Source organism: Melanerpes formicivorus, unplaced genomic scaffold, assembly GCF_026170545.1.
Source record: "Melanerpes formicivorus ecotype bairdi unplaced genomic scaffold, bMelFor1.0.p_v2 SCAF_38, whole genome shotgun sequence".
Lineage (NCBI taxonomy): Eukaryota > Metazoa > Chordata > Aves > Piciformes > Picidae > Melanerpes > Melanerpes formicivorus.
Window position 1 is genome coordinate 602,502 of NW_027142390.1, and position 112,339 is coordinate 714,840.

The 112,339-nt window shown below is 60.8% G+C and overlaps 10 protein-coding genes across 15 annotated transcripts; 3 read left to right on the plus strand and 7 right to left on the minus strand.

Moving 5' to 3' along the window:
* Nucleotides 1–927: 927 nt before the first annotated feature.
* H1-8 (H1.8 linker histone) lies at nucleotides 928–3,172 on the minus strand. 3 transcript variants are annotated; one of them, XM_068157730.1, is made up of 5 exons: nucleotides 3,126–3,172; nucleotides 2,323–2,567; nucleotides 2,062–2,194; nucleotides 1,920–1,969; nucleotides 928–1,449 (listed from the first exon to the last, which is right to left on the minus strand). In XM_068157730.1, exons 1-5 carry the CDS (start codon nucleotides 3,139–3,141, stop codon nucleotides 1,108–1,110), a joined length of 786 nt encoding a protein of 261 aa, XP_068013831.1. In that variant the 5' UTR covers nucleotides 3,142–3,172; the 3' UTR covers nucleotides 928–1,107. The 3 variants fall into 3 exon arrangements, with proteins under 3 accessions (XP_068013831.1, XP_068013830.1, XP_068013829.1); XM_068157729.1 differs by having other exon boundaries at nucleotides 930–1,449; nucleotides 2,077–2,194; nucleotides 2,275–2,567; XM_068157728.1 differs by having other exon boundaries at nucleotides 933–1,449; nucleotides 2,275–2,567.
* A 930-nt stretch (nucleotides 3,173–4,102) lies between these two features.
* Nucleotides 4,103–8,043, minus strand: RHO (rhodopsin). Its single transcript, XM_068157727.1, has 5 exons — nucleotides 7,590–8,043; nucleotides 6,572–6,740; nucleotides 6,282–6,447; nucleotides 5,820–6,059; nucleotides 4,103–5,460 (listed from the first exon to the last, which is right to left on the minus strand). Exons 1-5 carry the CDS (start codon nucleotides 7,948–7,950, stop codon nucleotides 5,341–5,343), a joined length of 1,056 nt encoding a protein of 351 aa, XP_068013828.1. The 5' UTR covers nucleotides 7,951–8,043; the 3' UTR covers nucleotides 4,103–5,340.
* A 4,330-nt stretch (nucleotides 8,044–12,373) lies between these two features.
* Nucleotides 12,374–42,064, minus strand: IFT122 (intraflagellar transport 122). Of its 2 annotated transcripts, XM_068157731.1 has the most exons (29): nucleotides 41,983–42,064; nucleotides 41,194–41,260; nucleotides 39,279–39,363; nucleotides 38,576–38,654; nucleotides 37,784–37,860; nucleotides 37,343–37,409; nucleotides 36,305–36,451; nucleotides 35,392–35,467; nucleotides 34,906–35,097; nucleotides 34,307–34,445; nucleotides 33,524–33,726; nucleotides 33,010–33,147; nucleotides 32,132–32,296; nucleotides 31,154–31,351; nucleotides 29,601–29,741; nucleotides 28,176–28,229; nucleotides 26,533–26,694; nucleotides 23,687–23,853; nucleotides 22,693–22,864; nucleotides 21,334–21,436; nucleotides 20,033–20,173; nucleotides 18,988–19,085; nucleotides 18,024–18,124; nucleotides 16,804–16,969; nucleotides 15,797–15,908; nucleotides 15,131–15,259; nucleotides 14,231–14,310; nucleotides 13,489–13,653; nucleotides 12,374–12,801 (listed from the first exon to the last, which is right to left on the minus strand). In XM_068157731.1, exons 1-29 carry the CDS (start codon nucleotides 42,021–42,023, stop codon nucleotides 12,712–12,714), a joined length of 3,555 nt encoding a protein of 1,184 aa, XP_068013832.1. In that variant the 5' UTR covers nucleotides 42,024–42,064; the 3' UTR covers nucleotides 12,374–12,711. The 2 variants fall into 2 exon arrangements, with proteins under 2 accessions (XP_068013832.1, XP_068013833.1); XM_068157732.1 differs by lacking the exons at nucleotides 16,804–16,969; nucleotides 18,024–18,124.
* Nucleotides 42,065–42,202: 138 nt separating this feature from the next.
* On the plus strand, nucleotides 42,203–47,270 carry MBD4 (methyl-CpG binding domain 4, DNA glycosylase). 2 transcript variants are annotated; one of them, XM_068157733.1, is made up of 8 exons: nucleotides 42,203–42,552; nucleotides 43,060–43,784; nucleotides 44,674–44,748; nucleotides 45,304–45,438; nucleotides 45,657–45,806; nucleotides 46,406–46,428; nucleotides 46,489–46,635; nucleotides 47,035–47,270. In XM_068157733.1, the coding sequence occupies exons 1-8, from the start codon at nucleotides 42,239–42,241 to the stop codon at nucleotides 47,110–47,112; spliced, it is 1,647 nt and encodes a 548-aa protein (XP_068013834.1). In that variant the 5' UTR covers nucleotides 42,203–42,238; the 3' UTR covers nucleotides 47,113–47,270. The 2 variants fall into 2 exon arrangements, with proteins under 2 accessions (XP_068013834.1, XP_068013835.1); XM_068157734.1 differs by lacking the exon at nucleotides 46,406–46,428 and having other exon boundaries at nucleotides 42,207–42,552; nucleotides 46,532–46,635.
* Nucleotides 47,271–47,896: 626 nt separating this feature from the next.
* On the plus strand, nucleotides 47,897–50,201 carry RPL32 (ribosomal protein L32). The gene is made up of 4 exons (XM_068157738.1): nucleotides 47,897–47,995; nucleotides 48,757–48,857; nucleotides 49,024–49,205; nucleotides 50,030–50,201. Exons 2-4 carry the CDS (start codon nucleotides 48,762–48,764, stop codon nucleotides 50,157–50,159), a joined length of 408 nt encoding a protein of 135 aa, XP_068013839.1. The 5' UTR covers nucleotides 47,897–47,995; nucleotides 48,757–48,761; the 3' UTR covers nucleotides 50,160–50,201.
* A 160-nt stretch (nucleotides 50,202–50,361) lies between these two features.
* LOC137450826 (cullin-associated NEDD8-dissociated protein 1-like) lies at nucleotides 50,362–64,195 on the minus strand. Of its 2 annotated transcripts, none has more exons than XM_068157737.1 (15): nucleotides 63,967–64,195; nucleotides 61,653–61,796; nucleotides 60,852–61,006; nucleotides 60,615–60,738; nucleotides 59,799–59,926; nucleotides 59,117–59,222; nucleotides 58,332–58,471; nucleotides 56,601–56,890; nucleotides 56,330–56,471; nucleotides 53,989–55,485; nucleotides 53,632–53,727; nucleotides 52,860–53,029; nucleotides 52,618–52,782; nucleotides 51,783–51,890; nucleotides 50,362–51,635 (listed from the first exon to the last, which is right to left on the minus strand). In XM_068157737.1, exons 1-15 carry the CDS (start codon nucleotides 64,032–64,034, stop codon nucleotides 51,408–51,410), a joined length of 3,561 nt encoding a protein of 1,186 aa, XP_068013838.1. In that variant the 5' UTR covers nucleotides 64,035–64,195; the 3' UTR covers nucleotides 50,362–51,407. The 2 variants fall into 2 exon arrangements, with proteins under 2 accessions (XP_068013838.1, XP_068013837.1); XM_068157736.1 differs by having other exon boundaries at nucleotides 59,799–60,055.
* Nucleotides 64,196–64,345: 150 nt separating this feature from the next.
* Nucleotides 64,346–71,425, plus strand: SEC13 (SEC13 homolog, nuclear pore and COPII coat complex component). The gene is made up of 9 exons (XM_068157740.1): nucleotides 64,346–64,466; nucleotides 64,685–64,729; nucleotides 65,558–65,673; nucleotides 66,032–66,183; nucleotides 67,607–67,740; nucleotides 68,462–68,595; nucleotides 68,966–69,086; nucleotides 69,797–69,943; nucleotides 70,464–71,425. Exons 1-9 carry the CDS (start codon nucleotides 64,464–64,466, stop codon nucleotides 70,572–70,574), a joined length of 963 nt encoding a protein of 320 aa, XP_068013841.1. The 5' UTR covers nucleotides 64,346–64,463; the 3' UTR covers nucleotides 70,575–71,425.
* A 247-nt stretch (nucleotides 71,426–71,672) lies between these two features.
* Nucleotides 71,673–88,031, minus strand: IRAK2 (interleukin 1 receptor associated kinase 2). Its single transcript, XM_068157739.1, has 13 exons — nucleotides 87,571–88,031; nucleotides 86,262–86,441; nucleotides 82,120–82,290; nucleotides 81,401–81,513; nucleotides 80,004–80,198; nucleotides 79,582–79,646; nucleotides 78,498–78,612; nucleotides 77,787–77,896; nucleotides 77,295–77,490; nucleotides 76,362–76,424; nucleotides 74,740–74,937; nucleotides 73,819–74,299; nucleotides 71,673–73,176 (listed from the first exon to the last, which is right to left on the minus strand). The coding sequence occupies exons 1-13, from the start codon at nucleotides 87,755–87,757 to the stop codon at nucleotides 73,058–73,060; spliced, it is 2,193 nt and encodes a 730-aa protein (XP_068013840.1). The 5' UTR covers nucleotides 87,758–88,031; the 3' UTR covers nucleotides 71,673–73,057.
* Nucleotides 88,032–91,541: 3,510 nt separating this feature from the next.
* On the minus strand, nucleotides 91,542–94,620 carry VHL (von Hippel-Lindau tumor suppressor). Its single transcript, XM_068157742.1, has 3 exons — nucleotides 94,431–94,620; nucleotides 94,158–94,268; nucleotides 91,542–93,196 (listed from the first exon to the last, which is right to left on the minus strand). Exons 1-3 carry the CDS (start codon nucleotides 94,609–94,611, stop codon nucleotides 93,003–93,005), a joined length of 486 nt encoding a protein of 161 aa, XP_068013843.1. The 5' UTR covers nucleotides 94,612–94,620; the 3' UTR covers nucleotides 91,542–93,002.
* THUMPD3 (THUMP domain containing 3) lies at nucleotides 94,181–102,000 on the minus strand. The gene is made up of 10 exons (XM_068157741.1): nucleotides 101,723–102,000; nucleotides 101,270–101,347; nucleotides 100,322–100,819; nucleotides 98,751–98,881; nucleotides 98,352–98,421; nucleotides 97,052–97,167; nucleotides 96,778–96,888; nucleotides 96,441–96,564; nucleotides 95,483–95,846; nucleotides 94,181–94,268 (listed from the first exon to the last, which is right to left on the minus strand). Exons 1-9 carry the CDS (start codon nucleotides 101,930–101,932, stop codon nucleotides 95,715–95,717), a joined length of 1,470 nt encoding a protein of 489 aa, XP_068013842.1. The 5' UTR covers nucleotides 101,933–102,000; the 3' UTR covers nucleotides 94,181–94,268; nucleotides 95,483–95,714.
* Between the last annotated feature and the right edge of the window lie 10,339 nt (nucleotides 102,001–112,339).

Here is a 112,339-nt window from a genome sequence, read left to right on the forward strand (position 1 = left end):
CCTCTGGAGCATTGCCAGTCCCGTGAGCAGGGCTTCGGGAGGCTCACCAGCAGCCAAGGGTTGAGTGAGCTCTGCTCAGCTGTCACTGCAGCATCCCCGGCCCTGCCTCTGGGGGAACGTGAGCTTCAGCTCCATTACAGATGGATCAGCGTGGCCAAGGCTAAGTTTAAAGAGAAGTTAGTTTGCTCAGCTCTTGCTTAAGCCCCAAAGCAAGGCCAGGAGCCTTGGAGGGCATTGGCAAGGCCAGCCACAGATTAACAAAATCCTCTTTAGGAAGAGTTTTACTTCCACTGATTTCCTCCTGCCCAGGAGGGCTGCAGCCCACTGCATTATCAGGCTGACCTTCAAAGGGCTCTGCTGTGCAGAGAGCAGGAGGAACGTGGGCATGGGAAACTGTTCAATGGAAGCCTTCCTGTGCTGACCCCCAGCAGCCAGCGAGGCAGGGCTGGAGGTGGGAGCTGTGCCACAGACAGATAGAAGCAGAGGATGCTACAGGCCACAGCAAACACCCAGAACACCTTTTCTGAGCCCTAACCCACACCTGTGTTCCTCTTGCTCTGCTTGGCACACAGAGAGCTGGGGACCCCTGCCCATGGCATGGTCCCTCTCCTGGGCTTGCTGCCCTGGCACTGGTGTAATCCCAGCTCAGCCAGGCATTAGCACAAGGGCAGCTGGGAGGGCAGAGGGTTGCATGCCCACTGCATACTGAGGCAGGACTGGCCAAGCCCGAGCTGTACAGTGCCCATAAGTGCCACTGTGCTGGGTCCCAAGCCATCACCCAGCACTGAGGCTCACCCCCAGACCCCACAGCCCAACAGCCCCTGACACTGCTGGCACAGTGGGGACAGAGAGGGCACCTCCATGAGAGCAGACATGGTGCAGCTGCCTGCAGCACCAGCCCTCTACCCTGCCTCTTGGGAAAGGGATGGGAGGGTCTGCAGGGGGGAGTGCAGGGACCCCAGAGCAGGGCAGCAGTGACACCATGTCGTGAGGCAGTGATGCAGCTTTATTAGCAGGTGAACGTGGTTAAAACCTGTCCTAGGGACGACAACTGACCCAGACCCAAGGGCTGGGCACCAGCTGCATGCAGGGCTGGGGCATGGGCCTCTATGGAGCCTTCCTGCCTGCAGCTTTGGAGTCTGCCTTCTCCCCTTTGCCGGCTCCCGGGGTCACACGTGGCTTCCTCACCCTGTCTGGCCCCCCCTTTGCCTTAGGGGGTTCTTTCTGCGCTGCCTTGGGCGCCTTCCCCTTGCTCTGTCCCGCCGGGGCTCTGCGAGGCTGTGCGGCTGCAGCGCCGTCGGCGGCGGTGTCCTGGCCCCGTCCTGTGTCCTTGGCAGCCGCAGCCGCGGGGGGTCTGGAACGACTTTTGCCTGGGGCCCCGGGGTGGCCAGCAGCTTGCGAGGGCTTTGCTGCACTGCTCTTGGGCTTCCCCGCTGCTGGTGGCTTGGCCTGGGGAGGAGAGAGCACCTCAGGCTGCTGCCACAGAACTGTTGTGGTTGGAAGAGACCTTTAAGATCCTCAGCACCACAGCTCCAGGGCTCTGAAAGCCCTGCAGGGACGGGGACTCCACCACTGCCCTGGGCAGCCTGGGCCAGCCCTTGACAGCCCTCAAGGGCAAGAAACCGTTCCTCATGGCCAATCTAAATGTCCCCTGGGACAAATCTGAGGCTGCTCCCTCTCATCCTGTCACTTGTCCCTTGGGAGCAGAGCCCAACCCTACCTGGCTGCAGCCTCCTCTCAGGGAGCTGTAGACAGCAATGAGGTCTCCTCTCAGCCTCCTGTCCTCCAGGCTGAGCACCCCCAGCTCCCTCAGCTGCTCCTCACCGGACCCATTCCCCAGACCCTTCCCCAGCTTGGTTGCCCTTCTCTGGGCACACCATGGCACAAGCCACCCAGGCCCACTGCTGAGCACTACTCACCTCCATGAGCTTTGCCTTCTTCACTGCTGCTGGCTGCTTCTTCTTGCTGCCTGTGGGAGAAGAGCAGAGATGAGCCCTTGCAAGAGCCCCTCCACAGGGCTGGAGCACCCCGGGGTGGCTCACAGTGCCACTGTTCCTTTACCTTGCTGTTGCTCACCCGCCGTGGGAGCCCGCAGGGTCTTGCTGGTCCCTTTGCCTCCTGGTTTTGGGGCTTGTCCTCTGTCAGGATCTGCCTGGCCTGGTGGCTGCTGCTTCTGTGGCTTCTTGGGAGCTAACTGGGAGGAAGAGAAGGGTGGAAGCAGGGCCAGACACCTCCTGAGCCCCCAGCCCCACTGCTTTGGGGCCAGCAGCTCACCTTGAAGCGCCCAGTGGCGCCCATGGCAGAGGAGTTGTGGGGTCGCACCAGGTCCCCGCGGCTCAGCCCTTTGTGCAGGGCCTGCTTCAGGAGGTACTTGAGGCGGATGGGGTCCACGGCAGGATACTTGCTCAGGATAAACCTCTTGATGGCAACCACAGAAACCCCCTTCTTCTGGTCCTGGCCCTGGGCCTTCAGTGCCTCAATCACCATGTGCAGGGTTGGGGGGTGCAGGGGACGGCGACCCCGGGCCAGCACTGTTGGCACCTGGGCTGTGCCAGCAGCCTCAGATCCTGGGAGAAGTTAGGGGCACCTCCTGGGAGCCTGGCACAGCCCTGAGGCACTCATGTCCCCAAGGGCTGCAAAGCCCCCCAGAAGCTGAGCATAGAATGAAAGAACTGTTTTGGCTGGGAGACCTTTAGGGTTGAGTCCAACCCTGACCCCAGCACTGCCAGGGCACCACCAATCCAAGCCCCTCAGCACCACAGCTCCAGGGCTTTGAAACCCTTCCAGGGTTGGGAACTCCACCACTGCCCTGGGCAGCCTGGGGCAGGCCTAGACAACCCTTTTTGGGGAAAAAATTGTTCCTCACATCCAAACTAAGCCTCCCCTGGGACAACCTGAGGCTGTTTCCTCTCATCTTATCACTTGTTCCTCGGGAGAAGAGCCCAACCTCACCTGGCTCCAGCCTCCTCTCAGGGAGCTGTAGATGGCAATGAGGTCTCCCTCAGCCTCCTCTTCTCCAGGCTGGACACCCTCAGCTGCTCCTCACAAGCAGCCACAACTCTGCTCATCCCCGTGGCCTCACAGGGACCACGTCCAGCAGAGCCCCAGCTCTAGCAGACCCTTACCTAGATCAGACTCCATGGCACACGCAGCTCAACAGCCCAGCTCCACTGCCCATGCTCACAAGCCAGCCCAGCCACAGCTCATTTATGTGATTAGCACCCTCACTGCTGGGGCTGGTTGGCAGCTGCTAATTGCTCTGGTCCCTGCCCCCTGGGAGCAGGTGGTGGAGAAGCCAAGAACCCTTTGCCACGTTTGGTGAGAGGCTGGAGGGAGAGGGGCCCTGTCTGAGCAAACTCTTTGGAGAGAGCTAAGAGATAAAGATCTGTGGGGTGGTCATCCTGAGCTGCAGGGGAACAGCAGCTAAGTGCTGCACCCACCTCCTGAGCCCAGCAACTAGGCCCTGGCAGAGGATCATGGTGCCAGGAGGAGCTGGGTTTGGAGCAAGGAGAGGCACCCAGTGACCAGGCTCTGCATGTCAGGCTCCCCTGGGAGCAGTACTGCCAGCCTGTACCCTGCTCCATTTCCAGTCCACTTTGAGTCCCCCAGGGAGGGGCAAGTGTGGGCACTGGAGAGTTGGAGGGGCTGGCACCACAGCAGGAGTGGGTGCATCTCTTGCACCTCATCTCCTGGATCCTGCCATCACCCCTCTGGTTCCATGATGCCTCCAGCACCCACCTGGCTTGGTGGGGTGGTCCAAAGCCCTTGCTTGCCCCTAGCACCAGCAGCAGCAGCGGCAGGGATGGGTGTCGTATGGGGCCATGGCCTGGGGGCTCAGGGCCGGGACATCTCCAGGAGGCAGCAGGGCTGGTCCAGGGCAGGTGGGAAAGCCATGGAGCCAAGCTTCACACCGCTCCCACGGAGCAGGACCTCGTGGCCAGCAAACACACCCCCAGCCCTCCCTCCTCTCTCTTCCCTCCAAAACCAGCTCCCAGATTTGAAGCACATGAATCAGCCCTCAGCCTGAACACTGCATTATTCATGAGCTCTAATCTTCGGATTTCACTGAATATGCAGAAGTATCACAGAAATAAGGAGAGAATTGTACTTGCAAATTGCTCTTTATTAAAGGTTCCACTCGCACAGGTTCTGTGTGTTCCCTATTAGACCTCGCAAAGCTGCTCAGGATTAGAAATCAGAGAGGATGATAATGTACAAAAATAGTTTCAAATGTTGATAACACTGAACAGGGAGAAAAACATCTTATTTGTATGGCTGAGCTAAAAATATGCCGGCGGAGCGCTGCTACAATCGCAATCTGCCGCTCGCCGTGCCCACAGCATATGCCCGCGGCGCTGCGCCGTATGCTGCCCTGCCACCGCGCCAGGGGCGCTCTGCCACGCACCCAGCCCTGCTCAGAAACCAGCCCCCTGCCCGGGAGGGTGCCAGGCTGTGAGCAGCTGGAATGGGGCAGGACCAGGAGGGCCTGGGGGAGCAGGGGCAGGGAGCGAGTCTCAGGCACGGCCCAGAGGCGCCTACGGATTCATGGCAGGGCTATGGGGAGAGGGCTGCCTGCTGGGGGGCAAGGAGTGGGGCTGCTGCCTGGGGTGCAGACACTGCCTGCGGGTGCTGTGCTGTGCAGGACAGGCGCTGAGCCCTCCCCAAGCACATCTGACTGTGGTCACACGTGGCTGTGCCGTGCCATGCCACCAGGTCCCCTCTGTGCCACCTGCTTGCTGGGCAGGATCTGCAGCCAGCACCTCTGTGGCACGGAGGGGCCCACGTGCACTGCTGCCCTGTCCCATCCCCCGTGCAAGGGTGACAGTGCCTCCCGCATCTTCTGACAGACTGGAGGTGGGGCAGGGCTGGAGCTGGGAGCACCTGGCAGGGCTGGGAGCACCTCGAAGCAGCCAGGCTTGTCCTCAGGCAGCTGGAAGCACATCGGGGCCAAGCAGCTGGGTGGCACTGGCCAGGATCCGCCTCTAAAGTGACCCCAGCTCTGGCCCCTGAGGTGGGAGCAGGGATGTGCCCCAGGCCCTAGCGAGTGGAGAGGTGAGGATGGTGAAGGTGGCTCTGCCATGGCCTCACTCGCGTCCGGCAGGCGCCAGGGCAGGGGGCAGAGCTCTCAGCAGATGGAGAGAGGAGCACGGAGCCGCCCGGCCAGGGGCTAAAGCCTTTGTGTTAATTACAAAGGTGTGCAGGTGCAGCCTGCTGCCCGGGGGCTACGCCGGGGGAGAGGAGCCCGCTCCGGACCACGGCCCGGTGCTGGCGAGCGGCGGGGGCGGCTCCGCGCTCCCCGGGCGGCGCCGCGCTCCCCGGGACCGGCCGCTCCAGCGGCGCCTAGGCAGGAGAGACCTGGCTGGTGGAGACCGAGGAGGTCTCTGTCTTGCCGGCAGAGGTGTCCTCGTCACCCAGCGGGTTCTTGCCGCAGCACAGGGTCGTGATCATGCAGTTGCGGAACTGGGAGAGAGGGAAGCCCGGGTGAGACGGCTGGACGCGCCGCAGCTCCGGCGGAGCCGTGCCATGGCTCCCTCCCCCCCGCCTGCTGCCCGCTTGGCTGCCGGTGCAGCCGCAGCCCTATCTCCTCCCCCGAGCCAGCTCCTGAGCCCCTCCAGACAGGGTGGGTTTGCATGTATGAGATGGGTGCCAGGCCAAGGAGGAGCCGCACCGTGTCCCTGCTGCGTGGCAGAACAAGGCTGCCTGGAGAGGAACCTCCCTCCTGGCCCAGCAGTGCCTCAGAGTCCTGGAACTCTGCAAGCTGTTACCAAGCAAAACCCAGAGCTGGAGATGCTGGAGAGCTCCTGCCGCCTGCCAGTTACCTGCTTGTTCATCACGATGTAGATCACAGGGTTGTAGATGGCAGAGCTCTTGGCAAAGAAGGCCGGGAGGGTCATGAAGATGGGCCCGAAGTCTGAGCCCTGGTTGGTGAAGATGTAGAAAGCGACGCTGGCGTAGGGCACCCAGCAGATCAGGAAGGCGATGACCATGATGATCACCATGCGAGTCACCTCCTTCTCTGCCTTCTGCGTGGTGGCAGACTCCTGCTGCTGGGCAGCAGCCTGTGGGCAGAAGCCAACAGAGCCATGAATGGGCTGTCAAGGGCTGCACTGGCAGGGGGGCAGGGGCAGGGATGGGGCAGCTGAGCTGCACATCCCGAGTTTGCTGTTTCTCCCTCAGCGCAAACCAGGAAGCCTGGTCACCAGCCTGGTGCCCGGCACGGCCCCTTCCCAGCACCGGGGGTGGGAGCAGCCTCCAGTCCCCCGCTGCCAGCAGGTACCAACCTCCTTGACAGTGCAAACCAGGTTGCCATAGCAGAAGAAGATGACGGTCAGGGGGATTATGAAGTGCACCACAAACATGTAGATGACGAAGGACTCGTTGTTGACCTCTGGCTTCAGTGTGTAGTAGTCGATCCCACAGGAGCACTGCATGCCCTCGGGGATGTACCTGCCAGGGGCGCCGGGCGGCTCAGTGCCCGCAGGGCACACCAGCTGGAGCCACGGCCAAGCCGCAGCCAGCCAGGCCCCCCCGGGCAGCGGGCATGGGGCAGTGGGCACGGGGCCCTCCCTACCTGGACCATCCAAAGAGCGGGGGAGCAGCGCAGGCCAGCGCCATGATCCAGGAGAAGGCGACGCCCATGACCGCGTGGCTCTCCCCGAAGCGGAAGTTGCTCATGGGCTTGCAGACCACCACGTACCGCTCGACAGCCAGGACCACCAGCGACCAGAGGGCGATTTCACCTGCACCAGGGAGAGAGGGGACGCGCCACAGGGGGCTGTGAGCCGCAGGAGGGGGAGAACGAGCAGCTGGCAGCACAGGGCCTCCCCTGGGCACCGCTCCCAGGGAGGGCACCTGGCAGCAGGAGAACCTCCGCCGAAGTTTCCAAAGGGGAAGGGACGAAGGCCAAGTGCGGATGCAGTGAGAGGACACGAGAGAGACCTCCTCACTGCACCACTGACCCACAGCCACTGCTTGGCTGCTGTGCTGGGAGACCCAGGGCTGGATCCCACCATGTCCTGCGCAGCACCTGCCCCCACAAGCCTGTGGCCCTGCTCTCAGATGCGATGAACACCCATGCCCCCAGGCTTGCCCCTCACTAATGCCAGCCTCACAGGGTGCCCCATGGACCAGGACAGCAGTTTCTGGTGGCTAGAAGGCTCAGCTGATGGAGGAGGGTGGCTTTAGATAGTTTTAATTAGCATCTGGCTGTCACTGGGAGGAGATCCAATGCTGCTGGCCCAGGCACACCGTGCACTGTATCACAGCCATGACAGAACCAGCCCCACAGAGCAGGAGGAACCAATCTGTCATCTTTCAAGCCAGAAGGCAAGCCAAGAAGAGGTGCAGGAGCTGCTGTGCTTGCTGCAGGGGGGTGCTCAGGATACTTAGCAGATGGCTACCAGAACAGGGTCAAACCCACTAAAAACTGTAACGTGCCACTTCACCTCCTGCCCCAAAACACTGCCTCAGCCCCAGCAGCAGCAGCCCCAGGACCTTGGAGGTGCCATTTCTCCAAGACCGTTGGGCATCCCCCCTCCTGCTGCAGCCTGAGCAAGCCCTGGCAGCACACGGGTGCACGGCAAGCTTACCTCCCAGCGTGGCGAAGAAGCCCTCGATGTAGCAGCCCGTCACCCCGAAGACAAAGTAGCCATTCATGGAGGTGTACATGGTGGTGGTGAAGCCTCCGAGCACCATGAAGAGGTCGGCGACCGCCAGGTTCAGCAGGATGTAGTTCAGAGGCGTCCGCAGCTTCTTGTGCTGGATGGTGACGTAGAGGGTGAGGAAGTTGATGGGGAAGCCGAGCAGGATCAGCATGAACATGTAGGCAGCCAGCGCCGAGAACTTCCAGGGCTCAGCCAGGTAGTACTGGGGGTACTCGAAGGGGCTGCGCACCACCCCGCTCCGGTTGGACATGGGCACGTAGAAGTCCTGCCCCTCGGTGCCGTTCATGGCTGCGGCTCCTGCGGCGCCTGCCGCGCTCGCTGCGGGTGCTGAGTGGCTCTGAGGAGGGGCTGCGGCCTCCTCTCCCCTCGCTGTCACCCCCAGGCGTGGCTGCGCTGCCCTGCGTGGGGCCACCCTTATAAACTGCCCCAGGGTAAGCCACAGGCTCCAGAGTCAGCACGATTAGGGCTCAGAGCATTATTGATCATAATCACTCAGCTAAGGGCTTTCTGCGGGGGGCACTGAGGTGATTCCTGCTTCTGCCACTGTCATTGTTGGGGACTGCAGCTCGTGGTCCTGGAGGCAGCTCAGCACCACCCCCTTCATCTGGGGGGCCCCAACCCAGACAGCAGATCCATTTGCACCCTGGGAGCAAGGGTTTGGGGTGGGCCCTGCCCCCATGGCCATCTTGGCACCCCTGGTGCTGGGCTGTGGCTCCTGCTGCCCTCACATCTGCAAGGCACCCAGGCCACCCACCACGGGCTCACAGGGCTGTGCTGGGGTGAAGCCTCCATTTCCCCACATAGAGGTCTGGGGATGGGTTGTGTGCCCATGGGGGTGCCAGGGAAGACAACACACACAAGGATTCTTCTCTTGGCTGTGTTTTTGCAGGGCTCCCAGGCTGAGCTCTCAGCTCTCACCAACAACCAGAAGATCCTTTCCACCCCTGCTACCAGGGAGGAAGTTTGCAGTTCAAAGTCCTGGACTGGGGGCTGCAGATGGTGGCCAGGCTGGGCAGGTGTGGTCCATCAGTGACAAAGAGGTGCCCCAGGCCTGGGCCTGAGACAGGGCAAGTGGGGTCCCCCCCCAGCAGTCAGTGTCCACTGGAGCAGCAGCTGCTCCCGGTGGGAGGCTGCCAAGGGTGCTCTCAGCAGCAGGAGCATCACCAACCCTTTCTTCACACTCTCTCAGCCATCCCTTTTCCTGCCTCAGGGCTTGGGTAGGGTGTTGTGAAGGCCACAGTGAGGCACTGACCCTACTGGCAGGGTTCCAGTTGTACCATCTCCCCGGTGACCAGCTTTGGCTCATGCCAACAGCATGGGCAACACAGGTCAGATAACCTGTCCTGGACAGGTACCAGCAGTGCTGAGGAGGCTGCAGCAATATGGCACTGGAGGAAGGTTCTGACTCAGCTTCCTGTGCTGGTTGAGACACAACTGTTGGGACTGGAAGAGACCTGAAGAAAGCTCCTCCAGGCCTGGCCTGGCTGTGCCAACCTTCCCTGGGGTTAGTTCAGCAGATGCAGAGTTGAAAGGGGAAAAGCACCAAGTGCTGAGCTCCAGGGAGAGACCAAGCTGGGAGACCTTCACTCTAAGCAGCACCACAGACAAAGGAAGGCCTGGCTGGCCATGGCCACCATCACTGGGGACAGTCCCAAAGGCCTTCCTCCACATCCCTGTGCGATCCCTAGGTCCTCACAACCCCCCTGCTCCTCCCAAGTCCCTCCTAGTAAGCCTTCCACACACACTGCCAAGGCCAGAGCAATGCCACCAGCTACCTGCAGCTGTTGGTGCTTGCAGCTGGCACAGGAGATTAAGGGTTTATGGTCCCAATATGGCACCTTAAGCTCTGGTGCAGCAAAGCCACTGCTGAGCTTAGCAGCTGCTGCTGGAGCTTAGGCCTGGCCTGCGTCACCGCTGGAGAGCAGCACGGGGCCGGGGGCTGCGGTGGGGCTGCGGTGGGGCCGGGGGCTGGGGTGGGGCTGGGGGCTGCGGTGGGGCCGGGGGCTGCGGTGGGGCTGCGGTGGGGCCGGGGCTGCAGTGGGGCTGGGGGCTGCGGTGGGGCCGGGGGCTGGGGTGGGGCTGGGGCTGCAGTGGGGCTGGGGCTGCAGTGGGGCCAGGGCTGCAGTGGGGCTGGGGGCTGCCGTGGGGCTGGGGGCTGCCGTGGGGCTGCGGGCTGCGGTGGGGCCGGGGCTGCAGTGGGGCTGGGGGCTGCGGTGGGGCCGGGGGCTGCGGTGGGGCTGGGGGCTGCGGTGGGGCCGGGGCTGCGGTGGGGCTGGGGGCTGCGGTGGGGCCGGGGGCTGGGGTGGGGCCGGGGCTGCAGTGGGGCCGGGGCTGCAGTGGGGCTGGGGCTGCAGTGGGGCTGGGGGCTGCGGTGGGGCCGGGGCTGCAGTGGGGCTGGGGGCTGCAGTGGGGCTGGGGGCTGCAGTGGGGCTGGGGGCTGCGGTGGGGCCGGGGCTGCGGTGGGGCTGGGGGCTGCGGTGGGGCTGGGGGCTGTGGTGGGGCCGGGGGCTGCGGTGGGGCCGGGGCTGCGGTGGGGCCAGGGGCTGCGGTGGGGCCGGGGGCTGCGGTAGTGCAGATCAAAGGCAGCAGCTGGTCAGCCACTGAGAGCAGCCCCTGGCAGAGCTCTGTGGGTCTGCTCCTGCAGCCAGCAGCTCTTGCTGGTGGAGTTGCCCAGCACAGGGCAGTCTGGGCCCAGAGCACCCTCACACTGTACCAGCTGTGCCCAGCCTGTTCTGCCCCACACACTGCCCCAGGCTGGGCTGTGCTCAGAGGTGTCTGAAACTAGGCAGCAGCTCCCTTGCCACATCCACTGTGTCTGTCAGGGCAGCAGCTATTTGTTGCATCCCTCTCTGCTCCTAGTGGTGCCACGCTGCCAGCTCAGTCCCTGGAGAAGGAGCTGGATTCCATCCTGGCTTCCCTCTCCACCAGCACTGCTCAGAGTCCTTGCAGGCTGGCACTCCCCAGGAGAAGCCCAGCAGAGCCAGGGGCATCCCCAGTCCCATCTGCAAAGTGCTGTCTGGGTGGTAGCTGCCTCAGCAGCACCCAGCCAGCCCAGCCAGCAGCTGAAGGCAGCCGAGCAGAACGTTTTCCACTCACAACAAAGGGAGGCTGTGACAGGCAGGATGTCACAACAGTGCAGCTGAACACAACGTGGGCACAGGCTGTGCTACGTGGAAGGCAGGAGACCCATCCTGTCCCAGCTCCAGCCCAGCCCAGCTGCTTCACCACCCAGACCCTCCTGCTGCCAGGGAACGACTCAGCAGCTGTCCTCAGCAGACCCAAGCACCCTGGAGCAGGACAGGGGCTGGGATGGAGTTGTCATGGGATCACAGAATCCTGGGATGGCTCAGGCCGGAAGGGACCTCAGAGCTCATCTCCTCCACCCCCCTGCCATGGGCAGGGACACCTCTCAACTACACTCAGCTGCTCAAGGCCTCATCCAGCCTGGCCTTGAACACCTCCAGGGAGAAGGCAGCCACAGCCTCCCTGGGCAGCCTGTGCCAGTCTCACCACCCTGGTACTCCTTCCTCCCAGCAGCTGCGTGGTGGCTAAGAGCAGGGCTGTAGCGATGGCCGAGCAGAGCTTGCACAGCACTGAGGCTTTCTTCTTAGTCTCCCCCCAGCAATGAGAGCACAGAGCTGGGGAAGCAGGACAGAGCTGGGGAAGCTGGCCAGAGGTGTCCCACACTGGATGATAAAAGCTGAGGGCAGGGAGGAAGGAGTAAGGATGTTGTGTCTGTGGTGTTTGCCTTCCCCAGTGACCATCACTCATGCTGGGGCCCTGCACTGTTGGACATCTGCCCGCTGCTGGGAAGCACTGAGCATGTTCCTCACTGCTCTGCTTGCACCCACAGCTTTACCTCAGCCCCTCAGCTTCTTCTGCCTTTGCTTTCTGCTTTGCTCCACTCTCTTGCAGGGAGGGGAGGAAGCTGTGAGCAAACTGCAGCGTGAGGGCTGAGCTGCTGCCTGGGGCTGACCTACCACATTTGGTTGGGCAGCTGCATCAGAAGCCCCTGGGCCTCAGCAGGAGGCTGAAGCAGGCAGCAGCAGGTCCATCTCCTCCCACCTCTGCACATCATTTGCCCACAGACTGAAAACAATGCTGGGGGAACACCCCTGAGCAGCTCTCCTTCGGTATCACTCTGCTGGTCAGCAGGACAGTGAGGGACCTGCACGAGGCCAGGCAGGGCTCAGAGACTGCCCGCAGCTGTCACCACGACTGGGCCTGCCAAGAGTCCTGGCACCTATCCCCTGGGTTCCAGATTACAGCTAACAACATCACTGCTGCTGTTCACAGCAGTGATGAACTCTCCTGCCCTGGGTGCAGAGGAGCTGTGGGAGCTGCTGGCTGACAGCCCTTGGCTCTGTGGTGCTGCTGCCAGCACACAGATCTGCCGAGCACAGCCCCTCAGGGCCGTGGAGTTTCCTTCCCTGAAGAGGCTCTTGCTCAGTGTGTGCACTGCAGTGGGCAGGGAGCCAGGAGAGGAGCACTTCCACCTTGGCATTCTGCCTTGGAACAAGGTGAATACTACAGCTGAAAAGCTTCCCCCTGCCTCCTCCCAGCATGGCTGTGAGATGTCCCTCAAGCCAAGGTCAGGGGAACTCCCGAGGTGCAAACTCTGAGGCTGTTCTTGCCCAAGTGGAAGAGAAAGCAGGAGATGAAACCTGAAGCTCAGAGCAGCATCATGAGCAAGTGCTGAGACAGAGAGGTGCAAAATAGCTCTCTTTATTTGAAGACCTGCCCATTACAGAGTAAACCAAGTTTCAAACACAAGGTAGAGCACAACCAGGGCTGACCTCCACCCCAGAAACATTCCTGCGAGCAGCTGTGGCACTGCAGCTGCTCGCCTGGGAGCTGGGGAGGACATTCACCAACAACAGACAACCTCCTCTGAAAAACAGTTGCATTTTTGTAGCTCAGTTCCACTCCTGGGTGCAAACCAGCACAAGATGACCTCACAAAGCTGTGAGGAAGCTGTCTGAAGCCAAGCAGAGTGGTGCCAAGCCGCGGGGGAAGGCTGCCAGCGGAGGGCTCAGGCTGCGTGCCCTCACGGGCCGGACTCATCTATCCTCCGCCGGCAGAAGGGGCAGCAGTTGTGCTGCAGCACCAGCAGCTCATAGTCCTCCGTGTGAAACATCTGTAATTAGCAACAGAGTGAGGGACAAGTGAGGCTGTGACTAGCTCAAAGGAGATGCAAACCAAGCTGCAGGGCTTCTCCACAGCACAGACCCTGGCCCCTGGCAAGCTGCTGCTGCAAGAACTGCTCCTCTGTCGCAGCTGCTCAAGTGCACCACAACCTGGCGCCGAGCAGCCAGCAGCTCACAGGCCACTGCAAGGGTGCTGAAGAGGCTCAAAGCAATTCATCACTTTTGCAGAAGTGAGGATAAAAATGGGAATTTCTGAGTAAGAAATGTGGCTGGGCCCTAGGATCTGCACAAGCCTGAGGCGGGGAGGGGTAAGCCAGGCGCTGGCTGCTGCGTCCTGCTAGGCCAGGCTGCAAGTCAGAGGGGCAGAGCTGCAGGAATAAATCCAAAGCAGCATCTGCTGCTCAGCCAAGCTCCGCTCAAGAGGCTCTGGCTTGCTGTCAGTACAGTCAGTACAACTTCTCAGATTCAGCTCCCTCACAGTTGTCAGGAGGCAGCTGCTGCTCTGTGCATCACTCAGCTGATCTGTGGGCTCCGCTGCCTCCCCTGTCTCAGCAGCGCGGGAATTTGCTTAGCACATTTTCCAGTGGGAGGTTTCAGTGCTGCTGCAGCCACGGGGGTCTCAGCAGGGCTTTGTGTTTGGGGGTGATTTGTTGTAGGGATCCCCAGGCACAGCTTACCTGGAAGCAGGAGGGACACATGGTGATGGAGGCGTCGGGCAGCAGCGAGCGGTAGTACTGCCAGCGCAGCGGCCGCGGCCAGCGCTTGATCAGCACATCCCTGCGGCTCATGGACTGCAGCACTGCACGGCTCACCACCACCGGCACGAACTCGGAGCCCCCCTGCTGCAGGACAGCAGGACAGAGAGCAGTGGTCACCAGCTGCAGAGCCCTCTGAGCACCACCGAGACCCCGGAAGCAGCAGAGTAACATTCAGTGGGCAAAGCCAGCTGAGGACTGCCTGGCCTGGCCCCGCCACGCTCACCGCCACTCTCAGCAGCACCTTCAGCAACAGCAGGACCCAGCTGCACGGCAGGGTGCACTGGGCGAGCCAAGCTGGTGTCAGGGAGCTCCCCACACCCATTTCACACAGTTCCTTGTGGATGACACCCACCCACAGCCTGCATTAGAACCTCCCAGCGATGGCCTGTAGGAGTGCTGCCCAGGCACAGCTAGCTCTGTCATGGCAAACCGAGTCCCAGAATATCTCCTTTGAGAGCTTTGCTGCTTTCTGGGTTTGGGTGTTGTTCTTCTCTTTTAAGAGAGGAGCTAACTGGTAAATCCCTCTCAAGTGCTGTCCCTCTCCTGCAGTCTGTGACACACTCACCCCAGAAGGGCAGCACAGATTGCCAGTTACAAATTTCTGTTCCTTCCCATTGGTAGCAAGAAGGAAACAACTGGCAGAGACAAGTGAGGCTCTTACCTCAAAGCTCAGTTTGGCTGTGAAGGGATCATCCTCCTCAGTGACATCTCCACTGTCACTGAGCCTCAAGCTCTGTGCATCTGGATGGCTTGCTTAAGGAAGGGAAGAGTTGCTATGGAATTGTCTGTGCTCACAGCAGCCAGCACTCAGGGGAGAAACACAAAAGCACAGCAGCAGGACTGCTGTCCTGGCTGCTCCAGAACACTCTCAGGTTGCTGCAGGGTCTACATGATTGCAGAGAGTGCCAGAGAAGGCCTTGCTCTGACTCACAGCAGCTGAGGGAACTTGTCATTGCAGCTGCTGTGGCACAGCAAACCCAACCACAGCCACAGCAGCTCTGCCTCCTTTCCCTCTCTGCCCTCTCCTGACAGGGCAAATGCAGCAGCCCCTTCCAAGTCCAGCCCTAAGCAGCTCTAGCCAGGACTGTTTGCCCCTGCATGGCCCTGCACCCAACCTCACACAGCCCCCACAGCAGCTGGGAGCTTTGCATGCCAGAGCCTTGCAGAAGGGATTCCAACAGCCATGGCTCCAGGAGTCCATGCTGGTTTCCCTGGCTAGGAGAGGGCAGCCTCTGAGGCCAGCTGTCACTGGAAGTGAGTAACACACTCAGATTGTCCCCACTCCCAAAGAGCAGAGGGAGAGCAATGGCACCCCATCGTTCCACAGGCATGGCTCACACCACTGAGCAAACTGTGCCTGGGAAAAAGCCTCAGGAGGAGAGGGTCAGTGACAACACCACTTGGTTACGCTGGGCTGCAGAAGGGGACACCATGAACTGTACCCAGGGCAGTCAGAAGGCACAAAGACAACTTTTAACCTGGGAGGGGGCAAATCCATTCCAAATTGTGGATTTTACCCCCCAAGGAAAGGGCTGGAAGGCAGCTTTAACCCAAAGGATACGGTCACTCATGCTCTCCTGCCACTTACTCTCTCTCTTACTTGGTCTCGGAGCTTCCAGGTCGATGAGAGCTACAGCCTCTTCATCTGTGATGCCCTCCTCCAAGTAGAACTCCACCAGATGCAGCACTTCTGAGGGGTGGGAAAGAAAGGAGCATTTGAGCCCTGAGATCTCATCAGATGCTGTGCCCCTGAAGAAATGAAGACCTCTGGCTCTGTGGCCACGGTGTCCTGCCTGTCCACACCTTCTCAGGAAGCCAGGTAAAGAAAACTCAACCAACCCAAGCCCCAGCAGGGCACATCTGTGGCAGTGAAGCACTGCACACCCAGTGCCACCCAGCAAAGGAGGCTTCACTGCTGCTCTGGGTGGGGAGGCACTGCAGCAGGTTGTCCAGGCTTCGAGCCTGGAGGTGTTCAAGGCCAGGCTGGATGAGGCATTGAGCACCCTGTGCTGGTGGGAGGTGTTTCTGCCCATGGCAGGGAGTTGGAACTGGATGATCTTGAAGGTCCCTTCCAATCCAACCCATTCTGTGAAACCCAACAATCCCTGGGGCAGGAGGCAGCCACTGGGTCACATCCAGCAGCATCAGAGGCAAGATCTGTTGGCCCAGCTGGAGAGCAGAGAGGGGACAGCACTCTGCTGCTGGCAGGCAGGGCACCCTGACACACCGTAGGAGGAGGCGGAGAAGACGAAGGGCTGCCTGCAGTTGATGCAGACGTTCCCCAGGTTGTTCAGCAGGGGGTTGTTGGTGGAGCACCTGTAGCACAAGGGCACCAGCTCCTGCAGAGACACACACAGCACAGGCATGGTGAGCACAGCAGCACCTGCTCAGCTCTCGGCGTCCCATTCCCCACCAGCTCCTTCGCTTTGCACCACTGCTGGGAGGTCAGTGCTGAGCTGGAGAAACCCTGCTGAGAGCTCAGATCCTTCAGCACCTGACAGTGCTTCCCACAAACCACAAGTTTTCACATTAAAACCAGCCCTCTCCACCGCTCTCACAATTGCATCTTCACTTTGCCTTGCAACCACAGAAGCAGAACTCTGCACCAAACACAGGGCAAGAGAAGAAGTTGCAGGGAAGGTGACCCAAGGAAGGTTTTTTGCTCCAGGGCTTGTTCAGATTGAAGCTCTCCCATTGATTCCTCTCCCCTTTTCACAGCAGCTATTTTAGGCAGTTCTTAAGGCTATGCTTCCATTATTCCAGGTGGCCAGGTGCAGGTTCCCTGGCACAATACAGTTTATTTTTAGTGAGTACTCCATGAGCTGGGGCTTTGTCGAGCACTGCAGACAGGCAGACCGCAGCCGAGGAAGAAAAGCTGTTCAAGGAAGGCCTGAGGGAGGAAGGGAGGGGAGCAGAGCTAGGAGTGGGACAAATGGAAGTGACCTCCAGCCCGAGAGAGAAACAAAGACTGTGGAGTAATTGCCTGTGGATGGGAGGGAAAAGGCTGGGGAGAATGAACAGGCAGAGAGGAGGGGGATGCAGGACAGGAGAGGGAGGATGGAAGCTGCCAGAAGAAAGGGCTGGTTTCGGGTTGCTCTCGGGAGCCAGCGCAAGGCTGACCTGTGAGGAACAACAAAGGAGTGTTCCAGCAGTGAACAATCACAGCTGCTGCACAGCATCTGAGGCTCAGGGACAGGCACCCTGGGGGGGCTGCCAGGTGGCAGCAGCCCTTACCTCGCTGTCGTGGAAGGGCTTGGCACGGATGGTCAGGCTGCCCAGCTCCACCGAGCGCTGGAAGCGGGCCGGGACCTGCAGCCCCTGCAGCTTCTCGTAGGCATGGCGAGCCAGCTTGTATGCCCCCAGAGCTCTGCTCTGCTTTGCCAGGGCAAACAGTGTATTACTGGCATCTAATTAAGGAATAAAAATACATATGGATCCAGGAAAAGCTGCAGCACTCCTCCTAATCAGGGCACTTGTGCTGCATCCAGCACTGCTGCTGCAGCCAGGCTCCGACAAGAATCTCTTTCTTTAACTTCAAATCAAGTGTGGAACAGCCACCAGAACGTCTGTGGGTGAATAGCAGCAAGGGAATGAGCTGACCCTACTGAAACATTGCTTTGGTTACATGTTCTGACTCCATTTGCACATTTCAGTCATCCTAGGCTCAGTGGATTTTCTCCCAACCCCAAAAAACCCCAAATGAAAGAAATTCTTAGCAGAGCAGCAGCCCCCAGCCAGCAGCTCAGCACAGAGAAAGCAACAGCCCTGCACAGCCTGGGGGCTGCCCTGCCCTTCCATCAGGGTACAGCAGCAACTCCTAACAGGGCATGTTATGAAAGACTTCATCTCAGGTTATAGTGAGGAGGCTCTGAAGAGGAAGGCTAACTGCCCCCAGGGCCACAAATGAGCCAGCCCAAGCTAGCCAGGTCTGCCTGTGGCATCCAGAGGCCCTCCCTGCTCTCTTCTCCAGCAAGGTGCCTCCCTTTGAGGAACTCTCTCCCAGCATGAGCTGTGTAGATGTCAGTCTGACAGGCACTGCAGCCCCAACAGCCTCATGGCTCTCTCTCCCTCCTGCCTCAGCCCAGTCTCCTAGCAGCCACTCTGCCAGGACTCAGGGCCAACCCCCTGCTGCCGTGGCTGCTGTGCTGGGAGCTGCTGCTCTGACTGAGGTGATACCCCGGGCTGGCTGGCTGGGTTTGAGCTCCACCTTGGTTCATTTGTCTAGCTCTACAAAACTCCTGGAAACCCCCAAAAGGCAGTGCAGTTAAACACACAAAGGTTTGAAGATGCTGATTATTTCCTCAGGGACAAGAGTCAGTTTCCATTAACTACAACCAAGAGCTGAGAGTGAAGATACCCTACAGGAGAGCTCTGCATTGTGGATCAACATCAATTATTCCTTTCATGTATCTCACAAGATAACTTCTGGGTTTTGTACTGTATTGGAAGGATACACTTTTGAGATCCCCAGAGGAGTCTCCTTTGTTAAGCTGTGAAGCAGAAACCTGGAAATATTGAAGAGGGTTTCAGGCAAGTGGAAACTGAAAGGCTCCTCCTGTGGTATTAAAAATACAGACACGTCTTTCTAAGCTGGGAAACCAACAACTCCTTCACCAAGCACCACAGCAGCAGGCACCTCAAGCACTCTGTTTCTTTCACACAGTTGCAAAACGAGGTGCTGACAGCACACAGCAAGTGCATTCTGCATGTCTTTATCACCAGAGCTCATGCCTGCCACATGCAGAAAGAAAGGGAGAGAGAGGAAGGGATCCCTGTAGCTGAAGCAGTCTCCAGCAGGCCATTTCTAATGGGGGCAGGCTGTCCAGCACCCCTGAAGGGGTCCAGCATGTTAGGACCTGAAGTGGTCTGACCAGCATGGAGGCTTCTGTGGGGCAAGGACACAGGTCAGGGCTCTCAGATGTCTTACAAAAGATATTTTCACTGGCAGTGGTGGCAACATTACTGCCACTGCTGGAAGCAGCAGGAGCCCCTCACTTGTGGCTGTTTTCCACCCTGGAGCAGGTGACACACAAACCACACCAAGGGAACCCCAAGGCCAAGGTGCTTCTGTCCAGCCTTGTTTGCCCTGCTAAAGCAAAAGCCAAAACTAAGTCGTGCAGGAGCAGGGGCTCAGGGCACTGTGGAGCCAAACCCAACAGAACAAGCAGGAAGGGCTGGGGGTGGGGAATCATCTTTGTGTCTGCCACCCACACTGAGGTAAGAACAGACCTGCTGGCACTGCACTGCAGCTTTGGGAACTGAGACAGCAGAAGGCAAAGTAGTAAATGCAATTGCTGCACAGTATCACTAATCTGCACTCAAGAGTTAATTGCCTGCAGAGTCATTAATTATTCCCAGTCATTTCCCAAGAAAAACAGCTCAGGAAGCACCAACACAGCTTCCACAGTGAGTCCTTACAGTGTATCTCTGTATGGAGTGGTAGACATGGTAAACTTCTGCCAGGTGCTGGAAGTGATGGAACTTCTGCAACATTTCAGCCTTCTGCTCCTCATTCTCTGTGGGAGGCAAAGCATTGGGGTCAGTCTCCAAGAGGAGGCTGTGAGACTCAGCTGGAAGGCAACAGCACACTGTGATTTCAGCCCCAGCACTTCCTAAAGAGGTGTGCAGCAGTTTAACTGTGTCCCATCCACCTCTGCAGATCACACCTTGCACAGACCTGCCAGTTTTATGAGCAAGTCTCTGGTCTAAAACAAGCCTGGCAAGACACCAAGCAGTTGAGGTGATGGTTTGAACAGAGCTAGAAGCTGGAGCTCAGGTAAGGGTAGAAAGCAGGAGATGTGCACCACTGGAAACCTCATCCATAACTCCAGAGCTCAGCAATAGTCACTTGATTTTACAGCACTAAGGCATCTGGAGGAATCTGCACCTCCCCAAAGCAGCTGAGGGGCAATGCAGCAGCTGGGCTGAGGGCAGCAGCAGCCAAGAGCCTCCTCACCAACACTGCATTTGATAGCTCTGAACTACACCTACTCACTGCCAGCTCCAGCTCCCTCCCACTGCAGCCCTTCAGAAGGCAAGGCGACAACGATTGTGTCCACAGAGGTGAAACTTTGCCAAGCTCCTCTGCAAGCCCTGCTCAAACCCCAGCTGCAGCTTACACTCCATGACCATCTCTTACTTAGCAGATGTTAACCCTGCAGCTGCTTCCTCAGCCAGTGTGTGCTGAGGACACGAGGTCCTGGGGGGCAGGGTTGTGACTCCAGCCAGCCTCCCACGGGAGGTCTGTGCGTGCTGATGCTGCTTGTTTGCTCACTTGTCTGAACCAAGCACCTGGGAAAAGCAGGGGAGGGCAGAACCAGCACAAGCCAGAGTCCTGCACAGCACCCACAGAGCCCAGGCGAGCCACGCGGCCGTGGGGCGGCTGCAGCGGTGCCAGCACAAGCCAGTGCCTGCCTGGCTGCATGCAGGAGGGGCAGGCAGCAGGTCTCCCCCAGCTCCTCACCTCGGGCTATCTCTAGGCACTGCATGGACAGCACCCAGTAGTAGTAGGCTGCGTCGCTGAAGCGGCTCTCGAGCACCGCGTTGTGCGTCAGCTGCTCCAGCACCCGCACGGCCTCGCGCTGCCTGCCGGCCTTGTGGAAGGCTGCAAGGGCCAAGACAAAGAGGATTTTACAGCATGATTAGATCAATTAACTGCAATTAATGTTGTGAAATGAAGAGCAATCCAGCCAGCCAGCACCAAGCGGCCTGTGCTGCGGGATGGAAAGGATTAAGCGCTGGTATGGCGCTGCCGACAGCGGCGGCGCTAATGGAACAGGAGAAGCATCTGTAGGTATTTTGTGGCTTTTGCACTCAGCAGCTCTCGAGCTCATAGATCTTGAGCAGTGCTGCCTGCCTGGCTCTTGAAGAGAGGAAAGAGCAGAAGTGCTGTGATGATTAGATCCCCCTGCAAACAGGGGCAATCTCCCAGCACCGCGAACCACAGCTTCGTTCAAGGCTCCAAAAGATGAGTGCTGAGGGACTTGGAGAGGAGAGGACAGCGCTGCCTGCCTCCTCCTGCCACCTGCTAACAGCACTCCCGATGCCCAGGACACCAGGTGAGGATGCAGGACCTTACTTTACACACCCACTGGGCAAACACAGCTCTCATGTGGGGAGAGAAACCCAGCCCCATGGCACCACTGCCTCCTGGCTTGACCAGCATGGATAGAGCCAAGGTCTCACAGAGCTGCACAGTGGTCTGCAGCTCACCCAGCTCTGGGGTGTTTGCTGAGGCACAGAGCTCTGTGGAACACACTGGGGACAGCCCAGCTGTATGCACAGAGCTCTACCTGCAAAGGACCAAGCTGCCCCAAGCCAGGAGCTCCAGGGTCTGGAGCAGGGAGACACAGAATGGCTGTGCGCAGACAGCTGACGGCTGGCATGTGCCCTGGCTTGGATCTGGTGAGCCAGAGCAGCTGTGCCCTCAGAGCTGAGTGGTCTGGAGACAGCAGCTGCACCACTCACATGGAGCTGCACCTCAGAACAGCAACTGCTGAAAACCTGCTGGCTCCACCTGGGGCTCGCTTCAGCACCTCCGTGTCCCCGGAACAGCTCCTGAGCTACACCGTGAGGCCAGTCCCCGGGCTGGGAGGCTGACAGCTCTCTCGAGGGCTGCTTTTATAGGCCAAGGAAAACACATCAGAGCTCTTAGAGAAAGAGGATTTTGTTCATCCAAACCCAGGTCTCCAGGGCACAGACTGCACATTCTGCCCTGCAGGAGTGAACTCTGAGTGGCCAGTGGTGTGCTGGTGACATTCTTACCTTTCTGGGCTTCTTCAAACCTATCATTCTCTGCTAGCCACTCGGCATAGGGCACATAGACATCATCTTTGAATTCTGGGTGCTTCTCACTCAAAGCAAATGCCTGGGGTAAAGACAAATTTCATTTTTAGAATACTGCATGGTTTAAACAGTTAAAGGGTTTAGGATGTTCCATGGCACCAATCCTTGAGCTCAAAGTGAGCTCACAATGATAATGCACAGAGGGAATGGGCAGTGTAATCCAGATTTGCTCCAGTAGGAACCTGATGTACTTTGAAATAAAAAGCAATCAACAACTAAAGCAGCTCAGCACAGCAGCAGCCTGGCTCCTGAGCCAGGCAGACCTGAGAGCCATGGGCCAGGAAACGCAGCAGATTTCACAGCAAGGGACAACAAATATCTTCCTTTTAACTGAATGCATCTTCTGAAGGCATGAAGTAATGCTGGGAATGCAGTTTGGAGGCACTTAAACTCACAAAGGACCAAGCCTGCCGTTCTCCAGAGCTCCCACAACACTGGGGCAGAGGATTTGCCAATTCCAGCAGCACTATGAGAACATTTCCTTAGGAAACTGCTCCTGTCAACAACTGCAGGTGAAGAAATGAGAGCAGGATGCATGGGGGCCCCAAGGGTGGCACTGGCAGGGCCATGCTTTCATGGGCAAGCCCAGCGAGGTCAGAACTTTACCCAGAGTGGACTAACCCAGCACACATTCATCAGATCCACGTGATGTGTGAGGTGTCCTCACCTGAGCACACTGAACACCACAGCTCCAAAGAGCACTGCCCATGCCAGAATTACTGCCTGTGCTTTCCACTGGGGAGCAGCATCCCTTGGATTACCCAGGGAAGGGGGAAACTAACTTAGCAGGCAAAAAAGGGGCTCAGAATTAAGAGCAAGAAACACCCAGCCCCGGAGGGAGCAGCAAACAGAACAACAAACCCAAAGGCAGCACCGACCCGAGCCTGAGCACAGGGACGCGAGCAGAGCGCGCCGAGCCCAGGCTGCAGCGGGGGCAGCCGCAGGCGCAGCGGGGGCAGCCGCAGCGGGGGCAGGCGCCGCGGGGGCAGGCGCCGCGGGGGCAGCCAGAGCCGCAGCGGGGGCAGCTGCAGCGGGGGCAGCCGCAGCGGGGGCAGCCGCAGCGGGGGCAGCCGCAGCGGGGGCAGCCGCAGCGGGGGCAGCCGCAGCGGGGGCAGGCGCAGCGGGGGCAGGCGCAGCGGGGGCAGCCGCAGCGGGGGCAGCCGCAGCGGGGGCAGCAGCAGCGGGGGCAGCAGCAGCGGGGGCAGCCGCAGCTGCGCCTCCCTGCCTCGCAGCAGGGCCCCAGGGGCCGGCTGGCAGCCGGGGGGAGGCCAAACTTACCTCTTCCCAGCGCTGCGTCTGCACCTGCAGCCGGACCAAAGCTCGCAGGTCGCCGACCTTCAGGTAGGTCTCCGCTGCGTAGCCAGGCTGGGCCAGCTGCTCGAAGTAGAGAGCACACCGGGCCAGGGGCTCGCGCTCCGCCTTGTCCAGCCGCCGCGCGATGTCCACCAGCCTGCCGAGCAGAGGGCAGTCAGCTGTCAGCTGCTTTGCCTTCTCACCCCTGCAGCGACTCCACCGGACAGCAGCAGCCCCACCCTGCACCATCCACTTGTCAGCAAAAGCTCCTAAGTCTTTTCCTTTCCTTGTCCCAGCTCTCTGCCCCCTTCTTCAGTCTTCACTCACAGTGCAGCTCCACAGCCAGGCTCTGTAGAGCCATGAGGGCAGAGGGAGGGAGTAGGTCCTACTAAGTGACACAGAACACACTTCCTCACCCCGACCCAGACAAACAGCTCCCAAAGAAATGTCATCCCCTCTGCCACACAGCAGCCTGACCTGCCTGAGTCAGCAAAACCGAGGCAAGGGAAGGCTGAGTGACCTGCCTGGGATCCAGGGGCACTTCAAACTACCCACAGTGTCACCTCCTGTACACCCAGCAGGACCTGAGCAGGGGCAGGAGCAGCCCTGGGATTGCTAGGGCTGCTGTGCTCCAGTTGTCTGCTCTGCCCACCAGGTGATTAGCCTTAGAGCTCACAGCAGCAGGCGCAGGCTCTTGCACCCCCATGCCGCTGGGCCTGGCTCTGGGAGCTCAGGCCATGCATATTTCAGGAGCCCCTCACACTACAGCTGAACCCCTGCCTGCTCCTGCCTGCTACAAGCCATTTGTTTCCCTAACAGATTTCTGCCCCTGCCCTCCACGCGTAACTTTGGAAGCACTTTGAACTGCGCTTCCAGTACCAATCTGATCCAAACAAAGGCACCTGGCCCCCAGCTTAGCCTTGGCTGGAAAACGTGCAGCATTCCCAACAGCCTCTGCTGTGAGTGCAACCCAACCCACAGATCCACCCAGCCGTGCTCCCCGCTGATCTCGATGGCCTTCATGTGCTCCCCCGCAGACAGGAACATCTCCACTGCCGCCTTCGGCTCCTTCGTGCTCTTGGCCCACTCTGCTTGCTTTTTGATCAGCATCTTTGTGCCTTTGGGGTCTCCAGACCCCAGAAAATCCTGCAACAGTGCAACACAGACAGGTGCATTAGCTGCTGCTCAGACACTGCTGCAGCCCAGGTGCTGGAGCAGATGAAGGCTTTTGTAGTGAAGCTCCTAAGGAAAGGAATGCTGCACACAGCAACCTGCCCTGAGCCAGCCCTCAGCAGCTCTCCAGGGCACAGGGGGTGGCAGCAAGCAATGGCAACTCTGCCAGTGAGGTGGTTTCCAATGAAAAGATGTAATAAAAAAAAGTGGGAGAGGGTGTGAGGGCCAAGAGAAGGATGGCAGCAGTGTCTCAGAGGTAACAACCAGATGCCTCCTGATCTCCTGGCAAGCCGGGCCTGTGCTGAGCCTGTGCTGAGAGGACACATTCTGACCTCTGCTTTTCAGAAACAGCCCTTCCAGAACGTGAAGCTGATCTCCAAAGCTGGAGCAGACTAATTCCAAGTGTCACATTTTCTTTGGCAAGCCAAGCAGGTACAGCCCCACCCTGTGCAGTGACCCAGCTAGCCATGCTGTGCCCACTCAGTCGCAGCTTAGCACCGGGATGCCCGGCCACAAATCAGCTAAGAGCTGGGATTTTGTCTCCTGCAGAGAACAGTAAGTGCATGACAATAGAGCAGAGAAGTGCTTTGGGAAGCAGGGAGTGACAGCTGCTCAGAAGTGAGAGAGGCTCTGAACTGCTGCCTGGACTTTTGCAAGCAAAGCCAGCACCAAGCCTGGGTGCTGGGCTGGAGATGTTCCGAGTGGTTTGTTCAGCTGCTCCTGCCAGAACCAAAACCTGGCACCACACGGTTCACATCTGCTGACATCTTGTGCCAGGGGAGGGAAAAAAGGAGAAGAATACTCCAGCAGCAGCAGATGGATTAGGGGCAGTTTTGTGTGTTCACAGGCCATGCTCCTGGCCATTGAAACAGCTCCCATCAGATGAAAAATGGGAACAGGAGAAGCAGCAAGGTGAGAGTGGAAAATTACCTTGTCCCCTGTGTTGCTGGTAAATGCTGACTGAGGCTTAAAAAACCCAAAACAACACAACCAACAGGCCAAAAATCCCCCACAAAAGCACCCACACACCAGATCTGTTCCACTCCCACACCTCAGCAGCTTCCCTCCTGCAGCCAGCTGACAGGTGCAGAACTGCACAGCCCAGCTCTGCCAGCTCCAGCATCCCTGCTGCCACCCAGCCCTGAGTACAGCACAGATGTCCTGACAATCCCTCAGTAAGAGAAGCCACACAACATCTTTGCCCCAACTTGCTTCCCAGCTCAGGTCACCCAAGCAAACCCCAGGTCCAAAGCTCATCCTGCCCCAGCATAAAGAGTGTCCTGTGAGCCCTCAGCACTCTGGCCCCATGATAACAAACCTGTGACCAAGCATCAAAGGAGTCCTGACCTCAGCCTCCTGCCTGGCCTGCCAGCCAGGGCCAATCAAAGCCAAGCACAAGCAGGCAGACTCTGTAAGGGTCCCTTTGCAGAACCCTGGCAGCACTGAGACAACAACCACCACAAACCCACCCCCACCCCACCTCCTTCCCTGGCAAAAGCACTGGCAAACACGGAGGGGGGGTGTGTCTGTCCATATTCTTCTCTGCACTCCCCAACAAGAAGCCTCCTTCATATACCTTCAGTCTTCCCTGCCTGGAGTGTCTCTGGAGGACAGGGGACACAGGACCCTTTGCCCTCTGCTAGTTAAATATAGCCATGGCTGCAGCCAAGAATTAAAAGATCCTTACGAAGGCTGATGGGAAAACGTTCAACTGTGAATTACATTCATGTTCAAGAGGAGCCAAAACACTGCAGCTAACAAAGACTCAGCAGCCAAAAATAGGGGAAGTCAGACTTACATCAGCAAAGCCCCAAAGCAGTTATATTAAGCCCTTGAAAGAAAAAGCTCTTTCTGTGGCAGAGTTTGTGGAATTTGTGCTCAAACACTCTGTGCATGGCATGGCATGGCAAAGGCTGGTCCTGAGCTGAGTGCTGAATGAGGCTGAACAGCACAGGCACTCCTGGGGATTTTGATAAGGAATGACCAGAAAGACTTAAAAGCCAAGTAATGCCTTCTTATCACCACAGAAAACCATCTCCTGTAAAACCATATTGAGGTCATCTCTGCATGCAGACAGAGCCTGAGAAAATAACAAAGCCCAGGCACATGAGATCCCTGCAGCAGGGCCTCCAGGAGCAGCACCAAGCCAGGACAGTGCATTGTGCAGGAGGTGATGAGACACTTGAAGGAGTCCCTGAACACAGAACTGCCACCTGTTCAAGCCCAGACTCTCCAAGGCAAGAGCTTTATTGCAGTGCAGCATCAGTGCATGCTGCTCTCCCCTCCACTCTGCCTGTGTGCTGCATTTGTAAGAGCAAAATGAGAAGGCTCTCGAGTGAGACCATGGGCAAGAAAGTCATAGAAAGGGAATTTGCCTTTGGTGGTGTCCCACACAGGGCCATGAGTGCCATGGGCACAGCCGGGAGCACAGCAAGCAGAAGCTGCTGCCTGAGCAGCAGGCCCTGAAGCAAACAGCCACCGTTCCTGCCAGACACTGATGGGAGCCACGCTGCTCCTCACAGCCAAAGGACCTCCAACCGCTGCGCAGGGAAAACGAAGCTGGAAACCCAAGCCTGCTTCTCCCCCAGTGCTGCTGCAGGACCATGCTTTGGGAGCAGGCAGAGGCAGGTGCCTGCTGCTGCAAGCTGCTACCTTGGCATAGTCGAACATGCGCAGGTCTGAGTACATCTCCAGGGCCAACCTCTCCTGCCCGCTCCTCTTGTACAGCTTTGCTGCCTCCTGGAACTTGCCCTGGTAGGCATAAACCTCTGCTAGGAACAGCTCATTGTTGTTCTCTCCACGCTTCTTCCTCTCCTGGAAACAAAACCAACAGAGAGATGTGGGCAGTACTCTGGATGATCAGGACCCAGGTGAGAAACAGCCACCCCAGAACTGGATTCTCAGGCTTTGGCTCTACCAGTTAATGAAAGCCTGCAAGGGGATATCATAATTATGCCTCTCCTACAATCCTGGTGAATTTGTAATTGAAGGACTAAATCTCCTCTTAATTAAAATTAGGAAGAGCAAAATTAAATGTCACTACACAAAGCAAAGTGATGACAATTGCCCTGCCTTGCTCTCACACAGGGAGCTGACCAGGCTCTGTCATTAAGGAGGCTCCTCACCCCCTGCCCAAACTCCCCAGCACATCACCTGGCTGGATGAGCAACACCTCTGTGGGATGGCAAGCAGGGAGACCACTGCTAGCAGCAAGCAGATTCACAGAGCCCCTCCACCTGCCTCTGCATGAAGCCCAATGCCACCAGCCCTGTCCCCAGCTGCGAGGGCTCCTAGCTGGGGCAGGCAGGGCTCCAGAGCTCCATGCTTTCCTGCACATCCACACTGCTCAGGGACTGTGTGGGGAAGGAGCCACCAAGGCAAGGTGTAAGCAGTACCATGGAGAAACCCTCCATCAGAGCCACAGGGGTGAAAGGACTTCCAGGGGTCAGTGTCACACACACACAGTGTGCATAGTTAATGTGTGTGGAGGGGCTCCCCACACAGGCCTCTGTCCCACGTAAAAGCAGAGGGGCTCCCAACACAGGCCTCTGTCCCATGTAAAAGCAGAGGGGCTCCCAACACAGGCCTCTGTCCCATGTCAGACACCAAGAGAAATGAAGTGCAACCAGGTGGTTGCCAGGACAGCTCTGCAGAAGTGGAGGGCATGGGATGTATTCTTCCACAGAAGGTGTAAATCTAATGAGCATGAGAAAGAGCACTGCCCCATCTCACCACAGATCTCTAAGGCAAGCCCTGCCACACACTCCCTGCAGGACAAGGCTGGTTCCATCTCTTTCTGTGCTCAGAGAGACAGCCACTGTCTAGTGAAATTCTATCAAGAAGTGTGAAGAGTAAGAGCCAGTGATTAGGGCACAGTATTGGAGTGAGGGAGTCCCAGTTCTATCTCCAGTTGTCACAGGCTTGTCAGGAGACCCTGAGTTTGTCATTTTATTTCTCTGGGCCTGTTTCTGGCTCTGCAAGGAGGAGATAATAGTAATTACCTATCTCCAGGGGGTAAGGAAAGGCTTAATTGACTCATGTTTATGAAGCACTCTGTCCTAAGCTCTGCCAGCAGAGTGCTGCTCTCCCAACCATTCACTGAGTAGTGCACATTTTGCTTCAGCAGCTCTCAGTGTCCCACACCTCCCTTTCTGTCCCTGTGAAGCTTCAGCCACGTGCTGCAATTTGTCAGCATTTCACACAGCATTCAGCAGCACTCTGAGCACAGTCTCCCCAGAGCACCCTGGCTCTGGGGTAGCAGAAGGGGGCAGCTGGGCTGCCTGCACCACTCTCACCTCTATGCTGCTGATCAGCTCCAAGTAGCGCAGGTCTCGGACCCTGGTAAATGCCTGTTGGGAGACAAAAAAGGTAAAGGAATTTACTTGAAAAGCCAGGAGAAGCAGCACCTGGTGAAGCACAAAGCAAGCTGCCTCCCTGTGAGCAGGACAGAGGGAAAGCAGCTGGGCACTGGGTTCCTGCGGTCCCTGACCCCTGGGCACTACCCACAGCTGCAGCCCCCAGGCACTGCTCACCCCTGAACATCAGCAGCAGCCCCCCAGGATACACAAAGTGACCCTTCAAACACTGCAGACCCCTACTCTGGCTGCTTTACAGCTCTCCCATCCTGTGAGCAAGACAGCCCAGGGCAGGGCAGTGCCTTTGCAAAGGGAGCTAAACGTGCAAGCCAGGGTCCCCAGTGGCACAGTCACGTGTGAGTTGCAGCAGCTTAGCACTTCTTAACATGCTTCAAAAGCCAGGAATTTAACTCTTTAGGCTGAACGTTCAAGGCTTCTAACCAAAGTAATGCTTCAAAGGGCACAGAGCACTCTGCTCACAGCAGATGGGCCTAGGCACCACCAGAGCCTTTAATGTCAAGAAGCTGCTTTTGTTCAGCTTAATCCGCTCTAATTCCGAGGGCAGCACTTCCACCTTCCAAGGAGGCACTGAAAACTTGTTAAGAACAGCTATCTGCACAGAGCCCTCCACAGCACTGGCACTACTGATGCCTCCACTCAAGGCAAAAAGCAAACCAAAGCCTTTAATTTCCTTTAAAACTCCCTGTTATCAGCAGAGGTCTGTCAGCACAGGCCAGCCCCGGGTATTTTTAGCCTGGTTTGCCTTTCATACAATATTCATGACACTGAACTCACTCCACCCTCTGCCATTCGAGCAAAGGTGGCGACAGGAGAGGGCAGGGTTCCATGCTGCAGAAAACTCAGCCCTTCAGGACATGTCCACTTACAGCCCACCCCCAAGGAACTGCAGCCAGGAGGCCCCAACACGGCTGCCTTCCCAGAGCCTTCGTGTGCAAGCAGAGAGGCTTGAAACCTGCACCGAACTGAGGTCGCATTGAACACTCGGGGGGAGAGGTCTGGAGCTCTGGGGAAGGGGAAGGCAGCCAGCATCGCGTCCTCTGCTGCCACCCGCTGTCGGCAGCGCCGCACGGTCCCCTCCCGGTCCCCTCCCGGTCCCCTCCCGCTCCCGCTCCCCTCCTCATTAGCGCCTTTTGCAGCGGATGGAAGAAACCATGTTCTGCTTTTAACAGCCGGGCTGAGGAGGGGGCACTCGTCCGGAGAGATAAAGGAGACTGCAGTGTAACACCGCCGCAGCGCCTCTGGGCTGTGCAGCGACAGACAAGCAGGATGGGCACCCAGCAGCACTGCTCTGTAGTCCAGCCAGTCCTTCCCCACCCCCGCTGGCAAACACAGCTCCAGCTTTACCTTTTTAGCAGTCTCAAACTCCAGCCCCTCCAGGGCCTCCATGGCCAGCTCTCTCCAGTCAGCATCAGTGACTCCCAGGCAGGCAATCTGGTAAGCTTCTGGGAACATCTTCCGCTCCAGGTACTGATACATGGGGGCAGACTGGGGCGGGCCGGGGGAAACACGTTAGGGGGGCAAGGGTGAGGGACGTCAGTGACACCCTCCCCAGACACTGGGGAACAGAAAAACCTGCTCATCACAGCCATGGCAAACTCCACAGAGAGGAGATGGTGAGCTCTGCTCCAGACTCATCTGTCCCAGACTCAGGCCCCGGTGACTCCCTGAGCACTGCACCACCACACCTCAGGTACAGCAAGCTAAGGGGAGCTGGGGCTCTGAGCACAAAGGAGGCAGCTTGTGCTCAGAGGCCAGAAGCAGTGGCAGCACAGCCTGGTGAGGCATCCCTGGAGACACTCAGACAGAAGAGGAAGCAACCCCTCTGTGTCAACCCTGATGACAAAGCTGTTTTACCACAACTGACTATTACGCCCCAAAGCCACTGACCTCAAGGACTGCCCTTAAGAGGCAATTCAATAGAGAAACTGCCAGCTGCAGGCTGGCACAGGCTGAGGCTCAGGGCCTGCAGCTACAGCTTGAAACCTTTGGGGAGCACTGCAGCCAGCCTGGAACTCTGGGGCTGCAGCCAAAGACTTTGTGCAGAGTGGTTTCTGGGTTATTTGTCTGGGTACAACTTTTAGCACTCCCTCAGAAGGGCAGCTCTGTGAAAGCTGCCTCTGTCACATGGCACAAGAATGCTGTGGCACACTGGTGCCTCCAGCATGCCAGCAGCTGTAGGCTAGGCCTGATCAAGCTCACAGCTAACCACCACTCAGGGCACTCAGAGCCCAACTACACACCACAACTCCCAGGAGCAGAGAGAGGCCTGTAGCAGGCATCCCTTAGCACCAAAGGCACCCTGGCCTTCCTCACTGACCCTCAGCTTCCAGTCCTGCACACACCCAGGGGCTCAAGTCAGAATATTTTCCCCCCCCTTTCCTTTCTTTGTTTCCTTTCTTGCACTGTTTCAGACTCTCCCATTGCTTCCCAAGTCAGAAAATAGCACTTTATGGAAGGCACTCTCTAAATTTAGATGTACTACACACATCCAGGCTGAAACACACAGCTTAAATATTGGCTAAACACTTCTAGATGAAGCAGCAGCAACAGTTTTGATGTACTGACAAAGGAAAGGAAATTACAGCTTGGCAAGAGGGACAGAGAGAGAGGACAGTAAAAACACAGGCAGAGGCACAGATCTCAGCTTTGCTTTGAGGCTGTGTGCATTTGCAAGCTGAGAGGGAGAATGAGGAGCAAGCAGCAGCAGCAAGAAGGGAGTTAGCTTGCTTAATGCCCAAGGAAACAGACCATGCAGTGGAAGTGTAAGGATGCTGAAGAGTGTGAAGTGCAATGGTTTTGGTAGTGGAAGGGGGGTAAATCTCAGCAAAGCCTCTTCCCTCCTCAAACACTGCTGTTTATGAGATGTAAAGCACCACTTAATGAGATTAAAGGATTACCTGCGGGACTTCAACAGCTGACATGGAGAAAACATGAAGACAGAAAATCTTGGAGCCATTGTAACCCACAACAAAGCCTTGAAGCTTCTGCTGATGGACAGGGAAGTTGCTGGCTTTGATATTGAGGTAACCCCCTCCAGAAAAGCAAAGCATGTCCTCACACTGCGTGTTCCACGCCACGCTGTTGGCGTTGGGCTCCTGAGGGGCACAGGGAACGCTGGTCACAGGAGATGCCAGCACAGCGCTCTCAGAGCAGGCAGTCTGCAGCCAGGTCTGACCTGCTCCAACACACAGCCCTCACTGTGTGCCTTTGGGACAGCCTAAAGCCCAGCACACCGCTGCCCAGATGGACACTGCAATGAACAGCTTGTGTTTTACTGCTGACCTGGACCATGGAGCTGCAGAGCATCACCTGGCATGCACCACAACACACGGCACACCGAGCTGCTGGTTCTGCTGCCTGGCACAAATTGCAGGCTGCAGACCCTGCCTCTCTGCCACTTGCTGCTCTCTCCCCAGTGCTCTCTGCAAACATTCCATCAGTGTTTACAGGAGAACTCTTGGAGTGGCTGCTGAGCTCCAGGGAGGAGAGGGTGATCATTACTCATTTTACACCCTGGCAACACAGGAGGAACAAAGCAGTTTGGCAGCGCTGGCAAGGCCAAAAGGCTCATTAGCTGTAATGCTTCAAAGGAAGCAGGACAGAGCTCTAAATTAAACTGGAAAGGTCACATGTTTAAGTGCTCTTCAGTCAGCTGCTGCTCACACACAGCTCCTGGTTCCTAACTCCTTGTCTACTACCTCTAGGAAGGCAGCCTGGGGAGGAACGGATCACAGTCAAACCCTACCAATGCGATCGATGGCTCAAACGGCAGCTCTGTGAATCCCTGCACACTTCTGCTGTGTCCTGTGCCCCAGACCACTTCCTGGCCCCTCCTTCCTGTTTAAGTAAAGCAAGCACAGCACGTTGAAGCTGACCTGGAAGAGCAGCTCTTTGGTGTGGATGTCATAGACCAGGCAGGTGTCGTTCTCGTCCACCACAGCCAGCTTGCTGCGGGACGCGCTCATGTCCAGGCAGCGCACGGCTGTGGCCTGCTTCAGCAGCACAATGGCCAAGGCGTTGTCCACAAAGATCTTCAGGATCTGGGCAGGGTGGAAACCAGAGTCAGGCCACCCACTCCTGCTCCTCAGACCAGGAACAGCAGCTGCAGCCCTGAATGCTCTTTGAAGGGTGCAGTGCTTCAGAGGCACTGAGCAGCAAAACCAGGGCAACGCTTTCGGTCTGAGCTATCTTGAGGACTCCTTTCGTAGTCACAGAATGGATTGGGTTGGAAGGGGCCTAAAGGATCAGCCAGTTCCACCCCCCTGCCATGGGCAGGGACACATTAGCAGTCTCCCCAGCACACTCTAGGTTGCAAGCTTACTAAATACCTGTATGCTGCATATCCTGGACTTGCCAGTGCTCCACTAGCCAAGCAGCTCCATGAGTGCACTGCAGCAATGCATGGCACAGCTGTACCAGGCACAAAGGGCATCAACTTCCTCTCTGGGCTCCAGATGGACACTTCAGCTTGTGGGCCAGGCAGCCATGCCACCTCTGACCATCCATAAGTGCTCACCAGGACAAGAGAGCCACACCAAGCCCCACTACAGACACCCTCTCTTAGCTCACCAAGAGTCCCCTGCTGTCGGTGCCCCCCAACTGGACTTCAGACAAAGCTAACCACAGCTCTGTTTCCTCAGCCAGGGGGAACCAAGCAGCTTTCCACCAGCAGCTGAGAATGTCCAACAAAAGCCTGCATGCTGCTCCTGAGCTCTGCCCCCCAGCACAAAGACACAGAGCACTCTGCTGTTACCTGCCCATTCTTCAGCCCCACCAGAAGCCCTTCTCTCCCTGGAGGTCCTCCAATGACCTTGATGTAACGGATAAGGGACTCCATCAGCCACTCTCGCTCCTTGACGCCACTGAAGGAGAGGCACTGCAGCCTCTTCTCCTGCAGGCACAGGGGCAGAGCATGGAGGTGAGCACAGGCCCTGGGCCTGCTGTGCTGAATCAGCTCAGCAGGGGCTCTTCTTTAAAGCTTTCCATGAGCTATGAAGAATCCAACCCCTGCCCCTCCACAGGGTTCTCCCCCACCCAAAGGCTCTCCTGGACTCTGCTCATTCACCACATCCACTCCAGAGGCTGCTGCGGTGACACAGAGCCACAGCTGCTGCAGGAGGATAGCAGCACTGCAGCTCACACACAGCAGTGCTACAGATTGGTACACTGGGGTAACACCCTCACAGCTCAGGTGGCACAAGCTCTTCTTAGCTATTTGAAGAGCTGTCTCCAGCTCTGGGTGCAGCCCAAGCCTCTGAGGCACATACCTGGCATAAGATGATGTGCTCTGAGCATACCACCAGCAGGTTGCACTCAAACTTCTTGGCTATCTTTTCCTTCACCCGGTAGTACATGTCTGAAGAGTCATCCGAGTACAGCTCATAGATCAAGATCTTCTCTGGCATCTGGATGGCCAATCTGTTCTTGTAGATGGCAATTTTCTTCACCAGCTCTCTGCCTTTTATTCTGACTAGAGAAAACCCACAGAGCCCCCACACCTTAGGCCAAGCCAAAGACAATGGATACAGAAATCACAAGCCTTAGCAGTGCATTAAGATTGAATCTGCCTCAGCACCACTGAAATGAAAAGCAGATTCCTGCTCAGGTATGTTTGCTGCTCAGCATCTATGTAATCCACCATCCCCATCCATCACCCTCTGTTATTTGTCAACAGCACATCCTGGAGCAATGCTTTGACTCCCTGCCATAAAAAGAAACAGAATCAGCACAACCCCTTGAGACCGCAAAGTAAGGAAAAAACCCACCTCAATATGATGTATTTTATCTTATTTGCAGAGATTAAAACCTTATCTGAAAAGCCCCTGCCCCTCCCAATGTCCTTTCAAATCCCCACCTCCTCTGTTAAGCCTGTCAGAGCTGATCCTCCAGGAGCCTAGCTTGCACTCTCCTCCTGCCCACAGCATTCCTCAGGTGTGCTGTGGGAGCGGCCAGGGCCTGCCTGCCACACACAGCATTTAGTGGAAGCTCCTGAAAACCCAGAGCAAGGCAGAAAGGAGCCAGGCTGTGGGCAGCTGCGAGGCTGAGGTTACCTTTTTGCTCAGTGATGAGGTGCTGCACAATGACATCAGTCATGCTGTCCCTGTAGGCATAGCGATCCTTGTACAGGCCATGCACGGTGCTGAAGATCAGCTGGTAGAAAGCTAGGGTCCCATCCTGGCACCCCACTGCCTGGGCAGGAGAAGAATGGCTGCAGTTAGCTGGCAACATGCAGTGATGTGATCAGTATGTGCTGCTCCTGCTTGCTGCCTGGACTCTAATTACAGCCTGCTTGTACTCAAACAGCAGCAGAGGCACAATGCAAAATGAGGACAGAGCTGTGGAGCCTCCTCTGGACCCTCAAGAGCCATCTGGATGTGTTCTTGTGTGGCCTGCCTAAGGTGGCCCTGCTTTGGCAGAGGGATGGGAGTGGATGATCTCCTTCCAGCCCCAGCCCATCATGCTGAGCAGGTGGGGGGTGGTTTGGCTGTATTTTGTTAGGAGTTTGGGGTTTGGTTTTGGAGGGTGAGGAGTTGGTTGCTTTAACTTCTCTCTGTAACTCCCCACATTTGCACAGTGACACTCAGTGTGACATTCATGTCCTAGCTCAGAGGACAAGCTGTGGGAAGGTCAGAGCAAGGCCCCTGCTCACCACATAGTTGGAGTCTGGCTTCACTTTGCAGGCCCAGACCCAGCTGCCCTGCTCGCCGATGGGGCCCAGGCGCACGCCGTCCTTGGTGAAGAGGGAGACCTGCTTGTCAGAGCCCCCCAGCAGCAGGTACTCTCCTTTGCTGAAGTAGCTGACACAGCAGGGGTCGAAGCCCAGGGCTCTGTCCTTCCCAATCTGCAGGGGCAAAGCCACTCACCAACAAACTACTCACAAAGTACCAGCTCACACTTCCCCAGGGCACCCCTCCTGTCACCCCCTGGCCACACACAGCTCTTCACTGCCCCAGAACTGCACTGAGGCTGCCAAAAGCAGCTCCCAAACACACCTGAGAACCCCTCCAGTCCCCAGCCAGTCTACTCAGAACTCAAGCAACTCACAAACCCCCTTCAGCCAGCTGAGGAAAGCAGCACAGGACACAGAGCAGTCACACACAGCCTGCCACTCCCAGGGGCACCTCCTGCTACATACCTGTTTGCCACTGAGATGGTAAAAGGAGAGCTTCTGCCCCCAGTCTGCCACAGCCAGAACGTCATTGCGGGCATCCCTGGCAACAACAACGGTTGGGAGGGGACTGAGTCCTGCATGGCTCAGAGCAACACTCCCAGCAGCACAACTATGGCACAGCACTCTGCAAAGCCCCACCAACAGCACAGCACGTCTCAACAGCTGCTTAAAACGGAGGGAGACAGCACAGGACACAGCAGAGAGCTCAGGAACTGCAGGGCTTGAGGGGCCACCTCCAGCCAGCTCTGCAAGCAGGGCTATGGTCAATGGTCCCTTCAGCAGCTGAAGCACCTGGCCTGGTTCTGGCCTCAGCTCCAGCTGCACAAAGCCATCACGTCCCAGTCAGTGCACTGAGCACAAGTGAACTGCAGTCAGCAGTGTAAGGCAGGGAGGAGAGAAGCTGCTCAGGGGAGTCCAGGAGCAGAGTGAGGAGAGGCTCCAGCCTCAGACCTGCTCACTCTGCTACCCTGACACACTCTGTTCAGCTTGGAGCAAGCCATGGCACTCAGCTCCACAGCTTATTGCCTAGGAGGAAGGGAGACAAACAATGCCTCTAGCCATGGACTGAACAAAAGGGAACTTAAAGATCTCTTCCAGCCTTCTCTTCTTCATGATTCCATGATCCCAGTGGAACTCCAGTTTCTCCATTCCCTTAAGGACTGGCAGCAGAGCCCAAACCCCAGCAGCTCATCACTCAGGAAGGGCAAGGCAGGCGGCAGTCACCCCTCTCAGCAGGGCTAGGAGCCAAAGCCTCCCGCAGCGCACGGGGCCGGGGCAGCAGGGGGAGGGGGGTACCTGGCAGGGGGAGGGGGGTACCTGGCAGGGGGAGGGGGGTACCTGGCAGGGGGAGGGGGTACCTGGCAGGGGGAGGGGGTACCTGGCAGGGTTCCAGCAGATGGACCAGACGGGGGCCGCGGTGCCCCCGGGGCGCTCGATCCTGACCTTCTCGTCGCCGCTCTTGTTGCAGATGCTGACCACGCCGCTCAGCATGCCCAGCGCCAGGTACTGCCCGTCGTTGGTCCAGCTGCCAGGCACACAGAGCAGCCAGCTGGGGTGTGCCCAGCACGCCCAGCCAGCCACTGCCAGCAGGCAGCCCTGGGAAGGGGGCAGTAAGCTACAGCCTGTCTGTGCATCAAACCCCACACTGGTGGCAGGGCACTGCAGGGAGGGCCTTTGGGATGGACAGACCACACCTGGGGAGATCAGAAACAAACCTATCCCAGCCAGCATCTGCTTGAGCATCTTAACATGTGCTGGGAAACACACCTGGGGCATGAGAGAGCTGGCAGTGAACCAGGCTGCACCAACAGCCACACTGAGAACACCAATGGAAGCTGTTGGTGTGGGACAGGGGCCTGGGCTTCAGCTCTGGTCTCCACTGCAGTCAGGTGGATGACTGCACAGATCAATGTGCTCTGCCTTCAGGCTGGGAATGTCTCCTGCTGAAAGTATCAGCAGCTCTACAAAGTGCATCTTTCCCCTAAACTCACTTTATTGCTACTGCCAAGAGGGCTGAGCAGAGGCAGAGAGAAGCTGAGACACTTGCTGAGGATCAGAACTCCCTGAGACGTTCAGAATTCAGCTCTGAACAGCATCAAACAAACTCCACAGCCCTCTGGTATTAAAAGGAAGGTGAGGGGAGCTCTGTCTGAGAGGACTCCACAGAAAGCACATCTCATCTCTAATAAATGCTAGGCAGACTTCTCCAGTAGGACCATAACCACCACTGAGATGTCTGAATGAGAGTGGCTGAGCAGCAGGAAAGGGAGGTGGGACAGCACACCTCACACTGCTGGGTGCTCCCTCTGCTCACTGACCTACTGCTCTGGACCCTTTTTTCTTCAAGCCTGCAGATGACTGTGAGTGGTTTGCATTGGAAGTGACCCAGATGACACAGGGAACCCTTTCCACTTACCTGCAGCAAGTGATCTTGCTGCTGGTTTTGTGCTTAGACACTGACTTCTGCTCAGGAGACCACAGGCCTTGGGGACAGCAAGCAAAAAGCCACAGTTACAAGGGAGCATTTCCCAGGGGTGAGATTAGAGGCTGGTGGTGTCTGCTGGGGCTGCAGAGGGATCAAAGAGTCATGCACTGCCAGAAACACATTTAAATACTTATTGTTTATCAGCAAAGGGGGAAAATGCCATCTGAACAGCAGAGAGGGTGTCTGCAAGAAATCAGCACTGCACCTGACCTCACTGCACACAGCCCTCCAGGGCAGCTGCAGGGGTTCAAACAGATCACTTTGGACAGCTTGTATCTCATCTCCCCTGGACACAAGGAGCTCTGAGCTCCATCTGTCTGTAGCTAGCTGAGCGACACAGATGGGGTGGCAAAGGCGGGGCAGAAGGCATACCGAAGTCACTGGAGGAGCAGGAGGCCAGCTGGTGAGTGAGGGGGTTGTAGGATACACACTGGATGGAGTCATTGTGCCTGCAAGGAAGTTACAATCACATTTCAATCCTCCACCCTTAAATGCCCCCTTCTCTGACTGCCAGCAAGACAACTGAAAGGCTTCCCAGATACCAGAAACAACTGGATCAGTTTAGATGCATCAGAGCACTCTGCAGCTGCTGTGCACCAGTGACAGCCTGGCCAAGCTATTCCCTGAGGGGCAGGACCTGAAGCACTTCCTCACAAGCAGCCAAAACAGAGCAAGGCAGTGGCTTGTGAAATGTGACGAAAGGTCCTGCCCAAGTTCTACCCCAGCTGTGTGCTCCAGCAGCACACTGCCTGTGCTCACTGCCTGGCACACAGCTTTGAAGGTGCCCCATAAGAGGGGTGGCACAAAACCAAAGCCAGACAAAGGGGGAAATGCTCTGAAAGTGCCAAAGCTCACACTGAGTCTAGCCTTTGAATCAGAATTACCTGACTTGTGTTTAGCATGCAAGGCCAGAGCCATCACCCACTTCATGTCAACCTACAGCTTCCTCAGTGCTCTGCCAGCTCTACATTCAGATTTTTCTAGATCCCCCACTCTCTTCTATGCCTTTAATTGCTCTCCTGCCTGGTTCAGCTACTGGAGCTGTTCTTTTCCTCTGCCCTCCAGGGTCTTCTCTGACCCCAGCCAGTCACCTCCCAGACCTCAGAGCAGAGGTGCAGGATCCAAGCTGCCTCAGGCAGGCAGAGAAGGGAGAGCCTCACTCACGTGTACTTCAGAATGCCTTCCAGCTTTGAAGTCCAGATGATCACACTTTTGTCAGCTGAGCCAGAAGCAAAGCGCTTGCCTAGGAAGGAAGCACAACTTCAGTCCCAGCCTGGTGCTCCAAATGCTCAGAGAGACAGCAGGGAGCTCTTCAGCTTGACATGGCTCAGGCAATGAAGGGCCTAACACCAGCTCTGACGAGGTTACCTTGCCATACCCACAGCTCCCCACGGCCCAGCCAAGCAGCAGGGAGCAGCCTACCAACACTCAGTCAGTGGCTGCAGACATGTCACAAGCAGCAAGGGAAAAGAGGACACTGTCACAGCTAGCCCTGGCACTCAGGGAGGAATCTGGGAGGGAAGTCCCAAGGTCACAGACAGCAGGGCCCCACGGAACGAGAATCAGAGCCAAGGGAAAGACTGGGAGCAGAGTAAGGCCTGTGGTGAGCATGGCAACACGTGAAGGATCAAAGATCAGGAAGCTCTGGGGTGGAGGAACCACAGGAATCAAAAATTAGAGGCAGGTGGAGTGCCAGGGAGAGATCTCTGGGGGAAGCCCTCTCCTCCCACAGAGAGAAACTTCCTGAGGGGAGGGGAAGCTCAGGCTCTCCATGATACCAAACCCCACTGCTGCTGGGGCTGCCCTGAGCTCTCTACCTCCACTGGCAGCAGGGAATGAGACAGACACTTCACAAAGTGCAATTTACCATCTTTGGCATAAGCCACACAATACACAGTGTCCTTATGTCCCTTCAGAGGCTGAATTAAGGTTCCATCAGAAGTGTCATACACCTGTTGGCACAGGAAAGAGAACAAAGACAAACCCATGCATTAGGAAACCTTCCACTGAGGACTAGGCTACACAGCTCCTGAGGGCCACCAAGATCTTGCCCTGCCTTCTGTGTTTGCAGTCACAGAATCACAAAAGCATTTTGGCTGGGGAAGACCTTTGAGCCCAGCTGTTCACCCAGCACTGACACATCACATGCAAGGCAAAACCTTCCTAGGTGCAGAAGCAGCTTGAACCTACAACCTCCCAGAGGGGAGGAAGAGCAGGCTTACAAACTTGCATGCAGCAGCTCTGCCCAGCCTGCTTTCCTCTTGACCTTCTTAACCTGCATTAGATGCTTAGACTTCATCAGGTCCTGGAAAGGAACACACTTAATGTGCCCCCTACTGAAAATAATGGAGCCTGCTGGCCTGCAGCTCTGAGCTGCATCTGGAGACCTGTGCCATCCTTGCCTGCAGCAATGAGCTGCATCTGGAGACCTGTGCCATCCCTGTCTGCCTGCAGCAATGAGCTGCATCTGGAGACCTGTGCCATCCCTGTCTGCCTGCAGCAATGAGCTGCATCTGGAGACCTGTGCCATCCCTGCCTGCAGCTCTGAGCTGCATCTGGAGACCTGTGCCATCCCTGTCTGCCTGCAGCAATGAGCTGCATCTGGAGACCTGTGCCATCCCTGCCTGCAGCTATGAGCTGCATCTGGAGACCTGTGCCATCCCTGCCTGCAGCAATGAGCTGCATCTGGAGACCTGTGCCATCCCTGCCTGCAGCAATGAGCTGCATCTGGAGACCTGTGCCATCCCTGCCTGCAGCAATGAGCTGCATCTGGAGACCTGTGCCATCCTTGCCTGCAGCAATGAGCTGCATCTGGAGACCTGTGCCATCCCTGCCTGCAGCAATGAGCTGCATCTGGAGACCTGTGCCATCCCTGCCTGCAGCTCTGAGCTGCATCTGGAGACCTGTGCCATCCCTGTCTGCCTGCAGCAATGAGCTGCATCTGGAGACCTGTGCCATCCCTGCCTGCAGCTCTGAGCTGCATCTGGAGACCTGTGCCATCCCTGCCTGCAGCTCTGAGCTGCATCTGGAGACCTGTGCCATCCCTGCCTGCCTGCAGCTCTGAGCTGCATCTGGAGACCTGTGCCATCCCTGCCTGCAGCAATGAGCTGCATCTGGAGACCTGTGCCATCCCTGCTGCAGCAATGAGCTGCATCTGGAGACCTGTGCCATCCCTGCCTGCAGCAATGAGCTGCATCTGGAGACCTGTGCCATCCCTGCCTGCAGCAATGAGCTGCATCTGGAGACCTGTGCCATCCCTGCCTGCAGCTTCCACCCCTGCCCCATGTGGAAGCTCTGCAGGAACCACGAGCATGGTCCTGAGCTGCTCTCACTGAGGGGTTAGCAGCAGGCAAGTGGCCCCAGGGAACAGCACAAAGCTGTAGCCAAGGCTCTCCACAAAGCAGGGACATCAATCTGAGCTCATTTCCCCTTGTCACGGAGACCTGCATGAACCTTGTACCAACGCAGCATTTGTGCAGCACCACCACTGTGCAGCTCGGCACAGGTTAATGGATTTCAAAGCTCTGGGTGAGGTGAGAGAGGATGAGATGACAGAAGGAAATTAAACCTCATTACTTTTGGAAAGAGAGATTAAAACTTGGTAAGAAACATTAAAAGGCTTCCAAACACTTTACAGTTAGCAAGCATTAACATGCATGTAGATACGAGGCTGGACTGGCAGAGATAAGAGGATTTTTGATCACTTATATCCCTCAGTTAATGTGAAAGAAATCCTATCCTGTTCCTACCGCTGTGAGCTGCAAGAGGAGAAGTTTCCCTACCAGCAGTCTGTTTCCAGCAGCAATTATCAGCTGAGTCCCATCCGGCTTGAATGCAAGGTCGTAAATGCTAAAGAACAAACAAACACAAACGCCAGCAGACGCCGTCAGCACAAGGCAGATTTGCTTCCCGTCGGTGATGCCCCACGACCGACCCCGGGAACTGCGCCCGGGAGGGACCTCCGGATCCCGAGGACTCCCCAGACAAAGAGACCCCTCGGGGGCGCGCCCCCTGCCCCGGCCGGCGCCCGGCAGGCACCGCCGGGAGGCTCCGCGGGCGGCCCCGACACAGCCGCGGGCCGCATGTGCGGGGAGCGGGGCTGAAACCCCGGGGAGGCTCTGCCCGCCCGGGGAGGCTCTGCCCGCCCGGGGAGGCTCTGCCCGCCCGGGGAGGCTCTGCCCGCCCGGGGAGGCTCTGCCCGCCCGGGGAGGCTCTGCCCGCCCGGGTCCCTGCCAGCAGCCGGGGCCGCTGCAGCCGCTCCCGCCGGGCGCTGCCTGCAGAGACGATGCTGAGCCCAGACCCAGCCCCGCTGCCGGCCCGCTCCGACGGACAGGCCCCAGCCAGCCAGCCCGGCCCCAGCCCCGGCCCCGGCTCCCGGCTCCCGGCCCCCGGCCCCCGGCCCCCGGCCCCCGGCCCCCGGCCCCCGGCCCGCGGCCCGCTCCGACGGACAGGCCCCAGCCAGCCCGGCCCCCGGCCCGCTCCCGGCCCCCGGCCCGCCCCCGGCCCCCCGCCGGCCCCCCCGCGGCTCCTCGCAGGCCTCCCCGGCACGGGGCCGGCGGCGGGGCCCTCACCACTGGTCAGCCCGGTCGCGCCAGGTGAGCGCCGCCCGCATCCCCCGGGCCGGGCCGCGGCCGCCCCCGCGCTCGCGCTTGTTTACACGCGCGCCGCCGGCGCCACGGGCAACGCGCACGCGCCTGCAGCGCCCCCGGTGCGGCACGGCAGGGGGCGCCACCCGCCGGCGGAAGGGGCGCAGGATGGCGGCGCCGGGACGCGGGTAGGCGCCTGGGGCGGGGAAGAAGCGCAGGGCTCGCCCGGGGAACGGGGCCGATGGCGGCAGGTGACCCCCGCTGGGCACGGGGCCGCGCGCCGGAGCCCCCCGCTCCCCGCAGGACCCCACCGGGCATCTCCCTCCCCCGCAGCCTCCCGGCTGGCAGCACAGACCGAGCGGCGGCGCAGGCGGGGGCGGAGCGGCCCGGCCCCTGCCCTAGCGGCGGCGGCGGCGGCAGCGGCGCGGCGAGGAGCCTGGCAAGAAGGCTGGCGGCGGCGGCCGGGCCCAGCGCCGCCCGCAGCGGCTGGCGGAAGGTGGCGAGGCGGCGGCGGTCGGGCAGGAGCGCAGGGAGGGTCGATGTCTGCTTCGTGAGGTGAGGCCGGCGCGATGCCTGCGGAGGAGAGCTGCAGCGGGGCCTTCTGCTGAGGGGCGAAGGCTCCCAGCCGACGTACGAACGAACTCTTCACTGTGAGGCTGCTGAGGCACAGGGCCAGGCTGGACGAGGCTTGAGCAGCCTGGGCTGGTGGGAGGTGTCCTGCCCAAGACAGAGGCTTGGAACTGAATGAGCTTTAGGACCCCTCTCAAGCCAAGCCCCTGTGCAGTGCAGGGCTGAGCGCTGCCTGCTCTTGGGCAAACCACTTCTGCCGTCCCTGCAGCGCAGGGGCACCTGGCAGGTGTGTGCCACGCAGGGCTCAGGGGGGAGGGCACCAGCTCTGGGGGACTGGCTGTAAACTCCTCGTGCAAACCTGCCTGGGCCAAGGCACAGAAGCTTCTCAACTATTTTTGGTGCTTGTTTTTCTCAACACTCGGACAGCTGTGCTGCAGTGAGGGGCGGGGGGTGAGGAAGGCATCACTAACTGGTTTGGTTTTCGTGCCACAGCCCTGCAGGACATAAGCTGAGATCGAAAAGAGCACTCCTGGAGTATTTGCAGAAGACTGGGGAGACGAAGCTGAGAGCTGAAGACTTTGTCTTTGCAGCCCCAGCCCAGAGCAGTCCCCGGGCAAGGGTGAAGAGATGCAGCAGGGAAGCTGCAGGAACTGCTGCAGGGGGTGAGGATTGTCACAGCCAGGAGCGAGGCCCCAGCCTGCAGAACGGTGCCGAGGAGAGAAATGGGAAGGAGCCCCAGGGAGAGGCTGCTCGTGGGAGCGGAGCTCTGACCACAAAAGGCTCAAACCCAGAGGAGAGCTGGAAAACCACGGGGGAGCAGGCAGGTGGAAAAAGCGACCGGAGCAAGGGAGGTGGCACGAGCCCTGGAGGGAGCAGTCCAGCCGGCAGCCAGGCCAAGAGGCACAGAGCAGCACGGGGCAGGCAGCAGGGCGCTGCCAGCAAGAAGCGCTGCAGGAGCAGAGCCTCACCTGTGGCTGCCAGCCAGGGCACAGCCACTCAGGACACAGACCCCACGGGGGCAGGGGCGGCTCTGCTGACAAGGGGCAGGGCGCGGGCAGGCGGGCAGCTGGGCTCTGCCACGGCTCACCCACAGGGGGCGCTGGGCAGCCCGGCAGAGGAGTCTGCCGAGAAGGGTCCTGGTGAAGCATCCTCTGCAGCACCGGAGAAGAAGGCCTCTGCGCTGCGAGCACGGAGAGAGAGGGCTGGAGGGAGCCTGGGTAAGCAGGGGGTCAGGGCAGACGCTGAGTGGGGCTGATGCCAGGCACGGTGCCAGGGTACCTGAGCCTGCTGCAGGGGGTCTGCTGCACAGGCAGGGTCCCCTCTCGGGTCAAGCTGCTTCAGCATCTGAATTTGTTGCATTTCCTTGTCACAAAATCACAGAATCACAGAGGGGCAGAGGTTGGAAGGGACCTCCAGAGACCAAGTCCCACTCCCCTGCCAGAGCAGGGGCACCCAGGGCAGGTCACAATCAGGGGGGATTCGAAAGTCTCCAGAGGAGACTCTGGGCAGCTTGCTCCAGGCCTCCAGCATCTTCATACCGAAGAAGTTTCTCCTTGTGTTTGGGTGGAACTTCCCAGGTTCCAGCTTGTGTCCTTCGGCCCTGCTCCAGTCACAGGACACCCCTGAGAAGAGCCTAGCCCCTTCCTCTTGCCCCCCACCCTTCAGATATTTACAGACATTAATAAGATCTCAGGCTGCTCCTCCCCAGCCTAAAAGAGGTCTTTCACCTGGTGCAGACCCCAGCTGGAGCTGCTCTGCTGCTCCCTCCAGCTGTGGTGCAGTCTGCTCCCCTCGTTACCACGGCTGCTGCACATCCTGGATGCTGCTGGTCAGTGCAGTTCACCAACAGTGTCACTTCTGGCCTGTTCCATGTGCTGGGCTATGTGGCCAACACTGAACTCCTGGTTGCAGCTTGAGCTTTTTCCTCAGACTCTGGCAGAGTCATGGTTTGCCTCCTGGAGATCTTCCATGGAGTTGAAATGCTGGAGTGAGTCTAAAGCATGCTGGGCACCTACAGGAGGTCCTGGCACTTCCTCACAGCACAGTGGGGTGACAGCAGAGCACCTGGGGTTATCTTTGTCATTGTGCAGAGTCACTTCTTTACAGGAGAGTCCATGCCACAGACACAAGTGGACAGGAGGAAAACCAGCCCCTACTTTTCAAGTAAATGCAGTAAAGAAGGTAGGAATCCTTTGGGGAGATGCAGCTGCTCCTGGGGGGGTTCAGCACTGGGGGGGTGTGGAGATCTGCACTCGAGGGCTGGCTGTGCTCAGGTGGCACTGGGGAGCTTGGCCCTTGGTGAACCTCGGGGTTAGTGTCCTGCAAACAGCTGCTGGGGTGAGTATCAAACACCTCAGCAGCTCTTCTGGGGCAAGTGTGTTTGGGGAAGGCCTCTTCAGGCTGCTGAGCTGCTTCCCCTACCAGGGTGAGCCCTGCCTCCCATGGCTGCTGCTCTGCACGTGCACAGGAAGGCAGTGGTACCTGGGGAGAGCCTCTGTCCTTGGAGCATGGATGTGACGTGCAGCCAGAGGCCACTCACAGCCAGCCCACACCTGGCATGCAGCCCCCTGCAGTTCCCTGACATCTGGGTGGGACTTGCCATGGCCCCACCCACCTACAGGGCCCCCCAAAAGATGGATCTGCTTCAGGAGCTCTTACTTTGGTTGTTATTGTCACTTAAATAGGTAAATTGTCTTTTGCTGCCAAATAAATTCCCCTTACTGCCTCTGTGCACAGCTCCCAGCCCACCCAGAAGGAAGGCCCTCAGAAAATGGACTCCTCCACGCTCCCCTTTCAACTTGGTCCAAGAAACACTGTTCCATGACCCCTGGAAGCTTCTCATTGCAACCATATTTCTCAACAAAACTTCAGGTAAATGGAGCAGAGCAGCTTCACACGGTGTTAGTGTTGGGGTGGTGGCAGAGGGGCAGCACAGCTGCCATTCGTGGTGCCATCCATGCAGGAGTGAATGTGTCAGCATGACAAACCCTCCTTCACTGCTGGCTCTTGGTTGGGCAAAGCTCACCTCAGGAAGTGTCCAGAAATCAGTTCCCTGTGCAGTGTCTGTGGAGGCTGGCTTCTCTCTCTAGGCAAGATGGCAATTCCTGTGCTCTGGGAGTTCCTCAAGAAGTATCCTTCTCCAGAAGTAGCCAGGGCTGCAGACTGGAGGGAGATGGCAGAGCTGCTCAAACCTCTTGGCCTCTATGAGCTCAGAGCCAAAACTATCATCAGGTTCTCAGGTAGGTTTCCTGGAGACCCTGGAGGGGTCTGAGTTGGCCTGGAGAGACAAAGCATTGCTCAGCTCCCTGACTGCCTTCTGTGGCAAATAGTTTGTTTCCTGCAGCTTTGGGATGGGTCAGGCTCACACCACGGGGGTGCTGAGGCACTGGAACAGGTTGCCCAGGGAAGCTGTGGAGGCTCCAGTGCTGGAAGCTGGATGGGGCCCTGGGCAAGCTGCTCTAGAGGAGGGATCTCTGCCCATGGCAGGGGTGCCTTTAAGATGCCTTCCAACCCAACCCACTCTGTGTGCAGAGCTGCTGAGAATGAACTGCCAGAAGCAAAGAGCTCCCCAGGAGACTTCCCTGAGTAGAGAACGACACGGGCAGCTGGGAGGCTGCTTTGTGCCACGGTGGCTCTGCCCCGTGCTGCCACAGGCCACCTGCAGGAGGCCCTTCCAGCCTGGGTGTTTCCAATCCTCCTGCTGTGGTTTACACTCTGATCTCAGTTGTTCCTCTGCAGGCTCTGGGCAGAGAGATGGGATTAAAATTAAATGTCCCTGGCTGATTTCAGAGGTGTTTAAGGTGTGCCCCCCAGGCCTCCCACCGCCTGCCCTCCCCAGGAGGCAGCCCAGAGCCATGTTTGGCAGCCCAGAGCCATGTTTGGCAGCCCAGAGCCATGTTTGGCAGCCCAGAGCCATGTTTAGCAGCAGGCGTGGGGCAGGGGCAGAGGCCTGGCTGTGTTGCAGGCGAGTACCTGAGCAAGCGCTGGCGCTACCCCATCGAGCTGCACGGCATCGGCAAGTACGGCAACGACTCCTACCGCATCTTCTGCGTCAACGAGTGGCAGGAGGTGGGTGCCGTGCCCGGCGCGGGGGCCTGGCCCGCAGCGCTCCCTGGCTGAGGAGGGGCAGCTTCTCTCTCTTCAGAGCTGTACCTCCTCGGGGCTGAGCCCCAGGCGAGGGTGGCTGGCACCCTGAGGGGGGTTTCCCTCTCCTTCTCTTTTCCCTGTTCCAGTTACAAACCAAGCTTCCTGTGATCCTGATAGCACATCAGTGCTGCTGGGGCCCTTGCCGTGGCGGGGGGCTCTTGATTCACAGCCAGTGGGTGGTCTGGGGGCTGGCCAAGCACAGTACCCCATGGTTTACACTGCTGCCATGGAGGGGTGGGGGAGTCTGTGCCTGGGCCAGAGCAGGGGGTGCTGTAGGGCTGGCTGCTGGAGCCCGTGTCGAAGGCTTCTGCTTTGTTTCAGGTGCAGCCACAGGACCACAAGCTGAACGTGTACCACGCGTGGCTGTGGGAGAACCGGGAGAGGCTGAGCATCGGCTGAGCATCGGCTGGGCAGGGGCTGAATGCCAGCAGCACCTCGGGTGCCTGCAGTGCTGCTCTGCCCCCGGGTTCCCCCGGCGCCTGTGGCAGCGGCTCGGCCCGGGGCGGGCCTGGCCTCTCTATCCTCTGTGTTCTAATAAAAGCATCCCAGGTTTCGTAGCATCTGTTTCTGGGGTGTCCCGGCGACCTTCGGCAGCGCCGCAGAAACAGTAACCGGGGTGGTAGGGGGGCACGGGAAGGCACAGTCCGGGGTGCTCCGAGACGCCGCCTGCCCCCGGTCCGGGCCCGAGCAGAACGCGCTGCTGCCTCTGTCCGGCCGTGCCTGGGCCCGCAGCTGTGACCAGTGGCTGTTGCCACCCGCAGGCCTAGCGCCTTCAGATCGCTTCATTGGGTGCCTCCCCCCGCCGGGCTGCCCCGTCGCTGCTCAGCCGCAGGCAGGCCGCCTGTGCCCAGGTCGTTGCGGTCGCACCCACGCCGGAGCGGCAGCTGCCCTTCCCGAGCCGGCGGGCCCGGGGCCTGGCGGAGTGCCCCCGCTGGCCGCCAGGTGGCGCCGCCCGCCCAGCGGCACTGGCGGAATCGGCCCTCCCGGGCACAGCCGGCGACAGTGACGTCAGGCAGGTCCTGGCAGCCTCGCACCGGGCGCACGGTCCTAGGCGGGGTGCGAACGCAGAGCCGTTCTCCCGGGGCGTCCCCACTGAGCAGAAGTCTGTAGGCGACGGCTTTCGGCCGCGGGCCGGTGCCCCGCGAAGGGCCGGTGCCCGCTCCGTGCAGCCCGGGCGCTGTATGGACCTGGCAGGACCCTCCACGTATCCCATAAGGCCCTGCGCACGGCCCCGCCCCCTCTCTCCGCGGCGCCCGTGGCGGACGGCGCCATCGCGCTCCCGGTGAGTCCAATCCGCCGCCATCCGCCCCCATCCCCGGCGCTCCGCCACCTGGGGCCGGGCACGGCTGTATCCCGCGGGCGCACCCCCTTCCCTCCGCTACCGTTTCGCACCTGGCGCGGGAAGCCGGTCCGCAGAGCCCGGGCGCGGGGATCCTGCTTGGGGCGGGCGAGGAAGGGCTGCGGCCGGGCGGCAGAGCGTGCTCCGAGGCCGCGGCGCGGGGAACCGCGGCGCCCTGCGTGGGCTGGGGAGCGCTGGCGCGGCGCTGGGGCGGGGGCTGTGGAGCCGCCTCCGGCCGCGTTTCGTTGAGCCGGAGAGGTGGAGGCGAAAGGGATTCGGAGTCGGGGCTGAGGAGGCTGAGCGGAGGCTGAGCGGAGGCTGAGCGGAGGCTGAGCGGAGGCTGAGCGGAGGCTGAGCGGAGGCTGAGCGGAGGCTGAGCGGCTGAAGCTGCCGCGGGCTGGCCGCAGAGCAGGGGCTGCGGCTGGGTCGGGAGCGCTCTGGGGCCGGTGTGCCGCAGGACGCGTGGGGAGGGCGGCTGCGGCAGGGCCCGGGGCAGGCAACACCTCCCAGGATCGCATCTGGAGAGCTCCCAGTGCTCTGCCAGCTTCGGAAGCGGGAGGCAGAGCCACTGCAGGCCGTACCCATTCCCTCGCCCGCCCTGCCGGTGGCCCGCGAGCGGAAGAAGTGTCTGCCACAGGGGCTGGCGCCGGCAGCACGGCACCGCGGCGCCGGCACCGCTGCTCAGCCAGCTCCGCTTCCCCCAGGCACCATGCCCGCCCTCAGGCCGCTCGTGAAGCCGAAAATCGTCAAGAAGAGGACCAAGAAGTTCATCCGGCACCAGTCCGATCGCTATGTCAAGATCAAGGTATGGGGGCGGGGGAGGGCAGCTGGAGGATGGATCCCAGGGCAGTCGGAGGTGGTGGCCTGCAGGACGGGTGGGCGCTCGCAGGGCCTGTTTCGGCTGTCACCGTGGGGCAGGTGCTTTGCAGCCTGCTCCCGCAGCTGCTGAGCGCTGTCTGTCGTTGGTGCAGCGCAACTGGCGCAAGCCGAGGGGCATCGACAACCGCGTGCGCCGGCGCTTCAAGGGGCAGATCCTGATGCCCAACATCGGCTACGGCAGCAACAAGAAGACGAAGCACATGCTGCCCACGGGCTTCAGGAAGTTCCTGGTGCACAACGTCAAGGAGCTGGAGGTGCTGATGATGAGCAACAAGTGAGTGTGGGGCCCGCTTGCTCCCTGTGCTTGTGCAGCCGATGCCCATCCCTGAGTGGCACCAGGTTGAAGAGCGAGGGGAAGATGAGGCATGGCCCTCCTGTGGTGCTCTTCAAGGTTACCTTGGGCTTCCTTAGTGCTGCTGGTGCTGGGATGAAATGTGCTGCTCAGGGGTGGTAGGCAGTGCTGGCCCAACATCACTTTGATTTGGGTTATTGGGGCTGGAGAAAGCTCCAGGGACCCCTGAAAGAGGCTGAGCAGGAAGCTGGGGACAGACCTGAGCAGGACCTGTGCTGACAGCACAAGGGAGGATGGTTTGGGCTCCAAGAGCGAGACTCAGAGTGGAGAGGAGGGAAAAATGTTTGACCCTGAGGGTGGGGAGAGCCTGGCCCAGGCTGCCCAGAGAGCTGGGAGCTGCCCCCTGGCTGGCAGCACTGCAGGGCAGGGTGGCTGGGGCTGGGAGCAGCCTGCCCTGCTTGGGGCTGTCCCTGCTGGCTGCAGGGGCTTGCATTAGATGACCTCTGAGGTCCCTTCAGCTCCAATCATCTGTGCCTGTATGGTCAGAGCTGCAGCAGCAGGTGTGTTCAGGTGAGACTGCAGCTGCTGGAGGCACTTTGAAAGCAAAGCAATGAGGAACTAATTAGCAGCAGTGGAGCTGCCCCTCGCTGGCTCTGCAGCAGGAAACGCAGCAAGGGGGGAGCCGGGCAGGCGAGGCTGGCGCTCGCATGGTGACACACTGGTGCTCCCTGGCGCTGCCAGGGCCAGCTCTGGGCAGCTGGGGTGTGTGCAGGAGCTGAGGCTGACGGCAGGTCTGTTCCTGCCAGGTCCTTCTGCGCAGAGATCGCTCACAACGTGTCCTCCAAGAACCGCAAGGTGATCGTGGAGCGCGCGGCACAGCTGGCCATCAAGATCACCAACCCCAACGCGCGGCTGCGCAGCGAGGAGAACGAGTGAGCCTGCCGCCCCTCCTGCTAATAAAGGCTCTCACCAGCCCGGGCTGGCCTCCTGCTGTCCTGCTGGGAACACCGGGGCTGGGGCTGCTGCCAGGGGGGCAGCAGGCCCTGGGGGGCCCTGGCGCAGCCTGGCTGGGCGCAGCAGCGTGCTCGCTTGCAGGGGCGATCGTTGATCTCCCCCCTAGGTGAGGAGCCCAGAGTGCTCCTGGCTGAGAAGCAGGTTTATTTCTGACAGGACTGGCACAACAGCTGCTCTTTCACACAGCACTGTAAATATTTTTCACATCAAGCACACTGTCAGGAGAGCAGAAAGGGAAGCATGGTGCAGCTCCATGGCTCCAGCAGTGCCTGGTGACTCCAGCAGTGGTGACTGTTCTCTAAGCTGCTGCTGTGGCCTCTGGCTTAAGGCTTTTTGTGCTCCACAAAGCAGGCTGTGGACACCACAGCTGCCTTGGGGCAAGATTTCAGAGGGCAGAAGGAGGTTGGTGGAGGCTGCTGGTGTGCTTGTGCCTGTGGTGGGTGGCTTCCCCCTCTTGCTGTGACACTGAACAGCTCTGCACACATCTGCTGGTGCTGGGCAGCCACAGCTCAGCACCTTCCCTTCTGGTCATGGTAGAGACACTGAGCTGCTTGGAGGGGCCGAGCCAGAACTGAAGGCAGAGGTGAGCTCGGTGTGAGGTTTGCTCCTGGAAGGCAGCTGGTTGAGGTATTCTGCAGGCAACACATCAAGTAAGAGCCTTCATGCTGCCCAGGCAGCATGGGGACACCAAGCTGTTGGTACCTGTGCCATGAGCTGACCCTAGGTGGAAGTCTGGGGGTGTCCTTCCCCATGCAGCTCTGCCAGCACGAGTGCCCTCTGAAACAGGGCCTGTGGTGGTGATGCTCTCCCCTGATTAGCCATGTTCTGAAGTGAAACACTACGTCCTTCAGGCAGCTGGGGGCAGAAAGTGCAGGTGCAGTGCTTAAAAACCTCTGAAACTCTTGGTACTGCAGCAAGGAAAGGCTCCAGGCAGTGGTTTCCCTTTGTCATGGAACCACACTCGGGTGCACCCCCCTGAACCTGCTGAGCAAGCGGTGCTGGGGTGTTCCTGCTCCTCCCTGGGTAAGGACATCACCTTCCAGCTCCAAGTGCAGCTGGAGCCAGGCCTTTCCTCCTGCTGGTGCCCAGTGACTTGCAGGTGGCTGTGGGCCAGCTGGGTGATGTCCTTGGTGTCTGCACTGGATGGGCAGGAGGGTGGCAAGGCAGAGCTTAGCTCAATTCCATGGACTCGGCGCTGGGCAGGGCAGCAGAGTCCTTCTGAATGCTCTCAAACAGTGAGGCCATCTCGGGGCTGGCTCTGATCTGAGAGCAGAACTCGGCCATGGCTGGGCTCTTCTCCACCTCGGGGATGGTCAGGAGGGCAGCCACTGCCCTCAGGGCAGAGCGCTTCAGCTCGTCCTGCTTCTCAAACTCCTGCTTGACGGAGCCAGCCTTCACCTGCGGGCCCAGGCACCGCCTCAGCTGGCAGTTGGGACAGGGAGGGCACAAGCAGGTGGCTCCCCAGCTGAGGGGCACTGCTCAGCAGTGGCTGGAGGTGCCCACAGAGGTGGCTTTAGGGCAGACCCCCCCAGCCCCCCGGCTCACCTTTGTGGAGCAGGTTGCCCGCAGGGGCTCAACCAGGCGCTCCAGGCGCTGCAGCACGGCCTGGGGGCGCAGCGCGGCCAGCCGGGCCAGCAGGATGAAGGTCAGCATCTGCACAGGGACAAGAGATCAGTGCCTGCCTGCTGAGCCCCTGATGGGGAGCCCCACCTGCACTCGGGACCCTGCCTGCTGCAGTGAGAGCTGTGGGCACCACAACAGCTGTGTCCTGCTGCTGGTTGACTGGAGGGCTCCTGCCATGGCTGTGCCCAGGGCTGAGTGGAGGCAAAGCAGCTGAAGGGTGAGGCCACCAGCATGACAGTGCTAAGGGTATTTTAACTCAGTGGCACTGGCCCCACTGAGAAGTGACAACCATAAGCAGAAGGACTTTGGTGCATCTCCTGTAAAACAGCTTAGGGCTGTGTGTCCAAGGCCACACCAGAGCCAGGCACGGGCAGGGCAGAGGCTGCAGACAACAGAACCATGGAATCGCAGAGTCCTTTTGGTTGGAAGAGACTTGTAAGATCTTTGAGTCCAACCCTTACCCCAGCACTGCCAGGGCACCACTAAACCATGGCCCTCAGCACTGCATGGGTTTGAAACCAGGGATGGGGACTCTACCACTGCCCTGGGCAGCCCGGGCCAGGCTTTTACAGCCCTTTGGGAGAAGAAATTGCTCCTCACGTCCACCCTAAATCTCCCCTTGGGGCAGCTTGAGGCCATTTCCAACAAGGAGCAGGGAGGGCAGGGCAGAGGCACTCTGTGCTGTGGTGACACCAGCTTAGCTCAACCCCCACACCCCCCCCCAGGCACCAGTGCCACCCTGCAGCACAGCACCCACCTGGATGTCATAGTGATCCTTCAGCCCATCCTCCACGTGGTCCAGGTACTCATAGATGTCCAGCCGGTCCAGGCAGCTCTCCAGCAGGGTGTACATGCACTCAAAAGCAGCCTTCCTCACGTCCAGGCCATCATCCACCGTGTGCTTGAAGGGCCCCATCTCTACCTTGAGCAGGAGAAAAGCACAGCTGACAGCTTGCAGCAGGCAGGGCAGCCTCAGCCCTCAGCCCCGGCAGGACTCACCTCCCGGATCAGCTCCCTCCTGAGCCTGGTCTCGGCGTACAGGCTGGGCAGGGCTGAGCCCAGCAGCTCCCGGATCAGAGAGGGCTTGTTGTGAGCAGCAGAGTTGAGCATGGCCAGGGCCACGCGCCGCACGTTCAGGTCTGGATCCTGAAGGGTCTTCAGGAAGTCACCTGTGGGTAGGGACACCCTGGTCAGAGGCACTGCTTAGGAGCACAGCAAGCACAGCTCAAGGTTGCTCCAGGGGCAGAGCCTAACAGATGCTGGAGATGCTTCCCCTCCCTTCAGCTGGCACACGGTGCCACCTCTCCTGACTGTGGGCAGAAACCAACCCACACAATTCAGCTACCTCACCCTGAAGTCCAGCCAGAGGCTTTAGTGCTCCAGGAAGCTGGGTTTGTTTTTCCCTTGCTCAGCTCTCATCGGCTCAGACTCCGAAGCAGAAGGCTGAGTTTTACACAATACAGCTGAGGTGTGGCCTCCCCGGGCACAAGACCCTTCTCATGCAGTTTGTGTTTGCCAAGATCCTCGTCAGCAGATCCCTGAACCATCATTTTCAAGCAGATGGAGCTTATGCTCCCTAAGAACTCTGGCAGCCACAGAACACACCCAGGAGTAAGGTGTCAGAGCATTCAGCAAGGACTCAGGTGACAGCAGTGCTGCTAAAGCCCCAGAGCAGCACAGAGAACAACCAGCTGGGTAAGTCTCTCGTAGGTGTGGAAGTCCCAGAGCTGCCACAGACACAGAGGGCTGCCCCCAGCCCTGCTGCTGGTACCTATGCAGCCCTTCAGGAGTGCGTCGATGGGCTGGGGCTGGTCCGCGATGGTGAACTTGACAGCAGTGACCACGGTGCTGCGGGCGTGGGGAGAGCCTGCGGGGGGAGGAGGCACAGTGAAAGCCACCAGACAAAAGCACCGCCCCAGCTCTGCAGGCGCGCCCCACTCCGGATCACACCGCACAGGGCCGGACAGAAGGGAGCGTTTGTATTCACAACCTCCTTGAGTAACCCTGCTCCCACACCACCCGTGTGCAGCCCCAGCTCCCAGCACCCTCCTGCCCTCGGGCACAGCAGCAGCGCTCTGCCGGCCCCTTGCAAAGCCTCCTTGCCCTCTCACGCTGCGCTGCCCCTCACCTGAGGCCAGCTGCTCCTGCAGGCGGGGCAGCAGCTGGGCAGGGTTCACCAGCGCCAGCCTGCCCAGGCACTCGGCCACCACGCTGCGCGTCCCCTCCTCGGCGCACTCGCAGTGCCGGAAGAGCAGCGCCCAGACCTGCTCCACGTAGGGCCCGAGGGCGGCGGGCGGGCAGGCGCCGAGCAGCTCCCGGAGCGAGGTCAGCAGCAGGTACTGCCTGCGGGGCTGGCTGCCGATCTCCCGCAGCAGGAAGGGCAGGAACTGCTGCAGGCTCCCCACGCCGATGCTGCCCAGCGCGTAGGACGCCGCCGCCTTCTCCTCCTCGCTGGGGGAGGCGAAGGCCTCCAGGAGCACAGCCTGGAGCTCTCCCTGCTCGGCGAGGCTGGCGCCGCGGCCGAGCTCCGCCAGGCAGAGGAAGGCCAAGACCCGGACGGCCGAGCCGCGGCCGGGGCTCCGCGCGTCCTGCAGGAAGCGGCGGACGGCGCCGGGGGCCTCCCGCGGGCAGGCGGCGCACAGGGCGGCCACGCACTTGGCCACGGCGTGGAAGGTCTGGCGGTGCGCGGCCGGCGGCCCCGCGGCGCCGCAGCGGTAAATGGGCTCCGTCAGCTGCCGCAGCAGCTCCGCGCAGCCCGCCGCCGGCGCCGCCGCCAGGACCCGCAGGAAGTCCGTGATGGCGCCCAGCGTCCCCCCCTGCAGCAGGGGCGAGTGGACGAGCTGGAAGATCTCGGCGAGGACGGGGCCGCTGGCCTTGGAGAGGCAGGAGGGGCAGACCTCGGCCAGAGCGGTGAGGAGGAGGATGGCCAGCTGGGACACGTGCATGTCGCTCTCGCTGATGAGGGCAGGCAGCTCGGCCAGCACGGCCTCCAGCATGGCAGGCTTCAGGCTGTCGCTGTAGTTCCTCACTAGCGCGTCCAGGGCCGTCAGAGTGCTCAGCCTCAGGGCACGATGGTTCTTCCTCAAGAAGGAAGCCAGGATGGGGAACCCTTCCCCCAGGATGGGCCTCAAGTCGATGCGAAGGGGAGAGGCAGCAATCAGGGTGAGGGCTTTGACCGTTGTCAGCCTGGTGATCTCGTTCCTCAGCCGCTCCAGGAAGAGGAGCAGGGTGGGCTGCAGGTCGGCGCCCAGGTGGTCTCCCAGGTGGCAGACGGCGTGTGCCACGCAGCAGATGGCACGCTCCTTCACCTCCTGGTCGAGGTCAGCCGCCCGCAGCCGCCGCAGCGCGGCGGGGAAAAGGTCCTGCACGTAGGGCTTGGCCTCGAACGTGCAGGGCTTGCCCAGGGGCCTGAGCACCTTCACCAGCTGCTGAGCCACCAGCAGGGCTTCGGAGGTGATCTTGTAGAAGGGGTCTCCGATGCAGGCCACAACCGGAGGCAGCAGGCTTGCCATGTGAGGGTGGAACACCTCTGGCTGGTGGGTGCAGAGCAGCACGTGCAGAAAGGCCAAGGTGTCAATCCTCATGGTGGAGGAGCTGGACTTGTCAGCCAGGGAGAAGACAATGCCTGTGAGGGGAGACAGCAGTGACTGCTCTGGGTTCAGCTGGGGGCTCACCGCCACCCTCCCAGGGGCCTGCCCTCGACAGCAGGCATCCTGCCTGCCCCTTCACGTGGGGCACGCTGCAGGGCGACTCTCCTGGTGCCTTCCTGCTCCCTGCAGGGGCCAACCCAGATGAGACTCACCCCTGCAGCACTCGAGCAGGGATGGCTACCAAAACATTCCCCAAAGGCTTCCTGGGCTGAGAGAACTGATGGGGAGTGACAGGCAAAGGGACTGGAGACTGGGACAGCCTCAGCTCCACGGCAGGGCTGCAGGCAGCAGAACAGCCCTGCAGGAGCTCTTTCTTCCACCTGCTCTCAGAAGCAGCTCTTGATTTGTTTGTGCAGCTCCTGGGGGCACTGTTTGGAGCACCCCTGCAGGCCACTCAAGGTGGGCTGGCTCTGCAGGGAAGGTGCCTCCATGTCCAGGTTCTGTGGCACACCTCCACCTTTGCCAGAAGACTGAGGAACGTTTGCCCCAGTCCTGCCTGTGCCCCCTGCAGCAGTGCCTGGCTCGTGGCGTGGGTGGCTTCTCCAGGCTGTTAACTGGTGAGGGGAAGGGGCATGGGGCTGGCCCTGGCACGAGCCTAGCAGATGGTTTTGCATTGACTGTGCAGCCAAGCCACAGCAGAGGCAAAAGCAGGACCTCAGCATTCCAAGCCCTCCCTCCGTGGGATGCTTCCCAAGCCCAAAGGCAGGAAAGCTCAGAGGAGAATATGGTGATGCAAAAGCAATCAGCAGTCAGCACAAAGGGTTGCTTTAAAGGGCACCACCTTGTGTGAAAGCTCCCCCAGCCCCCAGCCAGGCTCACCAGGGATGAGCACAGGGAGGTGCTCTGCCAGGCAGCCGGGCAGGACATTGGCCAGCTCTGTCAGGAGGCTGAAGCAGCCCTGCCTGGACTTGATGCTCTTTTCTCTCAGCTGCTTGTGCAAGGCCTTGACAATCCTGGGGACCTGCCATTTGACAAAGAAAACCCACCAGAGAGAGGCAGTGTGCTTAACTCCCAGGCACACCTGCCAGTGGCACCATGCCCCCTTCTCTTTGCTCCCAGGCTGAAGCCAGCCCAGCAGCTCCTGGCTCACCTGGCTCTGCAGCATCCTCAGAGGAACCTCGTCCTTGCCAGAAGCGTCTGGCGCGTGCAGCCAGCTCTGGGTGGGCAGCGTTTGCTTCAGCAAGGAGATGTAAGTGCTGAAGATGTCAGCTCTGACATTCTCCTCCCTCTCTTTGAACCTGCTTATCAGGACTGGGGAGAGGGTTGTGTAGAAGTCCTGCAGGAGGTCGTGCCTGCTGCTGACCATGGCCTCCAGGCACTTGGCTGCGGCCCTGCGCACCTTCCAGCTGACATCGTCGTCGTCGCTGTACTCATCGCTCTCTGCGGAGGAGAGGCCTCCATCAGCGCAGCACCAGAGACAGAGGCTCCCTGGATCCTCAGAGCTTCCCTCTGCAGCTGGCACATACAGCTGGGAACACAAACTGAAGGGCCTGTGCCAGCCAGTGCGACCCAGGGCTGCCCTGGGCCAGGCTCTCCCAGTAAGAGCTGACAGAGAATAAACCTTCCTGCTGCTGCTCTTCCTTGGCCTCTCCAGCTCGGGCACCAAGGCTTTGGTTTTGGAAGGAGAAGGAGGTTTGCAAATTCTAAGGCCAGAAGTATGTAAATATTTGTCTGAGCAACTCCTGGATGGCACAGAGCAGCCTAAAACCTTCCTGTGTTATTGGCAGGAAGCCCCTCAGGATCCTACCCCAATTAGTATGAGACACAGATGCCTTCCCTCCAAGGATCCTGTCCCAGCCTTTGCTCTCAGCCTGCAGAGTGTGCAGCTATGCAGAGGCAGCACCAAGTGTCTGCAGCTAACAGGCACTGAGGGTGCCCCTCCCTCTGCCCAGCATTGCCCTTCCAGCCCAACCCAAGGTCTCTTTTGCAGCCAGTATCAGGCTGCCTTGCCTGCTCTCCAGGCCAAGATGTTTTTAATGGTGGGACTTTGAAATGGTCAGGACTGCAGCCTTGCCCTCTTCTATCACATTAAAAGCATCTGCTTAGAGTAAACCTGTGGCTGCCAGGGCACTGCCTCTGTAGGCTGAGGCAGCTGCCCTGCCACTGTCACATCAGGGCTGCACCAGAGGGGAGCTGCTCACTGCCTGCAGCAGCTTTCCCTGCAAGCAGCAGCCCTGTGTCAGCACCCCGAGAGGAGCCAGCTCTCACAGGAGCCTAGGGCTGCTCCAGCTCAGCTGTGAGGGCAGGCAGGAAACATTCAAACTCTTGGTGACACTACCTGAGGCTTGGATGAGCCAGAGGGAAGGCAAGGGCAGCAGTGTTCTCTCCTGCCCCTGAAGAGCACCCATGGAGCAGGCTCTGAGCTCTGCCTGGCAGGCTGCAAGAAGCACACTGCTGGGAGCACAAGGCAGTGTTCCTGGCAGCTGGAGCAGCAGAGTGCCTGCCCCTCAGGATTTCCAGGTGCCAAGCCTGTGCCAAGCCTCAGGTTGTGCTGAGGAAGGCTTCAGACAGCAGAAGCAGCACTCTCCTTGTCCAGCTCTCCACTAAGACAGCTCAGAGGTCAAGTTTCAGTTGCCTCAGGCAGGGAGGGATCTGAGGACCTTGTCAGAGGTAGAACTCCCGGAGTCAGTTGCTGCTGGCAGTTTGCACACACAGCTGAAACCCCTCTGCACCACACTGTGCACACACCACTGTGCACCACACAGCTGAGAGCTGACTGGCAGCAGGTCTGGAAGGTAACATCACAGGGGCAAGGGAGCAGGAAGGAGAGAAGTGTGCAGCCAGGGAGCTGCTGAGCACAGTCCCCCTCACAAGCAGGCACCTTGCTCTTCATCCTCTCCATTTCCAGTTTCCATCATCTCTTCCTCCTCATTGTCATAGTTGTAGTTTGGGTCAAAGGTGATGTACTTCAAGCACAGCCCCATCACGGTGGGGATGTGAGGGTCAATCTCCTTGGGGCATCTGTCAGAACACAGAGGCAACAAACTGAAGACCAAGCTCTCCTAAACATCCAAATGATGCAATGACCTCCCATGGACCCCAAGTGCTTCCCAGACTACAGGAACATGTTGGTAACAGGAGTGAAACCAGAGCTGCTCTTCCTGCTGGGCAGCGAGCCAGGCCACGTTCCAGGGAGGACAGAAGGATTTCTAGGAGCTGAAAGCCTCCAGCCCCTGGAGCTCCTTCCTGGGAGAGAACCTCAGCAGCCCTGCAGGGCTCCTGCCAAGCAGTAAATGCTTGGCCAGACAACAGGGGAGCTGCAGCTCAGCAGCTCTCCTGCCTAAGCCCTCCTTGTGCCTCTTGCTCCTTCCATGCCCCAAAGTGAGGCAGTTCCTGCTGCTGAGGAGTGCTCCAAGCATAAGAGAAGCTCTCACTCCTGCCAAGGCAGCACAGAAGGGCTCACTCCTGTCCCTAAGCCAAGCCCAGCTCTGCATGAGCAGAACAGACTGAACTCACAAAGTGTCCTTCCCACCAGCAGATCTGCCCCCAGGGGCACAGCAAGGTGCTGAGCCCAGGGACCCAGAGCAGGCAGAGCTGGCCCCAGGGGCACAGCAAGGTGCTGAGCCCAGGGACCCAGAGCAGGCAGAGCTGGCCCCAGGGGCACACCTCCTGATGAAGGACTCAAAGGCTTGGAAGCAGAACTCCCTCAGCTCATCATCCTCCACGCTGCAGTACTGCACAATCAGGGGAACAATCTTCTCCAGGTGCTCTCCTGGGGGAGACAAAGGCAGCAGCACTGAAAACCCATTCCAGCCCTCACTCCACCCAGCAGCTAACAGCCTTCTGCCACCTCCTTCTGCTGGCAGAGCTTTCCTGCTCTGGAGCCCGGGGCCAGCAGCCCACCAAGGCCCAGCCCTGCAGGGGTTTCTGCAGCCCACCACTGCTCCCTGTCTTCAGCCCCTTGTTGGCATTTCAGTCATGGACAGGGCTGTAATTAGATCTTGTAGGAGCCAGCCTCAGCTCTGGCAGGTCTCTTAGGTGACACAACATGCTGCCCCCCACTCCTCCTCTCCTTCAGGCCTGGGGTTATGCACTGCCCTGCTTCCCAGAGCTGTCAGGGCAGGGCAGGGCAGGGCAGTGCTGCGGGAGCTTCAGATGAAGCCACCGCCCAGGGGCAGCCAGAGGCTTACTCGGGTGTCTCCTCCCTTCCAAGTGGAGCTCAGAGAACCAGGCCAGGAGCAGAGAGGGAATCCCAGAGCAGTGACACAGCAGGAGCAGAGGGGCAGACGTGTTACACCGCCGGCAGGAGCTGCCCTGCGCCACGCTCGGGGCTCCCGGGGCCACCTACCAACGCGGTGCCCAGCCTGCCTGCTGATGCCAGCCACACACTGGATGTAGGTCCTGGTGGTGGAGGTGGACTCATTCCTCTTCAGCTGGGCCAGCAGATGCTCTGTGAGCTCCGAGAAGATGCTTGCACTGCAGGTCAAGACAAGATGGCCCAGGGCAACGCTGGCCCTCTTGCGGACCGCCAGCCTGGGGCTCGTCAGCTGGGGCAGGAGGCAGCTCAGGATGGAGGAGTGGAAAGAGCAGAGCGTTCCCCCCAGCCTGCAACCAACAGAGCAAGGCAGAGGCTGCAAATCAAAGCCTCAGAGCTCGTTCTCTTCTCCCCCCTTGGCAGCAGTGTAGCCCCCCCAGCTGTGCACTCCCTGTGTGTGGGCAGGGGGAGGGAAGGGTGGGCTTGGCACCACGGCCTGGACTGGTCCTGCAGAACACAGGGGGGGCTTTGCTTTTGGCTGTGTCCTTCTGGGTGACCTGGGACTTTGTCAGCAATTCCCTGCATGCAGCTGACACATGACACTGTCACTCTGGCTTCTGTAACAGGAGAAAGGCAGCCAGGAAAAGCCTGCATGTGCTCAGGTCACAGGGCTAAAATAACCCTCCCTGCCCTGCCCCCTGCCTCCCCAGGCCTGCCTGTGGGACCCAGCACCACTGCTGCTCCCCAGCACAGCACAGCTCAGCCTGGCAGCTCTCACCCCTGCTGGCAGCCCCCAGCAGCAGCCAACCCAAGGCCTTCATTTTTAAGTCCTCAGAGCAGGATCATGGAAGCAGAGAAATGGAAAGAGGCAGAGAGAGGCAGAGCTGCTAGAGGGAAGCCCTTTGGTACCTGCTCAGCATATCTGACAGGATGTCCAGAGCCTCCAGCTGCACAGAGACATCCTCCTGCTTGCCAATGGCTCCTGTCAGCTGGGCTGTGATCTTCTTGCACACGTTTGCTGTCATGCTGGAGCCTGCAAGAGAGATTTGCTCTCCTCTGGTGCCACCCTAAAGCAGTTTCAGCTCACATGATGCATGTCCAAGGCTGTGAGCCCTCCTGCCCCAGCCTGACAGGCAGGCAGCTCACCTGCAGCAGCTGGTGGCAGCTCAGCAATGACAGTTTTCAGCCCAATGCTGGAGATGTCCCTCAGCTGCTCCTTGTCTGACAGCATGTTTGTGCACAGTGTGTCCACCATGGTCTCCACCTGGTACTCCTTCACCTTGCCAACCAAGGGGCCCAGGCTGTGGGAGGAGAAGGCAGAATGGAGAGCAGGAAGGTGCCTGCCACCAGCCACAGGCATGCTCAGGCTCTCTCCTCCCCAAGTGCCAATGTCACCAGCAGCTCAGCATCAACATCCCCCAGCACAGCTCACACCCCCAGCCTCAGCACCCTGCCCTGCTGCCTCCAGAGCAGACTGCAGGGGGGTTTGGGGAGGGCTGGTGGGAACTGCAGGTGGAGTGAAGGCAGAGAACAACCTGAGTGCACCACAAACTGCAGTGGCAATGCCTCTGAGGAGGAGCATTTGGCCCTGGAATTCCAATGCTGGTTCTGAAGGGCTGCACAGGTTTGGTGCCACCTCTGGCACAGGCAGCACTGGAGTGCCAGGCACAGGGAAGCAGAGGAGCTGGGTGGCAGTGCTTCAAACTGGGCCAAAGGAAAGCTGAGGCAGACTCCTCTGGCTGTGGCAAGGCTCCTGACACCAACACTGAGCTCCCCAAAGCAGAGATACCACCTGCTCACCCCTCTGATCATGGCACTGTGGTGCCCACAGCAGAGGGCAAGCCCCTCAGTGAGGTGCCCAGCTGAGAGCCAGGCTGCACAGCAGCACACTCTGCAGTCTGTGGCAGCTGTGGGGCTGCCAAGGCAGATGGGCAGCCAGGCTCTTACCACTTGACAGCCAGGTTCTGCACTTCCCCATTCTTGTCCTCCAGCAGCTTCAGAAGCATCCTCACAACCTTCTTCTCGCTCTCCTCATCCAGTTTTATGGAGTCCTTCTGCAGCTCCACCATCAGGTCGTTGGTGGCCATAAACCTGCAAGAGCAGGGAGCAGGAGCGTGCTGCTGAGAGGCAGGCACAGAGCATCGCTGGGGAAGCCTGGCAGTGGGTGCTTGTCTGAAAACCCTTGCTGAGGGCAGCTCAGAGCCCTTCACACTGCCCTGGGAAGCAAGGCACAAAACATGGGGGCTGCACCAGCAGTGGGAAGCGCAGCTACAGGCAGCTGGTGAAGTCTTTAGCCAAGGGATCTGCAGAGCCTGCCACAGACACCTTCTGTCCTCTCCCTGAAGCACACAGCAGGGCTGGGGGGAACAGGGGCCCTCAGAGTGGCACCCAGCTGGTGTGAGTTTCCCCAGTGACTAACTCCAGATGGTTAACTGAGACAGGAAAGCTCCTGACAGGGATTCCCCCAGACTGCCCAGCCTAGCAAAAGCAGAGTGGGGGCTTAGAGCCCACCTGGCTGCCCTCCCTGCCTTATCCAGCGCCCAGAGCAGGAGCACACGTGGGGGGAAGGCCTCCCAGGCTCACAAATGAAAGCCAGAGCCATGGCTCTGTGCAAGCTGTCCTGCAGGAGCTCCCCAGGCTGTGTTTAGACTGCTGTGAGCAAACCCAAGCAAGCTTTTCTCACTCCAGCTTAGAAGGGAAAACAAACTCCCAGCTGGGTGCCTGGCAGTGCCACTTTCCACCAAGGACAGTGCTGGAATGGGGGCTGAGGAGCCCTGGGGAGGACCTGTGCTGCTGGGGCAGGGCAGCAGGCTGAGGCTCTGACAGATCTCTGTGTGGCTGAGCTGCACTGGCTGCTTTCTAATGTTAGCCCAGCACAGCCATGGGTGTCTCAAGGCTCTCCCCTCTCAGCTTCCAGATGATGCCTCTGCTTTAAATGTGGCTCTGAGGTGGCTCACCCAGCATGCAAGTGCCCTGCTTTACCAGGGCAGTGTTTGTGTTCCCAATCTGTGAGCCTGCTGCTGAGCAGCAGCTGGGCACACCAGGAGCTGCTGGGGTGGTGCACAGGCAGCCTGAGACCCAGCCTGAGGGAGGCAGAGGGACACACAGGTCCTGTGAGGGTCACAGCAGAGCCTGAGGGAGGCAGAGGGACACACAGGTCCTGTGAGGGTCAGAGCAGAGCCTGGCCGTGGCTCTGCTCCCAGCCCAGCCCATCAGAACCAGCATGACCAATTATGGGCAGGGGCTGAGCTGGGCTTCCACGGCAGCACCGTGGGCCTTGGACTGGCTACCTGCTGCCATCCTCCCTCAGCACCTCACAGGTGGCACACCGGTCCCTGCAGGGGCGGGAGGCAGGGCTCCAATACCAAGCCCGGCACAAACCTTCCCTTCCAGGCTGGTGCTGAGAGGACACCTCGCTCCCGGGTCAAACCCTCCTCACCCGCCAGTTCTAACAGCTCTTTGCAGATCACCCCAAGCACCCAGCCCCAAGCACCCAGCCGCCAGCCCCCGCCCCAAGGAGAGAGCAAATTTACCTGCTGGCACAGGCAGAGCGACAGACCCGGGCAGGGGGGGACAGGGAGCCCGGCCGGGCAGGCTCCTGGCACACAAAGCCAGTCCCAGGGGCCGGGGTCCCAGCGCTCACCCCCCGGTGACAGCTCTCAGGCCACTGTCCCTCAGCCTGCCCAGCCCCTGCCCACCCAAGCGGGCACCAGAGGAGCGGAGCAGGACCGCTCCGGGCGCTGCGCCCTGCCGCTCGCTCGCCGGGCGAGGGGGAGCTGCCGGTGCCGCGGGCAGCGCTCGGATCGCCCCGCGCTCGCCTCGCCTCGCCCCGCGCTCGCCTCGCCTCGCCCCGCGCTCGCCTCGCCTCGCCCCGCGCTCGCCTCGCCTCGCCCCGCGCTCGCCTCGCCTCGCCCCGCGCTCGCCTCGCCTCGCCCCGCGCTCGCCTCGCCTCGCCCCGCGCTCGCCTCGCCTCGCCCCGGCGCCGGGCAGCTCCGCGCACGGGACGGCAGCGCCGCCGCCTTCCCTCGCTGCCCCCGGCCAGCGGCGCCGGCTGGGGTTAAACACCGAGATCACCCCGAGTCCTGCAGGGGCACAGCCGCACGGCCGCGGCGGGGCTGCGCCCTCCGTGCCCGCTCCTCACCCCAGGGTCTCCCCACCGCAAGGGACCCCTCCGGCGGGCACAGGTCCCCCTCCCGGCCGGGCGAAACGCCACGTCCGAAGCCGCTGCCCCGGGAGCCGCGGCGCCGCCGGCGGGGCTCACCTGAAGTCCTTGTCGCTGGAGGTCATCTTCTCCAGCAGGCTGGAGATGTGGTACGAGCCGCCGGCCATGGCAGCGCCGCGCGGCTCCCGCGGGACCGGGGTCGCTCCCCTCAGGGCGCCGCCGGCGGCCGCGGGCGGGGGGGGTCCGGAGCCCCTAGGGACCGCCCCCCCGGGCTCGGCCGCGGCCTCTCGCCGCCATACGAGGCTCGGCCCGCCCCACGGCCGCCCACCGGCGGGCACGGCAGGGCAGGGCAAGCCGCCGCGCCTCCCCCTGCTCCCGTCGGGGCCCCGCGCTGCGGGGGCGGAGGGGGCGGCCCCGGCCGCACCGCCGGTGCTTGGCCGCCTCCCGCCAGCAGGGGGCAGCGGCGGCGCCGGAACCTCGGTGCGAGCGGAACCTCTGTGCGCGGGCGGGGGCGCCGGCCGGTGCGGGACCGCCGTGCCACGTCTGAGCCGCGCGGCCGGAGGGCAGCCCGGGACTGCCGCCGCACCGCCGTCGCCATGGTAGGCTCGGGGCAGAGGTCGCGCGGGTCCAGCTCCGCGCGGGGGCCGCTGGGGGGGGGCTCCGGACACCTTCCCGAGCCGGAGGCACCGGCGCGTCCCGGTGCTCGGCCTCCCCGCGGCCGGGCTCGGCCTCCCGAGCGCCGCTCCCAGCAGCAGCCCCGGCCCGCGCCAGCCCCCTCTGTGCGCTGAGCCTGCTCCAAGGTCTCCTCCTCTTGCAGGTCTCGGTCATCAACACCGTGGACACCTCTCACGAGGACATGATCGTAAGTGTGCGGGGGAAGGGAGACCGTCTCAAGCTTTGCTCCTCCTGCCCAGGCCTGTTCCTGCTGGGTTCTGGGCGCTGCCTGTGCCGAGTGGTGCGGAGCCGCAGCAGGGGACCCTGGGTTTCCTTTATGCGCAGCAGGGGAGGTTTAGGTTGGACATGAGGAAGAATTTGTTTCTCTTGAGGGCTGTCCAGGCCTGGCCCAGGCTGCCCAGGGCAGTGGTGCAGTCCCCATCCCTGGAGGGGTTTCAGAGCCCTGGAGCTGTGGTGCTGAGGGCCGTGGGGTGGTGCTGCCCTGGCAGTGCTGGGGGCGGACTGGATGATCTCAAAGGTCTCTTCCAACCTGGCCAGTGTGTGATGTGTGTGGATGCTTCAGGAGTAGGTGTGCAGGTGTGGGAGGAGGACGTGAGTCGTGTGGGGAAGCACCCAGTGAGCTGCTGAAGCATCAAGCAGAGGATGGAGCTGCCAGAGCTCTCACACCCACTGCAGGGAACACACGTGGAACTGCTCGAGGCTGCCCAGTGTCTGCCACTCGTTTCCTGCCCTCTGCTGAAACTGCTGCTGCTCTGCAGGCCCAGGGTGCCTCCTCTGCAACCCTGGTGACAGCAGCGGCTGGGAAATGGAGCAGGGAGGCAGCCTGGGTGGTGTCCCTGCCCTCCCCCTGCAGCAGGGGCTGTCAGGGCAGAGCAGGGGCAGCCTGGGTGGTGTCCCTGCCCTCCCCTGCAGCAGGGGCTGTCAGGGCAGCGCTGAGGCAGCCTGGGTGGTGTCCCTGCCCTCCCCTGCAGCAGGGGCTGTCAGGGCATTGCTGAGGCAGCTCCCTCCCTTGCAGCACGATGCCCAGATGGATTACTACGGCACCAGGCTGGCCACCTGCTCCTCCGACCGCTCCCTCAAGATCTTCGACGTGCGCAACGGGGGCCAGATCCTCATCGCTGACCTGAGAGGGTAAAGGCTGCGGAGCAGGAGGCAGGGGGCTCAGAGCCTGTGCTGCTGGGGGGAGGGGTGGTGGGCACCGGCCAGGCTGTGGCTGACCGGCTGTGAGGGGGCTGGGGGCCAGGCCCCACGCAGGGAGCTGCCTCATTAAACCTTTGCCATCCTCGGGACTCGGGAAGAGAGCTCCCAGCCTGGCAGTGGCACAGGGCACTGTGAGCCGCCCTGCCTGGCAGTGGCTCTTGGCCCTGCCTGCTGCTGTGCACCCTGGCGATGGCTCCCCCCAGGGGGCTGCGTCAGTCGCTCCCAGGGCAGCTCCAGCTGGGCCTGGAAGGGCTCTCTCTGCTTCCCCAACCAGCAGCTTTGCTTGCAGGCACGAAGGGCCTGTGTGGCAGGTGGCCTGGGCTCACCCCATGTACGGCAACATCCTGGCCTCCTGCTCCTACGACAGGAAGGTCATCGTCTGGAAGGAGGAGAGCGGCGCCTGGGAGAAGACCTACGAGTACACCGGGCACGACTCCTCCGGTAGGCAGGCAGGCAGGGCAGGCTGGCACCGCGGGGCACCGCAGGGCAGGCTGGCACCGCAGGGCAGGCTGGCACCCCTGGGCACCGCAGGGCAGGCTGGCACCGCAGGGCAGGCTGGCACCCCTGGGCACCGCAGGGCAGGCTGGCACCGCGGGCACCACAGGGCAGGCTGGCACCGCAGGCACCGCAGGGCAGGCTGGCACCCCGGGCACCGCAGGGCAGGCTGGCACCGCAGGCACCGCAGGGCAGGCTGGCACCACAGGGCAGGCTGGCATCCCCGGGCACTGCAGGGCAGGCTGGCACCGCAGGGCAGGCTGGCACCCCTGGGCACCGCAGGGCAGGCTGGCACCGCAGGGCAGGCTGGCACCCCTGGGCACCGCAGGGCAGGCTGGCACCGCGGGCACCACAGGGCAGGCTGGCACCGCAGGCACCGCAGGGCAGGCTGGCACCCCGGGCACCGCAGGGCAGGCTGGCACCGCAGGCACCGCAGGGCAGGCTGGCACCACAGGGCAGGCTGGCATCCCCGGGCACTGCAGGGCAGGCTGGCACCGCAGGGCAGGCTGGCACCCCCGGGCACTGCAGGGCAGGCTGGCAGCCCTCAGGGAGGGGGAATCAGTCCACAGTGCTGAGGAGGGAAGCCTCTGCCACACAGGGGTGGATCAGTGCAGAGACAGTCAGGCTGTGCAGCTCAAGCAGAGCTTGCTGCTGGAGGCCTGCAGTGCTGATCCCTGCAGTGCTGATCCCTGCCCTGGGGCTGGAGGCCTGCAGTGCTGATCCCTGCAGTGCTGATCCCTGCAGTGCTGATCCCTGCAGTGCTGATCCCTGCAGTGCTGATCCCTGCCCTGGGGCTGGAGGCCTGCAGTGCTGATCCCTGCAGTGCTGATCCCTGCAGTGCTGATCCCTGCCCTGGGGCTGGAGGCCTGCAGTGCTGATCCCTGCAGTGCTGATCCCTGCAGTGCTGATCCCTGCCCTGCTGCTGGAGGCCTGCAGTGCTGACTGGTGCCATGCTTGTGCAGGAGCTGGCTCATAAACAAATCAGCTTTCAGCTGGTGCTGATTCTGGAGGGCAATGTTGCCTGTGCCCAGGAGCAGAGGCCAGGGGGGGCTCAGCACACTCTGCTCCTGCTCACAGTGGGAGCTGCCTGCAGGTCTGTGCAGGTCTGTGGTACCAGCCCAGGCTCTCAGAGCTGTTTGGCTTTTGTCCTGGAGCCAGCACTCTCCTCCCTGCTGCAGGGGGCAGGGCTCTGTGGGTGCTCTCCTAAGCGGGTGCCAGGCACAAGGGCAGCTCTGCCCCTCAACCAGCACTGCCAGCTGGCTGCCTGTGCCGAGATGTAAGCGAGCTGCTCCCTGCCTGCTGTGCTCAGCAGGGAGGGTGGCAGGGTGGGGGCAGTCAGTGTGGGGTAACCCAGTGGTCTCTTCCCCAGTGAACTCTGTCTGCTGGGCACCACACGACTATGGACTGATCCTGGCCTGTGGCAGCTCTGATGGAGCCATTTCCCTGCTGAGCTACACAGGGGATGGGCAGTGGGAGGTCAAAAAGATCAGCAACGCTCACACGGTGAGTCTGGCCCTGGGGCAGCAGGGGGGGTTGAGGGCTATGGATGAACACCAGGCTGGTGCCTCCAGGAGCTTGTGGCCTGGGTGATCACTGAGGCAGGATGGATGCTGTGCAGCAGTGCCCAGCAGCAGGCAGTACCTTGCCTGACCTTGCTCCAGGGTGGGAAGCTGCAGCTGGTGGTCACTGCAGTGCAGTGTGGAGCACGCTGAGCAGCACTGGAAACAGCTCCCTGCTTGCAGTTAGTGTTGAGCTCAGTGCTGGAGGTGGTCTGGGAGGAGGTGGCTTTGGCACTGAGGACTCCTCTAGAAAGTGACTGTCAGTAGGCTGCAGGCCTGGTGGGGTGCCCCAAGCAGGGGCCCCAAGCAGGGGCAGTGGCTGGCAGTAAAAGGAAACTGGGCCCCAGAGTTCCTCCTGCACTCCCAAGCAGCAGCACAAGTGTGTCTGTGTCTCTCCAGCTGGAGTCTGCCTCCACTGCTCACAGCTCCAGGATGATAGTTTACACACCACAGCTCCTTAGCTGCCTCTGGAGGAAGTGTCCCAGGGGCCAGGCTGTGCCTGCATTCTTGCTCACTGAGGTCCATTCAGCATTGTGCAAGGCTCTCTCTTCCTGAGCTGGGCTTACCCCAGACACAGCAGGCCTGGGGCCTTCTCTCCCCTCAGCAGCTTTGATTTGCTTATCTAAAGTCAGCAGCTTTAAGGGATGGATCTTCTGCCTCCCTAGATTGGATGCAATGCAGTCAGTTGGGCTCCTGCCGTGGTCCCAGGGAGCCTGATAGAGCAACCATCTGGTCAGAAACCAAACTACATCAAGAGGTTTGCATCTGGGGGCTGTGACAACCTGGTCAAGATCTGGAAGTAAGTGCTCAGTGGCCAGGCTGGCTGCTTGGAAACCCTCTGACTGTCCCCAGCAGTCTCCCAGGTGCTTGGAGCAGTGCACTGAAAGTGGAGACTCTGTGGTGCTGTGCCACCCATCAGTGGTGAGAGCAGCTTGTGCCAGCCCTGCTGCTGCCTTGGAAGATTCCTGACTGCCTTTGGCTGCCGCTGGCACAGCAGTTTCTGGGCACAGCTCAGGCCCTGTGTCCTCTGAGGGGCTCTGCTTAAGCTGTAGAGCTACTGGCGGGGCGTGGGGACCCCTTGGAGCAAACCAGGAGGCTGGAAGCTGGCAGAAGAGGGAGGAAGCACAAGTGGGGGCTGCTGTGCCACCCTCCTGACTCTGTGTTTGCAGGGAAGAAGATGGGCAGTGGAAAGAGGAGCAGAAGCTGGAGGCTCACAGCGACTGGGTTCGGGACGTGGCCTGGGCCCCGTCCATAGGGCTGCCCACAAGCACCATTGCCAGCTGCTCACAGGTGAGGCCTCTGCTGCAGGCCAGAGCCAGGGTCCCTGCCTCCACTCCCTTCCCTCTGGTAGAGCACCAGCAAGGGCAGAGCTGCTGCAGCAGGTCCTCCTGGCAGTCCTTTGCTGTCTCTGGCTAGGAGCCTTTGACTCCTGTTCCCCACACAGCCCAGTGGAAGCCTTTCTGGACAAAGGCTTGGCCTGTCTGGCTCTGGACCAAGGAGCACCTTCTGCTCTGCAGTTCCTGGGCAGGGGGGGTCTGACTGTGAGGAAAACCTTCAATGAAGGTCACATTCCAGTGGGTCTGGGTCAGAGTCACTGAGCTCCCAGCTGGAGGTGCTGGGGTTTGGTCCTGGCAGTCCTGAGCAGCCCTGGTGTCCTCAGCCCTTGTTCCTGCTGCTAAGCACTGTACAGCCTGGGGCTGGGCTAGCAGGGAGCCTGCTCACTTCTCTCTGACTTGCTGTCACCTGCCTGGAAAGCAAAACCTCACTGGGGGGGGAAAACAGCAGCTGCTATTTGTGTGGCTTCTGGGAGCCCTTCTCTTGTCTGCAGGTCCCCTTTTGTACACAGCTCTTCCCCTCAGAGCTGCACTCTGCCCGAGCAGCAACAGCTCCTTGGCCACAGGCAGCCCTGGCTCCACACTGGGGCTGGGGGCAGTGCTGGGGGAGGCTTTCTCTGTGCCATAAGCAGAGGCCCCAGCACCTGTCCCTGCTTGCCCCTGCAGGATGGCAGAGTCTTCATCTGGAGCTGTGACGATGCCTCTGGCAACTCCTGGTCGCCAAAGCTGCTGCACAAGTTCAACGACGTGGTCTGGCACGTGAGCTGGTCCATCACTGCCAACATCCTTGCAGTGTCTGGAGGGGACAACAAAGTGAGTACTGCTGCCTGCCTCCCAGCCTGCCCTGCCTGCCTCCCAGCCCTGGGCTCCCGCCGCTGCAGGCAGGGCTGCTGCAGGCTTCCCTTTGCTGCAGTGCTGCCACTGTCTTCTTTTCACTTCCCCGGAGGGGAGCAGGACCCCAGCCTTTGCCAGCTACCTGGGCTACATTCTTAGTCCTTACTGGAGAGCCAAGTCCAGGCCTGGCTTCCTGTTGTAGGGGACCACCAGCAGCACTCCTGTGCTCCCTCAGCACTGGCTGAGCACTGGGTGTGCAGCCACAGCCAGCAGGGCTCACTGCTGTCACCAGGCTGTCACACAGCCAGGGAGGTGATTCTCAGCGTCAGGCTGGGCTGGGCTGGAAGGGGCCTTAAAGCTCATGCAGTCCCAAGCCCCTGCCATGGGCAGGGCCTTCTCCTCTAGCCCAGGCTGCTCGAGGCCTCAGGCTGCTATCCATGGGGAAATGGGAGGCTGAGGCTGGGCCGGGGCTGAGGCTGCTGCCCGCTGTGTTTTTGAGGTCACGCTGTGGAAGGAGTCGGTGGATGGACTGTGGGCCTGCATCAGCGACGTCAACAAGGGGCAGGGCGGGGTCTCAGCCGCCGCAGAGGGGCAGCAGAACGAGCAGTGAGCTCCCGCAGGGCCCCGCTGCCGCTGCTCGCCTGCCCTCTTCCCGACCCAGCAGCACCGGCTGCGGCTCAGCTGGGCAGGGCGGGGGGCGGCGGCGAGCTGCTTCTCTCCGCGTTCTGTAACCCTCCCTGGGAGGCTCCAGCCTTGATTGACATTCCCTGAAACTGAAGGTAAAGAGCAGAGCAAAGCACTGTGCCTTGGGCTACTCCTGCGGGGTCAGCCGCCCCTGCTCTCCCGGGCAGGGCTCGGATCCGGTCGGTGGTGCTGTGGTCAGACCTACAGCACCTGGGCAAGAGCAGGGGAGGCTGTCAGAGTGGTGAGCCAGGAGCCAGAGGAGTGAGCTGGCTCACAGCAGAGAGCTGCTGCCCAGGGGAAGCTGAGTTCAGTTGATAGTGGCAGACTGGGCTGGCAGTCACAGCCTGCACCCTCAGCACTCAGTAGAATCACTGAAATCTGGGAGGGAGGTTAAAGGGCCTGAAGTAATCAGTGGCAGTGATCTGGAGTTGCTCTTTAGTCTTCAGATGAAGGCCTTGGGGGAGGTGAAAACAGCCCTGAGAGTCCAGAGTGCAGGGAGGGAAGGGCAGCAGATGGCAGCATGAAGCTGGCTGTGTGTGGGCCCCGAGGTGGTGCTTGGGTAGGCCTGGGAGGGATGTTCTTGGCCAGGGGACAGCCTCTGTGCTTCCTGAGGCTGGCCAGGCGTGGTGCAATGCACAGGTCCTTTGCTCTGCAGCTGTGCTGGTTCTTGAACCAGAGCAGCAACTCAAACTCTAATCTGGAGAGGTTTTTTAGCCACACTTCTGTACCTCAGGAGTCTTTTCTGGAGTACCAACAGAATAAAGTCTCTTGGTTAGAGCCTGCTGTGAGATGCTCACTGCTCTTTCAGAGGTCCTGTCAAGGCTGCCAGCAGTCTGCCTTCAGTCAGGCCCCAGCCAGGCTGTGCTCCCACCCCTGCTGGGAGGGTGCCTGCAGTTACACTCCTGTGCCACTGCCCTGCAGGCCACTGCCTTCAGCTACAGCAGACCCACACCTCGGGGCACCTCTGGCTGAGCTCTGAGCCACCTGTGCTGCTCCCCATGCACAACAGGCTGGAAGGAGAAGGTTGTTTTGCAGGTGTTTTATTCACAGAGGTGTTAGTCAGGGGTGGTTTGCCAGGGTGGGGTTAGGGCATACAGCCTCCTGGCTTGCCGAGCTGGGCAGCACAGCACCGCTGCTGGGCTGGCACACAGGGTGCCCTCCTGTGCTGGTGGAACTGACACTGGCAGACAGACAAACAGCATCCAAGGCACTTAGGACTAAGGCATTCTACCAGGCCTTAGTGTAGAAATCAGTGTGAAAGGAGTGCAGAGGGCTCTGCTGCTCAGGTCTGTGGTTAGGATCCTTCTGCTTGCTCCTGGGAGCACCTGCAGCGAGCGAGGCCCTGGCCAGAGCAACGCCAGAACCTGACCTGCCCTGGAGCTTGAGCCAGGCCTGTGCAGCAGGCCCTGGGCCCTGTGCTGAGCAGGCAGCAGGCCCCTGTCTGGCACTGCCTTTTGCTGACTATAAAGCTGGCTTCCCTTGGACTGCACAGGAGGGGGCCCAGCAACAAGGCCACAGAGAAGACAGAGTCACAACACTAATGCTGGGCAGGAGGCTTCCCTGCTGAGAGCCTGGCAGCAGCAGCCCTCAGGAGCTCATCTTCACTGGACCCTCAGCCCACTGCCACAATAAATACAACACAGCCACCTTCAAGGGGCCTGGAACAAAGCCCAACAGACTTTAAATCAAAGTCTTGTCCCTAATCCAAACTGTACAACAGTTATGTTGTGAGACACAGTGAGAACCCTTGGTGAGAAGCCTTAGTGACACCTCAAGGACACTTAGGAGAGATTAACTTCCAGAAAGACTCTTAGGAAGTATCAGCAGTGCCTTGGAGCTGCTGAGTGAGACTCAGAGGTGAGACTCAGCTGTGCTTTGTGTAGTGGAGCAGAGTGACCTGGCTTCAGTGAGTCACAGCTCTGTTGAGTGCAGCTCAGCTGCCAGCCAGGATGCCTGAGAACTTGCATGAAGATCCCCTCTGGCACTGCAGTCTGTGGGATGGAGCAGGGTGAGCTGTCTGCAAAGTGAAGCCTGCTCCAGCCTCTGGAAGGGCCTGCCTGGACAGTGCTGCTGCTGGCCCTGCTCTCAGTCAGACACAGGTGAAAGGTGCTGCAAATGCACTGCAAAAGGACCCCCAGGCTGCCCTGGCAGCTGCTTGCCACCTGCAGGTGGGCAGGAAGAGGCACTGCTGCTGGCAGTGGCACTGTGCTGGCAATGTCTCTGCTGCACCAGAGGCTTTTCCTGTTTCTTCTTGGGGTGATCACTTTTGTTTTGCTCAGCCAGGGCTAAGGTTTCTGATCCAAATCTGCTACTTGGCCTCCCGTGCAAGGTGCACCTTTGGCATCTCTCTGAGGAAGGGACAGTCCTTGTGTCTTGCTCTGAGCTGGCCATGGCTGGGGAGTCATCCACTTAGGAGTCAAACAGTTCAGAACTGCTCAGTTTGTCTTCTTCATAGAGCAAAATGTTTTGCATGAGCTTCCTCTTCTGGTCATTAATCTTTATTCCCCAAGATGTCTCTCTGGGTAGTGCTGCAAAACAAAACAGCCAAAGAGTGACAAAACCAACTCCCTGCTGCCTGAGGGATGCTGGCAGCTTCAGGCTGAGCAAATGCAAACGAGCCTGGTCTAGGGAAAAGGTCTGCTAAAGCCCCAGAACCACCTCCATGGAATCACAGAGAGCTTTGGACTGGGAGGGACTTTAAAAGTCAGCTAGCTCCACTCTCCTGCCATGGGCAGCTCTCACTGGGCCTTGTGCAGCCTGGCCTTCAACACCTGCAGGGAGGGAGCACTGGGTAGGTTTATGGCTAAAATGATAACTAAGGGAAGATTTCCTGCACTGAGCTCAGCAGCAGGCAGAAGAGGCTCAGCAGTGCTGGAGAAGAGGCTGACTGATGCCTGCTGCTGTGCCACTGGAGCACTCCCACAGTCTGCTGCCATGAGGAGCAGGAGCACTCCTGCCTGCAGAGGCTGAGCTGGAAGGCTGTGTGTGCCCTGCAGCCTGACCTGACCTTGCCTAGTGCACAGCTCTGCCACAGCAGCCTGCAGAGGCTGAGCTGGGAGGCTGTGTGGCCTGCAGCCTGACCTGACCTTGCCTAGTGCACAGCTCTACCACAGCAGCCTGCAGAGGCTGAGCTGGGAGGCTGTGTGGCCTGCAGCCTGGTCTGCCCTTACCTTGAGCACAGGGAGGCTGCAGCTCTGCGCTGTCCGGCGGGAGGCTGCTGGGCACTGCGGGCTCCTGGCTGCTGCAGGCTGCACTCCTCTGCTGGAGCCCAGCTGCAGCTCTGTCCTGCCCCAGCACAAGGGCAGAGGCTGCTGCCTGGGCTGAGGTGTGGCAGCTGCTGCTTTGCAGCTCCTCTGCAGCTGTGTCTGCAGGCTCCCAGAGGAAGCTGCCGGACTCGTCGGACTCGCAGGGCACGCGCGACAGCGGCTCGCAGCAGGGGTCAGGGCACGCAGCGGCCAGCAGGGGCGGGCACGGGGGGGCGCTGCTGAGCGCCAGGGGCTGCTTGCCCCCCGCGGGGGGCACCTCCCTGCTCATGCTGCTTGTCTCATCATCGGTTTCCTCGGGGGTGTTGCTGGAGAGCCCGGTGGTGCTGCCCCCCCAGAGGCTGTGCTCCCTCAGCTTGCTCTCGGCCGTGCCCACCGTGCCCAGGGCCTGTAGTTAACAAGCACAGCAGTCAGGGCACAGCAGCTCCTGTGCCCAGCCAGCCTGGCCTGCAACACTGCCAGCCCTGGAGCCACCACAGCTTCTCTGGGCAACCTGTCCCAGTGCCTCACCACCCTCCTGGGCAACAATGTCTTCCTCATACCTCATCTCAATCCAACCTCTTGCCGTCTGAAGCCACCACCCCTGGTCCTGTCACTCCAGGCCTTCCTAACAAGTCCCTCCCCAGCTCTCCTGCAGCTCCTTCAGGTACTGGAAGGCTGCTCTGAGCTCTCCCTGGAGCCTTCTCCAGGCTGAGCAGCCCCAGTTCCCTGAGCTTGTGTGCTGCTTTCTCCCACACCAAGCCCCTCAAACCCAAGCCACACAGGGCTGCTGGAGCCTCAGCCCCGCCTGCCAAGACTGAAGTCTTGGTGCTGGATTCCAGCTGTCACCTCTGCTATGCTGGGATTCTTCTTTCTCAGGCAGATGCAGATGGCTGAGGCAAAGTCCACAGCAGCCTCCTCCAGCAAGGGTCCTGCTCTGGTGTCCAGGTATTTACAGCAGATTTCCCTGGCAGCCAGCTTCTCAGCAGCAGTTCCTTTGGAGCAGCTTTCTCTTGCCAGCTGCATTTCATCAGCAACCAGATCCTTCTGTGGGCAGCAGAAAGAGGCAGCAGTGAGGGCAAAATCCCCACAGCTCTTCTCCCTGCACCACTGAGCAAGAGCCTTGCTGTGTGTCTGCTCCTATTGCTCCCCCCCAGCTGTTTACAGGCCTCAGAGCCTGAAGAGTCTCCACTGGTGCAGCTGACAGAGGCTTTGTTAGCACAGGAGAGAGGCCACGGGCGTGCTCTGCTGTGGCTCCTGTCAGGCAGAACCAGCTCTGCTAGCTGCAGCCACTGGCAGGGATGAAGGGCAGCCCACGCTGTGCACAGCAGCACTCTGCACCTGGCCCTCCCAGACCTGGGGGCCTTTGCCTTCTGAATGCCTCTGGGCACTGCTGAGCTGCGTGGAAGCAGGGAGGTACAGTACCCTGGGTTTCCCCTCGAAGGCCTCAGAGGAGCACCTTCCATCCATGGAACACAGGTGGAACCTGCTCCATGAGGCTCTGCTGATGGCATCAGCGAGCAGGGCCAGTCCTGGCAGCTTGTGAAAGCAGCTGCTGCAGCTCCGAGCACAGCCTGGGCATGCTGTGAATTCCAGAGCCACCCACAGCCCCGTGACGAGTGCTGGCACCTCCTGCCTGCCCGCATTGCCCCCCTCCGCTTGGCACAGCAGCCCACAGCACCCAGCCTGCAGCACCCGGCCTGCAGCACCCGGCCTGCCCTCTGCAGCACCCAGCCCGCAGCACCCAGCCCGCAGCACCCAGCCTGCAGCACCCAGCCTGCAGCACCCGGCCTGCAGCACCCGGCCTGCAGCACCCGGCCTGCCCTCTGCAGCACCCAGCCCGCAGCACCCAGCCCGCAGCACCCAGCCTGCAGCACCCAGCCTGCAGCACCCGGCCTGCAGCACCCGGCCTGCAGCACCCGGCCCGCAGCACCCGGCCCGCAGCACCCGGCCTGCCCTCTGCAGCACCCAGCCCGCAGCACCCGGCCCGCAGCACCCGGCCCGCAGCACCCGGCACGCAACCTGCAGCACCCAGCCCGCAGCACCCGGCCTGCCCTCTGCAGCACGCAGCCTGCAGCACCCGGCCTGCAGCACCCAGCCTGCAGCACCCAGCCCGCAGCACCCGGCCCGCAGCACCCAGCCCGCAGCACCCAGCCCGCAGCACCCGGCCCGCAGCACCCGGCCTGCCCTCTGCAGCAGGCAGCTGTTGACACTGAGTGCCCTGCCCTCTGGGCACTGATGACTCTGGAGCCCCTCCCCACAGACAGGCCAGCACTCCTGAGTGGGGTGTGGGAGATGGCAATGTCTAAAGCAGGTCAGCCACCGATGTCAGCAGGACCAGGGGATGGCTTCCAACATCCTGTCCTCAGGAGGGCAGAGCAGGCTGCAAGTAACAAACTAGAGACAAGGAAAAGTCCTTTTGTGACAGCAGCCCCAGCCCCTTCTGCTGGCATTCACCACCCCTCTCTTACCAGGTAAGCAGGCTGCCTCCCTTCATCCAGGGCCTTCATCCCCGTCAGGATCTCTGCCAAGACCTGGAGAGCACAGGTGAGAGCAGAGGCTGTGCTCAGAACCAGTCCTGGTTTGCAGCTAGAGGAATGCTGCACTGCCAGTGTCTGAAATCACACTGCTGCTTCAGGTGGCTTCACTCCAGACCTGGGCAAGCCTGAGGATGCTTTAGGACCACCCCAGAGCCACAGCTAGGTACAACAGCCCCTGAAACAGGGTGAGGAAAGAGCCCACAGGACAGTCACTGAACAGTGAGATGGGGACACCTGCAGACAGCTGTCCCAGCTGACATTCCAGAGCCAGGAGTGCAAGGCCCCAGGGAGCCTGACTGTGCAGGAGCAATTGCTCTGCAACAAGGAACACTGAAGGGGCTCCAGGAGAGCTGGGGAGGGACTTCTGACAAGGAGCTTTGGCTGCCAGGACAAGAGACAATGGTTTTGAGCTGGGAGAGGGCAGATTGAGACTGAGATGAGGAAAAAATTCTTGGTAGTGAGGGTGGGGAGACTCTGGCACAGGCTGCCCAGGGAGGCTGTGGATGTCCCCTCCTCGGAGGTGTTCAGGGCCAGGCTGGATGAGGCCTTGAGCAGCCTGGGCTGGTGGGAGGTGTCCCTGCCCATGGCAGGGGGTTGGAGCTGGATGAGCTTGGAGGTCCCTTCCAACCCTACCCTTGCTGTGTCTGTGGTTCTGTGGCTGAAAAGATCTGCCTCAGCTTGCCACACACTGAGCTGCACTTGGGAGCGTGGCCATGGTTAAGGCAGGGTCTCAACACACTGTACAGGCAACAGCTGCACTGTGAAGGTGCCAAGGAACAGCTGCCTCAGGCCCTGCCCCCCTACCCACCCTGCTGTCCAGAAGCACCAGAGAATGCAGCAGGACAGAGGGAGCAGGCAACCTACCACAGCACAGCTGAACACATCCACCCTGGCTGCCAGCTGCCCGTGCCTGACCAGGTCCTCTGGCAGATAGGTGAGAGAAGCCTGCAGCACTTTGGTTTTCATCATGGCATATTCTGACTTTCTATCAGCAGAGAGCAGCCTCAGGCCTGAGTGTCCAAGCTTGGGGGTCAGGTTGTCATCCAGCAAGACATTGGAGCTGTGAGGAAGACAAAGCAAGGTTGGAGCAGATGATGCCAGGGCTGCTCAGGCAACCCAGCCGAGGGACACAGCTGCACTTGTGAAGGGAAGTGCTGAGTGTGCCCAGCTCTGGCTGCTGGGCATGAATGAAAGGATAACAAGGGGTAGGAAGGGGGAGAGGGAAGAGTAAGCACTCCAGAAACAACCAGAGCTGCAGTCCCCCAGCAGGAGCCAGCAGAGGGGCTCTGCACAGCAGCTCGCAGCGCTGCTGCTGAGGGCATGCTGGCACCAGCAGGCAGCCAGGGCAGCACTCACCTCTTGATGTTGCCGTGGAGGATTCCCGAGCCGTGGAGGTAGTGCACAGCCTGCAGGAGCCCTGCTGCAATGCCGACTCTGGCCTCCCAGGGCAGCGCGGCGCAGCTCTCCTGCCGGGACACGACCAGCCCTGCCCTGCAGCCCAGCGCCTGGCTCTGGCCCAGTCGCCACTGAGCTACGCCCCGGCCTGGTGCACCTGCTGACTCGTAGGCCAAGGAAGGAACCAGTTCTGCTCTGGTTTGCTGCACAGGAGGCAGCAGGACCACACCAGCCCACCTCTGGGAGCACTGCTGGGATGCAGTCAGTGTGTGGCTGCTGTTCCCTGCCCTGGGATCTCCTCTGCAATGCTCACTGAGCAGGTGTGAACACCCCCAGCTGCTCCCTCCGGGGCCCTTGAGACACCTGACAGCAAGGAATGCTGCAGAGCATGTTGATGGGCTCTGCAGAACTGCATTTCCCAAGCCTCTGCAGCATTACAGCAGGAACAGATTCCCTGGAACTTCAGAAATGTCAAGGCTGCCCAGCAGGAACTCCCAGCTGACCTGCCCTGCCTTGCAATAGGGAACCCAAGGGAGCTGCAGCCTTCCTGGGACTGGCAGCCAGGGTAGCTGGGCACCTTTAGCTGGCTGTGGTCTGTTCCTCAGAACTGACAGAGCTCTGCCTGCTTTGCATGCACTACCAGGCCAGGGTGGATGACAGCTGCTTGCTTACTTGAGAGTGGAGCTTGCTGTGCAGAGATCCATTGGGCAGGTAGGGATATATCAGACAGTGCAGTCCACTCTCTATGGAGAAGCCCAGCAGCTGCAGAATGTTGACATGACAGCACCTGCAGGCACAGACCGTGGGGGGTTGCCAAGGAAGTAAGAGCAACACAGAGAAACATAGTCCTGAGCTGCAACCAACTCCTAGCTTCAAGGCAACTGGCCCCTGGCCCTGCAGCAGAAAGCAGAGTGGCCCTGAGCAGGGCAGCAGCAGGGCAGCGGCAGGGCAGCGGCAGGAGGGCGGCAGGAGGGCGGCAGGAGGGCGGCAGGAGGGCGGCAGGAGGGCGGCGGCAGGAGGGCGGCAGGAGGGCGGCAGCAGCAGGAGGGCAGCAGCAGGAGGGCAGCAGCAGGAGGGCAGCAGCAGGAGGGCAGCAGGAGGGCGGCAGCAGGGCGGCAGCAGGGCGGCAGGAGGGCGGCAGCAGCAGGAGGGCAGCAGCAGGAGGGCAGCAGCAGGAGGGCAGCAGCAGGAGGGCAGCAGCAGGAGGGCAGCAGCAGGAGGGCAGCAGCAGGAGGGGGGCAGCAGGAGGGGGGCAGCAGGAGGGCAGCAGGAGGGCAGCAGGAGGGCAGCAGGAGGGCGGCAGCAGGAGGGCGGCAGGAGGGCAGCAGCAGGAGGGCAGCAGGAGGGCGGCAGCAGCAGGAGGGCAGCGGCAGCAGGGCAGCGGCAGGGTGGGAGCAGGAGGGCAGCAGCAGGGCAGCAGCAGGGCAGCGGCAGCAGGGCAGCGGCAGCAGGGCAGCAGGAGGGCAGCAGCAGGAGGGCGGCAGCAGGAGGGCAGCAGCAGGAGGGCAGCAGCAGGAGGGCAGCAGCAGGAGGGCGGCAGCAGGAGGGCGGCAGCAGGAGGGCGGCAGCAGGAGGGCGGCAGCAGGAGGGCGGCAGCAGGAGGGCGGCAGCAGGAGGGCGGCAGCGCAGGGCCTGCCCAAGGCTCGGGTGAAGCCCTCCCAGAACCCCGCTGGTGCCTGAAGGGCACAGCACAGGCAGGAGAAGCAAGCTCACAGGCAGGCTGTGCTCAGCCTGCACTCAAAAGCCAGCTGCTTACCGAAAGCAGATCTGCACCTCTGTGTGAAAGAATCTTTGGGTGGCACTCGGGCTGGTGCATTCTGTCTGAAACAGGCAAAGGTGCAGCAGGATGTCAGCAGCAGCCACTGGGATGCTGCCCTGGTGCAGGGCTGTCGCTCTCCAGAAGACAAACTGCTCCAGAAAGCAGCTCCGTGCCACAGGCAGCGCTGAACTCAGCCCAGCAGAGACACCTCGGATCCAGCCACCAGTGCAGGCAGAGCTCACAGAGCTGCTCACACCAGCAAGGCAGCAGCCCCCTGGTTTGCTGAGCCTGGGGGTGCTTTCCATCACCCCCTCCTCCTCCCCCCTCGTGCAGGCTCCCCACCCATACAGCACTGAGCGGCAGGCGCTCAGCCCGCAGACAGCTGCCACCCCCTCCAAGGGGCCAAGGGAGGTACTTGCCTCTCTGAGCCGTTTGATGGCATACACCACCTCGTTCCTCTGGCCCTTGTAGACATCTGCAAAAGTCCCCTCCCCGATTCTGCTCTTCTCACTGAAGCTGTTGGTGGCACTTGTGACCTCCTGCTGGCTCCAGAGCAGGCTGCCGCTGGGCAGGTCGGCCACGGTCTCCTGCTGGGGGCTGGGGGAGCTGCAAGGCTACAGAGTTGTGGAAGGAACAAGTTCAGCTCATGCGGATTCCTGTGCCTTTTCCTCCTCTCAGGAGCCATGCTTGCTTTGAGCAACCTCTGTGGGCTGAGGGAAACCGTGGAAGGTGCAGAGCAGCCCCTGATGCCTCTGCTGTTAGCAGCTGTGAGCACCCTTCACCTCCACCCTGCCCAGGAGCTTCACTTTGTGTACAAGTCCAGAGAGCTCTCTGAAGGGAGGTCAGCTTGAGCAACAGAACCCATCTGGCTTTGTGCCTGGGGCAGCTCTTAAACAGCTGGACCAGAAGGCTGGGTCCCTCCCTAATGTATGTATGTTGTGGTGGGAACTTCACATCCACTTCTGAAGCATCTGCTGCTGCTTGCACAACCATTTGTTGCTGCCAGCCTGGCAAGCCCTACTGCCAGCTGCTGTTACAGTTCCACTGTAGCACAGCCACGCAGCTCTCACCCCCTCAACGTGCTCCAGGCTGAAGGAAACAAAACCTAACTCCCCCTCTCCAGAAGCTCTGGAGCTGTGGCACGCTTTGCTGCACTGCCCTGCTGGCTGCTGCTCCTGAGCCATGGCACTCTGGGAGAGTTTCAAGTCTTGAACACCAATCTGCTCCAAAACCCCAGAGGAAACAGGCCAAGACCTGACGGGACCAGAGGGTGCACATGGGTCAGGAAACCCTGAAGACCCACAGGACAGATCCAGCTGGACCAACCCAGAGACAAGGGAGCTGTAGGAGGAGGGAGCAGGGGACTGCTGAAGTCATTAGGAACAGGAGAGAAGCCTCACTGAGAGATGGCTAAGGAATGGAACCCCTGGAACCCAGAGGTGCTGGGACCCCACCCCTGGGGACTCTCACTTGCCAGCCACACAAGGCTCTGGGCAGCCCGGTTCAAACTCAGCACCAGCCCAGTTTTGAGCAGAGAGCACAGCTGCAGTGTGCAATCACCAGCAGCCAGAATGCCCCTCTGGCTGTCAGTGCTGGGTGCTGCACTGCCCTGTGATCACACCAGACCTGTGAAGCCCTCTGCAAAACCTCTGCTGGAAGCTCCTTCCCAAGAGTTGCTGCTTGTGGACTCCAACCAACCTGCAGTCAAGCCCCCAGGTCTGCATTTCACACCAGCAGAGGATGAACTTGCACTGATGCCCCCAGAATGCCCCAAGGGCCTTTGCAGCTGGGAGCAGTGAGCTCTGGCAGGATTTACCTTCACACTGGATGCCACAGGAGGGTTTGATTGCAAGGAGTTCAAAAGGTCTCTTGGGGGAGGTGGTGGAGCAGGGAGTGAACTGAAGGCTCCTTCAGCAACAGCACCTGAAACTGAAACAGCAGCACTGAACTGCACCTCACTGTGGCAAACCACAGCCTGGCACTAACAGTGGAGGGCTGGGGTGGCTGAGTTGAGTTTCCTAAGCAGGGACAGCCTGTGGCAAGCTGTTGAGGTGTGGGACACTGGGTGAAGGTGGGGAGCTGCTTCTCCAGTTCCTCTTTGCAAGATGCCTGCTCAGACCTCTCTAGTCCTGGCTCAGGGACACAGAGCTCCCTGTGGCTGCACTGCTGCTGAGAGGCTCTGCTCAGCATGGCCCTGCTCCCCCCTGCCACAGGCAGAGGGACCTGCTGACCCTGCACAGCTCCCCTCTGCACAGAGAGAGGCACATGAGGCACTGGTCTGCTCTTGCTGTGGACACCTGGGAAACATCTTGAGATCCCAAGGGCAGATACAGGCAGCACCCCTCCAGGAAGAGGAGGCCATGGGCTAGGTAGGAATGCACAGCTGAGGTGCAACAGTGCTGGGAAAAAGGCAAAGAGCCAAGGGGAGCACTGTGGGCAGGACACTCCCTGTGGCACACAGCAGGCAGCTGGGAAGCAGTCCTGCCCAGGCCACTGCAGTGTGGGAGCAAACTCAGAAGCTAGGCCTCCACTTACCACCTGCTGCTGCTGCCCCCAGATGGGAAGAGCCTGCTGAAGGCAACAGACTGAGCTCCTTCTCTCCCTCTCTCTTTGTGATTTCTGGGGGGGTTAAAGATATGTGCTCCTGCTTGGGGGGCTGCACCAGCTCCTCCTTGGCAGAGCTGGCACTGCTGGAGGCTGAGGTCCCTTGGGAAGAGAAGAAAGATGAAGGTTACCACAGAAAAGAGGGTCTGGCTGCAGGCAGCTGTCAGGAAACAATCCTGGTGAGGGAAGCAGAGGGTGCATGGACATGAGAGTGAACATTCCAGCTGCTCCAAGGCTCTCTGCAGCCTTCTCTTCTCCAGGCTGAACAACCCCAGCTCTCCCAGCCTGCCCTTGCATCATCTTCATGGCCTCCTCTGGACCTGCTCTAACATCCCCTGGGAATGCAGGATGGACTGAAAGGTCTTCAGTCTAAACTCAGGAATTTCAGGTACATTCCTTATCACTGTGCCAGGATGCAGTGAAGTTCCCAGCTCCAGAGGGACTGACAGCAGCCACCCCACAGCCTGCAGGCCCCTGGGCTGCAGCAGCAGTCCCTGTGTCCTGCAGCTGTTGGCTCTTCCCTCTGCTGCTTTAGCCCAGGAGCCTCCACGGCCAGAATCACTTCCCTCTTTCAAGCTGCTCTGCAAGGCCTTTCATCAGTTCTGCAACTTCCTGCACATCAGGCAGGGAGCTGACATCAGAGCACTGCGATGGACATCCAGAGGTGGAGCTGAGCAGTGCAGATGGTGGAGGGGAGGGAGAGGTCTCCTGCAAGTCATCTGCCAGCAAAACACCGACCTGGGGTGCCAGAGGTCCCTTCTGCTTCTGACAAGCACCCAGTGCAGCCCAGCAAACAAGAGCTGCTTCAGCTGGCAGGACCACAAAGCAAGGCAGACTCTGCCACTTCACTTCATGGCAGGCTCTGCCCTGGCCTTTGCTGTCAGACATCTGTGGGGAGAGGAGCAGCTCGTGGCTGTTCTGCAGCTTAATGCCTTTGATCTGGGACAGAAATCATCATCTGGAAATGCATCTAAAACCTGCTCCCTGCCCAGGGTCTCCCCCAGCCTCTGTTAAACCCTCTGGGTTTAACCTTCACAATGCTCTATGGAACTCAGTCACCCCTCAAATCCCTTCTGACTCCCCAGGAGGCCCTTCCTGGAACAGTGCCACAGTCACAAAGCAAACCAGAGGCAAGGGCTGCCAGACCCACCGCTGCTGTGGCTGGGCTGAGCTGAGTGTGGCCATCACCTCCCCACAGCCACTTTCCTCTTCAGTGCCCAGCCCACAGGGACCACAACACAGAACCCAGCTCTCAGAACCCAAGCCGTGCCCCAGCAGACACCAAGTGTCCTGCTGCAGCCTGGGGGAAGCTGAGTGCAGTGTTTTTACCAGGGGGAAACCCTGGCTTTGCAGCTTGTGGCAAGTGAAGTCCAAAAGGTCTCAGGGATGGTTTTGAGCAAGCTTAGCCAAAAAAGTGAGAGAAGCAGAAGTGAAAGCAGGTCAGCCCCTCCCGTGCCAGAGGCTGCAGGCAGGTGCCTGTTGTGCAAGCTGCAGGTATTTACACAGCAGTTAAAAGCAAACCAGCCAAGCAGGAGGGTGTGGAACGATTCTGGGAAGGGATGATGACTGGTTGGGCTGTGCTGTGCCTGTATGTCACTGGCCATGCTGCTGCAAGCTGCACTTGGAATGGAAGGCTGAGCCTCACCACAGAGGCTCTGTGTGAGCAGCCCTGTCAGGGGCTTCACGTGCTGCTTCTCACCCCCTGCCACCTCCTGGCCTGGGCACACAGGGTCAGGGATCCTCTGCACTGAGCACATCAGCTCTGCATCAGTCCAGCAGTGCTGTGGGTTGCAAGCAGTGCTGCTCTGACACTGAACACATGAAGCTTCCCTGGGAATGTGTGGAGCTAATTTCAGCTCACAATCTCCTCATGGCCTTGTTCTCAAGGCCTCCAGAAGAGAAAATTCTCTGCCTTGGGGTAAAAGCAGCACCTCAGCTGTTGCAAGAAGCACAGCAATCTGAGCTCAGCTTTAGCAAACATGGTGAGAAAGCATCCCAGCCAAGTGCCCCAAGCCAGCCTGAGCCACAGCAGAGGGCAACCAGGCTGTCATGGAGTGGGGAAACCAGCAGCTGCCCAGCTCCAGCCTGCATGCTCCTCAGGAGCTGCCTGTCAAAGGACAGTGTGTGAAGTGGGACCTGCAGAGGAAGGCACTGAAACAAGCCAGCTGCAGACAAAGGAGGGGCTCAGAGTGTGCTCTGACAGGGCCTGTAACCACCAGAGGCCAAGGTGTGGGGGCTGTACTGTGTGCCACAAGAACACAAGAAGCGATCTCCTTAAGAGACAGCAAGGCTGTCACCACGTCCTGGCAGTCACCCCCTGCCCCAGGGTGTCCCCAGCACTGCCAGGGGCCAGGCCTGCTGCGGTGCTGGTGTCCAGACCAGGCTGACTCAGTCCACAGATTCCAATCAGGACACAAACCAAGGTTCAGTTTGCAATCCTGCCTGCTCAGACTGGCCCTGTGAGGGGGGCTGGTGACACTGAGATGAGAAGCAAGGCTGCTCTCCTGGAGCTGTGAGCAGCAAGGATGGCTTTGGCCTCCTGAGCTGAGTGCTGGGGCTGAAGTCAGGGTGGAGGCACAATTCACACACCCCTGACTACCAGGAAGGAGGCTTTGGGGGGACACCAGGGAAAGGGGGATGTGGGGGACACCAGGGAAAGGGGGGATGTGGGGGACAGAGGGGAAAGGAGGATGTGGGGGGACACCAGGGAAAGGGGGGATGTGGGGGACAGAGGGGAAAGGAGGATGTGGGGGACACCAGGGAAGGGGGGCATGTGGGGGACAGAGGGGAAAGGAGGATGTGGGGGACACCAGGGAAGGGGGGGTGTGGGGGACACCAGGGAAGGGGGGGATGTGGGGGACACCAGGGAAGGGGGGGTGTGGGGGACACCAGGGAAGGGGGGATGTGGGGGACACCAGGGAAGGGGGGATGTGGGGGACAGAGGGGAAAGGAGGATGTGGGGGACACCAGGGAAGGGGGGGTGTGGGGGACACCAGGGAAGGGGGGGGATGTGGGGGACACCAGGGAAGGGGGGGTGTGGGGGACACCAGGGAAGGGGGGATGTGGGGGACAGAGGGGAAAGGAGGATGTGGGGGACACCAGGGAAGGGGGGGGTGTGGGGGACACCAGGGAAGGGGGGGTGTGGGGGACACCAGGGAAGGGGGGGATGTGGGGGACACCAGGGAAGGGGGGGGTGTGGGGGACAGAGGGGAAAGGAGGATGTGGGGGACACCAGGGAAGGGGGGGTGTGGGGGACACCAGGGAAGGGGGGGTGTGGGGGACAGAGGGGAAAGGAGGATGTGGGGGACACCAGGGAAGGGGGGGTGTGGGCCACTCAGCACGCTGCCCAGCGTTCAGATTTGGCAGAACAGGACCAGGGCACAATTTTGCTTACAAAACAGAAGAGCTGAAGTTCAGTGGAGGGGATGGAAAGGAAAATCAGATCTGAAAGGGCTTTGTTGACCTCACCTAGGCACCAGGACTTCAAATGCTCATCATCCTACCCTTGAAGTGGAGCAAAGTGGAGGTAGGACAGAGGGTGAGAAAAGAGCACAGCTGTTTAATTGTGGAGGGGCTGAGGAGAGCACAGGACAGGACCAGAGGAAATCTGAGGTGGGAAGAAGCAGTGCTGAGGCAAGCAGGCGATAAAGCAGCTCTCCTCTGAACCCTCTCATGCTGCAGGCAGCCCAGGCAAACCTGACTCTGGGTCTGGTGACAGCAGAAGACAAAACTTGATGGAAAAAGAAGGAGAAATGGAAGCTGAAAGCATTCCTCATCCAGATGCGTTTTGGAAGCGATGGCTGGAAGCACAGCCTCGCCTCAGAGCGCAGCCAGTCTCTGTTTGCTGCCTCTCAAGGCATCCAAGGTGGGCACTGCCAGGGTGGGATGATGAGCCTGAGGGACCGGTGATCCCTCCCCCTCTATGCCACCTTCTCCCTTCCCAACACAAATGCTATTTGAGGCAGTAGAAAATCAGCATCAGAGCCCCCCCAGCCCGCAGGAGAGGGGTGCAGGGCTGGGTCTGAGCTCTGGGGAGCAGCAGGGCTGCCTGCAGGAGGGAAGCAGCTACTCACAGTCCAGGATGACCTGCGCGGCGCGGTAGAGCTGCAGCCCCTGCAGCAGGTCCAGCAGCTGCTGCACCGTGGCCAGCCTCACTCCCCACCACCACATCAGCTCCCTGGTGACGCTGATCCCCGTCCTCTCCAGGCACTTGATCTTGCGCAGCTCCGTCTGGTCGGGAATCACGTAGGAGGCTGCAGGGCACAAGGGCAGCTCCTGTCTACAGCTGGGAGGGCCGAGCAGGAGCGGGCAGGGCCCGGGGCCGAGGCACACTGCTGCTCCCCTGCGCTCTGCCAAGGCAGGACCACAACGCGGCAGCCATCTGCACCAGCCCCCAGAGCAAGTCTCTCCTCTTGTCCCTTCAGCTGCTCTGGTGCCAGTGTGGCACCAGAGGCCCAGAATGAAAACCCAGGCACGCCTCTCAGCATCTTTTCCCCATGAGCTGCCTTCACCTCAATGCTTTGTACCAAAGCAGTCCAGGTTAGACTGCTGGGGTGATTCCCCCAGAGCAGGCAGAAGTCCTGCTGAGCAAACACCACGGTTATGGCAACCCACACAGTGCCTGAGTCCAGCCTGCACCGGGGTCAGCCAGGCAGCAGCTGACTCAGCTGGGTGTCGCTCACAGCCAGGCAAAGCTGTGGGTGACAGATGCTGGCTCTAGGAGCAGGTGAGGCAGTGCTAAAGCCAACTCCACACAGTTTGCCCCAATTCCCAAACAGCACCAGGTGAGGGGAGAGCAAAGCTCCCCCAGGTCAGAGCCCAGCTGCTTGGGAAGGACACTGCACACAGGTGGCACCCGAAGGCGCTGGAGAGGAGTCCCAGCTGGGGGCAGCAAGGTACTGCCCTGGCAGCCAGAGCTAGTGAGGGCTTGAACGAAAGGAAACCGTGCTCAAGGAAGGGAGGAGGAGGTTCGGGGCAGAACTGTTGGGAGAGGGATACAAGCATAAGAGACCCAGGGCCTTTATCTCCTGTAGCCGTTAACTGCACATGGCCGGGCCCGAGGAAGGCAGAGGAGGTGAGGGGGCGTCTGTGAAGGGAGGGAAGGAAGCAAAAGCAGCCCCTGGACACACGAGGGGTGCTGTGAGACAGCAAAGGGAGCAGAGCTGAGCTGCGAGCCGAGAGGCAGGGCAGGGGCCGGCTGCGGGGACAGCCACGGGCACAGGGCAGTCAGAACCGCAGCGAGCCCGCGGAGCCTCCGCTCGGTCCCGGCGGCGGGACGGGGACGGCCCGGCCGGGGGCCCCAGCGAACAGCCCCCAGCGAACAGCCCCCCGCCCCCCGCCCGCCCCCGGCAGCCTGCCGGGCGCGCCCCGCTGCCCGCTCACCGAAGCGCATCCAGTCGTAGTCGCTCAGGCAGTCCATCTTCTGGCAGAAGTCCTCCAGCACCCAGGCGGGCATGCTGTGGATGTAGAGGCCCGGGGGGCAGCCCCCTCTCAGGGCCGGGGGCGGCTGCTGCAGGGTCATGGCCTCGCAGTCCCTCTCCAGAGAGCCCTTGGTGCCCGCCACGGCCATCGGCGGCGGCCGGGCACGGGGCGCAGGGCGGGGGGCGCCGGGCACGGGGCGCAGGGCGGGGGGCGCCGGGCACGGGGCGCAGGGCTTTGCTCCCCGGCCTGCCGCTGCCTGCGCCGCAGACGGACTTTCTGCGGAGGCTCCCTCCCGTCGCAGGGGCTGGCCCCGGCCGCCTGTCCCCGCCCCGGCGCCCTGCCGAGCCGGAGCCGAGCGCCAGGGGCGGGCGCTGCCCGGGGCTGGCCGCCGGGGCTGGCCCCGCTGCGCCGCTTCCTGCCCCTGACGTCAGGCCGGGCACAGCTCACGGCTCACTTTTTCCTTTCCAGGAGCCCGGGGCCGGACTGCTCCTTCCGCCTGACCGAGGGCCACGGCGGCTCCCGGGGACAGCCGCAGCGGCGGCTGCCGAGGGGCTGCGGGGCGGCTGCCGAGGGGCTGCGGGGCGGCTGCCGAGGGGCTGCCCGCCGCCAAAGGCAGCGCTCGGACAGGGATGCCCCCAGGAGCTACAGCAGCCATGCTCCCAGATGGGGCTGTGCCCCCGGGGATGGGGAACGTTTCAAGGGCTCACAAGGAGCTGTACCAGCAGGGAGGGAGGAGAGAGAGCACAGGCTCCTACCCAGCACCGACCCTGCTGCCAGGGCTCTGCAGCCACTGCCCCACGCAGCAGCCACTCATTGTGCCCTGTGGCAGAGAGAATCACAGAGCTGCTTTGCTTGGAGACCTCTAAGATCATTGAGTCCAACCACCATGGCCCCAGGAGCCACGGCCACACCTTTCTTGCACCCCTCCAGGGCTGGGGACGCCCCCAACCTCCCTGGGCAGCCTGTGCCAGGCCCTGACCACTGCTGCAGCACAGAAATTGTTCCTCATCTCCAACCTGGCACAATTCCAGCCACAACACATCACAAGTGGCAGGATGGCCAGGGCTCACTCCTCAGGGAGGGGGTTCCAAGTACCTTCTCAGAGTCCACCATTTTCCTACATTCTTGTTCCTTCCTTTCCACAGGCTGCTGCTGGCACGGTGCTCTGCTTGGAGAGCCCTGCAGCTGGACCTCTGCTGCCACAGGGCAGCCTGCAACACTGTCCTGAGCCCTTCCTCCTCCTGCTCCTTTTGGTCCTGCTCATCTCCAGGTCTTTTGTATCTGTGACTAACAGCACTGTGAGTGTGAGGAGCTCTTCATTTACTGCTCCTCTGTACCCTGCATACATCTGCAGTACAGCTCTTATCCAGACCCTGACTCCCAGGCTTTGGCAGTGTTCTGTTTCGTTCCTCAGCAGTCATGAACCTCTCAAGCACCACTACAGTAACAGGGAATTTCCTACCCCAACTGTGGCAAAGACAACCTGAAACCTGTGCTATTACAAAGGCAAGGTACAGCAACCCTACCCAAACACCTCCAGAGTGGGGGCTGGCTGCCCTGGGAGCCAGCTGCTTTAGCAGAGGTGCTGTTCCAACAGACCTAGTCATACCCAGAGGTTTCCCCCTCGCTTTTCCCTGCTCCCTGTCCCTCTCACACGCCTCAGTTCTGTGTCACAGGCACACAGAGCACCTCTGAAAGTCACTTCAGATGAGACTGAAACTTGTGTGGCAAAGAACTGGATCAAAGCAGGAAGGAAGGAACCTTCTTCCCCTTGAGCCCTGGAAAACACCTGTGAAACCTTCTCAAGTGGTCAGCTCATGGGAAAGCCAGGGGAAAGCACATCTGTGAGGGGGCTGCAGCCTGGCAGCCAGCCCTGGACCCACCACTTCTTCAAGCCAGACCAGAAGGCTCCCAGCACTCCTGTTTAGCCTTCCCTGTCCGACAGTGACAGGCCAGGACTGCAGTGCTGCCCCCCAGCCCTCAGACACCACACCAGTGGCAGGGTAACTGCTCATGCCTGCTGCTTTCCACCAGCCCCTTCCTGCAGCTGCTCTCCCTGCTTCCAGGCTGCTCCTGTGACTCTGGAGGGAGACAGGGCCATGACCAACTGCACACCGCTCCAGCTCCCCACAGCCTGCAGCAGGCCCAGCACAGCTCTCCCTCCTTACTGCTCAGACAGTGCTCATGCCCCAGAGCCAGCTGGGGCTTGCTCTGCTCTTCCCATTCTGACCCAAAGGAGCACTCCAGAACAGAGCAAAGGAACTTCCTTTGCTGGGCTGAGCCTTTCTCCAGCAGCTCAGCTGCCTCCACCTGGCTTTGTTGCTTGTTCCAATGGCAGTTCTTTAGTGACCCCAAGTTTCTAGCACAGCATCTCTGCACCTGCTTCAGCAGCTCTAAGGGAACAGCCTTTGTGGCAGCTGCTTCCTTCCAGTGCCTTCTACTTGCAAGAAACACCAAGGCAGGGGTTTGGCTGCAGACTGCAACCCAGATGACATCAGCCCCAGGACGAGCTGTTGCAATATGCAATCACACAGGGCCTCTGCCAGGAAAACCAGCAAGATCCACAGCTGGCCTGATGGTGTCACTGAACCACTCCAGCCTGGGGCCTTCACTGCTTCCCACAACCAGCCCAGCTGCATGAAGCTGCCATTTGACGTGCCCACAGTCAGTGCCATGCTGCCCAGGATGAGCCAGCAAGGCCCGCAGCCGGCCAGGCCCGCAGCAGTGGTGTCAGACTGTGGCAAGAGGCTCACACCTGGCCAGCTGTGGCCCAGCAGTCTGTAAACAGCAAATCTTGGCAGCTGTTGGTCAGAGATGTTTTGAAGTGCTCCTCCCTGTCTTGAAGAGGAAGTTGCTGGTTTTGAACCCAATGCATGGAAAGAAAACGACATTTTATGATGTGTCAACAGGAAAGTCAACACTTGGATGGTGTGGGAGTGCTAAAATTAGCTAAGTAGTTACAGAGCTCATGTCACAAGAGAAGACATCCCCACTGCAAGGAAAGTGCTGTGGGTGGAACTGGGGAGGCAGCTGCACAAACAGGGCTCTGCATCAGGCTCTGTGTTTAGTCCCTTCCTCTCCCAGGCTGCTTGCACAACGTTGGGGAAACTCCCTTTCAGCTGCAGAAGGGAGGCAGAGTTTCCTTTGTTACCTCCTCTAGGAAAGGGGAAGATTTCAAGCAGGGATTGCCCCTGCACAGGAAGCAAGAGGCAAAGCCTGCTCTAAAGCAGAGCACTTCCCAGCCTTCAGGGCTGTGCTCAGGCAGGCCAGCAGCTGTGGGCAGCATGAAACGAGGCCAGATCCAAAACTGCACTTTGGTGCTGGAAATCAGACACCACAGTGCCAAACTGGCTGTGGAACCCCAAAGGCCCTGGCAGAGAAGCACTGGCCACCCCAGGAGGGGATGGAGAGCAGCTGGCAATGGAAATGCCAAAGAAGTGGAGCAGGGCTTGGAAAGTTCCTGTCCTAGGAGTCAGAGAACTGAAGGATTCAGGCAAACACCTTCCACTCAGGGTTCTAGGAGTGAATGCACCAACTCCCAAAGAACTGAATGAGCTTCACTTTTAAACCACAAACTGCTGGCAGAAGGCTGTGAGTGCAGGTGACAGCACACAGCTGAAGGCCACTCTTCTGCTTCTGCACTTCTGTGCAGTTTAAATCAGTCCCTGAGGAAAGATCCCAGGCTGCCTGCTCTGGGTGTCCCCTCTTCAGTCAAGCTTTTTGGGGACTGATGGATCTTTGGGTCACAGACCACCCCTGGGTCAGTGTCGGAAAGCTGAGCAGAGAATGTCCCTTAGGCATTGTCTGGACCTCATCAAATGGACACAACCCCCACAGCTATCTCTCAGGAGCTGCTCTGAGCTGTGGATTTCAGAGGCCTGGAATTCTGTGGTGTAACTGGAAGTTAAGGACAGAGAGGATACTCAGGTGAGTGAGGACATCATGAGGAGGTTTTAATGTGGGGTTTTGGGCAAGAGGGCAAAAGCTGAAATTGCAGCACAGCTCCATTCAAGCAGACACTGCCTAAAGCTGTGGTAAGCTTGCTGATGGTCAGGATGCAGGCCTGCAGCCCCAGGGCCTGCACAGCTGCAACACCCCACCCAGAGTGTGGCACTGACCAGCTGCAACCACCTTCAGGATGAGCACACAGGCAGTGACTGGACAGCAGCAGGGTGAAAAAGCCAGCAGGGACTCACACTTTCCTGACAAAGGTCAGTTCATACACTTAGGTATGCCAGGGAAGTTACAGCAGGGGGGATTCATGCCCACAGAATCCCTTCCTCTTCACAGCTGTTCACTAGGATGTGTAGCTGCCAAGCTATGCCAGATACCAGCTGCCCCCTCCCCTGCCAGCTGCACTGCACCTGGTGCTGGGTGGACAAGCACGTGCCTGCTGACGGCAGTGCCGCTCTGGATGCGGCCTGTGCAGGCACACAGATCCACCAGGGAACACAAGATGGGCAAGGGAATGCTTTCCCTGCTTCCCTACCTGAACAAAGCAGGGCTCTGCCTGTGAGCTGGAGCCTGCAACAGGCCTGCAGGAGCTGATGCAGCCTGCTCTGCCCTTAGGAGACATCATCAGCTGCTGGTCCATGCTCCCCCAGAAGGCTTCCAGCTACAACGTGAGCCACTGCCCTGTGAGGGGAAAGAACTTGGAGCAGGCACCTCCCTGGAATGCTGTAGAAGAGCTGCTGAGAAGGAGGGGTCCCAAAACTAGGGTCCAGTCTATATTGCTGATGAGGTTGGAACACCTTGGCATCAGCTAGGCCAGAATCCAATGGTGAAGCACAAATAAGGCATTCAGGGCATGATCTGTGCCAGCCTCAGCCTGGGTATGACACAGGTTTATAAATGCAAAGCAATAGACAGAAACCACCCCCAGGAAGCTGCACATCACCTTCCCACTAAGACAGCACTTCAGGTCAGGTCCTCAGAAGGTGGCAGTGCAAACCCTCACAACCCCCCACCCCGTGCTCTGTGACTGACGGCGCGGCTCTGTCCGAAGCGCAGCGCTCAGCCCACGCTGCTGCTGGCCTCCACCTGGAGCAAAGGAATGCTCTCCAGCACAAAGCAAACTGAGCTGTGTGTGTGCTCTCCCAAGAGATGGCCTGATGGCATGGCCCCATCAAGTGTTCAGGGATGGCCCAAATAAAACTCTCTGAGCCTGGCCCACACCAGGCCTCTGGAGCCACGGTGAGGGAGAACAGCAAGGGAGCAGCAGGGACCTGGAGCACCTCTCCATGCTGCTGAGTCCTTTGGATCTGCCCTACCATGGCAGTGAGCTCCCCACAGCCTGAGTCTGTGTTTCAGGACTTACAACACTGGCAGCAGCTCTGGGCACGTTTGGTGGGCACCATCCCTGCTCAACCCAAGCTTTGCTCTGCAGCCTGGGCTCACCGACCCTGCTCCACAGCTGCGTTCTTCAGCGTCTCGCTTCTCTCCAGGGAAAGCCTCTGGAGGTCCTTCCCAACGTCAGGATGATCCTCCAGCTCCTCATACAGTGACCAAACAATGTCCAGCTTCCTGTAGTCCCCGGGCTTGACCAGGCTGCGAACCACCTGGAGGCATCTCTGCTTCAGGGTGAACACTGGGGGAGAGCAAACACAGGCACCGGCTGGTCACAGGGGCTGGTCACAGGGGCTGGTCAGTGCTGCCCCAGGCCAGCCACCACCCCTCCAGCAGCCCTCACAGCTCACTACAAACACCAGAGCTCATTTGATGTGTGAGGCACCCCCTGAAACCCACCAGAGGTTCAGAGCTGTACCCAGGAACCCTCACCACCTCTGCCTGCCTGCGAGGCAGGTTTCATTGGGTCCCAGACCTCTCACTGGATCCTCACACTCAAATCCAAGCACATCACAGCCCCAAACAAGGCTACAGGCTTGGGGAGCAGTGGCTGGAAAGCTGCCCAGTGGAAAAGGAACTGCAGGTGCTGGTCAGCTGAAGATGAGCCAGGGTGTGCCCAGGTGGCCAAGAAAGCCACCAGCAGCCTGGGCTGGATCAGCAATGGTGTAGGCAGCAGGAGCAGGGCAAGGATGGTGCCCCTGGACTGGGCACTGGGGAGACCACACCTTGAGTACTGGGTTTGGCTCTAGGGCCCTCACTACAAGAAGAGCATTGAGGGGCTGGAGCAGCTGCAGAGGATAACAAAGCAGAAGGGCCTGGAGAGGAGCAGCTGAAGGAGCTGGGGGTGGTCAGCCTGGTACAGCTGAGGAGAGACCTTCTGACTATCTACAGCTCCCTGAAAGGAGCCTGGAGCCAAGAAAGCTCTTCTCCCAAGGAATAAGAGACAGGACAAGAGGAAATGGCCTCAAGCTGCCCCAGGGGAGGTCCAGGTTGGACAAGAGGCACAATTTCTTCCCCAGAAGGGTTGTGCAGTGGCAGCCAGGCTGCCCAGGGCAGTGGTGGAGTCCCCGTCCCTGGTGCGGTGTCACAGCTGTGTCGATGTGGGGCTGAGGGAGATGGTTGGGCGGTGCCCTGCTCAGGGCTGGGAGTCGGGCACCGGAAAGGTCTCCTCAGCCCCAGCTCCTCGCAGCCCGCGCCCTTACCTGGCAGGGTGATGTCCGCCGTGCGCACGTCCGGAGCCACCACCAGCAGCTCCTGCCGGTTCACCAGGAGCCCATCGTTTGTCCACGCGTCCCGGAACAGCCAGAGGTGACCTGGGGCAGCAGACGGCGGAAGCAGAGCCGTTACCCTTCCTTCTTACCACCCATCCCCGGTCAGGGGCCGCCACCGCGGCCCCCTGCCCCTCGCAGCTGGCACGCCCGCTCACGGACTCCCGAGCCCCCTTGCTCCTGCCCGGCCCCCCGGGCCCCACGCACCCCGGTAGCTGCGCATGAGGCGGCCGGTGCGCGGCTTCAGCACGGGGTAGGAGCGCAGCTTGCCCTCGAAATCCACCCAGAGCGGCAGCACGGAGCGCGGGCTGCGGTTGTTGAAGATGACCTCGGAGAGCTCCGCGCTGCTGGGGGAGCGCAGCCCGGGACCGCGCTCCGCCGGCGCCATCGCGGCCCCGCGCCCGCCGCGCGCACGCGCCACCGCCGGGCCCCGCCCACGCGCCACGGCCGGCGCGTGCGCCCGAGCCCCAGCCCGGCCCGGCAGCGCGGGACGCGAGCCCGGGGCGGCGGCGGCCGGCAGGAGGCTCGGCGGGCAGCGTCCGCGCCGCCCCGGCAGGCTCTGCGGCAAGCCAGGGTCCGCGAGGCTCGGGCGGGGCGGAGACGCGGCTCGGACTCGGCTCCGGTGCAACACGTCCCAGCGTTTAATGCCCGCTCATCCACCGGACGCACGCAGCGGCAGCGCGGGAGCGCAGCCCCCGAGGAGCTAGAGAGCTGAAGCCGTCTGCAAGGGCGGGTGCAGGGGACACCCCTCCGTGGAGCAGCCAGCTGCCCTGCTCGCCGTGTGCCCGGGACACGCTGCAGCCACCGGCGCTGCACAGCTGCTCGGGGGCTGTGCTCAAGCAGTGCCTGCGCCTTGCTAGGGCTGTGTCAGCGGTGCCCCACGCAGGCGTGGCTCAGACCTTCGCTGGGGTCGGCAGTAAGCTGGACAGCAGGAGGGAAGCCAGCACCGGCACCCCAGGTACCAGCAGGCATTTGCTTGCCACAACGCAGGCTGGTTCGTTAGTCACTTACAGGGGGGCAAGGCCACAGAAGTAGCTAACTGCAGTTTGGAGAGGCTGCCCAAAGCAACATCTGTAAAGCCTCCAGGCTGACAGCCCTGTTAGTGCTGTGAAGATACAAGGGAGCCTGCTCCAGCTTGGGAAGGAAATCAGCTGTCACCCCCAGAGCTGCCTCAGCCTTTCCTACCGTTAGCAGAGGAAACAAACACTTAACAAGACACGGCAGACTCGGTGAAGGAAACCATTACTAATTCTACTGACCTTCAGTTTGGGTGGCAGGGAGGAAAGAGGTGATGTAAACAACAAGGTTTCAGAACACACAGCACAAGTGGCAGCTCTCAGGATGATGCCCAGGTTAGTATTTGTTACACAGCCTCCAGACAGGTGCTTTGGTCTCTTTGCTCAGGAGCTCTGCTGGCTCAGCTCCGGGCTGCTCCGCAGTCCCTGGGGCGTCTCTGGGGCGTCCCTGGGGCGTCCCTGGGCCCCAGGCAGGTCACCAGAAGGTTCTCCTCTCCTCGGCGCGCTCCCAGGTGCGCCTCAGCAGGTAGACAGCGGCGTGCAGCCCCCCGACGTTCACCCACACCGTCTGCCCCTTGCGCCAGATGTGGCCCAGCCGCGACAAGGCCTGCAGAGCACAGACAGTGCTGGGGCTCCGCCAGAGGCACAGTGTGTTCTAACCCCCATGCCTGATGGCATCACCAACTGACTCTTCAGGTGCAAAGCTGCTTAAATGTCACTGCTGATTGCTCTAAGAAGAGATCATTTGGGCTGGAAGGCACCTCAAAGCTCATCCAGTCCCAACCCCCTGCCCTGTCCCCTGCCAGGGACACCTCCCACCAGCCCAGGTTGCTCAAGGCCTCATCCAGCCTGGCCTTCAACACCTCCAGGGAAGAGGCAGCCACAACCTCCCTGGGCAACCTGTTCCAGTGACTCCCCATCCTTACTCTAAAGAACTTCTTCCTCTTCTCCAGTCTCACTCTCCCCTCTCCCAGCTCAAAGCCATTGCCCCTCTTCCTGACACTCCCAGCCCGTCAAAAGGCTCTCCTGTAGCCCCTTCAGGTACTGGAAGGCTGCCAGACGTCTCCCTGTATCTTCAACTAGACCAGTTATGCTTAGGGCCCCAGACAACCTGACCTCAAACACCTTCCATCTTCTGCTCACAATGCTGCCCTGAGCGTATGTGCAGGTGTAGGGGAGTCTGCTGTCCCACAGAACACACCTTGGCGAAGCACTTCTTGTCCTGTGTCAGCAGCACAGCCCTGCCCGTCCCTGGCGTGCAGATCCGGCCCATCTCCAGCAGGCAGGCTGGGTACAGGTCCCAGTTCTTCTTCTTCGACCCTATCCTGCAAGATCCATCCCTGTGAATGCTGCAGGCCAGCTCGCTGCTGCTGCAGGCCGGCTCGCTGCTGCTGCTGCAGGCCGGCTCACTGCTGCTGCTCCAGCCACGGGCGAGCTGCAGCCTGTGTTCTGAGCAGAGCAGTGCTTCTCCAGCAGGCCCAAGGAGGTGAGCAGAGGGACCCCAGCCCCAGGCAGAGGCCTCCCCAGCCAGCTCTCACCTCTTCCCGAAGGGCATGTCCGAGACAACGATGTCCACGCAGCCAGTGCGCAGCGGCAGGTTGCAGATGTCCCACTGGATGATGTCCAGGGCTATGCCTGGGGTGGTGCTGCTGCAAGCACAAAAGCTCTGCCTCAGCCATGGTGTGGCACCAGAAGGTTTGAGGTGAGGAGGTCTCTTGGGTGAGCAAAAGAACAGGGGACAGAAAGGCCCCAGGGCACAATGGAGTTCATCACAACACTGCAGGGCACACAGCTCCCTGCTGCTCCTCTCACCTTTCCTTACTCTCCTGCTTCTTCAGCAGAGAGCAGATGTTGTTTGCTGCTCTCTTCACGGCCTGTGGGTTGTTGTCTCCAGCGATATGGTAGCAGCTCGGCCACTCTGTGGCTCCCTGGGGGCAAACACTGAGAATCAGCAACACCAGCACCAACTCTGCTTCACTGTAACAAAGCCTGAGAGCCCCCAGGGTGAGGGAGTGCAAGAAAGCACCGGGCAGGGGAAGCAGAGTTCCCCACCAGGTTCCTGTCAGGGGCATGATGCATCTGAACAAAGGCTTTGGGATTTGGTCTCTTAGAATCACAGAATCAATAAGGTTGGAAAAGACCTCAGAGATCATCAAGTCCAAGCTGTCACCCAAGACCTCAGGACTAACTAAACCATGGCTCCAAGTGCCACATCCAATCCCTTTTTTAACACCTCCAGGGCTGGGGACTCTACCACCTCCCTGGGCAGCACATCCCAATGGCCAATCTCTCTTGCTAGGAAGAACTTCTTCCTAACATCCAGCCCTGGTGGATGCTAGGTGCAGCTTGAGACTGTGTCCTCTTGTTCTGCTGCTGGGTGCCTGGGAGAAGAGACCAACCCCCACCTGGCTACAATCTCCCTGCAGGGAGCTGGAGAGAGCAAGAAGGTCTCCCCTGAGCCTCCTCTTCTCCAGGCTAAGCAACCCCAGCTCCCTCAGCCTCTCCTCCCAGGGCTGTGCTCCAGACCCCTCCCCAGCTTTGCTGCCCTTCTCTGGACATTTTCAAGAATCTCAATGTCCTTCTTAAATTGAAGAGCCCACAACTGGACACAGGACTCGAGGTGTGGCCTAACCAGTGCAGTGTACAGGGGCAGAATGAGCTCCCTGCTCCTGCTGGCCACACTGTTCCTGATGCAGGCCAGGATGCCCTTGGCCTTCTTGGCCACCTAGGCACACTGCTGGCTCATGTTCAGCTGCTGTCAACCAGCAGCCCCAGGTCCCTCTCTGCCTGGCTGCTCTCCAGCCACTCTGACCCCAGCCTGCAGCACTGCCTGGGGTTGGTGTGGCCAAAGTGCAGCACCTGGCACTTGGATGTGTTCAATGCCATCCTGCTGGACTCTGCCCATCTGTGCAGCCTGGCCAGAGCCCTCTGCAGAGCCCTTCCTGCTGCAGCTTTGGGAAGGAAAACCTGGTCATGGCAGTTGCACCTGCTGAGAAGCTGGTGAGATACTTCTGGGACTCACTACTCAATTCTCACCAATAAAGCTTCCCTGTATGAACCAGCTGCAGAGAGCATCAGGCTTCACTGAGCTAGGCAAGGAAGGAAGAATCACCTCTATGGGGATTGCACCAGTGCCACACATGGGGTCCACGATGATGTCTGTTGGCTGAGGATCACAGAGTCTGGGGAACAGAGAAAGATGTGGTGAGAGGAGCCTGACAGCCTTCATTTCTGCAAGGAAGGGAAACTGAACTCATTTGGTCACTCTGACCCTACCAAACCCTCCCTCTGTGACTGTCTTTAGTGCTCGCTCATTAGCACTTCCTAGGCAGCAAGAGAGAGACCTGCGGCGCTTGGACAGCAGCTAACACAGCAACCCCCCAGGTAATCACAGGCCACTCTGCTTCACCACCTGCTGCCTCATTTCTTAACCCTCAGCTTCAGGGGAAGCAGGGGGGGCTGAAGGCTGGCACTGAGCCCCGGCACAGCCCCGCTGGGGCAGCACACCCACCTCAGCATGCCGTACGCCAGCGTGGAGCGCAGCGTGGTGGGGCCGAAGTGAGTGATGTTCCTCCTGTGCAGGCTCTCCTCAGTCAGGGCAATGCCCACAACTACTTCACTGTTGTGGATGTTCAGCAGGACCTAAAGAAACACCTGGGACTCAGTTTCAGGGACAGCAGCAGGTCTCCACACTGAGCCTGGAGAGGAGCTGGCAGTTCAGAGCCAGGAGCAGCGGGCAGAGAGCATTCTGGAAGGCAGTTTTGATGGAGCACTCACAGCTGTCCTCATTCACACCGAGCATTTCCTTTCACACAAGCCTTCAGGGGTGCCACACTAGCAGCCTGGCTCTCACAAGGCTCTTTTAGATAGGTATGGGGGAGAAATCTGGCAAGTCCTGCAAGTGCCAGTGAAGCATTTGCAGAGCAGCACTAAAAATCCCACTCCTGATCCCCTGCCCTGTAGCACTTGGGAAGGCCCAGGACAGTGAGCCAGCTCTTAGCAGACCTGCAGGGAAAACTCTTCCTGCTCCTCAGAGGTGGAGCAGGTCCTTGGCTGTCCTTTCAAATCTCTGCTCTTCCCTGGGCAGCTCCTGTTAACTCTTCTTGTGCTCTTCAGCCATCCACCTACAGCTTGTGGATGAGGCACCTGCTGTCAGCTTGCACTCACCCAAACCCCTGGGTTAAAGGAAGGTTGCATCAGGTGCAACTACAGCTGAAGCTACTACGGGTACCTAAGTGTGACCACCACCAAATGCTACAGGAGGAGGTGAGCCTCGGCACCAGAACCTTGCCTGTGGTTAAAGGAGACCCAGCCCAGATGCCCTGTGTGTAATGCTGTTACCCAATGAGCCTGAGCAGAAAACAACAGTGTCTGCAGGGCAAAGAGGGCCCTGGGGAAGAGCAGGAGTGCCCCACTGGGCCACAAAGAGCTGGTTATTGTGGGCAGCCAAAACACCAGCATGCAGTGGGATCTGTGGGGGCACTCAGTGTGCCAGCAGAGTGAATGGTGCTGAGGAGGCTGTGACTCAGCCCTGCCAGCCTCAGCCCCAGGGGCAGCTGCTGAAGGTCTCCTGGAGACGTCTGAGCAGCAGAGCTAGGAGGTGTGAGAGGGGGGCAGGGGAGCTGGGCCCGGGCAGGGGAGCAGGAGCTGGGCGGAGGAGCAGGAGCCAGGCGGGGGGGCAGGGGAGCAGGAGCCGGGCGGGGGGGCAGGGGAGCAGGAGCAGGAGCCGGGCGGGGGGGGCAGGGGAGCTGGAGCCGGGCGGGGGGGCAGGGGAGTAGGAGCAGGAGCCAGGTGGGGGAGCTGGAGCCGGGCGGGGGAGCGGGAGCCGGGCGGGGGGGCAGGGGAGCAGGAGCAGGAGCAGGAGCCGGGCGGGGGGGCAGGGGAGCAGGAGCCGGGCGGGGGGCCAGGGGAGCGGGAGCCGGGCGGGGGAGCAGGGGAGCAGGAGCAGGAGCAGGAGCCGGGCGGGGGGGCAGGGGAGCAGGAGCCGGGCGGGGGGCCAGGGGAGCTGGAGCCGGGCGGGGGAGCAGGGGAGCTGGAGCCGGGCGGGGGAGCAGGGGAGCTGGAGCCGGGCGGGGGCTGTACCTCTACATCGAAGTCGGTCATGTCAGCCTTCCACTGGAAGTGCTCCTGCACAGCTCCCCCGAAGTCCCTGGCAGCCTCGTTGGAGGTGAAGCTGTGCTTGTCCCCTGCCCTGTTGCAGGTGACTCGGAACTTCAGCACCCTCCTGCCCGCCTTGGCCTCGCTCCCAGGGCCCTCCTGCAGCTCCTCCTCGGCGTCCTCCTCCTGCTCCTCCTCCCCGTTTTGGGCCTCTGCTGCCTGGGGCTCCGTGTCCCGGTCACGGGTGGGCTCCACACCGGCAGAGCTCTGGGCAGAGGCCTCCTCTCTGCTTGTGCCCTTTGGCTCTGGGCCCTGCTGCTCCCCCTCCTCCTGCAGCTCCTCTCTGCTGGCGCCACGCTGCACGCTCAGCTTCTTGCGCCTGCTCTTTCTCTTTTTCAAGCTGTTGTTCAGCTCCCAAACCCTCAAGGGATTGGTCCAAGGCAGATTTTTAACCAAATCCTCCAAATCCTTTAGGGCATCTTCCTGTGAAAGACCAGAGAGTGATGTCTGCAGCCAGTCCGTGCCCCTGCAGCTGTCTGTCCCAGAGCAGCTCCCCAGGCAGGGGACCCCGCAGGCGCTCAAGCCAGGCCTGCAGCTTCCTCGGAGGATTCTGCCCTGATTAAGCTGAGCTGCACTTGAAGCCACAGGACCCAGAGAACTTCATCGTTTCTCTTGATAAATAATGAGCCCACACCGAATCAAGTGGCTGCAGTGACACTGCACTGTGCTAAGCGTGGCCTCCACCAGCATGGCCTCAGCTCTTGTCCTAGATGCTGACTGTGCAACACCTTGAACCAAAGAAGAGCACTTCCAGGCCCCCTGCCAGCACAGGGCTGGAGCACGTCACAAATACGCTCCCAAACCGTCCCGGGAAGCAGGGCATTTTCTGAGCCCACCCCAGACCCCACCACTCCGGAACGGAGAGCAACTCACCTTGCTGGCTTTGAAGTGGTAGTCCTTGAACTCCTGAACAACAACAAACAAATTGTCCACGGACCGCAGGCGGTGCACCTGGAGGGAAGGAGAAGCCCCGGGGCGCGTTAGTGGCTGCGTGCCCGGGCGGTGCTTGCTGCAGCCGGCACTGCGTCACCTCTCAGCCAGCCTCCAGACCACATCCTCCCAGGCCCTGCCGACACGGGGGTTACCCTTCGCCCAGCGAAGCCAGCAGGAAGCCGAAGCTTCCCATCCACGACTTCACCCACCCCAGCAAACACAACATGACCTGGAAATGGCTCTTGAAACCGGGGCAGGGCTTCTGGTGGCTTTCCCGTTACGAACGCCCCTGCACCGGCGGCACGGCGCCGGGCCCCGGCCCTGTCCCTCCCGCCAAGGCAGCGCTGGGCAGCGAGGCCGGGAGCGGGGACGGGGCGGCCAACCCGTGCGGACCTGCGGCAGGCTCCCGGCCGGGACCTCGAAGTAGATCTTGCCCCGGTCCCTGCTGATCCTGGAGGCCGAGCCCAGCTTCTCCTGCACCTCTTCGGCCGCCGTCAGCTCGAACCCTGTGGGCACGGTGGCGCCGATGACGGCGGCCAGCTCCGCGCCCTCCTCACGCGGGGCCGGCCCCTGACCGCCGCCGGCCGCCGCCGTTTCCGCCATGCCCGGCGCCGAGGGACGCCTGCGGACGGTGACCGGCAGGCCGCGCGGGACCCCCCCCCCCAGCACGTGCCGCCGCCACTTCCGCTTCCGGGTCGGGAGCCGCTCCCGCGCTCCGGCCGCAGGGCAGCAGCGCCCCCCGGCGGCCAGCGGCGCTGTGCTCCGGCCGCTCGCGGCGGGGGGCGCGGGGCGGGCGCTGGCGGCGCGGGGCGGGGGGCGGCGAGCGCGGGGCGGGCGCGGGCGGTGTGGGGCGGGGAGCGAGGGGCGGGGGGCGAGGGGCGGGGGGCGAGGGGCGGGGAGCGGGGGGCGAGGGGCGGGGGGCGAGGGGCGGGGAGCGGGGGGCGAGGGGCGGGGGGCGAGGGGCGGGGAGCGGGGGGCGAGGGGCGGGGAGCGGGCGCGGGCGGGGAGCGGGCGCGGGCGGGGGGCGGGCGCGGGCGGCGCGGGGCGGGGAGCGAGGGGCGGGGGGCGGGCGCGGGCGGCGCGGGGCGGGGAGCGGGGGGCGAGGGGCGGGGAGCGGGCGCGGGCGGGGGGCCCCGCGCCGCAGGTCGGTGTCTGCGCGGGGGGGCAGGGCATGGGCGCGGGGAGCACAGCGGGGCGGGAGGGAGACCTCCCGGCGCCGATCCCCCCCGAGTGCTACCGGCGCACGGTGCAGCCCCGGGCACGCCCCCGGCTGCCCTCCAGGGTGGGGGTGGCCGAGAGCTGCCCTCCTGTGCCCCGGGCGCTGCCCGGTAGGGAGGGTCGCTGCTGGCTGCGGCTGGGCCGCTGGTGCTGTGCAGGCTCCGCACCCACCTGGCACCGCTGTGCCTGCTGCAGCTGCTGGCTGGGGGGGGCAAGCCCTAGCTGCCCACTCACACAACCCCGGAACCAGAGTTTGGGTTGGAGGGAGCCCCCTGCCAGGGGCAGGGACCCCTCCCGCCAGCCCAGGCTGCCCCAAGCCTCATCCAGCCTGGCCCTGAGCACCTCCAGGCTTGGAGGCTCCACAGCTTCCTGGGCAACCTGTGCCATCCTCACCACCCTCCTGGGGAAGAAGTTCCTCCTGATGTTTAACTCTGCCTGCACTCACTCTGAAGCCATCCCCGCGGCCCTGTCACTCCAGGGCCCCTCCCCAGCTCTCCTGCTGGCTATTGTCCTTGGCCCCTTTCCAGCACCAGAGCTGGTTTTTAACTGAAAAACTACCTGCTGAATGTTTTCCTTCAGGAGGCACAGAGAGCAGCCCACCCTGGACCTCCTCCTGGCCAGGGCAGCACGGCAAGGTCTGAGCTGTGTGCAGCTGCAGAGGCCTCCTGCTCCCCCCTGCCCTCCCTTCACCTTTCCCCAGGTTTATGAATGTAAAGAGGGCTTGGCCCTGCAGCAGCTCCTCCTGCAGCAGCTCCTCCTGCAGCAGCTCCTCCTGCAGCAGCTGTTTGTTTGCCCTCCCCTGCATGCTGTGCCTCTGCTGTGCCGTTTGGCTGGAGCAGGATGCCTGCAGCACTGCTCCTGCCGGGCAGCCTCCCGCAGCAGGCTCAGCCTCCCGCAGCAGGCTCTGCCTCCCGCAGCAGGCTCTGCCTCCCGGGAGAGGTGTGTGTGAGGGCAGGGCTCAGAGCTGTGCCTTCTGTGCCACCCAGTTATTTTTAACTGGTGATTCAAGTCTGAAAATAGAGAACTGGAGCCATGGAATTTGGGTCAGGAACATACTGGGGGAGAAAGGCTCTGTGAAATGTCTCCTTTGAGGAGACCTGAAAACAGGCTGCAGCAGGGGCAGCCACGGGAAACAGCCACAGCTGCTTTGGGGCAGGGCCTGTGCCACGGGTGGGCACTGCCAGGGGAAGCCCCTGGCAGCTGCTGAAGCAGTGGGAGGGCAGAGGATGTGATCTGTGACGCTGCAGTGGGTTCCAAGGTGTGGATAACGCTGGGGTGGCTCTGTGGCTGCTGCAGGGCTGCATGGCCTGCTCCCAGGCTCCCTGCCCACAGAGCGCTGTGGGCACACTGTGGGCACACTGTGGGCACGCTGTGGGCATGCAGCTCCTGCAGCAGCACGGCCCCAAGCAGCCAGGTGTGGGCTGTGTCTCGCTGCTCACCTCCAGATCTCGCTCAGCTCTGTGCCACAGCAGCACCCACAGCCAGGCAGAGCTTTGCCAGGCTCTGAGCTGCTCTCAGCAGCACAACCTGCAGCACCTTCTGGCCAAGCTGTCTGCCAGGCACTGAAACTCACTGCGTGTGCCTGGCCTGGCAGCAGCAGCTCTGACCTTTCCCAGCTGGTCCCAGCTGGACAGGTGAGGAGCAGCACTCAGGCTGCTGTGCTTCTGCCCCTGGAGCCTGTGCCAGCAGTGCCCATGGCATTCTCTGCTGCTGGCAGCCAGGCCCTGTGCACTGAGGCTGTGGTTTGCCTGGGCCAGGCAGTGCCACACCTGCAGGCCTCCTCCTACCGACTCCTGAGGGGCTCTGTGCAAGCAGAGCCAAAGCATCTGTCCAGGGGGTGAGTGGCAGCAGGGAGAGCACCCAGGGCACTGCCAGGGCCGACTGGGTGCAGGGACAAGTTTTGTCCCCAGGGTGCAGGCCAGGCCTGCGGGGGGCAGCGGCAGTTCCACGTGGTGCTGTGCCAGCATTTCTGTTAGGCTCTGCTGCCCTCTCCTCGGGAAGGTTTGGCAGCCCAGGGGAGCTGGGTCTGCTGGGGAGGCAGCACATCAGCCAGGGGACACTGCTGCTCCCCAGGGCTCAGCAGCAGAGCGGGGAGAGCAGCAGGCTGCAGCAAAGGGCTCGTGGTGCAGGCAGGGACTGGGCAGCTCGGCTGTGCCCTGGGCTCACTCAGCCTAGGCAGTGACCCCGTGGCTGGGGCTTGGGGTGAGCACAGCAGAAGGTTCCTCAGCCCCTGGCTCTGGGGGGCTGTGGCTGTGCCAGCAGCACAGACTCCCTGGGGCAGAGCCTCCAGCATCGCTGGCAGGTGTTGTGTGGCTTGGATCTCAGGCTGAGCTGGGCACTGCCTCAGACACTGACAGACTCAGGCAGGTGGCAGCCCAAAGTGAGAAACTGCATGGCAAGCCCCCAGCACTGCAGGCCTTCTGCTAGTCCTGCCCTTCCTGGCCCCAGCAGGCTTGGCACAGCAGCCAGCAAGGGCCCCCTGGGAGCCAGCTGGGTGAGAAGGTGGCACAGGAATGAGAAGCTCATCCCACAGGGTGGCAGAGATGTGCCTGGCGTGCCCAGCCAAGGCCATGCCATGGAGCGCTGGGTCAGGCACACCTCTGCCCAGGGACAGTGAACTTTCTCCTCTGCCAGGCTGGGGAGGGAAAGCTCTGCTGCTGGAGCCTTGCCTGGCACCGAGCAGTGTGCCCAGGGAGCTGCCCAGCTGCCTGAAGCAGCGAAAGGCATCCAGAGGCCTTGCTCAGCTTGGAGCAGAGCAGCTGAAGGGAGCTGCTTGGGCTGCGGCAAGTAAGGAGGAAGGGCTGCAGGGCTGGCACTGAGTCTGCAGTGCTGAGGCACAGAGCTCTGCCTGCACTTGCCCTGCCTGCAGGAGCTGCTTAGGCTGAGTTCACCTCAGGGCTGTGGAATTAATTCCTCTGCTGTGCTGTGGTCTGCCCTGCAGTACCAGGGAGGTGCTGTCTGAACCCTTCCAGCCCGGGAGGTGGCAGCTCCCTCTGCTCAGACAGCTCCCCAGGCTCCTGCAAGAGCCACGGGATGCTGATCGCTCCACTTAGCGCCGCCGAGAAGGGCTGAGGAGCAGGAGGAGAGCACAGCCCTGTCCAGCCCTGGCAGCAGGGAGGGAGCCTCCTGCTTCCCCGAGGGCATCACAGGGGCTGGTGATGGACCTGCATTTCACTGGCCCAGGCTTGCTGCGTGGGGAGTGGGGACAGACCCCTGCCTGCAGGGGCAGGCTTCGGACATGCAGGGGGCTGGAGCAGCAGTTCCCGATGGGATCCAGTGGATTTCAAATGGATTGAGCAGTCCATGGCAAGCCCTGCACTCTGCTTCCCATCAGTTTCTCTCTCTCTCTGCTGTAGGTCCCTGCCTGCTCTCTTGCCATGAAGCTGTCCCCTGAGCAAGGACCTGAGCTGCTCTGGCTGCTGGTTCTGGACTCTGTCCTCAGCAAGCACAGGGACTGAGAGGAACCTGGAGAAGGTGAATCTGCTCCCCAGCACGACCAGCTCCATCTCGAGGGCTCCTCAGCACCACCCTCAGGGAGGTAATGCTCAGAAGTGCAGAGCAGGAGCCTGTGGCTTCGTGTCTGGGCTCTGCTGGAGTCTCACAGGGCTGGCTCCTGGCTCCAGAGGCTGCTCTGCCAAATGGCCTCTCACAGCCTGAAGCTCCTGAAGAGGTGGTGGGAGCTGTGCTCTTGGCTGTTCACACCAACACCTCCACTGGGCACTGCTGAGTCAGCAACTGGCACAGAGTGCTCCTCCCCAGCCCTGAGCTGGGGCTCTGCTGCCTGGCTGGAAAGTGGGGCTGGAGCCTGCTGGTGGAGGGCAGCCCAGGGCAGGGGGCTGAGGGGAGAGCTTCCTCCAGTTTGTGCTCTGACAGGAGAGGTCCCTGGGCCCATTGCTGCTGGGGGGATCCTGAGTGGCCCTGGGAGGTGCTGCAGGCCAGAGCCAGGGGAGATGAGGTGCTGATGGGCTCTGCAGCTCTGTGGGTTTGGCAAGCTGCAGCAAAGCCAAGGCAGAACCCTTTGAACTTGGTTAGGAGGACAGAGACAGCTCCATGGCTTCTGCTCAGGCCTGAACTTGTGCACTGCAGCTCTGGTCTGGTTTGTAGAGGGGCTGCAGTGCACCTCCAGAGCTGTGCCAGGCCTCTGGAGGCAGCAGGAATGGCTGAGGGGCAGGGAGGTAGTTGCTGTAGGGGAGGATCTGCTCTTGGCACCCCCGGGATGGTGATCTCTGCCTCCTTGCAAACCAGGACACAGAGTCCATGCAGGGGCCTAGCACCACGAGCTTCTGCCCCTTGGGCCAGGGGGTTGCCCTCATTGTCACTTCTGGGGTGTCCTGAGTGGCTTTGAGCTGGCAGAGGGCAGACTGAGACTGGAGAGGAGGAAGAACTCCTTGGCAGGGAGGGTGGTGAGACACTGGCACAGGCTGCCCAGGGAGGCTGTGGCTGCCTCCTGCCTGGAGGTGCTCAGGACCAGGCTGGATGAGGCCCGGAGCAGCCTGGGCTGGGGGGAGGTGTCCCTGCCCATGGCAGGGGGCTGGAGCTGGCTGAGCTTTGAGTGCCTTCCAAGGCAAAGCCTTCTGTGACTCTGAGGCTGTCCTAGCCCAGAGGATGAAGTGCTCTGAGCAGCTGAGAGCTCTGCAGTCACTGCTGGCACAGCTCTGGGGCAGCTTCAGAGGCTGCTGGGCTGTGGTGTGCACACTGCCAGCTGCCTGCAGGAAGGAGCTGCCTGGCCAGGGCTGTCTGTGTTCTCCTTCCTCGCTGCTCTGAGTCCTGCTGAGTGCCTGCCTGCGCTGAAGGCTGCACAGTGGGAGGTGCAATCAGACCTTTGCTCTTCCAGTCTGAAGCCCGCTGAGTGGCAGAGGAACTTCTCAGTGCAGAGTGCTCCTTAGGCTCTCTGTGAGCTCTGTAGGGAGGAGCTGCTTCCAGGGGACTTGGGCAGCAGCTTTACCACTTCCCCTCCCAGTGTCACACTTGCTGCCTGCCTTTGGTGCTGGTTTCACCTCCTCTCTGCCTGCCCCTGCCACCCAACCACCGCAGGAGTCAGGGGGAAGTGAGGGATCTGCTCAGATAACCTTTTGACCTGCAAGCAGCTCCTGCCCTGCTGACAGCCAGCTCTGCTGGGAGTCAGGAGAGCCTTACAGGCACAGGGATGAAGAAGGCAGAGTGCAGATCTGCTCTGAGGGTTTGAGCTGTGTGGGTAAGGTCTGGCTGCAGAGGGACAGCCCAGCCTGTGCTGTGCCTGCAGAGCAGAAGCAGTGCCACAGCTCCTGCTGAGCCAGCACAGCCCCTGGTGTGCCTTGGAGAGCTTCTGTCTGTGGCCCTGGGGAGGGGAAGGGGAAGGGGTGGCTCACGACCCCACACTTGTTCCAGGTGCAGCACAGCCTGTGCAGGGTGTGTGAGCAAACAGGGCCATGCAGACAGCACCTTGCAGAGGCCAGGGCAGCTGCTGCTGGAGCTGCCTGCACCACCCCAGCCAAGGCTCTTGCATGGGCAGAAGCCTCCCTGCAGGGTGAGCCCAGCCCGGGTGCTCGCTGCAGGCTGTGAGCCCCTGTCCCTGTGGGCAGCACCACAGGAGCCTGTGGCAGTTACTCAGCAGGGAGGCTGCAGCCAGGAAGTGTGAAATTCAGCCTCCTTTTAGCACCCACTCTTGGCTGTCCTTCTGCTCTCTTTATTCCAGGGAATGACTTTGAGTTCTGCTGAGCTGGGCTGTTGAAATTTGTCACTGCTTTAACTTCTTTCCTTCTTTGTGGATGCAGGAGATTCTGCTCTGCCCCTGCCCTGCCCTCCTGCCTCTTGCTTTCCTGCCCTCCTGCCTCCTGCCCTCCTGCTTTCCTGCCCTCCTGCCTCCTGCTTTCCTGCCCTCCTGCCTCCTGCCCTCCTGCTTTCCTGCCCTCCTGCCCATGCCCTCCTGCCCATGCCCTCCTGCCCTCTGCCCTCCTGCCTCCTGCCCTCCTGCCCTCTGCCCTCCTGCCCATGCCCTCCTGCCCTCTGCCCTCCTGCCCATGCCCTCCTGCCCTCTGCCCTCCTGCCCATGCCCTCCTGCTCTCCTGCCCTCTGCCCTCCTGCCCATGCCCTCCTGCCCTGCTGCCCCTTTACCTCCTCTCTGGGACCCTTGCACCACCTCTGCTGCCTTGCACTATCAAGAGCTGCATCAACTGACCTGCTGCTAAATCCCTGTGACCCCAGAGCCTCCTTCCTAAGGCCTGGCATGTTGGATCCCCACTCTAAAGAGGTGTTGGGCACTCAGCTCTCCTGCTCCCTGGATGAGCTCTCAGGTCCCTTCCAGCCCATCCTGTGGTTCTATCACTCCAGGAGAAGCAGCCCACAGAGGCTTCCTGCTGCACCTTCCCCCTGAATCCTGTGCTGTAAGGGGGTGAGCTGACAACTCACTCCTGACCCTGAGGTTTCCCTTCCAAACCTGCAGTCACCAGCAGGGCCTCATGGAGCACTGCAGGTCTGCAGCAGCTCTTCAGGCACCCTCCTGCTCCCTTGGGCCAGGGCAGCCCCTGGGCACGCTCTGGTGTGCACAGGAACTTGTCAGCAGAGCTGCAGGGCCAGGGATGCTCTTCCCAGGCAGATGCCTGACTGATTATTCACCAGCACTGCTGGAGGCAGATGCCTTCTGGGTTAGACAGTGCTGAAGCCAGTGCATGCAATCAGCTGTGGGGAATCCAGGCTTGGGCACTCAATCAGGAAGGTATCTTGAAGTGAAACTGGGAGAGTTGTGCAACTGCCCAGGGAGCAGAGCCCAGCAGCAGCTGCAGGCCTGGCTCTCCTGCTGGCTTCCTGCAGTTTGTTTGTTCCATATCCATGGCTACCCAGCTGTCAGAAGCAGGCTTTGCATCAGCTGTGGCTCGCAGGGGAGCTGTGCAGCTCTCACAGTCATTCCTGCCCCCCTGGTCCCCTGGGCTGTGGCTGCCCAGCCCCTGGCCAGGCTTTCTGGTGCTGCCCCACCAGGGAGCCTCTCCCTGGGCTGGAGGGAATCCCTGCAGCACCAGCCAGTGCCCTCTGACAGCTGCCAGGCAGCCAAGAGCGGCTGCTTGGAGCCCTGGTACCTGAGCACCCTCACACTGTGCAGGGTCACAGGGCAGGGGCTTTGGGGCAGCACATCCAGCCCCCTGCTGCTGGCTGCAGGGGGGTGCTGGGGTCCCCCTCAGTGTTCATGGCTGCCTTGGCCCAGCTGCACTTGCGGTGTCCCTCGGTCACGGGTGGGGGCTGCGGTCTGCAGGGCACCGACTGCCCCTCGCTGAAGGCTGCAGTGCAGAGCCAGCTGCAGGGTGCCAGAGTGGCTCTGCCCCATCAGCCTGTGCCGTCTGGAGGGCAGGGCGGTGCCCTGAGGAGTGCCCCTTGAGGGAGGTGGGGGTGGCCTCGGGGGAGGCAGCAGGCTCCCTGGCCTTGGGGCTGTCCTCAGCGGCTCTCATGTCATGGAGCACGGGGGGGTCAGTCACTGCTTCTGCTGACCCGGGGCCGCCTGCCTAGCCTGGGTGCTCTGTGGGTGGAGCTGGCTGGGATGAGCGCTGCCAGCAGAGGGCGCAGCCCCCGGGCCCAGGCTCACGCCGGCAGTGCCCTCACCCGGCCGAGCCCCCCGGCTGGGGGCGCTTGGTGCCGGCGTGGAGCTCCCGCGGCCCTCCGCAGGCTCTGCAGCCCAAGGGCTGCCGCGGGTTGCGTGCGGTGCTGCAGTGGGGTGCATGCGGTGCTGCAGTGTATTGCATGCGGTGCTGCAGCGGGGTGCATGCGGTGCTGCAGTGTGTTGCATGCGGTGCTGCAGTGTATTGCATGCGGTGCTGCAGCGGGGTGCATGCGGTGCTGCAGTGTGTTGCATGCGGTGCTGCAGTGTATTGCATGCGGTGCTGCAGCGGGGTGCATGCGGTGCTGCAGTGTGTCACATGCGGTGCTGCAGCGTGTTGCATGCTGTGCTGCAGCGTGTTGCATGCGGTGCTGCAGTGTGTTGCATGCGGTGCTGCAGCGTGTTGCATGCGGTGCTGCAGTGTGTTGCGTGCGGTGCTGCAGCAGGGTGCATGCGGTGCTGCAGCGGGGTGCATGCGGTGCTGCAGTGTGTTGCATGCGGTGCTGCAGTGGGGTGCATGCGGTGCTGCAGTGGGGTGCATGCGGTGCTGCAGTGTGTTGCATGCGGTGCTGCAGTGTGTTGCATGCGGTGCTGCAGTGGGGTGCATGCGGTGCTGCAGTGTGTTGCATGCGGTGCTGCAGCGTGTTGCATGCGGTGCTGCAGTGTGTTGCATGCGGTGCTGCAGCGGGGTGCATGCTGTGCTGCCACAGCTGGCCCGGGCCGGCTGCTCCCGGGAGCAGGACAGCGCTGGGGGATCCCCTCGGGGGCTGCTGGCTCGGCGCTGGCTTCGCTCCCTGCATGCAGCACTCCCCTGCCGCCTGCTGCAGCCTCTCTGCCGCTCTCAGCTCCGTTTCCTCCTCCCAAGTGCGTGCCCGGGGCCAGGTGCCAAAAGCTGGCAAGGAAACAGCTCTGGGAAGAGCCTGGAGCAGGAGCACAGGGGCACGTGGGCAGCGTGCCAAGGCTCACCGGGGCGAGGGGCAGCGGCTGCCGGGCTGGGGGCTGAGCTGAGCTGCCCCTGCGAGGCAGGGGAGCTGCCAATGCTGGAGACAGCTTCTGGCCTCCCCCTGTGGATCCTCCCGGGCTGTCTGCCCGGGGGGTGCACCCAGCAGCCCCCAGGCAAAGCCTCGGGAAGCAGCCTGTGCCACACGCTGGGAAGTGCAGGGAGAACAGGAGGGGCAGCGCTCAGCAGAGAGCTTGCTGGCACCGTGGCTGTGGCAGGGGCTGCCTGCGGGCCCGGGGGGCGCTGGGGACCCTGCACAGCTCAGCTCATGCTGCCCAGGAACAGGAGGCTGGGAACTTGCTTGTGAGGAAGGCTGTGGGGCTTGGAGAGCTCCTTCAGGCTGAGCCAGCAGGAGAGCTCCGAGTTACCGGAGAGAGGGGGGCTGGAGGAAGCAGTACCCTGAGTGCAGCTGACTCAGCACCTCCTGACTGGAGTGCAGGGCCCCCGAGTGCCCCTGGGCTGGCATCGGTGTGCCACACACAGGCTGGGAGCACGGAGCTGCTCCCCCCAGAACGCTGAGGGCAGTGGAAACAGCAAGGCCATTGCTCCTCCTTCCCAGCTGAGCTTTCACCCTGCCCTTGGGTGAGACTGCTCAGGCTGCAGTGAGGCAGGGGAGCAGAGCTCAGATCTGCAAGGAGAGGAGAATTTGTCAGCAGTGCCCAGCAGGGCCAGCTGCAGCGGTGGGGGGGAGCAGGGAGCAGGGCTCTGGGCAGTCCTGGGCACTGCTGGAGACACTGCCAGGCAGTGCTGTGCCTTGGCTCCCTCTCTCCTCACCCTGGCTGCCCTGGTCTCCATTTTGCCAGGACAGGGATGTCAGAAGGATCTCTCCCAAGAGCTGGTTGCCTCTTGGCAGTGTTGTGGCTTAAGCCAGGTGAGAGCTCTCCTGCTGGCTCAGCCCCGGGCAGGGCTTTGCTCAGCTCCATCCCACGCTAGGTGCTTCTCCCCGGTGCCCCTCACCCTGCCACGGCAGTGCAGCAGCCCTGGCTCAGCTCTCCCCTCCCCCAGGACTGGGCCCCCTGTGGCTTGCTCGGGGGGGGGGGGGTGCCCCTCCTGAAGGCTGAGCCCCACAGTAGTGAAACGTTCCCAGCAGCCGCCCCGGAGCAGGGGCTGACTATCCTGTGGCAGAGCAGCCTCTGTGCTGCCTCCTGCTCCAGGCCTTGGCCCCTGAGCCCCTTGGAACATCTCTGCACGCTTCAGTAACAGCCCAGGGAGTGCCACTGTCCCTGCA

What these genes read in the sequence shown, in the direction of transcription:
- IRAK2 (XM_068157739.1), bottom strand. Translation starts at nt 87,757, where the DNA reads ATGGCCGTGGCGGGCACCAAGGGCTCTCTGGAGAGGGACTGCGAGGCC. An exon ending in CCATCAAACGGCTCAGAGAG is followed by an intron (nt 79,647 to 80,003) that starts GCAAGTACCTCC and finishes TGCCTGTTTCAG; the next exon opens with ACAGAATGCACCAGCCCGAG. An exon ending in AGAATCCCAGCATAGCAGAG is followed by an intron (nt 74,300 to 74,739) that starts GTGACAGCTGGA and finishes TGTTAACTACAG; the next exon opens with GCCCTGGGCACGGTGGGCAC.
- RHO (XM_068157727.1), bottom strand. Translation starts at nt 7,950, where the DNA reads ATGAACGGCACCGAGGGGCAGGACTTCTACGTGCCCATGTCCAACCGG. An exon ending in TGGTTTGCACTGTCAAGGAG is followed by an intron (nt 6,060 to 6,281) that starts GTTGGTACCTGC and finishes TTCTGCCCACAG; the next exon opens with GCTGCTGCCCAGCAGCAGGA. An exon ending in ACATCGTGATGAACAAGCAG is followed by an intron (nt 5,461 to 5,819) that starts GTAACTGGCAGG and finishes CCTCTCTCCCAG; the next exon opens with TTCCGCAACTGCATGATCAC.
- SEC13 (XM_068157740.1), top strand. An exon ending in CCTCTCACGAGGACATGATC is followed by an intron (nt 64,730 to 65,557) that starts GTAAGTGTGCGG and finishes CCTCCCTTGCAG; the next exon opens with CACGATGCCCAGATGGATTA. An exon ending in CACCGGGCACGACTCCTCCG is followed by an intron (nt 66,184 to 67,606) that starts GTAGGCAGGCAG and finishes TCTCTTCCCCAG; the next exon opens with TGAACTCTGTCTGCTGGGCA.
- H1-8 (XM_068157728.1), bottom strand. An exon ending in GCGCCACTGGGCGCTTCAAG is followed by an intron (nt 2,195 to 2,274) that starts GTGAGCTGCTGG and finishes TCTTCCTCCCAG; the next exon opens with TTAGCTCCCAAGAAGCCACA. An exon ending in GGCGGGTGAGCAACAGCAAG is followed by an intron (nt 1,970 to 2,061) that starts GTAAAGGAACAG and finishes CTTCTCCCACAG; the next exon opens with GCAGCAAGAAGAAGCAGCCA.
- IFT122 (XM_068157731.1), bottom strand. Translation starts at nt 42,023, where the DNA reads ATGCGGGCGGCGCTCACCTGGCGCGACCGGGCTGACCAGTG. An exon ending in CAGCTGTTGAAGTCCCGCAG is followed by an intron (nt 29,742 to 31,153) that starts GTAATCCTTTAA and finishes GGCCCGCCCCAG; the next exon opens with TCTGCCCCCATGTATCAGTA. An exon ending in CAGCCAAACTGAGCTTTGAG is followed by an intron (nt 13,654 to 14,230) that starts GTAAGAGCCTCA and finishes GCTGTCCTGCAG; the next exon opens with CAGGGGGGCTCCGAGTTCGT.
- MBD4 (XM_068157733.1), top strand. Translation starts at nt 42,239, where the DNA reads ATGGCGGCAGGTGACCCCCGCTGGGCACGGGGCCGCGCGCCGGAGCCC. An exon ending in ATTTCTCAACAAAACTTCAG is followed by an intron (nt 45,439 to 45,656) that starts GTAAATGGAGCA and finishes TTCTCTCTCTAG; the next exon opens with GCAAGATGGCAATTCCTGTG. An exon ending in AACTATCATCAGGTTCTCAG is followed by an intron (nt 45,807 to 46,405) that starts GTAGGTTTCCTG and finishes TGCCCTCCCCAG; the next exon opens with GAGGCAGCCCAGAGCCATGT.
- LOC137450826 (XM_068157736.1), bottom strand. Translation starts at nt 64,034, where the DNA reads ATGGCCGGCGGCTCGTACCACATCTCCAGCCTGCTGGAGAAGATGACC. An exon ending in TGAGGATGCTGCAGAGCCAG is followed by an intron (nt 56,472 to 56,600) that starts GTGAGCCAGGAG and finishes GTCAAATGGCAG; the next exon opens with GTCCCCAGGATTGTCAAGGC. An exon ending in ACTCCTGAAGGGCTGCATAG is followed by an intron (nt 53,030 to 53,631) that starts GTACCAGCAGCA and finishes CCCTACCCACAG; the next exon opens with GTGACTTCCTGAAGACCCTT.
- THUMPD3 (XM_068157741.1), bottom strand. Translation starts at nt 101,932, where the DNA reads ATGGCGGAAACGGCGGCGGCCGGCGGCGGTCAGGGGCCGGCCCCGCGT. An exon ending in ACCACTTCAAAGCCAGCAAG is followed by an intron (nt 100,820 to 101,269) that starts GTGAGTTGCTCT and finishes GGTCTTTCACAG; the next exon opens with GAAGATGCCCTAAAGGATTT. An exon ending in CTGGTGCAATCCCCATAGAG is followed by an intron (nt 97,168 to 98,351) that starts GTGATTCTTCCT and finishes GTTTGCCCCCAG; the next exon opens with GGAGCCACAGAGTGGCCGAG.
- VHL (XM_068157742.1), bottom strand. Translation starts at nt 94,611, where the DNA reads ATGGCGCCGGCGGAGCGCGGTCCCGGGCTGCGCTCCCCCAGCAGCGCG. An exon ending in CCTCATGCGCAGCTACCGGG is followed by an intron (nt 94,269 to 94,430) that starts GTGCGTGGGGCC and finishes CTGCTGCCCCAG; the next exon opens with GTCACCTCTGGCTGTTCCGG. An exon ending in GGCGGACATCACCCTGCCAG is followed by an intron (nt 93,197 to 94,157) that starts GTAAGGGCGCGG and finishes GCTCTCCCCCAG; the next exon opens with TGTTCACCCTGAAGCAGAGA.
- RPL32 (XM_068157738.1), top strand. Translation starts at nt 48,762, where the DNA reads ATGCCCGCCCTCAGGCCGCTCGTGAAGCCGAAAATCGTCAAGAAGAGG. An exon ending in ATCGCTATGTCAAGATCAAG is followed by an intron (nt 48,858 to 49,023) that starts GTATGGGGGCGG and finishes TCGTTGGTGCAG; the next exon opens with CGCAACTGGCGCAAGCCGAG. An exon ending in GTGCTGATGATGAGCAACAA is followed by an intron (nt 49,206 to 50,029) that starts GTGAGTGTGGGG and finishes TGTTCCTGCCAG; the next exon opens with GTCCTTCTGCGCAGAGATCG.